This window comes from Cyrtonyx montezumae, unplaced genomic scaffold (genome assembly GCF_038088225.1).
Source record: "Cyrtonyx montezumae isolate F1298 unplaced genomic scaffold, pur_monq_1.0 scaffold_23, whole genome shotgun sequence".
NCBI lineage: Eukaryota > Metazoa > Chordata > Aves > Galliformes > Odontophoridae > Cyrtonyx > Cyrtonyx montezumae.
The window spans coordinates 11,027,120-11,166,413 of NW_027071970.1; the positions used below are offsets into that span (position 1 = coordinate 11,027,120).

Here is a 139,294-nt window from a genome sequence, read left to right on the forward strand (position 1 = left end):
GTTCTTGGTTTTCCCTCCAGGTGACGCTCCGGTCTGAGTTGCATCCTCACTCAGCTTCCTCCAGCTTCCAGCGTGGACAGATGCCATACCTTCTGTGATTGTAATTATGCAGACGATCTCACAGCAGGGTCAGACCCCTGCCCCTGATACTCCTGGGGTTTTGGTTACCCAGGCTGAAGCTCATCCAGGACATCCGGATTAATGCCGAGGGTTTTATTTCCATTGTCACAAATCAGAAGGTTTATGTGCTGCAACGCATCAGAAATTGCCTTCAAACAACATGTTTTTGTCCCGGTGTGACTCAGCAGGAAGAATGGCTCCTGTTAATCAAACACCACTTCCCTCACAATTAGGTTTTTCTGTGGAGGTTTCTTAATTAAAAGTGATGAGCTGAACATGCTGAGGGGCTGGCGCGTCAGGAGTGGAGATCATGTTTGGAAATGAGATGTTTTTTAGGTGCTAGAAGCATCTGCCCGTTCGTGTGTCTCATGGATTGTTTTAGAGCAGGCTCCAGTCCTTCACATACCTCAGATACAGCTTCTGAGGGGTTGGGTAATTCACACTTGGAGGCTTCACTCACACACTTACACATCCCTGCATTGGGTTCCTGTGTGTATTACAGCTGGTAATAACAAAGGGGATAAGTCTGAACATGGCAGCTGGATTTGTTTGGAGATGTACATGCATAAAGGTTTTGTGGCTTAGGTGTGGTACTGAAGATACCATACTGAAGGTACAGAGCACCTTTCTTTGTTTAAGGCTCACTGTGAAACAGTGCTGTGTTAATAAATGACTTTGCATTTATTTCCAGCTTGCCTTAAGATCAGTGAATTCTTCTCGGTCAGCGTATGCGTATGTCTTCTTCTCATCCATGTTTTTTCAACACTACTGCTGCACAGCTGCACCTGGGCCGTGTCAGAAAGAAAACCAGTTGTCGCTTGCATATAAATTGATCATTAAGGTATCTTTAACGGGTCGTTACACGCAGCTTTGCAAGCAGCAAGCCATCCCGCTCTCCAAACGGAATGGTGGGGGGGTCATGTGGGCCAGCAGCTTGCTCTAAACTGAAGTGCTCCTGAGCAGTTCTGCAGAAGGGAGTGCAAATGTTTACTTGTTTAAAAGGTGTAGTCTTGAGCAGTGCGGATTCCAAAGTCTGAATCGGCCTCATCTTGGGCTGCAGGAGTGCTGTGTTTCTGTGTGTTGGGGGTTTCCTCTGTAGCCTTTGAGAACAGCCTGAGCTGGAGAGCACTGACACGCTGCTCTGCAGACAGGGCTGTGGGTGAGGGCAGCAAGGATCAGCGCCAGCAGCCTGCACTCTGCTTACAGAGCAGTCATAAAAGCAGGAGCTTGGGATGAACCGCATGAGATGAGAGAAATAACACTGCAAAATGTCTTTCTGAGTAACCTCTGCACTGATTGCTTTTTTCGTTGTTTTCTTTTTTTTTTTTTTTCCAGTCAGTTCTTCCTATATTCAGATGTGCAAACGTGCTGGAAAGGCACGTGGAGAAGTGCAACATTTTCAGAAATGCTAAAGATCACCACATAACTTTTCAGCTCCTCTGCAGAAATGGTATGTTACACGTGGAGTGGATTTCCAGAAACAGGAGCGTTTCTAACAGCAGTGCAGTGTTACATTTGGTGTAATTATTACCTGTTATTGATGGAACATCATGGCAAACACTTTCAGCCTCTTCACGACATAATTTGTATTGTATACATTGCCTTGTTAAAAAGGAGTTATACCAGCATTTCTCAGACTGACTTTCATCTAGTCACAGCAATTACGTGTACTTGTTAACTGATTTATTCCACCACTATTTATATTGCTGTAACAACTAAATATTGAAGGTTTTCTTCCTGCATTTGTTGCTGTGGATTCCTAAAAATCTCAGATGCTCGAGGAAATAACAAAGAGGATGAAGGAAGGTAGAGAGCATTAGGATTTGGTTTTCTGTTTGTGAGTGAGATCGTGCTATTCAGCTCGAGTGAGTCTCAATTATTTCCTTTGCTGAGATGTCTTGGAAGAACAGTTAATGCTAAAAAAGTTAGAACTCTGGACCAGCACTGATTTTCATTCATATATTTTATACCTAGGTGTTGTAAAAACACATAATCTGGCTTTTCAAGAGTGTGACCCATTACAGGCTGTTTTTGCAAAGCACATGTGTCCAAACATCCTTAGAGCCCACTCCAGGTAATGAATGTTCATCTGTTTTGTTCTGGGAAAGAAAAACATAATAATCCAGGGGACAATAGTGCTCCAACAGTCATTAACATAACCAAAACTTGAGTCAGGAGCGGTGAATTGCTGCCAAATCCCTTGTCCTTCACGTAACATCTTCGGGAACTTTGCTGTTGATCCCTCTGCAAGCTGAAGGAGTGCAGTGTGTAGTTTGAATTCACACCTTTGCCATTGCTAGACAGTAATTTCTCATGTAGAGTTATGTTAATGCTGAATTCATCTTTACAGGCTGCTGGCTGATATAATGGTTCACTTTCCAATGAGTCAAGAGGAAGTCACCTTATCAGTTACTCCAACCAGGGTTTGCTTCAGGAGTTACACTGAGGAAGACGCTGGTGAGGAATTGCAGAACACGAACACTGCTGAGTCGCACTGCCCTCCTTTGGCTTTAAAATACTTGAGAGAACTTGGGCTTTGGGAACGCTTTCCTGGTACGGGTGGCAGAGGAGGAAGGAGGAATTGGAGGCATTTTGCTTTTGTTGCGTGGCACGCGATGCAAAGCACTGCCTGCAGCAAATGTTCTGTGCACACTGAAACAAAACATCCTCTGAACGCGTTATCCGGTGATGGACCGCGTTGCTGCACGTTCAGGTGTCGTTCTGTGAGAGGTGACAGCTGTCCAGACTCGTTTTCACCCGCAGGCAGTGGCTCTGCCTCCCAGGAGCTGGCAGCTCTCTTACAAGTGTTTGTTTCTACCGTTCTGAACTTCACAAGAGTACATCTGAACGTGCAGTGGGTGTGTCGGGGGCTGAGAAAACTCTGGAGCAGAGAAACAGAAACGTGGGACCCATTGGTAGTGCCACTCAGCAGCTGGGCTGTGGGAGGCAGCTGGGCAGGGGTGCAGCTCTGGCCGAGCTCTGCCTGCCTGAGACTGTGATCAGACTGTGATGCATTCTGGCAATCTGATTCCCTTTTCACACGCCTGATAACTATTAACGAGCAGCTGAATGACAGTGAGCAGCACCTGATGCTGAAGAACATTTTCCATTGCCACTTACGTAATACCAGGAAAAATAGTACAATTTGGAACAAATAGCCTCACACCTCATTTGTGATCCTCTGAAGGGTGCCAGTGATTATGATCAGTCTGTTCAAGTCACACTGCTCTCGGTCTTCCCAGACGTCTTCCAGAGGCTGGCAGTAGCAGTAGTGCCTGTAGGAGGGCAGATTTACAAGGCTGACAGCAGTACTGGCCTACAGCACGTAGTGGAAGATGAAAAGCTCTGTTAAAAGCCACGTAAATCCACTGCGTGCTGTAAATAATTTCAGCATTTGTTGTTTCACTTAAATACAAAAAATAAATGTAAAAAAAGTGGACATCTACTACTGTTAGGCACAGTAAAAATTCGGTGATTATTGAGATGCTGCTGATGTAAGAAGAATCATATTGTTGAGTTTTTCACTCCAGCCTCATCCTTTCAATCAGACTTTCCCAAGACAATGGTTACCGAAATACAGCTGAATCCAGATGAATTTGACTACTTTCAAGCTGGAGTCGATTCTGAAGTGACCTTTTGCCTTAGAGAACTGAGGGTACGTTAACAATGTGTTGTTTTTTGTTATTTTGTCCTGGGTAACACAGAAGGATGATCCCGTCCTCACGTGTTCTTCCAGGCCTGCTGGCCAGCAGCACTGTCCCTTCTAAAACAACCAAACCCCATCCACCCAGTGCTGAGATAACATGAATGCTGCTGAGTGCATCACAGCCACAGCAGTTCCACCTGCACAGCTCCAGGCAGGGAAGGCAGTCACCTTTTTCCCTTTAAATTAGTCTTTGCTTTTTTTGGCAGTAAACAACAGTTGTATTCTATCATTAATCTTCCACTTTAAAATTAGTGCTTAACCACTCACCCCTTCCTTTCAGGGACTGCTGGCGTTTTCAGAAGCTACCAGTGCTCCTGTCTCCATCCATTTTGACATGCCTGGGAAGTACGTTCTGGAGCTACTGCTAGAGATTGTTGGGATGTAACCACACTGTCTGTTATTACCCGCAGGTTACTCAAGCATGTAACTGTGTCCATAAGATGTTCATGTCAGGCTAAAAGTTCTGTTTCTCATTAGTCTGCAGCACGGGGTAAAGTACTTCCTTATTGCGCACAAAGCATGTGACATAGACACCTGTACGTGGCTGTTTGTGTTTAGACCAGTTGCTTTCAGCACTGAGGATGCAGTGCTAGAAGCCAGCTTTATTTTGGCTACGCTCTCTGACATCAGAAGTGAGACAGCTTCCCCGGAGCCCGCGCGCTTCTCTCAGGTGCAGCAGAGGTAACAGTGGGCTTCAGAGGTGGGGGAGGGAGGCAGACAGGTTAGCAGGCTGAAACAGCTGTGCTTGAGGTCTTCCTGCGGAGTGATGTGCAGGGTTCATGAGCATTGTGCTTATCCTGGGCTGCAGTAGTTTGAGACCCAGAGCACGACACTGAGACCCTCTCCCCATCAGTGCGTTCGTGACACTGAAGCTTGCAGCTCTGTCTGCTGCTTGTGTGAGCATGAAGATCCTAGCGAAGGCGTGCAGAGGCACTTACTGACCCGACCTGCTCCCTCTGATTCAGCTCAAAGACACGTGTGGACAAACCTGAGAACCCCTCCATCGAGGACAGCAGTGCTGAAGCTGTTGCTTCCAAAAAGCCACGATGGAACGGCCACGCACAGAACGCAGCACGCAGAGCACCTGCAGATCCCTGCAAACAGCAGCTTCAAGGTGTCCCCACAATCCCACACGGAGATAGTGCAGGCACGGGAGGAACAGCCACAGCGGAGACAGGTGACCGAGCAGTGCTGGGAGCAGAGTCTCCTTATCACAAGGTAAGGACCCCCCAGTCATGGTTGCATTCTGTGGTAAAAGTGGCACACGTCAACGGCGCTGAGAAGCTGAGTACTGCGTAGTCCCACTCAGAAATAATTAGCCCTCCACTCTGTTTCACACACTCAGTGGCTCACTGTGATTGTTGTGTTTTCCAGTTTCATTCGTTGTTCTTTGGAGCATTTTCTGTTCAGGAGAAGGATGCCATCAGTCACTCCTTCCATAGCTTAGCGACAGCTAGTGACACAGAGGAGGATTCTGGCAAGACGCAGAGCTCACAAGTCCTCTAGTAATGAGATGAATCTAAGACTGACGGGGGCTGCCTTGGAAGTTAAGCACTTGGCACTGTTTTTAGCTTTAGAAAGAGGTTTAATCCTATGTTGAAAGTATCCTAAAGTTCTTTGGAAAGTAGAAACTAACTGTGCCAGTATCCTGACCACTGTAAAACAGAGGGTGCTCTCCTAAAGCCAGGTTAGGTCATTTCTGTATGTTCTGACGCGCTGCTTCGTGTGTTCCGCTCTGCAGCTTCACAAGAGAATGAAGCTGCTCTTGTGAAGTTATGAGCACTGGAGTTAATTAAACCACCCGAATAGCCAAGTTGTTTCCGTTGTAATACCAATGATCCTATCAGCAGTTTGTTGAATTCAGCTGAAAAGAAGTTGGCATACAAATGAGTTTAAAAGAATAAAAACGATGTGATAACTGATTTGGAAGGCTGAGGTTAAGAGCTGTGGTGTGCCAGCTGTCCCCTCACGCCTCCACCAGGCAGTGACAGTGCTGCTAACCACACCTCAGCAGCACTCACAGAACACAGCTGCCTGCTGTGCAGCAGCTCTGGTGTGCTCAGTGCAGTTTGCAGTTTCTGCAGACACCGTTGCTTAAAAGACACCTTTTAGTATAAATACTATATTTATTAAATATCTTTACAATTCATTTAAATGTATTTACAGAACTATTCCTGCATAAGTTATACCTCAGACATGAAATTCACACAATCGCCTCTTAGGTAAGCATAGATGATAGTCTCATTTAACAGCAACAACAAAAAACATCCTCATTGGATACAGACTCAGATTTGCTTCATTATTTCAGCTATCTTTGCAAGAAACTACTTCACCCAGTCTATTTCTACACAGCCTGGTTTCTCCCTGGAGAAAGGATCTGTTACTGAGAGATGGGGGCTCCCTGCCAGCACACCGCACGCTGCTGCACCCCCACCCCTCCCGTCTCCTAACCCAGTCCTCTCTGGTCCCAAATCTTTATTTCCTCCCCAGCCGTACTTCATCACAAACACAAACGTGTAGAGCCAAACCGCGTGCTGTCGGTCTCCCAAAGATAGCCGTAGAAGTAGCACGGACCCACGGACGCATCGTAGCCCTTTTTGTGCCCGTACGCAGAACCGCAGCTCCGGGCACCGCCCCTCCCTTCTCCCTCCGGACTCCGCTCCACGACAGCTCCCCACCGCCGTTCCCACCCCGCGCACCTCCGCCCGCCCCTCGCGAGCAGTGAGCGAGCTCTGGGAAGCCGTCGTTTACAGTCACTCCGGGGGTACGGGCCCCGTCGTTTCCTCGTCCAAAAACGTGTTGTGCGCAGACAGCTTAAGTTCATAGGAAGAAATCAGGTTTGATATGTTCAGAGTGCATATCTTCAAAGAATAAGAACAAAATGAAAACAAGCGCGTGATAAAAATATCGATTCTTTATAATACAGTATTGCTTTATAAACAGATGGAAAAGCTATCAGCTTTACTGGTCTTTGGTGTGTCCAGTGAGGGATAAACTCGTGAACTGTAAATCAAAATCCAATTTTGTTCTTCATTTAAAAACAAAAACCAGGATGAGATATGAGGCAAATGGCTTTAAGGAGACGGCTCAGCTCCGACACGCACACGAGGCAGGGGCACACAGCAGCGGGCAGCGCACGGCTGGAGCTCGGGGGAGGATCCCTGCGCCAGCAGAGGCGGAGCTCAGCAGCGCAGCACCACGCGGACAGGAGCCGTGCCTCGCCCCTCTGAGCCACACGCGTTTCACGATTTATAGCTCTAAGAAGTGGAGGGGGAAAAGAAAAGGAAATGAAGGCTGGAAATGAGCGCAGTGAGAGCGAGGAGGCAGAGTGCAAACAGTGCGGGACTACGAGGGCAGCGCTGTAAGGTCAGCTCGAGGGAAAGGCATTGATCAAATCAGCTCTAATGGAGAAACACGACAGTCAATACTGAAGAAGAAAACGTGAAGATACCCAAATTTGAGAGGGAAACGCCCCTCCCAAACAGGGAAACGAAGCCCTATACTGCAGCATGAATACATTCCTTCTAATGAGACAGCCAGAGTACAGCTTGTTCAATTCTGAGAAACAAAGACTGAATTTGTGCAAAGTTATCCGCCGCTCACTGCTCCACGCACGGCAAGCTAATTAACTTCTCTTCATTAACATAATCCTCCCCCACACCCTCACCAAAATAAGATTTTGGTCAAGTCAGGGTAGTTAAGGCATTTTGACAAGTAATTACAAGGTGATTTAAAAGAGATACGTAACATTACGCCAATTGAGGAGTAGCAGATAAATTACTGAAGAGCTTCCAAATTAATCACTTATTATAAATGAAATGCCTGTTACAAGCACGGTGCATTGAAATAGAGTAAAATGACATGTACATGGTACATGTTAAATGATCTTAAATAAAAGCTCGACATAGTTACGCAAATATACAGTACAAGTCCACAAAAATTCTTTAAACAAGTTGAGGTAACCTCCAACTTAAACGGTTGCAATGCAGTAAGCCAGGTGGTAAAGATCTCCTCCTGAGGGCAGGTGAGACTGCTTCCTGACCGAGCTTAGCTGCACTCACCTAGACATCCACATTACCCGACTTCTTATATATAAAAACATGGCTTTAATTTATTTCTACATACTCTTCTACCAGCAAAAAAGTTAATGAAAAAGTGACCAAAAATATATATATCTTTACAGCTATCAGCTATTTGTATGAACCTCAAAATAGAAAGGAAAGCTGGCTGGAACGGGGGCACGGCTGCGAGCTGCTGTGATTCAAAAGGAAATGCACTATTGCGAAGTGGCTGTTAGATAACTGTAAACATCATCAGGGTTCGTTCCCAACACCCTCAACTTTAGTTACTGAAATGTTACGTTCCACCGATCCTTCCGTGATGGTTTCTGTACTCAGTGCTGCTGCCACAGCGTGAGCAGAGAGGTGCGTGCGTGGGAGCCAGGAGAGACGGGGACTGCCCGGGCTTCATCAGCACAGCACGTGCTGTCCTACACAAGGGAGAATGGCAATATCGATACAGATCACGTGGCCAACAGATGGATGTGCCAAAACCAAGATGGAGCTGAGGCGGATCTGTGTGCGCAGCCCGTGCCGGGCCAGGGCTCACAGCGCTCTCAGCTTCGGCCATCTCCGCTTTTTCAGAGCGAGTTCAAAGTTTGTGTTTAAAAAAAAGATAGCTATCCACAGCCAGAACATCCAGATACCAGCCCCAGTGCGGACGAATGATCTGCAGAACTTGTTAAGATCACAGTTAAGCACCTGAAATCACAAAACACATTTGCATCCATACAACGTGACCTAAAGCATGTTTCTGAATTTTGTACTAGAAAAGGCTCCTAAGGCTGACACCGTGGATGGCAAGAGCACAACGTCTACAGCAGTTACAGACCTCCTGGAAACCGGAGCTTAGAAACACGAAACCTCAGCTATCACTGCAACGAGACTATGCTTATGGAACTGTGTTCTGTAACATACCCCTTAACGAACAGTGAATGTTTCTAGCAGATAGAATAATATGCCCTCTCGCAGAGGTTTTAGCTATTGAATCTAGTCTGAAGGATGATAAACCAACTCTACTCATCTGAAAGTCACATCTCAAATGTATTAACGACGTGGGATCGATCCTCCCCCTTGCATGGACGACTGCTAAGCTCTGAAAGACATGCTTCAAGCCTTGAGCTGCTCCTTCACTTCTTGCTGGCAGACAGAGACCAGTGCGCTACGAGAGTGGTTCTTAACAAGGACTTGAGCTGTGTCTCAGACAGGCAACGAGCTCGCAAACTGGCTGCTGAGATCAGCTGCAGAGGGAGAAAGCCATCCTGCCAGCAGGAACCGTACGTGTGAAGCCGGGAGCTCGGGGACGATGGAGACGTCAGCAGCGGGCACTGCGGGCACGTCAGTCTGTGTACTCAGCTACGATAGAAAGAAGGACGGTGATGTCGTCTGGTTTTCCCCCTGTAATATAAGAAGAAAAGCACTGTGTCAAACCGCACCGGGTCATCTTATGACCTGTGGTGCTCCCCCACAGAAAGCACTGTGAAAAGGTCAAAAAAGCTCTCTCCTTTTAAGCAACAGATGCTGCTAAAACCTACTGACATTGTGAGTGACTCAGAAGGCTTCAGCAACACACCGCAGTCAGGAACAGCTCAGAGGGCACTGTCACACGGGAGGCCTCAGGAGATGAGCAGTTTCATGACTATCTGCCTTCAGGAACAGCATTTATGGTGCTGCAGGAAACCCTGCCCTCTTGATACAGGGATAATGAGGAGATCTCTAATTACAAAAAGTTAATTGTTTGGCAGGACTCTGAGCTCTGCCAGGCGTTAGCACAGGAAGCAGAACCAGAGATCAGGGCTGGGATGTCAAAGGTACAAAGGTCAGAAAGAAATCCAAGCAGTTGGCAGAATCCTGACATATCGAGAACAGAAGGCCTTATAAAAGAAAATCAAAACCCACAACTAAACAACAAAAATCCACAGCCATACACAAACCCCAGGAACGGGTCAGGCACAGCTCTCTGGGGAGCCTGGAGCACTTGTGCCACACTGGATTCTTGTGGCAGGAGCACACAAAGAAAAGAAAAAGGAAAAAGCAGTGCATGGAGTGCTCTGCGCTCCAACTGCTCCCCCCAGGAGGCTGATCAGCTGGGGCCTGGGATGACCTGCATCAGGAACTGGGGTCCCTGCCAAGCAGACAAGCTAGATGGGTGCTCTGCTGCCAAGCACATTTCTTAATGCTCTCTTTGCCTATTGGATTTTCGAGCACAACTTTTGCTGAACATCTCTGAAAGATAGCAAGAGTGGGAGGAGGAGAAGAAAATCTTACCTCTCACGTTCAAGCCATTGTCACATGCAAACTGTGCAAAGGGTGACATGTAAGTGGGATCATACGCCAGCTCGTGAGCTTGCTCAGCAATGCTTCTTGCAGTCTGCTGTATGCTCTCATAGTTGGAGTTCTAAATGGATGAGGAAAAAGTATTCTTGTAAGGGAGTCCATCGCTATTTGTTTGGCTGATGCTGGTCAGCTTTCCAGCTCCCTGACTGCAGGGCATTCCCCACACATCAGGACACTAGTTAGCACCTTCTGTCCCAAGCCTAGCCACACCTTAGGATTTACAAGGTGGAGTTAGAACCTTTACGATTGCAGTGCAGACTGGCAGCAATAAGACTTCTTGTTTTGGATGATTTGTAGAGCATGCAATCACAGGTCTCACGTCAGGGAACAGATCTGATGGCTGATGCTAACAGTTTGCTCTGAAACCCTCACAAAAAAGACTCAGCTGAAGTAATTACATTTTACACCTTGAATGGAAAGCCTTAACTCGGACTCTCTTGCCCAAACCGACAAAAACACATCTGGGGGAAAAGGGGCACTATTCAGATGAGAAAAGTTTCAATAAGAGTGAAATTTCTCTGGGTAATGGGATGTTGTCTTTTCTCCACTATCTCTGTTGCTTTCCTTCAATGCTTTTTTTACTCTGGACAACACGACATGACAGCCAACTCCATTATTGGAAACTGTTTTTAAATGTCACTGCAGAAAGCCTGCCCTGCAGTCCGGGGACTCAGCAGGCTTTTTCACTATGAACTTTTGGATGAACTTCCTCCCTCGGGGGAACTTCGGTGCGGTTCCCAACTACACCAATAGATGGAGCTCAACTTATTTTTTTTCCAGAGAAGTCAGTCTCCTGCACCCACCTCTGCTGTCCTCTCCTGTGGATGTACCACAGACAGAAGCATGCTGCAGCATAAGCAACAGCCACGCAGGTGAGCAGCTGCCATGCCAGCACCTTCCAATCTACGGCAGCACGCTGACACCTCCAGCACGGTTGTTACCTTTGCTAACCAGGTCAAAGCCCCTCTGACAGCTCGTGCTGCAGCGTGATCCCACGTTCCTGTTCACAGCACAGCTGCACACTGCTGTGATCACAGCACCAACAAGAGAGGGAATGGCAGCGGGACTGCAGAGGGGAAGCACTGAAGTCACCTCGGTGCAGACAGAGGCCTCCGACCTTTTGTCTGCAAGGACCCATTCTGTCTGGCACCACCTCTCAATTATATACCTGCAGGATAAGAGCAGGCATGATATTTTTCAAACCACACTGTAATTCTACACGTTCACCTCCTTTGCATCTCACAGCATCAAAATACTGCCCTCAGGGACGTTATACATCTTGATACCTCTTAAGTATACTTTCCTTTCTGTAAATAGCCTTAAGCTAAATGCTCTCACGCAAACTGAAATAGTTTAATGTGTGTTTGCTATTTAAAAGGAGTATTTGTGGTCACTAACCTGGGAACCTTGCTGAGAGGTGTTGGCTTTTTTTTTTAGATCAGATTCCCCCCCCCCACAGACACACAGCCCACACTCCACAATCCAGACTGTTTTACAACAACTCTCCTACAAGCCTTCAGAAAACAACACATTATTCTCAAATACTGAGCTCCCCTCGCCCCAAATAACCCCTAAGAGAAAGCTGCAGTTGTACATGATGCCCATGGAAATACAAACACAAAGGCAATCTGGTTAGCTCAGAGCAGAGCCTGCTCCTGAACATGCAGCTCTCCCCGGTGCCCCCACTGTCCCCTCACTAACACCCATCACCAACGCACTGCTGGCTGCTGCTCAGACATCTGTGCCAAGGCTGCAGCTTTGAGATTCAGCCTGGCTGAGAGACAGCACTTCAGGGCCAATGTCCCTGCTCCAGCACAGCATTAACTGGCAAATCTAAACGACTGCACTTTGTTGGGGGGTCTTTTATGTATAATACAAAAGCCAGTGCCATTTCTGTTACATCTGTGACCTTACCTTCAGCTTTTTTAACTCCTGCAGAATCATGTAGTCAGGCATGTTGTCAAACAATCCGTCTGTTGCAGTCAAAATAATGTCTCCAAGTTGGACATCAAAAGAAGTACTATCAGCAGCATCAGGGCTGTGAAAATGACACATGTCAAAGAAATGGACTCCAGCTTTCATGAAGGCACCAAGCAATGTCAAACTAGCACACTGACAGCTTTTGTAATTCACCACTGTTACGTGTTTTGCTGGAAATAAAAGAAATAATCACTAACTGGAGCTTCTGCACTGGGAAAGCTTGTCAAGAAAGCTGTAACAAAAGAGCTGTGATTGCAAACAGGTGATGTCCCAGCTATTACACAAAGGATTTGCATTTACAACTCCCAGATGAACAATTCTGCAAACTAATCTGCTTCACAAGTGTATCTCCGTGGAAACCATTAAGCAGAATGGCAGTTCAGGGCTTCCTCCTCACCCATCTTCAATATGCAACAGAGCTGCACTTGAAAAGACAGTTCATGATGGGAATGGCCAAAACACTTCAGCATTCCAAATCATTTTCTATGGCAGAATAGGAATCGGAAGCACGTCTGGAAATCACTACCAGGAGACCGCAGCTGGTTGGTCTGCTTGCATCTGATAACATCAAGCAGCAGCAAGAGCAGAGCATACCTATTCTGGCCATGAATGCTGCTGTGGGATCTGTTCCTCAGATGCAGCGTAACAACCAAATCTTCATTTTTCAAGATTCTTCTCAGCTCCTTAGGAGAGCTGCATGGGCTGTGCATGGGCCGCCTTCCTCAAGCAGTGTGCACCTTCAGAAGGTGGAGTTGGACTGCCTGCCTATCCCCACACGTAGGCCAAATTTGAGTGGAAAAAGCACTGAGACAGCAAGCATGAGTGCTAATTAATGTCAAGAACAGTGCAGAACTAGCCAGAAAGCTGTAATCATGATTCAGAAGCCAAGTGTGGGAGCTCATTTATCTTGCACTTTCCTTACTGCGTGATGACTCAGGTTGCTTTGCTTCCCTATGACTTCCACTGGACGTCATGAACTCCCCTTATGCTATTTTTGGGGGTCTTTTTATAGAAGACACAGAATTTCAGGAAAAAGATTTTAATAGTTCTGGAATTTCAAACAATCGTTTGATTTTAGTCTAATAAAAAGGCTGGACTATTTAAGGGCTCTAATTTCAGAGCTCTACACTAGCTTCCTCCTTATGAAGCAATAAAACCATGTGCAAGAATGAAACTATTGTGGCATCAAAAGCCACAATCCTTATGGCATCAGACTTGAGATTTAAAGCTTTGGATCCAACTCTGAGGCACCTACTGCACTGTATTTACTGTGGTCCCTCTCTGAAGATGCCTTTGTCATCTTTCTGCAGTTAGAAGAGAGCTATCAGTTTAATGACCACGTAACAATCGATTTGACAGCTGTATTTTAGAATATATATTCGACAGGTTGTTGTTTCTCCCCTCGAGTTTTAGTTTACTGGTGAGACTTCACACAGCCACAAGATTTATCAGCCTGACATTCTCAGGGGAAGACACAGGTCTGCCTTTGAAACGACTCATTCCTGTGAACAGATTGTCCTCTCTTCACACTCCCCTTTCCCAGCTTGGTGTTCCGCCAAACGGAGTTTTGCTCGTTTTGGTCAAATACAATATGCTGCTGGAAACACGAGTTACAGTCACATGTCCCTCTGCTCTGTTCTTCAAGTACTGCTAACTCACTGCCAGAATATCTAAAGTAGCATACTCCAAAGCAGTCTCAGGGGAGCACAGACAGGGGCTGGGAACCAACACTGCTGGTAAGACGAGCCACGCTGCAGCACAGCCACCAGCTGCAGCCTTCATTACAGCACCTCTATCAAGCAGTGCATTTCCACAGATCAGAACACATCACAGACACTAAAACACGCGACACTGAATGAACAATCATGAACCCAACCACTTCTGACTGAGCAACAGCTTACCAAACGTACGAAGCACACAGTGAGAAGTGTTTACAGCACCTTAAGGACGTGGAGGCAGGTATAACCTGCACGTTTAAGCACTACCCAGCAGCACTGAGGCAGCACAGCTGTAACCTTCTGGGAGCTGATCACTACACAGGTCGGAAATGTAAGGCCCCTTCCCATCTTACCTGTCACTTAAGACAACTCCTTCTGCTTCAGGTGGAGCTATTGATAGTTGGAACGGAGTGTTGAAGTAATGCTGCTGCTCATCAGATCGATGTACTACTTCTCCTCCTCTGACTACCAAAAATCCAGAATCTCCCAAGTTGGCTGTATGTAAACGATGACTTGTTCTGTCCAAAACTACTATGCAAGCTGTACTGCTCCCTGAAAGCAAGCAGAAACAGCAACAAGCTCACCTTACAGAATGTAGAACCTTACAGAATTCCTTCATTGCCTTTAGTCATTGTCCAGATGCTCAAGCATTTATCAAAGCTTACATATCAGGGTAAATGGGAGCACTCATTAAAGCTGACACACATTAAATTAGGCAAAAAGCTGCAGATCTCTGCAGCAGAGGCTTCCAAGCACATCTATGTGCAGGACAGACCACAGGTGAGCTGTGTATGATGGTATGGCCTGCACAGGAGGCCAGCTGGCCCGAGGCATCACGTGCTCCACATGTCCCACTTCCAGGGGCTTCATTTGTTCTCTATTGAACATACAGGACCTTCTGCACTCTTAGTGAAGGGAGAGTCAGAGCAGTATCTTTGGAAAGATTCATGTTTTATATACAACAGCATCCAGCACTATGCTGCAATACAGGAATGGCTTTGAAGTAAATGCCACAGTTTCCTCCCAATTCAGTTCCATTTAAAAAGAATTTGCTAGATTCAATTCTAATGAACTGAGTATCAAGAGTTAAAGCACAGCTGGAAGGAAATTCATGCCTAATGAAAATTCCCCAATGAAGTCTTCTCCCTCCACCTGATTTAAATGAATTCTAAATGCCCACTGCTGTGGCAGCTCCCACTCTGTTTTGGGTACAGGCAGAAGCACTAGGATTGTTTCAAGTTTTAACTGTACGAGCACAGCGTAACTAGGAGGTCACTGTGGAACAAGGATCTTGTGATTCAGCATATGCCACTTTTCAGGATCCCAAAGGTCAAGCCAAGCAGGGCTGCCTCTGTCTACAAAGGAATTGTGAGAGCTTTCACCAGCAGCCCACTTCACGGATCACTCACAGCTACATCTGCCCTGCACTAATAAGCACTATTATACATGCAAAATCCCAATGTAATTAACAACTATTGCTATTTTGGTGACACTTAAAGTCATTTCTGAGGTTTGAATCTGTTCTTCAGGCACATAATGCAAGAACATCTGTGCTAAGCTCAGCAGGCAAGCTAAATATAGCTTACACAGCACTCTTCCGGCATAGAAGTGTAAGGTCAGGTGAGAAGCATGCATATCACACAGGGTAATGCTTTCTTGGTGCCTAAGAGGTCACACACCCTTCAGAAACACCTTCTGTTTTCAAGGTCGTCAGTAGAGGTCAAATTTTGCCTCTGTATATATGCACCACTCCCAAAGCAGCTAGGTGCACTGCCTAAATTCAAGTTTGACACGGAATATGCTAAGTATGTGTTTGCATTCAAAACCATTTCTAATGATTCCTTTCCAAAGAACTGTAAAATCTACAGGCTATCAGTGGCTGTGTGATATGAGCCACCCTAATCAGCCTGTTAGGTTTAAAGTTCATTGGACATAAAAGGAACAGGAACAGCAAGTCAAGGAGCAAGCAGATGCATCCAAGTATGATCAAAAAGTCTCTACTTGCACAGCTTCAGCAAACAGCCACTAACTATCAACAGAGAACTATTTAAGCAGAGCACGTGCATGCCACAGCATATTCTACTGCAAAACTCATCCTTCAAGCTCTCTGCAAGCACTGGTGAAGAGCTGCCCTTCACACACAAGGGCTGCTTACCATCAATATTTACTTATTCTTCATGTCTATATATTTAGATACATATATTTGTATGTACTTAAGTAGAAGTGTAAATAAAATAGGACACATCCAATTCGTGTTTTTGCCTCTTACCGAGCAAAGGTACTTTGTTCTGCAGCAGCTCACAATAACCTGCAGTGAGAATCCCAACAGGATTGCTTGGTACAAACCGTCCTTCTTTGACTAAACGTTCACACGTTCGCATTAGAGTCCCTGAGAACTGAGAAGGGTCGACCCCATAGTCCCTCCAGCCACCGACACCATCTGCTACTCCTAGGAGAAACAGCAAACAAAACAAGAGTTACACCAGAGCAGCGTTACCCAAAATGCTTTTAAAGTTCAGGAACTCCAGAAAACACAGCACAGCAATTTTTGTTGAAACGAGTCTTCAGATTTAAAGAAGTGTTCAGAAGAGAAAGAAGGCCACGGAAAAAACAGAACCAACCCCCAGACCATCAGGCAAAGCCCACGTGAAGCTGGGACCTGGGGCTGCAAGGACACTCTGCTGCTTACTTCAGCCAAGGGAGGGAATGGAAATGACCATGGTCCAGCTGATTTTCGCTGTTACTCGACAACAGCTTAGCAATGAGAAAATGGGATGAATTCTGTCAAGGCTTTAGAAGATTTGAGCAACTCCAGGCAAGGGTTGAAGATGCTTTATGTCAAAGTGGGGCAGTCAGAGAGATGAACAGTTGAATCAGTCGCTAAGCTCATGTTCACAACAATGTGATGCTACTGTCAGCAGAAACAAGAGCAAGAAAAATGCTTCTGCCGTCTCATACGCAGAAGAACATCAGTTCTGGCATCTCCTAGATGAATACTGCAGAAGATGAAACTCCTGAGCTGCATTAGGAGCAATGCAGTAGATATGTCAGAGAAGATCCCCAGCATTTCATCCCACAACCAGGTCCACATCCATGCCTTTCCATTCCAACAGCAGCAGCGCTCCGTTTCAACTTTCAGAGCTCTGACTGTACCAAGGAAGGGAGTTCCCAGAAAGAAAGCCACTGGCAGCAGAGGGATGAAAATGTGACTGAGATGGCAAAACCAAGTTTGCTCATCTACGAATGCCCTTCACATCGGTCACCATCTGAAACTGAGACCCTGGCACGAACTATAATCTGACAGAAGCTTACATCCAGATTCTGAACAGCCCATCAACATTCATCAGATTTCTCCCAAAAATAGTGCACAACCTTTCAGACACCTGCTTTGTGCACTTGCTTTCTTAGAAGAACGCTGCAGGAAGGCAGATCCCTGCCTTCCCCTTCAGAGCAGGCTCTGGCACAGAGCTCACACAGCAGCAGCCCTGGCATTCCCCACCACACCTTTCCTCCTCTCTTTGGGAGAAAACTAATCCTCCCCTTGCAGGTCCCTGAGCTTCAGGGTAACACTGGGTTAAACCCTCGCTTTCTGCTGCCACCCAAACCAGGCTAGAGTAAGAGAGCAGCGAGAAAAGGGGTTCTGCTCTGACCTGGAACTTGAAATAGAAGCTGAGCAGCAGTTTGGATGATAATGCTTTGCATTAAGCTACCAAACAAACAGCTTTTTTTCCCTTTAGGATGAGCACAGTCCAGCCATAATTCTGCCAGCTGATCATAGCAGGCATTGCTTCAGTGAAAAGGTTAACACAACGAAGGGGGCAATGTTTGACAAACACTGTCCAGACCCTGCTCTTGGTTCCTAGGGCTGTTACAAAACATGCTTGTGAGAAGTTATGGAGTTCCCCTGAACGTGTGGTAAACTATTTTTGCATGAGCCTTCTTTGGAAACATCTCAACAGAAACATTGCAGCATTAGTATACAGTGCAAGAAAGCAAGCCACACAGAGAGCACCCAATCAGGTAAATCACCAAAACCAATTCTGAAGTAAAAATAAGAGCATGCCACCTGATTATCCTTTGCTCACTTCTTACTCCAGGCAGGACACGTGAATCCACAACCTTGGCAGAACACCTTCCTGCTCTGCTTTGTCTTCCTGCCTGCTCTCTGTAAGCTATCAACAGCCACAAGGACTCTCCCAGTATCTCCCAAGCCCACATAAGGTGCCCTGACCTGCAGGAGGACCCACACACAGCCAGGCATTCCTTCTCCACCTCTGGCACAGGAGCAGACTGCAGCAGCACGCTGACAAGCAGGCCCAGCACTATGCTGTGACCCCCAGCACCTCGGCAGGCTCAGCAGCTCACTGCCACGCGCACAACACTGCTGTCATCTCCCTCGCCCAGCACAGACAATGTGGGGTTTCTGCAAAGTTGGGTTTTTTTTTTCCTCCTCTAAACAGCGTTTCTAAAAGAAGACAGGCCAGTCCATTTAATTTAAGCTAGGTGACCTTGCTGGCTCCCAAGGCATGCTGCCCGAGCAGCCAAACGCTTCCTCCTGCTCAGGCACAGAGCCAGCAGGCCCCGCTGCCATGAGATCAGTGCAGCACACAGGCAGAGTGCATCGAGGAGCCCGACACCACGCAGCTCCTATCCACCTGCCTTGCTTTTGCCTTATACTAGTGGAATTCTAGTTCTTGCTGTCCTGCTTCCTATGTGGTTTTGAAATAAAACCCAGCACCTTCACATTCTCAATATAAACCCAGCAGTGTAATAGGAAAGGAGTATATTATTTCTTTAAAATAAATTCCCACTGAAAAAGATATAAAAGAGAACAAAGGTTAAGAAAACTTTGCAATACCAACACACGGCAAGCATGGAGCAGGAGTATGTGGGATGGGCTCCAGAAGCAGTAACAACCAAAATCCTGCCTCACAGAAACGGCCCAACTTCAGCATCACTGCTGAAATCTCAGGCTGCCAAGGAACAGCTCTACCTTGCATTCACTATCACATATTCATTTATAGAAGCTTTGAGTTCATGTAAGCTACTGAGTAAATCAAAATGCTTTCTACACAGTTATTCCCTCGGATATTCCTCGGATAGCTTTACCAAAGGAGAATCTAGCTGGCAAACTAATCCACCCACCATCAGAATCCAGAACCATCACCCCGTCCCAAACATTGGTGGACACTTCTGAAATGCTCTCTCAGCTCAGAAGGAGGCACAAGGCAAACACAGGCGTGCCCACTGCATGCAGACACTATGATCTTCCTAACATGTTCCACTCACTCATCAAAATGAATTTTAACATTCTGGAGTACATCACCCAAATTAGCCACGATTCACCAATAAAAGAACATCCAGAGGATATATTTATGGGACTGGACTTACTCCGCATCTGACACAGAAGACAGACTGAAATGGCAACAAAGCACGGCCTGCTGTGCTACATGAGTGTGAAATACAGCACCTAATATTCATCACCACGTCAGAACTGAGATAAGCAGATAAGATTTCTAGTTTTATCAGTGATAAGGTGAATCTCACAGTCAGGAAGGCTCTCAAACCCAGCACCAACTCCTCCAGCAGTGTGACTGGCAGCAGACAGGGGACGGGGATGCGACAGCCAAGGGGCACCCACTCCCCAACACCCCCCCCTTCAGGCTGCCCTTGGAGCACACAGTGAACTACGTCCTGCTCTCATACACATCCCTGGAGGCAGATGGGGCTCCACTGGTAGCTAGCTACAAAAGGAAAGGCTACTTACTCACACTGTGCATTTTAAATGTCATGCCCACCCTCAGCTTGCATTAACTTCCAAGGTACTGGGAGAATAAATGGCTCAATGTCAAGGAGGAACAAAAAGCAAGAGGCAAAGAACAGGCTGATGGAGAAACAGGGAACTGAAAGTGTTGAATTGTGCACCTACTTCCAAGAAAAAGAAGCAGTTCTTTATATTATATTCCCCCCTGCCACAATACATCACTGTTTGTGAAACAAGTTTTCACCTGGTATCTCTCCCACCCAACTGCTCAGTGGATTTTGAGAGCTGTAAGAGGACAACCCCACTTCCTGGAACATAGCTATGGTTAGTGCCTCACCTAGCACACTGAGTGCTTGTTTCCTTCTGTGCCTCCTGACAGAACCTCCTCTTACTCTGTACAGTTTTCTTCCAGAAGAATCACCAGATTTTAGCTTCATCCTCAGACAGAAAGCCACTACATTTCAAAGAGATTACATCCAGTGCTACTTAACAGCTCTGCTGACATTTGGATTAGCTGTACAGACAAGTATGTCAGTGAATGTGAGCAGAGATGTTTCTCTATCACCTGTAGTTCCTCTACAAATGAAAATATTTGCTCCCACGTTAAAACAACAACAGCAAAAACCTCCTTTGGACGATTACAGTCCGTGACATGTTTCAAATAACTGATTATTTCTCCCAGAATGTCTGGATTCCCCCAAGAGAGGGGGCAAAACTGGGCTAAGCAGACCACTCACCTCCCCTAGCACTGCTGAGTTCTAGCAGCCATCTCTTTAGTAGGTATGATAGCAAATAAACTACTTAACATAGTCTTACATGACCTTCAGGCATCTGAGTAAGAATTCCTTCTCTGTAGCTGCCAGAACAACTCTGGCATTTCATCTACAAACCCTTCCATGTTTTGCAGTTCACTTTTCTTGATGACAGTGAACCTAACAATGTTCTGAGGGCCTCACCACTCCCTGGGGAGTTACATACCTCCTGTGTGGGCTGATGGCAAACTCAATTCTCACACACAGTGCCATTCCTCTCCCTTCAGTTCAAAAAAAATAAATTACCAAGATCTGCAGCAGATAGAACAGCTGCCAAACTTTAACTTTGCAGTGGACAAACAGTGCCCTGCTGCCAACCAGTTGTTTCCTACCACTGCTGGGGGACAGAAATAGTTTGGAAGACTAGTCAGGTCACACTGGCTACACCCAAACTTCTAGCCAGCAGCCAGCCTAGAAGTGATGCTGTCACGGGACGCACGCTGGTTGCTGCAATGTTTCAATCATGAGTCACACAACAGTTTGGAAAATCCATTAAAAAACTGCAAAGAGAGCGGGAGCTTGATAAGGAAAGAAGGAGCAAGAAAAGATCCAAACAACAGAGAAAGAGCTCACCAGCTCAAAACATCTCAGCATCTACAGGCTAGGGAAGCTCCTTTGTTTTGTTAAGGAAGTGACATGCATTTTTAATTTCATTATTAAGGTTTGTGTTTTTGTTTTTGCCCTATACTAACTAGAAAGAAGCGAAGGTGTTAGCTTCTGAAGTTTTGTTTTTCAGAAGTTACAGAGGAATGGCTGAAGACGTGAACATACACGTCTACCCAGTCAAGAAGACACTCTCCAACATTTCTCATTTCTCATCACCTCATTCTGTAATTTTCTGAGGAGGTGGACAACAGTGACACTAACAGCAAACACACAGAAAGGTGCAGGCAGCAGCAGAAAGCATACACAGGCCTGAGACATGAAGCTCCAGAAATTAATGTTAGTGGTAAAGTTATTTCCTTTTCTTACTGTGATCCCAAAGGACACATTCCAGATTTGAGCTTCTTGTTCCTCCTTGTGCTCATCATGGGAAGAAAACATGCAAAATTAAGAAGTACATACCTACCAGAAGTCAAGCTAAGAGCTAAAGATCCAAAGATTCAACCCCACCAAGCCTCCAATAACTGAGGGAGGGTTGGAAATAACTGTGCACCTCCACAAACGTTTCACTTTCACAGTGAAAGGCTGAAGGACAGCTAATGGACACACCGTTAACCTTTAGACTACATGGCCTCCAGAAAACAAAAGAAGCACTTGGCATTGTTGTATCTGCTGTAAACACGCTGCCTCATTAGCCCTGGCCAACTTTTGTTTGGCATAAGAAAACGAAACCCCAAGCACTCATGCCAAGCAGCTGGGAGTAGCTCCTTCACTGCAACACCACGCCCCATCCATCCCACACAGGCATGCTTTCCATACAGCGATTCTGGTAAAGACTGGCAAAGAGCTTTACACTGCTATCTGCTATAGCTTTGTCACTGATGACAACTAGGGCAGGCCCCCTTGAAACTCACTGTTCTCTGGAAGTATTCTTCTTGCATACAGCACTCACTTTCACTGAAACCACTTGAGCCTCTTCATTAAACTAATACTGAAAAATGAAGCTTTTAAACCAACAGATCAGCCCAGGCAGATTTCTGAGGTGCAAAGTTAGGTAGGTATTAAGTTAATACAAAATTTATGAGGCTCATTAAAAAGAAAAAGAAAGATGAGGAACCTCAGATTTGTAATGAGAGCAAGAGGAATCGAGGGCAGGAAAACGCTGGCGCTGAAACTCCTTTTGCAGCAGCGTTGAAGAGCTGGTGAGAAAGGGAGAGCAAAGAGATGATCTTAACAGCAGAAACAAGAAGAAAACTTCTGCATCCTGGAGCGTAAGAACTGCTACTGAGGAAAAAACATTGAGATAGACTGCATCAGAAGCTATCCTGAGTGTTAATGTTTGCAGAATGTACAGTTGTTCTGCTTTACTAGTACATAAAAATATTAAAAAGAGCAATAAAGAATGTGAAAATAGTTTTACAAGGGAAAAAAACCAAACAAACAGCTCTCACATTTGAAGTCTCTTCTTCATGTTACTTCAGACATCCTTGTCTGAAGCTCTTTGCTGTTTGAGCCTTAAGTGGAGTTGTAACTGCTTGTAACCAAGTTGACATGAAAATTAATGCAAAGACAAACTTAGAAATGCAATTCTCTGTTGATTCCAGCTGGAAGGCAAGACAAGCTGGAAATCCACAAACGGTAATGCCCAAATATGGCCAAAAAGCCCTAAACACCATCAGATGGGTCTAAATCCACACCACGTAAAGAGTCCACTCTTCATAAAGTGTATTCTGCATTTCTCTTAAGGGCAAATACAGATTACTTATTTATCAGTGCTGGCCTACTAAGAACCTGAAGGCAGCCAGCCCCGGTCACATGTTGAAGCGTGGATGTCCAACAGCTGATCTTCATGGAAAAAGTTTCCTTGGAACAGGCACAGGAGAAAAGAGAGAAAAGATGCAGAACGTCTAAACACACAGCCAGGTTTTTCAGATCTCCCTGAAAGCTGTAGCATCACCGTTACAGCACGGGCTGCCTTTTAGGATAACCAGCAATACTGTTGCCTAGCACCCTGTTACAGCTCCCTGAGAACAACGTTTCAGCTGTATTAACCAGCAAGCACTGAACTGAGGCACTGCCACACCATGAGACACTACAGCAAGTTCTCAACATCTTTAAAATGATAAGTAGAAAAACAAAAAGCTTTTTATTTTAATGCTAAAGCGGGGCAGATTTACTTCCATTGCAGCAAATAACTTTTACAGAGTGTCAGCCAAATTCAACCTTGACTACACAGGAGAAAGGTCAAGCACTGTCCAAAGCAACACTTCTCACAAACCCAAGATCCCACTGACTATCCACACTCTCCCATTACTTTTAAAATCTGAGCTGGGAAGATCCATTGTGCAGACGAGTGCAAACCAGAGCAGGCAATCAGGACACGGCACCCGCTGAAACTGAAGTTTGACATTTGAAACCAGCCTCAATGTCACTCTGCCTTTCACTTGACAAGGACAAAGTATGCAGTAAAATAAGGAAGTGTCCAATTCAATGATCTTTTACAAGGAAACCTCTCGGAGCCACCAGGTGCTCCTCTAGGTCTACAAGGCACAAAGAGAGGGAAACACTCAGGAAGGTGTTTCCTTGCTCCCAGAGCCACCGGGCCTTACAGGTACCTCCATGTGGAGCGCAGGGCCTAGCTGCTGCCCTCAGCACCGGCTCACCCAGCAGCTCGAGAGGTGGCAGCCCCGCTGCTTGCTTCTGTAGAGGCAAAGAGCCGGGGGCGCTGGAGGGGGGGGTGTTCACCAGCTCGACCGACCTCTGTCCCTTTGTCACCGAGGTCACCCCCGCAGCCGTCACTTACCGAGCACATCTGCCGTGCGGTGCCGGGCCACAAAGCAGGCGTCATCCCCGTAGCACATGCCTTTCTTGAGGATCCCCTTGCGGAAATCTTTGCCGAAGCCGCAGCTGGCCGTCACCAAGCTGTAGTCACGGCTGTCCGTCTGCGAGAGGCCGCCCAGCACTGCCCGGGCCACCAGCCTGCCATAGGACAGCACCGAGAACATGGCGTGGGGCGCCCAGCAGCCGAAGGCCAGGAACGCGGGGAGCCAGCGGCGCAGCCGCCTCCTGCAGCGAGCCAGCCTTCCTGCTGCCCGCCGGCCGGCCCGCCTCGGCACCTCCGGGCCTCTCCACCGCACAGCCGCAGCCCCTCGGCGCCTCACGACCTCCGGGCCTCAGCTCCCCGAGCACCGCAGCGGCCCCGCTGCCCGCCCCTCCTCCCCCCCCGCCCACCTCGCCCCTCAGGGCCGGCTCCCGCCCTCACACCCCGAGCGCCGGCTCCTCGCGGCCGGGACTACCGCCCTCCACCGCCACCCCCGCGCAGGGGGGAGGGAGGTAGGCGGGGGGGGGGGGGGGGAGCTCCGCCTACTCCCGGAGCCTCCCCGCGGAGGCCGTTCGGGCTCTCTCCGTAGAGCTGAGGAGGGCCCCGGTCAGAGCCGCCGCTCCTCGCCGCGCCGCCCCCGCTCCCCGCCGGCCGCAGCCGCCATCTTCCCCCCGCGCGCGCAGAGCCGAGGGCCCGGCGTCAGCAGCCAGCGAGCGGTGAGAGGAGGTCAGCCCCGCCCCGGGGCAACGCGCGTGCGCGGTGGGCGGACCGACGCCTCCCATTGGCCGCCCGCCGCTCCTCATTTGCATGCTACGGGACAATAACAGCGCGTCGCTCCCGGCGTGCCCCGCGGCGCTGGGGCGGCCCGGGCTCCGCTGTGGTCCGGGGCGGTCCCTGCGCTGCGGTGGTCGCGGCCCCGCGGTGTGCAGGCGGCCCCGGCCCCTCGCCGCCTCCTTGCCCTATACCTGTCGTTATTCCGATTATTTCAACACCGGGGCTGCGCCTAACCCAGCTATTTGCCCTCCACGCCCAAATCGGGCCGCGTGTCTGGCGTGCTCGGAATAATTCCGAGGGACTCGGTGGCCATTTGCGCTTTTCTGGTGATTAAGGACGGTTATGTGAGTCACGCGGCACTAAAAATGATCTTTAAAGGACAACTCCTCATGTTTCCCTGGCAGCGTGCGGTTATGCGTAACGTGAACTCGCTGCAGCGTCTGATGGTTGTGATTTCTGGGAAAATAGGTGAAAGTGGAGAGGATTCGGCCGTTATAAAGGGGAAACGTGCCAAAGCGCTGAAGATAAGGTTACAGAGTGCCGAGATAAGGCTGCAGAGCACAATCACCGCGGAACCGCCGCTGAATGTTATCCCCAAAGGCCTGATCCTTCCCTCCTGCCAGCCCTGGGCGTGCAGGAGGGTTTGGTGCTGCGGGAGCTCCTGGCAGGCAGCTCTGGACCTGCACAAACCCGCTGCGTTAACGAGGCCGCCGCACCGAGTGCCCAGAGAGAAGTAAACGGCAAAACAAAAGGCAGGCACGAAGCACAGGGAGGTGTGAAAGCTGAACCCCGAGCTGCTGAAAGGAAAAGCCGTGCGGTGTGCAGCACGGACCCAGCCCGCCCGGAGCACTGCTGAAGCACTGTCATTAACGGCATTAAGGCACAGCGAGCACTTGGGCAGCTGCGCACCTCCACGGAGGCAGCATTCCTCCCCTTCGAAGCGCTAAAGGTTGAAGCGGTGTGTGAAATGGTATCCAGGCTTCATTAAAAATAATCTGCCCGTTTGTAATTCAGAATGAGGGGGAAAGAAAGCACAGGGACCACAGAGAACAACCTAAGCCCAGTCTTGCTGAATTAGGAAACCACTGCACAGCCCACGTTGCTGCCTCACCTCCTCTTTAATCTAGAGCAGGAAAGGGAAGCACTTATTTTCAGTTTCCCCAACAGTCATTCTTTCCCTTACACTCATTCTTTCTTCCTCTTGTCCAGGTTCCTTCTAGACTAAGTCCAAGCCAGCCTAATTCCTTCTTTAAAGCACCAGATTTCAGTCCTGCCTGAAGTGCTTGGGTGCCCTGGGACAGCTCTCACCAGCACAAGCTGTTCTGTCCCACACTGGGTGCTTCACCATCTATAATCCCCCACCTCACTTCCAATTGAGCACGAGTTCTCCGTGCCCCATCACAATGCATTTCCTAAAGCAGGATGGGACACGCTCTGTAGTGCTTTATCAATCAGCCATGCCTCGCAGACTGAGAAACTCAGCACGAGGGCAAGGCTGTCAAATACAGTCAGCAGAGCATGACTGTGTGTTTCAGTGAGGGCATGCTGTGAGCAGTTCATAAGCCCTCCATCCCTGGTCATCCACCCAGGCTGGCCCAGACAGCCAAGAAAGACATCATTTATGTAATAATAACTAACCTTTGCTGAACTCTTTCACTCCAGCATGATGACAGCTCCCCCAGATGAAAGACTGCTATTGGTTTTCATTCAGAAGATCACTCGGGGAGAAAAAAGTAACACCAAACCCCAATTTCAAATGAAATACGAGAGGATTGGTTTTTCCCACTCTTTGCTATCAGCAGTGATAGATCTCCATACGTACCCTGCTGACCAATATCCTGCCAAGTGCTATTTGTTTCAAATTCTCAAATGCACAAATTTGGCACAATAACTGGAGCAAAGGGCATTCCCCTGGTTACAGCAGCTGGGTGGAATCTTCCCACCTCAGAGTCCAAGATCCACTTACATCAGTTCATTTAAGCTGCAAAACAAAATGAACTCTTCCTGCTCGGCTTGCTCAGGCAGACTAATGAGTGCGATGGGGAGCACAAAGCAGAAACACTGTACAATGTAATCGACTGTTGAAGGTGCAAGCAGTTTTTCAGCTTGTATTAAGACTGATTCACTTGTAGCTGACGTCAGTATCCCCTCCCTACTATCTTCGCCTTGGGATTGGAGCATGATAAATATTACCTGTAATGCCATCTGCTGTACAGAGGCAGCACAGGGCTCCGAGGCTTCTCACGATTTATTTAAGAGTTAATGTTGTGCTGGAGCAGAATGCAGTTGACTTCAGGCTTACGTGACTTTGTTTCGACTTTAATTAAAAATGCCTGTCCACTTGTATTTTCAAAGTCATCTGTCACCGAGCAAAAACCATGTTTGCCTTGCAAAGAAGTCAGGACAGCACAGTTAATATCAAACAGGAAACTGCTGTGAAAATGACAATGTTACCCCATGTGTCCACATGGAAGATGCAGGGTCAGAAGATCACTCTCAGGGTGAGCAGCTAGGACCTCTGAAACACTAGCTCTCTGTGATTCCCTGGGAGAGTGATTTTATGCATCAATTTCTCCACTGGTTCTTTTAAAACTTCACCCAAGTTATCCAGCTTCTCTGTAAAACACAGACTACTGCAGATTAATGGCAACTCTTACTTTTGTCAGTGTTTTGAATGGATCCAACTGAAAATATCTGTTTAGAATGTGCCTATTTAAGTGTGCACATACTTAAACTAAGGCACACACGAAATGTTTCCTCGTAGGATTTTCTTCTGACTTTGACTTTAAAGTGCCAAGAATGATACCACTTCCTATAGGAGCTCTTTCACAATAGTAGATCTGATGAGTACTTTTTATTACTAAAAAATCCTAACACCAAAACCTGTCCAAGTCTGTTACAGGCTTTGTGTATGGCATGCTCAGAGAGCAGCCCAGGCTCAGCCAACAAACAGCTTGAGCACCTCATCCATCAACATTTATGAACATCACGATTATCAAGCTAATCCTTCAACATCTCCCCCCAAAAAATTGAACTGTTTAATCAAAAGGATGTGTGTCCATAAGCAGAATTTCTGTCATTTCCCCACTGAAGAGAAACATACTGACTCTGCCTATTTATTCATGTAGATCTGAAAAATTTTAACTAAATTCAGGACAGGTATTGAATGCTACATGACTTGAAAAACTCTAATGTCTTTTGTTCTGAGAACAGCAATAATGCTGTACATGTAGTAGTAATTAAAGTACTGAAAACAATTGTAGAAGGAAAGGGCTATGGTGAAAGTCAGCTATATCACTGAAAATGAATTGCACTGAATTAGTAGAATATGTTTGAATGGGAGAAACTGAAATGTAGGTAATGCCTTTTTGCTTTGTTTTAGCACTTCATAACAGACATCTGCATTAAATCTGTTTGTATTTGTAATCAGTCACTTGATGGGACTTAATCCTGCAAAGTTTGGCTTGCAAATGCCATACTCTAATGATGAAACACATCAAAATCTTGTTGCTTAAAGTAAAATAGTAATAGGGTAAATCCCTTACCATGTTTTTTAATAGAGAGCAATCTATTGCATTTTAAACTGCTTGAATTTTCATTTCATAGGAATTCCCACATGGGTATCATAGTGCCCTTTTAAATTAATAATTAATTCATGTTGATGGATAAATTAAAATCTCTCTGATGGAGGACATGCATTATTCATTAATTTCCTGATCTCGCCCTACACACTGTGGGGTGTCTTAACACAATAATGATTTTTTTTTTTGTGCTGGTAGGATTTTCCTGACCATCTCTCTTACACTTGGCTTTTCCCTTCACTTTTTCTACATCAGAGATTTTGTTTTTCCTGGTTTCTTTCTGCAAGGACTTTAACTCAACTGCATTCTGTTTGCGTATGTATTTCTGTAAGGGCTTCATGATTTTACTGAGCTACAACTTCCCAGAGTTAAAAGACTAGTGCTGAATTCCTTAAGCATTAATAAAATGGAAAGTAAAGGGATGCAACACCTATGTTCATCCTATATCCCATTCCTTTACAGCCAGTTCTAGGGATGGGGTTATGTAAGCTGTTTATCTGACTAAAGTCCTGTGTTATTTCTGAGGAAAAACACCACAAGAAAAATAAATTACTCTGTACATTCCTATTGAACAGCTTCCCAACTCTGTTCCATTTCAGTGGTAGATGCAGTAAGAAATAATACCTCTTTACTCATCCAGCTCCTTCCCACATGCATTCAGGGTCCAACCTGTGCTTGGGATGAGCCCAGAGATTTTGGCAAGGATTGCATTTCATCTAAGACTCCATGCCACTGTGTTCAATCAGCTTCACAAAATTATTCTGTATGCAAAAGTAATTAAATTGTATTTTCCAACAGTTCTCTTTACCCATTTTAAATCCACGAGTGTATACAAGTGGGGGTGATTCATTATCAACTATCTCATCTGATGATAACGTTGAACAAGTGATGATAAATAAATCACCAATTTCCCTTTAAGATGATGAACTAAATTCCAAGTTTCAAAATTTGGGAGGCTTAAAGGTAGGAGAAACATCTTTACACTTGTTAGCTGACCACGTGTGGGAGCAGATTGCTCAAGGAGTTTCAAGGGGTCGTAACCCCTAAGTCAGACTCACCCAAAAAGATGCCTGATCCTTAACAGCTGGCAGTGAAGGTGAGAGGAGGAGAGAGCACCCATGTCGTCAGACTCCTCCTTCCTGCAGGCAGGACAAGCACCATGAGTTAAGTTTCAAAACCTGTATTACTTTCCCTCAAGCAAGAGGATGTGGAAACTTCATTCAACTGTGAGGAAGGAAAAAAGCTTCACCTGTCTTTCAGCAGGCAGGAAAGCAAGCCTCCTTTCCTGAGGGGCAACCTCACGCCACCTAAAGCTACAGTTCTTTTAACTCCACGGGCTGCAAACAGACCCCGAGCTGAACTCCTCACACCGTACCACCTGCCGAGGCAGGGCCTGAATCAAGGCCGCAGTGTTCAGAGCAGCACACCCAAACCGTCCTGCACCCCGCTACGAGGCTGCCAGTCCAACTGAGAAACCGGGCTGGAAGCACAGCCCAGAGGTAAACGATCCTGAGGGAACCCTCAGGGGCTTCGGGACTCAGCTCATGGCACCTTAAGGACGGTCACGGCCGCCCACGCTCCCGCCGCCCTCAGGCCGTCCCGCCACGCAGAGCGCCGCTTCCCATGATGCGCAGAGGCCGCCGGGGGGCGCTGTTTCCCTGCTCCCTAGCAACCGCGCCGTTGCTAAGGGAGGCCTGTGCGGTTGCTAGGGGCGGCCTAGCAGCGGCCGTTATGGCGGCGGCGCTGAGGTTTGGACTCCTTCTTTTCTTGTCGCCGCTCCGTGCAGCCGAGCCCAGCTCCGAGCTGCCATCCAGCCCCGAGGCGCCATCGAAGACCCGTGCTACCGCCAGGGAGCGGGCTCGCAGCGGGCCGGCTCCGCTCACGGACGGTGGGTGCTGGGTGGGGTGGGGGGGCGCCGCCCAGCCCGGGGGGTGGGGGAGGGTCTCCGCTCGCTGCTGGGCCCTTGGTCCTCCTCCGTCTAGGATGAGACTGCGAGGCATCTGCGCTGCTTCTTTCTCCTGATGTTTATTGTCACGGCACAACAGTTTGCCCCCAAACTTCAAATCCAGTCCCGATTCTGTGGATAGACAGTGCTGTGATGACAAATGCTTGTCATTGTGCTGCCAGAAAGTGTTTCTCGCTGTCTAATAACTGGCAGGTAGACTTTTATTTAATTTTGATTACTCAGTGCAGTTGTCACCAGCTCAGTTTCCCTCAGTAATCTGCCAAATTAAACATGTTGTCCCAGTCCGTGCCTCCTTAGGGAAAAGAGCCCTAAATCCTCCATCTCTGAGATAGAAACACAATCTCATCATCTGTTTTTCAACTGCTCTTGTTGACAAAGTGAGCTAAAAGTTCCAGCAAAACTCAGCTGACAGAACAGTCACACCTCAGAGATTCTGGGAATGGTGTGGATATGTTCAGATGGTCAGAGAGCACCCAGGAGGCCCTGGAGAAACAGGAAATAGTCAAATAAATGAAGGATAGCTTTGAAAGCAAGCAGTCTTTTAAAGTCCTCTCTGCAGAGTCTGTGCTGTTCTCAAGTTTGGATTTATTATGGAATAGCGACAACAGCTCAGGAAAATATCTGTTCCTTGAAGGTGTAAACTGGAAAACCTAAGAGTGTTTTAATAAGCTGCCAGATTTATTTTATATAGACCATTTACAGTATTGCTGGAATTTGTGTTCTGTGTTATCACAATATTTCTATCTAAAGACACAGAGAAAAAACCTTAAATGAGGTCAACTCTGGTTATGTTGGTGCATCAGGGAAATGTATTTCTGCATCCTGGGATGTTCTCAATGCTTGTAAATCACTGCTCTTACCAAAATGTTGAGGGTTTTTTTTTTCTTCCAAATATATGAAAGGAACAGATAAACACAATTTCACTACCACATAACAAACAGATAAAGTATCACTGCCTTGTTTGTATCTTTTTCCTTATGCAGGACCCAGTTTCACACCTTAATTCCTTCAAAATTCCTATCAACTCCAGTTATTTGTTCCAATTTCATAGGGAAAAGAAGTATCAGATTCTTTTATGCTCTTAGTTTTTTTTTATTTGCTCCTAACAGATTTACTAACTGGCAGAAAAGAGCTTTTAAAAATGACCTGGAGAAAAGCAAACAAACAAAAAAAAACCCACAAAAAAATTGCATGAATTTGGATACAGACTTTTGACCATTGTCAAAAATAAAGAGAGGTGAAAATTGGAAGTGTTAGAGAACATGCTGTGGTGTGTAAAGTTCCAGTCCTAATTCTAATTTAAATCTTTTCTCCAGTTGCCGAGCTGTGTGTCTGTGATCTGCTGGTGGCACAGTGTGATGTAAATTGCTGTTGTGACCCCGACTGCAGTGCAGCAGATTTCAGTCTCTTTACTACATGTTCAGTTCCTATTGTCACGTAAGTGAATAAACAGCTCTCTAAAATACAAAATCCAGTTTTATTTGCTGCATGTACTTGTATGAGCTCTGTATTCTCCTCTTACAAACTCCTAAGCACTCTCTCCCCCTTCCATCCTAACCCCTGCCTGCCCTTTCACCAACCCCTACAGCACTAGGCCTGTAAACTTTTGGCTCCCGTTGAGGCAGAAGAGCAAATTGGCCTCCCTGCCCACTTTCTCATTCCCTCTTTTCTCAATTCATGCTTCTTGCTTTTTTTTTTTTCTCCTGTTGTACTGTCCTACTGTGCATGGGTGCTTAACTGATGAAGCCATGTGTTGGGGGAAGAAGAATGTATCCTCAGACTGTCATCGATATAATGCAGTGTTCGGAATTTAAGAAAGCTGATGCCATGTGACCATCTGGCCACCTCCATAATCCAGCAGCAGCTTCTCGGTAACCTCTAATTGAGGTTTACAGTATCAGCTAGAAACATGATCAATTCAGGGTTTAATGAACTAGTGTGTGTTGCTCTGATCCTAGTTTTACAAGTCAGTGCTCCCAGCCTGCTGCCTCGCTGCCAAGCTGTCACTTTACTAACAGCACAATGTAGCATTATATGCATAAAGTAACACTGATAGTTATTTCCTTGCTATTCAGAGTTTATCTGAAAACTCCTTTACCCAATTCTATCCTCTCAAAGAGGAGTTATGAAAGCTCACTTTCTTATCTTAATGTAAAATCTCATGGTGACTTCTCAGAACTAGAAGTACAGCACTTCAGCCCACCTTTGGCATAAATTATGCCAATCTGAACGCTGAGGTTTATTCTTGGTGCTTTGAAATTCGAATTAGCAGTCACCCCAGACTGCCATTTCTTATTGTTCTTGCACATAATGACTACTGCTACCCATTTATAGATATTCAGATATGTCAGAAAGGTCTAATCAACGCCTTCCTGAATGACAGTTAAATTGTCTCAGGTGACTGTTCTGTCTTTGTCAGCTAGAAATGCATAAAATGAAGTTGTAGTTGTCCCCAACAATTCTTTTCTATAAAATGTTCATTTTGCATGAAATCTCCAATGACTGCAGGTATTGTGGATCTCATTATTTGCATCTGGATTCATATACATTTGTGTAATTGTGGTAATGGTTGAACTGGTTTTGGCTGGTCACAGATGAGAGGTTATATATGGCATCTGAAACACTGTGGAAGAAGGGTGTTTGATACAGGGTGTGATCCTACTAGCCAGAGCTTCACCTCAAGGTTTAAGTGAACTCTGTGCTTAAAAGGTCATTTCTAAAAGCTGTTTCACTTTCTCAGTACCTGCCATTAACTGCTTTAACTTTGCCTAATTACCCATTTGCTGCCTCAGTACACAAAGAGAACTTCAAAATACCATCAGTACTAAGTTCTAGGGGACCACTGATTTTGTTTTATTATTTGCAGGGGTGACAGCCATCTTTGTAGCCAGAAAGCTGCTATATATTCACTTGATACTGATGCAAATCCACCAGAAAGAGTGTTTAAATTAGTTGACCATGTAAATCCCAGTGTTTTCTGCATTCATGCGACAAACTGTGAGTAGTGTTACTGCCAATATTAAGCAGTAGACATCTGTTTTTACAAGCTCTCTAGGTACAAAAATAGACTAAAATTAGCAGTAACTAAACCTGCCAGAAAATGGATTATTCTGTGTGCTCATGGTCCTTACGTTGTAATACTTTTATTTGTGAAACTATCTCATTGTCCAAGTCTTAGTTTTCTCTCTTCAAAGTATGTTCCTGGCTCTAACCAGGCTTAATTAATAGTTTCATCTAATTTTTCTTTCTGTTGGCAAACCAAAGGTTGAAAAGCAACATTTTCCTTTAAAAATATATATGTTTTTTTAATCCTAAAAGTCATCTCATTCTTGGAAATGTTTTGGCAGATGAACAAGCACTCTCCTTTAGTTCCCCTGAAATACCTACTGCTGAAAATTTTGATCGACTGCTTAAAAAGTTTGGAAGTGCTACTTTCAGTGCTGAGCCTGACAGCTGGAGTATGAACTCAGATGTGCCAGATCCTTCTGATGCAAATGAAACGTATAGATATGAGGTACATCACAGTATGGTTCAATTAGTATTAAATTGCTTCATAAAAGAGCATTGTGGGCGTTGTTTGCATTGGTGGTACTGTGAAAGCAAAACTTTATTTTCATCTTTAAACACAGCAATGTGAAAAGGAGTGTGTAGTGTTGTATTAGCTTTCTTCAAAAGGGAACTAGATTTTTAAGATCTGAGAAGAATAACTAGCAGTTCTGAACCAAGAAAGCTGTTAGTGGTGGCTTAAGAACTGAAAACCAAAGTGGTATGTGGTGTTGACGGACGTAATGGAAAAAGGAACTTCTGTTACATAGATTTACTGTTCATGCAAATGCACTTCAACTTTCCACGAACTCAAACACACCTGTATATTTGAATATGTCATTTTGTTTGGCAGTATGGTGTTCCCATACAGACGGTGGATGCATTCCTCAGACTGCCCAGTCCTGTTGTCTCCTCTTGGTGCTCTGATGCAAACCCTGCAGGTTGGAAAATGCATTTGAATTCCAGTTTATTTGCAGTAGAATATTCTGTTCTCACTTGAGTTTAATCAGTCAGTAAGCCATCACACACAGTAATGTAAATTCATGTAAAGATTTGTGAACAAATGTTTTTTCTGATATCCTCTGAGTCTACAGAGGCTTTTTTAGACATAGATTGGAAGCTGTATTGCAGCTAGGTGAGACATTCAGCATTAGATGTGCAGATCTTTTGTTGGTATCTCTTTTTAACGTGTTCTTTATCAGACAGTAAAAGATCATTGATTTAATAATTGATTTAATTGATATAGTAAAATAGTACAAGGGTGACACCATGAGGGCAGGAGGTGTTGCATAAAGCATGACCTAGCTGGCAACCTCTTTAAGACATCTCTTTAACAGAATGAGGTTTCTTTCACAGTTTGAATGCAACTGGAGTCATACTTGCAGACTTGAAAATCTGTAAAGGAGAACAACAACAAAAAAAGAAGGTTGCTTTTTCTGAGACCTGTTGTTATTGTTAAATATGTTCTTCTTTAGTTTTTTATTTGTGTTTTTCATAATTACTCTTTGATTTCATTCGGTGATAGTCTGTGACTCTTTCCCAGGGTTCTTAGTACACCAGGCTACAAAATGCATTCGGTCAATCAGTGTGGAAAACTGTGGCAACATTCAAGCTGTCAGTATGCTTTTTTATATCAACTCCAGCATTTTAGCAGTAAGTATGATCTGGAAGCATACAGCTGGCTGTCCATATTACATATCGTTTTGCATTTCCAGAATTATGTAACTTCTATTTCCGACAGGATAGGATGTTTCCTCTTGATATTTAAACCATGGGTTATGAAAAATCCAGCAGACTTTCATTTTAGAAATGTTTTTACTTCAAGCTGAAGTAACAGAAGTGTTTAATCTGCTTAGCCAGCAGAGGTTACAGTCTAGAAGACAGAAGCTTGTGTCACTGAGCTAACAGTGCAGTGGCAGCAGTTTTACACAGTTGTGCATGTAAATCTTGGTACTTAAAGAATCTTAAAGGTCGAATCCTCTTCAATTGTTAATAATGGTGTTAATATAGAGTTACTGTACACATGTGTTAGGCCTTCATTATACTCCTCAAGGAATGTGACCTTTTACTTCTCTGAGAGCAAACTTGTTTATACCCAGACTACTACCAAATCCAGTCTGTGGCTGTTTTTCAAAGCTAAGGTTATGTTTTCATGCTTTTTCAAACAGGAGGTTCATGTTTATACAGATTTCCCCTATGTAAATGTTGAGGAATACTCGAGAAGGCCAAGTGGGCAATAAAGCTGGTCTGTAGGCAGCTCCCCTCCTGAAGATGGTTCATGAAGACAGAAAAATTATTTTGTTTTGGTGATGGTCAGAGGGCAAAGCAGGGAACCCTTTCCGTGCCAGCAGGTGGAGCTGCTGGCAAAAAGAAATGTCAAGATCATGAGCCCAGAGAGGCTGGGAGCCTTCGGTGAGAGGACTCACACAACTGCTCCTTTGCTCACATTCACTGTGAGGCTGGGCAACTTGAGAGACACAGAGTCTTCAGTAATCGTTGCACTTAATCCTTGCACTCTACCCTGGCTTGTCCTGCAGACCCAAGAGGCATTTGCAATGTTGGGAACCCTCTATTCTGATGCTGATAACATTATCATGCTTCATGCTGTGGCTAGGGCATGTTGCATAGCTGCCAAAGCAAAGCACTTCTGCCTGCCTTGTGTGGCAGTGCAGGGCAGTGATGAGGCTGGAGCTGCTTTCTGCCAGTGACCTACAGGAACACAATCCCTGGTTTCAGTTGCAGATAATAGAATTTTGGGAGCTGTGATCTTTACCTTCAGCAGAAACAGCATGCTTTCCTGAAAGGAAAAGTCTAGTCTTTGCAAGACCTGGTATTCACACCACTGATTGTGATGGCAGATCTTGTATCTCAGAACACTGATATCAGCATGTGACAGTGCGTGACAGATTTTGTCTGCATCACCTTCAAGTCTCCAGCTCATAGCAGTGTGTTCTCTGCCATAACGTTAGATGAGCTGACTGCCTCAGTGTGCTGTCAGAATTCTGCAGAACTTGCTTTGTCAGTGGCCAATTTTTGGTCTCTTCCCAAAGATGTAAATCTAAAGGACTGTTGGGAAGTCAGGAAAGCAAAATCTTTAATGAGATGGTGTTCTGTGTGAGTATTTTGCAGCCCTGACTGTTGAACTGGGTCAGACATTTCTAGTTTCCTGTGAAAATTAGGTGGAAATTTTCCAACAGGGTAACTGTGTGTAACCATGCACTTGTAATGACTAAAGAGGGCTACTTAACTTCTCATTTATCTGTTTAGAGACCGTGAAATTTTGGACTCACTCTCATGAGGATGGGATGGGACAAGAGAAGCTCTTCTTTGGGTACAAACAGCCTTGTAGGCTTCCTGAGTTAAGAGTCTGAATAGTTACAGATGTTTTTGCACAGATTTGTAATAGGGAGAATGTCCTCTTAACACTCTGAGTAGGACCAAGAAAATGATACACAGCAATAGTAATGCCAGACTGAGATGCCTTTCTCCTTTCTGATGCAAGTGAACTTTTTCAGTACTAGCTCTGAGTTGCATGTATTGTCAGAGGGAAATACTAAATTTGTCCAGTATTTACTGAATGCTTTGCATGTTTGTTAGGAGTGCAGTCAGAACAGCCTGGTGTTAAACTGCTGGTAGTCACTAGGAAACTTTCCAGTTGCTGCCAGGGGAAGAGGAGCATTGAACTGTAAGATTTTGCATACTAGCCACAAATAGCAGTTATTTTCACACCACCTAGATACAGCAGTGTGTATCCAATGATGTTCACTGTTCAAAAATTACTGTAATGACAGGGAGTTAAACAGGCAAAGAAATTAAACCTTAACTGCTATACTTAACTGCTTCTTGTAATAGTTCATACCTTTGCTATTGTTTCAAATTGCTCTTTTATTCTCCTCTAGGTGCCTAAATCAACTCAGGTGGTAAGTATCTTTCTAACTTGGAACAGTGGGGGTAAACTTCTCACTCTATTATAGTCAGTGGGAGTTTTTCACTGACTTCATCAGAACAGTCTGTAAGACTTCCACCTTACTCTTTAGAGCTAAAAGTAAAGCAAAAATCCCCTGCACATGCCTTAGGACAAAAATGTTGCAGTTTTTATTCAGTGATGATGCTTAGCAACTCTGAGATAACATGCTACTGACAAGATAATTTGCTATCTGCAGACTCTTAAATCTGATGTAGTGCCCTGATATAAAACTAACTTCATATATAAAGCTAACTTTATTTGCTCTTTTTGTTGAACTTCAATATGTTTCCTCAAAGGATTATTGGCTGCTGTCCCTGTGGAATAGAACTTCTGAAGAGTCACAAATATAATGATACAGAAAAAGCCAGAAATAATGATACATAATATATGGAAGTGACATAAATTATTTTCCAGGTTAATATTACTGTCCAGTCCATAGTTGTCCAGTCTCTGAATGGAATGCAGACTTTGCTTAACAGCAGCAGTGTCCTCAGGCACCCAACGATTGTGGATGAACTATGCATAAATATAGTTCTTGGGGTAGGTATGACATTTCCTTTCCTGTCTTTTGTTTAATGCAAAATGTGTGCATATCAAATAATTTCTGGTTCACAACGTACAAAAACGTGAGAGAGCCCTTGCTGCTTCCATACTGTGACATCTCCAAAGCTACTGTCACAAGAGAAACCCTGACTTTAGGATAAAAGAGTATATTTTAAAACAAAATAATGACAGTATGCAACATAAGATGCAGTCAAGATGATTTTTTTATTATTGCTCTACATATATGACATAATAGACAATAAATGAGTTTAGAATCAACATTATCCTTGGGAGAATATGACTTAAGGCACAGTGGGAGCAGAGACAGAGGAATACACAGTGCAAACTGTATTTTTATCTGAAGTACACGAATAGTAGGATTACACCTAGAAGAAGTTAATCAAGAAGTCAGTTTTGAAGAGGCTCCAAACCTAGATGTTTCTGAATGCTGCTAATCAGTGGATTGATTTGGTAACAGTCACCTCTACACCTAAATATGCTGATGTGCTACCAGCTCCTTTGTAAATGATAGGTTTTTGTCTGTTAGATCAAACTATATCTTTTTTCTCAGTCTTAAAATTTTCTCTCCATCCTGTCAGGTCAGAAATGATGGACAGAATGGAATAAATAAGCTGTATTTTCAACACATGCTTCTTAATCTTGTGGGGAAAGCTCCTGTTTAAGTTTCTTCTATTTTCTGAGCCCATCCTTACTGCAGCTGAGGATACAATATATCTGTTCAACATAGTTGAGTGTTTCTTAAGCAAGGAAGAAGGAAAAGAATGCATAGTTTTAAATTCCTTTATTTTAGTTCCATGCTCTTATCTACTTGTTCTAATTAATCTCTAAAATGTTTCATTTTCAGGTGAGTTATCATATTACATACACAGACACAGGGGAAATAATAGAAGCAGCTGCTTCTTTTGTCTTGGGAGCAGTTAACAAAGAAGCACTTTCAATACAACAGAGCTTTGAAATCAGCTTTACTCAGGTAACTGCTAGAGATGTTATGGATGACTTGTTGAAAGACATTTAATTACAAAACTTATTAAACTTGAATCAGAACAATTGTTAGCAGCAGGGTAAAATGTAACTTGTCCTGGCAGATGAGGCAGCATTTCAGAACTGGGCATTAAGGGCCACCAAAGTCTGTTTTTGATGTTTAGAAGACTCATCGTGTTGCTCTGTACAAGCATATCCAGCAAAAGCAAAGCCTGTCCCAATGTCAGAGAACTGCTGTAACTTATAGAGAAGCTTTACTACTGTTCAAGGCAGTCAATAACCAGAAGAAGACTGAAACGTTTCAGCATTTTCCAAATATTTCAGTACAAGATAAGAAGTAATACCATAAATTTGTGTTGCAGGTAAATACAAATCCAGTTCCTTTCAGTGGTAATCCTGGTTATGTTGTTGGACTGGCTGTAAGAGCAGGCTTCAAGCCACAAGGATATCCTTTCCCCATTGCACTTCTGCTTTCAACACTTGTTCTGGACCAACATCACAGAGACTTTCTAGCATGGACACCCTATACATTTTATCTGTCCTTTACTGAAAATAAACATATGCTTTTTGGCTGTGTTCTAGAAGTGACCATGTCTCAGTCCTCACTGCAGTCTCCTGGAACTGTTCAGTGAGGTAGATTCAAATCATGGTTTAAGAGGAGTCTTGAGTGACTACAGCACTTTTAGATGAATCTTAAGGATCTGGCTACAGATTCTTTCTTCATAATCCTCAAGTGTTGAATTTCCCTTTAACTGTGTGTTACATCAGGCATCATTCAGAATACCAACAAATATGGTCAGCTCACTATTCTGCAAAGTACAGCCAACCAGGATTGTCTCACAGCACAGGAAAGAAGGACCCCAGTGTTGTTTGGTTACAACATGATATCAGGCTGTAAGTTACGGTAAGAGGATTTTAGTTTTTTAATTCAGTGCTTTTAGCCCCATGACAGCCCTTTCCATTAGGATCTGTTCACATCCTGGGACACTGATACTGCTCTAAGAGTATTGGGAATAGAGTATTTAATTATAAGAAATATCATTTAATTAACAGTGGTCTTACTCTTAGAAAGATTGTGCAATTAGCAAATTTAGCCAGAAGGCTTGAATGGTGCACGACAACAAAGAGAAATTACTTCTGTGCCAAACCAATGGATTTTGCTTTAACTCTTTTTTTTTTCCCCTCTTCTTCTCTTTTCTCCCCCTCCTCCTTTGAAGAATTACAGCAGCTATGAATTGCCAGCCCTTGGCTCAGGTCCTTCTAGATTTATTGATGGGACAAAGCTTTCCTGAGTACGTGGCCTCATTTGGAAATTCTCAAGCCCAAGATGTGCTTGACTGGGTGCCAGTAACTCACCTTCACACCTCAGAACAGGTGAAGATTCACTCTCGCCCCACTATTGCTCTTTCTATCCCCTGTTCTGGGATCTGAACCAGTTCTCAGCTTGGGTTTCTCAGATCTACAGGAAAACATTGTGGAAAAAAATAGGAGAATTCTCCTGGAACATTCAGAAACAAGGAATATTTCCCTCTTGCTGTAAAGAGAGCATTTGAGCCACTCTGAGTGGGCTGAATGACAGCACCTCCTCAATTAAAGCTTCTATAGAGGCTTTTTTTGCATCTTTGCAGCCAAATGGTGAATGATTTCTATTCATGGACACGTGACAGTTAAAGAAATAATCTAGAAATATTTTAAGTTGTACACTTTGAAATTCTGCCCTGGCAGAGTTAAGGTTTTTCTACTATCCCAACAGCATTACTAAAACATCATCACTACTAGGAAAGCCTTCTTGCTGAAAATAGCCAGCTCAGCACTGTCATTAAGAGCCAAAGTCCTGTGCTGCTCAGGCAGAACAGCCCTGCCTGAAGTGCACTTATGAGGTCAGTTTGTCACCTATGGAGAAGCAAACACCCCCGAAGTAAGGCTGAGCTGCTCTGCTAACCACCTGGAGTGAGCTTTGTGGGGGCATTCTGCCCACCTAATGAGATGAAGAAGTAATGTGGTTACTCCTGTACAAGTCAGACAATAAGAGGATTTCTAACACTTTTCAGAGCTCCTGCCAGATACCAGTAGCACTCGAAATAGAATTGAAGTGGACTAAATATGGATCCCTAGTCAATCCACAAGCCAGAATAGTAAATGTTACAGCAACAACCACTACTACTACATTGAAGCAGGTATGTAATCAAATTACAGGATTTCAGATAAAAAGAATGGCTTGCTTTGCTTAGGTGTCAGCTGTACAACAGTGACCTGGTTAATCTCTTTAGATAAAGATAATGCTTTATATTAGAATGTATTGTACCCAACAGTTTCTGTTCCAACTCAGACATGACTGTGGGCTGCTTGCCAAAGCATACTTCAGAAAAATTGATCTATCACCCGTGAAAAGAAGCATGGAAGTGTACATGGAAAAATCTCACTGCAAATAACAGCAAAAATCCAAATCCAGTTTAAACAAAGCAGTCATACAAGGAGAAGAGTAAGGCTAATACCTGCTCGTGTTTTCATTGCAGCTTCCTTTGGGAAGAGAAAGGACTATTCCTGTAACAACTTCTGTTGTTTTCACTGATGTTTCTTCACGTGCAGAACCAGGCTATAGAGCTTGGCCCACCATTAATGCCAAGTTACCCCATGACTTTTTCTTCCCATTTGTCTAAGGTAAGTGCCCAAGAGAGAAAAAAAAAGGATTAAAAGTTGCATTTTTGCTTTTTCTGTTTTCAGTCCATTTCCTAAAGAAGCAAGGTTTATCCAGGCACTGTGTTGGCCCATCAGTTTCTTCCAAACTGTAGGCATGATGAGTTGAAAATTGTCCAATAGAAAAAAGGTGAGCCCTCATGAGGGTTCTCAAAAGCTTTAAGGCAGCAAAAAAAAAATAATAAAGAGGTATGAGTGGTGAGTTGCTAATTGCACTTCTGCTGGGAGGAAAAATGCTGCAGCATGAAGCTGTTGGTGCTGTGAGCTGGTTGCTCAGCATGCATCCAGCCAGCAGCTGGGCACTCTGAGCTAGTCCCAGACCCATAGTCAAGGGCTCACAGCAAGCAGGCAGAAAGGGAAGGAGCACAGGAAAGGGAAGGAAACTAGGCTTCATTATTCTGTGAACAGCAGAGCTAATTGTTAATTAAAGTAATCATGTGGCATTAGATAAGGCCTCAGCTCTATTTCCATAGATGAATGAGCTACATATTTCTAGCTATTTTCCCCAAACCACTAATTAATTACATTTCTTTCAAAAATGTGACCAGTGAAGTGATGCTTTCAGAAGAGCTCAGCGACCCTTGCAGCTGGCTGCAGCTGGAATCCATTGGAGATGCCTGCTGCAGCCAACACCTTCTGAAATTCCCATTCCTCAAACCTCACTATAAAATACCCCAGGAACCTGCTAGTGCCTGAAGAAGTTCACACTGTGTTCAAACACCAGCCCAGTCCTTCAGAATATGCTCCTAATGGTTTTGGTGTTTTGTTTTTTTCCTGGAGTCTGACTGCTCCCAGCAGTCCACTCACCTAGATCTCATCTTACTTATTCTAATTCTTCTAATGCGTTGATTTATGAGCTGTGAAAGCAGATGACTTTGTAGCCCAGCAGGCTGCAAATGAACACTGAAATGAAAGAAGAGATGAGAGAATACGGTATCAGAATTCAGATCTGCAGTTGGGAACTGAGCATTGTTTGACAGAAGGTGGCATATGTTTGCCTCTATTTTGGTGCTCATTTCATCATCAACTAAAGAAGTTAGATGCTGGTGTTATTGGAAGTGAATATTATATAATAAAGTGGCATAAGCAGCAACAGAAAAGGAATCAACCACCAATGTGAAAAGAACAGTTGGCAAAGAGGAGATGCAGGAGTGATGAATGGACAGCTGTGAGAGAAGAAGGGACCTCTCAGGCCTGGATTCTTATCTCTGCAACTGCAAGTTTCTGCGAGATGTTGCAAACAAAAAACCTTATCACAGAAAAACATCACTCCTCGAAATGAGCAGTACTTCCTGCATGTGCAGCTTATAAAGGTGTGCCATTAAATTATTTTGGAGTTTTGTCTGTACAGCTGTACAAGGGTCTCATGCAGTCACTGTTTACAGAGAGAACACGTGTTTAATTTTCCAGTAAATCTTTTTGCAATCCCAAGATCCAATCCAATAGAAAACATCTACAGACAACACTATACCAGAGAAAGCAGGCAGAGAGGAAAACCTTCTGGGTCAGTGTGGTACATCTCAATGCTGCACTTGCTACAGCAGACTTCACCTTGGAAAACCGCCTCCTACGTGTGCTCGCTGATGAGCCCGTGCTGTTTTAACATCCTGGTAAGCCTCTCAATTTCTTGCTCCTGTTGGGGACAAAAATCATCACGTTCACACAGCTCTGACCTTAGAAGTAACTTCCTAGATTCCTGCAGATCTTCCCATTACTGAAACGTGGCTCACTGCAGGGAAACAGGACAACCTGGCTAACTTAAGTAGGACAGAGGTGGTTGTCATTCCTTTGAAACGAACAGCTCAGGGAAGCACAGGCATGGCTGTGGTTCCTCACAGACACAACCTCACAACTTGCTGATGAGGAAACCAAGCTGGCAGCAACAAGCTTGCAAAAGAATCCCAGGGCAGCTCGTCCTTGGGAGCAGCTGGTAGGTGCGGCATGTTTAATTGAGGAGTGTTTTCTTACCTTCTCCACGCAGCTGTGTTGAAGTTGTTCAACCTTGGTTACGAGTTTCAGGTTCACCTGCTTCAGCTTGGACACTTGTTGCTCAGAGCGGGTCTTCACCGATAGAATTATTCCTGTGGAACAGTTCACAGTGGGTTCACCTTACAGTGTAAAGCAGCCACTAGCAGGAGCTGAGCAGTACACAGGGAGTTAACCTTGTTCTCTCAAGCTCTGGTTCTGTCATCTTAAAACCACCTTTCCCAAGTGCTTTTCTTAATGAGGAGGTTTTTAGATGGGCCACCCCAGGGATTCAGATACCGATGCTCTGCTGGCGAGAGGCAGTCTGGCCTCAGAGCTGAATTAATCATTCAAACTGTCATTCAAGTCCTGGATTTGGATTCAGTCCATCAGCAGAGCCCGGGAGGGCACGTAGCCATGCCTTGCACAGTGAGGGGCTGCACAGGACCTGCTGGAGCAGCAGCACACAGCTCAGCCCCGGGCACCCACACGCCTTTGGCTTCACCTTGTGCAACCCAGCAGTAATAGCACACAGTTTCCCCTTAGAGCAGAGGTGTCACTTCTCTACCAAATTATTTTTAGGCTATTACACGTGAACTCAACCCTCACAGTGAAGACAGTTTCTCCCCACCCTTTTCTCAGGGAAAGAAAAAAAACAAAACAACAAACAAACCCAAAAACCTGCTTGGTAAGAGCATCAAGGACAGCACATTCTCCCTGCCTGACAGAACACCACGCAGTAACTCAGGCCCTGGTGCATGCCTGTGTTTGCAGTGCTACGAGCAGCAGGCCTGCTGTTCTGGGGCTCACTTCCCTGAGAACAAAAGAGCAATGCTGCTTCTTTGCACTGCCAACATCAAGCAGCTCCCAGCTGCTGTAACCCGGCCTGTGGCACCCAGCAGGGGCTGAAGGCACCAAACCATGCCTGTGCACTGCAGCACCCAAAGCTCAGGGTGGTTTGGTAGTGAGTTCAGCAGCAGGCAGTGGGCACAGCGAGCTGCCCTGCCATGGGAACAGAAATGCATGGGGTGGGCTTCCTTGCAAATGCAGTGCTGTTCTTCCACTGTGAAATGGTGGATTAAGAGACACCAAGCTCCCGTGGATTGTACCTCTGCACACCAGCCTGATTTCTGTCCAGCTTTCACTTCCCAAGAGCCCCAAGCCACCTTCATCCCCCCCCAGCCTCCAGGGACACCGTCCCCATCAGAGCAGCAGCAGTGGGGCCACTTACGGACACTGCTGTGACTCGTGGGACTTGCACCAAGCACTGTGCACTCTCCAGGAGTGCATTTGTAGGCACAGGTGTGGGTCTGCATTTGGGCTGTGGCTTCACGCAGGAGTTGGGGATAAGCTCGTCGTCAGTGTATTTAAGAACCACAGGATGATTTTCCTTTGAAGGTAGAAGTGGTTCCAGCTACAGCAAATTCAGGAACGCCCCAATTCCCAGCTGCTCAGCACAGCTCCAGCAGCGAGGTCTCATTTGGGAACATCTTGTATTCCTCTTTTTACAGCGAATCCCAGCAAGAAAAAACCCAGCAGAGGACCCTGCAGCACCGGGGGAGGGGGTGACAGAGCCATCAAACCCACGCTGGTGCCCTTCACCTTGCTCCCTGCTGAAGCACTGCCAAGAGGATCCTCTTGCAAACAACACTGTGTGTCACATCCCTTCAGGAGGGAGCATCACAAGAACAGCACGAGATGGGAAAGAACGTGCAAGGTAACTCAGAGGAGGGCAGCAGACCCGGCCCGCGCCACGCACCGTTGATGATCCTGGCCACACGCCACAGCCGCAGCAGGATCAGCAGCCCCACAGCCTCAAACTCGTGCTCCCGAAAGAGGAGGACCAGGTCGAGAATGAAGGACACCACGACCACGACGCTGTCCAGCACTTCGAACTTGTGGTGGAAGAACTCCCGGCCGTAAACGAAGATTTTAAAGCCCACCTCAACCAGGAAGATGGTGAGAATGGAAAGGGAGAGGTAGTGGAAAACCTGCGAGAAGAGAGCGTAGATTTAGGGCTACGAATCCCTTCTGTCTGAGTGCGTGGGGCAGGCTGGGAGCCTCTGCCACTGGAGGGCACCTCTGGTAGAGCTCTGCAGGAGACCTTAGGTGAGCCAGAGCAGAAGGGTGGAGAGCACGATGCAGCTCTGCTGAGCCCGAGGAAACAGAACTGCTGCACAGACCGTGGCCTGGTCAGCTTTCTGGCAGGCTCTGTAGCACCAGAGAGAGGGAAACAGCAGTTCCACTTAAACCTATCTTCTGTTTTACCTTTGGGGCTATGTGATATTTGTCCGGATGGATGATCTTTAAGTCCATCAGCAGCTCCCCAAGGACCAGCAAGGCATCCACGACGACCAAGACCACAACGACGACCTGTTCGAGAAGAACTCAGGTGAACCTCTCCCAGTGCTGCAAACGGGCACGAGCCCATAGGACACCGCACAGCTCCCACCCTGCACCCGATCCCACATCATTTCTGGTCCCACAGCTGCCTGCAGGCTGAGCTTTGCCCTCGTTTCCCTGTTGCCTGTGCCTCACCTGAAACCTGCGCGAACTGAAGAGCTTCTTCAGCACATCCTGGAAGGTGACACGGCCCCGGGAGGGTTCCGGTTTGATCTCCGAGTCCTTCTCCTCATTGTCCTCCTCCTCTTCCTCCCATTTCTGATAATCATTGCTCCACTGTACGGGGTCGTCCCCCACCACCGTGAAGTGTTTCAGGTACCGGGACATGGCTCACATCCCCTGCCTGCGAGAGCAGAGCGGAGCGTCACCTCCCCGGGGATGTGAAATCTCCCGTTTCACCACCGTGAGCGTGACAAGAGCGTGATGCTTCGTTCTGAGAACAAAGCCCGCGGACGGGAAATTACTACACGGTGCTGCCTCCTGCTTTGCATCACCGCCCACGGCGCAGCGTGAGCCCCCACCACCCTCCCAGGGCTCCGAGAGCTGCTGAGCGGCGATGCTCACCCCAAACAGCCGCGACTTTCCCTTCCTCCACATCACCCCCAGCTCCAACCCAACCCCGGGGATGCGGCCTGACATCGAATGGTGCTGCGGGAGGGGCTCTGTCTGCTCCCGCGTCCCCCTTTGGCGGCCCTCCCTTCCTCTTCTGGGCAACTTAATGAAACTGTCCAGCCCACGGACCCCACTGAAATCATCTCCCGACGCCGGTGGATAACTGCATCCCCCTCCCCACTGCCCCTGCAGCCCCGGTACCGTGCCGGTCCCTCCCGCAGCCGCGGAGCTCCCGGCCTGGCCCCGCCCCACCGAGCCCCCCCGGCCCGGAGCCCCCGCTCTCTCCGTGCTGACGTTTTCCGTTTTCGCAGCATTTCTTTTTTCCCAGTTTGGCCCCGATGGACGTCCGTCGGCGGAAGCTGCGGGACGGATGGTGACTTCGTGTTTGTTTTCCTACGCTTTTCGTATAATCATCTGCGCGCTCACTTTGCGAGAAAGCGACGCGTGGATGGGCACGGGAGGGCGGCCCGAGTGCTGAGATCACAGCTCAGCTGCCGAGGAGCGCAGATCAGTCCCACGAAGCAGAGATCGGGATCAGAAGGATTACAATGGTGTAAACTCTGAGAAACGAGGCCACGCTTAACCCACCTCCGTCGTTAGGGGCTCTGCTTCCTTCGGTAGCGCTCCGTCTTTCACACGCGGGTACTTTGGGAAGTGCTCTGAGCAACCGCAGCTGCAAAAGGATCAGGGAGGAGCCCCCAGACCCCTCCACCCCAAAGCACCTACCTGCAGAGCTCAGCGGGGCACTGAGGAGCACGGGCGTGACCCCACAGCACGGCCGGGAGGAGGAGCTTTAACCGGGGCGTTTCCAGCTCATTTGGTCTCAGCTGACCCCCGAAACACCAACGCAGTGAGCAGATGGAAGCAGCGCTTCCTCGTGGGGGCCCTACGGACCCAAACCCGTCCTCACTGAGCAGCGCGGGATTTCAGGAGAAAACAGCCGTGCCGCCCGAGAGCTGAGTCAGCCACGGGGTGGGGACTGCAGGTTAAGCTCTGGGGGTCCGAGGAGCGCCCTGCAGACGGCCACGGCCCGGGGACGGGGCTGTGCGTGGCCCTGCGCGCTGCGGGCAGTGCGGCCGCGCGGCTCCGGGGGTCCGTTCCTGCCCGAGCCCCGCCCGGCCCGGCCCGCTCCGCGGGGCCCGGTGCTGCGGCACACGGAAGCTCTCCTGCAGATGCGCTTCTCGTTCGGCGATTAATACTGCTCAGTCCGGATCCAAAGGACACCGCGCACCGGGGCAGCTCCTGCACTGCACGCAGTGAACGCTTCGCTCTGCGCGGGGCTGACAAACCCCGAAGCACAGCAGGGCCGCGTGTGCTCCTCCAGCCCAGCAGCCAAGCAGAAAGCAGAGCCCGGAATAGGCACACGTGGCACCAAAACCACAGCTGAGGGCAGAGCAGAGGAGAAACGTGTGACACACAGCACCAGTGAGCAACGGAGGGGTGAGTGCCTTGGGAGAGCTGGGTCTGTACGTTCTCTATTCACACCACCTGCAACAACGCGCACCGCTGTTCTACACGGGGTAGAACGACAGTGATCAAGAAAACCAGAGATGTGATTTAAAAGGTGAGGTTGTGAGGAGGGCCCCTGCCAGGCAACCCAACACCTGAACCACAGAGGGATCATCTGATCCCTTCGCCTCAGAGAGCACTTCCCAACAAACCACCCCAGCCTCCTCCTGCCCCACTCCCGGCAGAGCAGCGCTGGGGCAGGGAGGGCTGGGGCTGCACAGCAGCTGTGTGCTGCGTGGCAAACTGCTCCAGCTGGCACACGCAGCCAGCGGCGGTGTTACAGCAGTAAGGCACTGCTCACACAAATCCAAACCAGGAGCACGTGGGTTTCCAGAAGGGTTTATTTATCGAAGCCACGTCCTCTGACAGCAGCAGCGGATGTGCTGTGATAAACTGACACGAGAAGATTTAACAATCGCTTCATTTAATAAGTGATTTTCACTACATGGTACTGTACACTGTCATCTGTTCAAAAAAAGTCTCAGTTTTTAAAAAACAGGATGCTGTGAGATGTCCGCAGATCCGCGGTGGGGCCGCGCTGCCTCCGGGTGGTGCTGCAGAGCTCCCGGGCACACAGCAAACACAGCCCAGGAGCAGAACCGCCCCCTGACGCTGAGCTCCCCACCCCCACCGCCGCAGGGCAGCGCCGGGAGCGCCGCGGCTCAGCGCACTGCTCCGGGAGGAGACGGCACGGCGCTCCTACTCCGCCCCAGCTCAGCTCCTCCTCCCCTGGGAAGGGGCAGAGGGAAAGCCCTGCCGCACCTACAGCTCCCTCTGCAAACTTTGGCTTTAGGAAAGACACGAACACTTAAAACAATGGCTTCGGTTGTCACCAGGAAGGTGCGGAGGGATGTGTGCAGCCATCACATACACATCATACCAGTGATGCTGGGGAGGCTGAAGGTTATTTCTAATGCTGACAGCGATAAAACCCATGTGTACAGGACCAGACGTAAAAAGAAAAGCAATCCCTTTAAAACAAATCTTAACGTAAAAAAAGTTCACAGTGGTTTGTATAAACAGCATGTCATCTCCACCAGTAACAGACTCCTACTCTCACAGCACACGAGTGCCCTCTTCAGACCCTAAGCAGGGAACACTACTCAGACGGGGTGAGGAAGGCGGAGTGCACGGCCCTAACACCAAGAAAGGAAAGCTTAAAACTCTTTTCCTAGAAGGGAGAGAAGTCCTTCATTTGCTGTTACAACCAGCAAATGCCACTCATCAAATCAAAGGGGAACCACAAACACGTTCTATTTTGAGCAAGCTGAACGGTACACGATACAGTTTAAAAATGAAGGTTACATATTATCATACAAGTCCCCACACAGCAGTGCCACGTGGACTATTTCTTCGCTTGCTTTGTGATCATACTCCTGGGAGGTGTTACGGGTCTGCTGGCATTGGGCTTCTTCTTCTCTGCAGGTTTCAAAATCTGAAAAAGACAGCTCAGTCATTGAGCAGGAACGTGAGCTGCCTCACAGCCCAGTGACCCTCAGCTAGAGGAGGTGTTACACAGCACCACACAGCTCAGGACCCCCTGAGATGAATGGGTTTTCTGCTCTGAGCTCTGGTGGGGCTTAGAGCAGCTGACCACAGAGCCCACACCAATGGAAGCAGGACAGCAGACAGCTCTGCTCCAGTGATGTAGACCCAGGGTCAAACAGCTCCTCAGCTCACACCAGTAAGGGCTTATCACGTCTGTAAAGCCACAAGGGTGAGCAGCTCTGCCCACATCTGGTATCTGTGAGGTCTATTTGGAGCAGTCGAAATGGAAAAGGGGAAATTGAAAGCGTGATTGCAGTAAGCAGGAGGTAAAGCTTTCAGATACGATACCTGGAAAGAGCACATTAAGGTTTCATCCACGCTCATCATGGCGCCTGCATTATCAAATTCTCCACAGTAATTTGGGGCAGAGAAGAGAGTTACCAGCTGTCTTTTAGCAAAAAACTCATATCCATCTTCAACAACCTTCAGAGAGAACAGCAGAAATTACACAGGGCAGTTTCTCCCAGACAAAGTACAGTGCAGCTTAAACAGAGTCAGCAGCTTGAAGAGCACAGAATTAAAATACCTGATGAGCCCTACATATGAGATCCAAATCGTGTTTATGGAGAAACTTAGCGACCACTTCAGCACCAAAAGTGAAGGACACTCCTCTGTCATTTTCACCCCATCCCAAGACGTCTTTGTCAGGGTCAGACCACAGGAGATCACAAAGAAGGCCTTGGTCGGGTACGTCGGTGGGGCGCATGATCCGTCTTATCTGCTCCATTGACTGCAGGTCCGGGGACAAACCTGCGTGGAGTTCAGACACACATCACATCTACTCCAACCCCATGCTGCAGAACTGAGGAATCAGCTCAGGATGAAAAAAGCTCACACAAACCGATCCACCATCAGCACCCCGTGGGGTCCAAAGGCAATGCTAACTGACACTTCAATCCAGCATTTACTTTAAAGCTTCGATAACAGGAGATGCTTTGAGATACACTGGAGCGAGATAAGCAAAGCCGCCACCAAGTTTAAGGATCACAACAATTGCACTTCAACAAGTGGCAAGTGTCTGTTATTAGGAGGCACGAACACTAAAATCACAAGGCTTATTTGAAAGATCAGCCCCAATGACATGGAACAGTTTCGGATCTTGTACCACTTTTGCTGACACTCCTCTTGAGCAACGTTACTACGTGCGGATGACCGCATACACCCTGCAGCCCATCGAGGTAATAAATGAGTATCACAGCACCACGGGGCCAATCTGTGAATGAAGCACTAAAGCACTGCTGTCAGAGTGCTTAACCAACTTCAGTCATGCAGGTCAAAAAAACTTCATTTTTTATTTAATCTCCTTTATTCAAAAGGAGACAGCACCACAGAAGCCCCCGACTACAGACCAAGAAGGCAGACCCTGGTGCCTGAGTCACAGCACTACCACTAACCAAGCTCCCAGCAGTTTCAAAGCCTCAATTATGAGGACACAAAAAAATAACCAAAATGCTCTCCAGCACCAGAGGAGCATACAAGATGAATATGAAACTGCAGTATTTATACCAAGGTATTGCATTTAAAACAATATCAGCTAAAGAACTTACCTCCATGGCAGCAGAATATCTTCTCATCTACAATTGCTGCAATTGGTAAACAGTTAAAACAGTCTGTGAAGGTTTTCCACAGCTTAATATTGTATCTTCTCTTACCTAGAGAGATTTGGAGAAGAAAACAACAGTCAATACACTTTTCTACCACTACAAATAGCCTAATATGCCTGCCTCTAACTAAGACCTGCAAAAACAGTCAGCAATAAAGCCTATACAAAATGATTTACCCTCTCTGGCACCCACAGACAAACTGCTAAGAAACCTGCAAGGTCTGTTCCTGCACGGCAGAGATGCAGCTCTGAAATGGCTCTGAGGGCTGCAGGCATCCATTCAAGAGAGCTGGTGCCTGCAGCCTCAACTTCGCTTTGGAAAAATATCCCTTGGAGAAATGGATTCATTAAAAAAAAGAAAATGCCATTTGCTGTTTTCATCAGGGACACACAGCATTTTCTCAGAAGCAGTTTTCCCTTCAATTTTTACTAGTACTTCAGCACAAAGTCCCTCTGGGCAAAGAAATAGGACTGAAAAAAAATGAAGCTGCTGCTGTTTGACTTTCCAAGCAACCCTCCCAACAGATACAAGCCCTGAACGTATCTGCACCACGTGACTGAACCTGTGATTAATCTCTGAGGAGTCAACTCAGATACTGCACAACTGCTTCCGTGTTGAAAAAGGAGAACAAGACACAGAGAGAACATCTTGTACACTACAGGCTAAGTACGTCCCCACCAGAAGTTGTGAGAACACTTCTGTACCCAACCACGTTAACAGCTCCATCTCCTCTACAGTGGATTAGGTCACATCCTTTTGAAGCATAGGAACATACGCATCTGCTGAGCTACAGGACTCAGCAGGAACCAGACTGCAGGCACTGCAACGTCACAACGACACACAGCAGCCCGTTACCCACTGACAGCACGAGCACACATCATAAGGTAGATAACTGAAACTGTAAAGCAAAGTAGAATTCCCTCACTGCTGACCAGACAACCTTAGGAACTTTACTAATACATGCCAGTGGGAACAGTTATTTAAATGGCCAACAAATAAAATAACCTCTTAGCTTGTACCATGAGGACCAGATGATGGTACGAATGCAAAGACATTTCCTTTGCTAATACAGGCCATGGGGCCACCTGAAGTGTGCAGAGCTAGCTGCGAGTTTGGAAAGCAATTTAATACTGGAGGTCTAGAAGACAGCAAGCACCCCCTACCCTGCTTTCCCAAGCCAAAGATCCTCACATCTGTCCACGTTACTTACATTCATCATAAAATCCATAGATTCTGTTAATGCTGGCACATTCGTGGTTCCCTCTGAGGAGGAAAAAATTCTCTGGATATTTAATTTTGTAGGCCAGTAGAAGACAAATGGTTTCTAAAGACTGCTTTCCTCTGTCGACGTAGTCACCAAGGAACAGGTAGTTGCTTTCTGGTGGAAAGCCTCCGTACTCAAAGAGCCGAAGCAAGTCATAGTATTGCCCATGGATGTCACCTGTCAAAAGCAGTCAGAAATGGCACACAAATGACTTTGTGATGTGTTTCCTTCTTTTTCTAGAGAAGCTGCACGTAGATGGAGCATCAAGGACACAAACAACCTGCAGATAGCTACTGCCTGCAGCATTCCTGAAAGATTACAGTCTGCCTTACTGCTATCATGCTCAGAACGTTGACACCTACGTAACACAGACTTTCATTAGGACTTAAGTACGTGTCTACTTAAAAATATTCACACACTCATAAAACAAATCCAAGATTCCAAGAAATCAACTGTGCACATCCAAAGATCTAGCACCCAGTTACATCCCTTACTTGACAACTGGCTGCAAGATTAGGAACCTTTACTTCATTCCTGATACAGCCACTCCTCAGTAGAGACACTGATGGAAAAACTGCTCAGGGAATTCCCTTTCCTCTCCACCACGTCTGGTATTTTCCTGCAACCCCCAGTCATTCAAGTTCTAGCAATGAAATCGGACCGGAACAAACCAGTGTTTCTGCCTTTGGTTTAAATCATGGTTTTGTTTCTGGCAAGCAGAACAATAAATCGTGTCCTTAAGACTACCACACATTATAAATATTGAACAAGCTGCTTCAGAAGTAAATCCGCAGTGCTGGAGGAGGATAAAATACTGCTTCCTGGAAGCTCTACCAACGTGCATTTATCGAGGACTTTATTTTGACATTCTTCATCCTTTTGGCAAAATTAGATGTGTGCATGTGTAAAAATATATATATATATACAGCAACATCACCATGTGTAAATATGGTGAAACCAGGCCAGAAATTAGTCAATACAGAAAATTAAGCTTCCAGAAAGATTTTAAATGTTAAATCATGGTGGTAGCTGCTATTCAAAGCTGAACCAACTACTGTGTCTCCTTTTTTCTCCTTGTCCAGTGATGACTGTACTGAGCATTAACTGGCAGAAAAATTCCTTTCCCAGGAGACCTGATCAAACTGGATCAAGTTTCTGGTTTGGGATTCTTTTTTGTCCCTTGTACAATTCCCATTTACCTCCTTCCTCCACTCAAAGCATTCAGAACAGACTTAATTTCCCTTTTGCTACAATCATTCATCAGTTTCATAAGTGAAAGCAGCATCTGGCATTCATCCTCTGCTTAAAAGAGGATATCCATCGAAACGCTCCCCACTCCCAACCACGCATCCAATCACAGCACTTACCACAGATCTTCAGGGGAGCTTCAAGTTCTAGCAGAATAGGCTGACTGAGAAAGATTTCTCTGGATTTCAAGCACAGTCCTCTGATTTCATTCTCCTGAAGCTGGACATTTTTACCAGGTTTTGACCCTCTCACTGTTGGAAGGAATCAGAAATCGGTTACCCAAGTCAACAGCATTCCCAGTATTATTTTAGGAGTCTGCCCAGGTGCCACTAACACTGAATGAGAATGCAACAATTGTTCTTCCACAAATAAATACTTCAATAATCCTGATGCTTAGCTGCTAAACTCAGCTGTTTGCTCTCTCATTCAAACTATTCTGGACTCCAAATAAATTTAAAGTAAGCCAGTATAAATGCATATGGGAATGTCAGGCATAGGAAGATGCTTGTCACCACCACCACCAGAGGGTAAGCTAACCAGTGACAGATCAAAGCAGTCAGGCCACTGATAAAGCTGAAAAGTAAACAGCTTGAGCCCCAGAATTCATAAAACAAACAAACAAACCCATTCCCTTAGGTGAAGAAAGTATCCAAACCACACAAGGTTTACAAAACGTAGTTTTGTTCTACTCCTAAGTCAGGTTTCAGTTACAATTAACACGAATGTAGCCTACTATCTGCAGCTCATCCTCTGAAAATGCCTCCACAAAACAAGACTTGCCAAAACATGATGACCTGGTACATCCTTAATGACCATTTTACAATCTAAATGGAACAGTCAGGTGAATAACTGTGCTCCTAAAAGCAGCCATAAAGTTACAGACCATACTGCAGATGTAACTAGTAGTACTAAACAGTCATCAATACTTGAGACAATATTTTACTTTTTTTACTACTCTTATTTCACTCCAGACACTTCAGTCCCTCAGGAGCACCAGAGCCACAGGAACAGCTGAATGCATTAAACATCTGACAACTGGAAGTAGAGGTGGGAACCCTCCAAACACAATTTCTACTCCATATGGATCAGGACTGTGAATACATTTATTTTAGAAGGTTCCCGTAAATCCCATCCTCGGGCTTTCCCACCTCTTTGTTGTGCCAAGGTAGAGGAGGAGGGATATGAGAAAAAGAGTGGAGCTAAAGCAAGGGCCTAGGATCAGAATAAGTTCTTAAACACATTCTACAACAAAGCTGAGAGGAAACTATCAGCATCATCACTGCTTTGAAGGGGCTCTCCTATGGAGAGAGAATGAGTGCCTCAAAACCACAAAGGATTTAATCAAGAGGGGAAGGGCTCCTGTGCTTCAGAAAAGGAGGTTCCAGTTCTTTGGCCATTTAAGCTAAGCTGTTTCATTATTCACTTGGAGCCCAGACAAACTTCCCTGTACTAAAGCAAGCACTGCATCTTTCTGTGTTTTCTCCATTATCTCTGCTTACCCGTCCCTTTGAAAGTGGAAGACAACCTGGTACGAGATTCATCTTCCAGCTGAGACTGTTTTTTGTAGTCCTTCACTCTTTCCACCTCCTCCGCTGTATCACCTCACACTATCTGGTTCCCTTTATCACCCGTCAATGCTCAGACACAGAACAAGGACACCAGCTTGGCCTGAAAAAGTTCTTGCAGCTACCAGAAGAGTGTTCCCTCTATTTATCCAATCTGCCCTCAGTCACAGTCATCATTTTCTGCTGCCCAGAAATACAAAGGAAACGTCTATTCCAATTCTCTTGGCATACCTGATGATATGGATATGGAGTACGTGGATGACGTTGTTACTGTCACTGCAGACCTTGCAGTTTATGAAACCAAGGACAGAGAATTCCAGAAAGGAGAACCTTAGGGGGAAGGGGGTGGAATGCTTGAGGAAGAACAAGAACTGTTCTCCAGAGGGATTACAATCTCTTATTAGTGCTTAACTTTTCAACTCCTGTGCAAGTTTCTGGCCGAGAGCAGAAGATCAGTTAGCAATGCCTTTTCTAGAACAATAAAACAGATTGTGTTACAGCCACTCATAAAATCAACTGCCACTGGACACTTGGTGTCACCACCGAAACAGTTCTATCCTGCACACCAACTCCTGTCAGAGACCCTCGTCATGCTGACGCTGTCTGCACTACAGAATCCCTGCCAACACCATAAAACACTCCACCTTACCTCACAGAAGGTGTAACACGCAGTGACAGCAACATTAAGTTAAGTGCAGGTCAAAAGTCACTGCTTTAATAACACTCTTTCAAGCACCACACGCTCGTTTCCCTCTGCCGACGTATCAGCGCTCACCGCTGCCGTTTCTCACACGGTGACACTGAATCACCACTGAACTTCAAGTGCTCCATTAAAGCATCAGAAGTAATGAAGCATACAAATGAAAGTTAAATCTTTGTCACGGCAGTTCATCACACATGAGGCTTTCCATCCGTGCAGTCCGTTTTTCATCCACAAAGTACTTCTAAAGCTCCCGAGCACTGAACAAGTTACTGAAAATGCCAACTATCCAGAAGCAACAGAGAGCAGAAATGTACAGGAAAAAAAGTGATTGCTGGATACACTGTAAATGCGAATTCCCCCACTCTTGTATAGCACAATTCGTATTTGTTTTTAGAGATGACATACATGCAGGCAAAAATTCAACTTTCCATGGTTTGCTCTTGCTAAAAATATAAACCTATAAAATCAAAACCTGTATCTCACACACAGAAATTAAAAAGTATTAAAAAAAGCACACAAAGTAAGCAACACACTGAGTCACTACAGCTCATGAATAAAGCATATATATGCATTCATTTTTGCTGAAGATTAACTGGAAACCTGAAAATGGACTGTTTCAGATTCAGGTTTCCAAGGTTTCTGGTGTATTTCCATTGGAGCAGAGTAATCTCCAGGCAGTCTGAGCAATCTGGATGTAGGAAACTTCGGTGTGATAAGGAGATGCATTGTTGCAGTTGACACAAACTCACTAGCATAGATGTCAAAAGGACAGAAGAAACCCAGGAAGGTTTGATTCAGTTCTGAATCACGCTGCCTGCCAAGGACAGCTCCTTCACCCAACAGAGAACCAGCACAGGAGAAATGAGCACCTTCAATCCCTTCTGACACTGACCTATATACCAAAAAGTTGTACAAAATATTTTTGGCTTCACAACAATTGATGATGCACATTGGTTTGAGAAATCTATAGTTTTAGTGTAAGGATTCCCTCAACCACAACAGAAGAGCTGGCAAAAAAATGCAGGGCTGGCACTCTGAATTCTGAAAAGCCTTCTCTGACTGCATCTTAGATGACTTAGCCCCAGTAAGAAGGGCAAAAATAAAACCCTATGAAAAATGTGCTATTCAAAGTTTCTCTTCTCTGACTTGGACCAAAACCAGGCAGCTTGTAGAGATCAGACAGCACAGAACTAATTGGCAGCTTGGCCAAAGTCAAAAGAGCAGCTGACAGTACTGTACTCACACATTTGTTCTTCCAATGCATAAAAAATAACCTCCCTGAAATGAGTCTGGAACCAACAGCGAAACAAGCTAAAGATTAATCTGCTGGAAGAAAAAGCCAAGCCATTTCAAATAATATTTTATTTATACTTTGTCTCAACACACTGCTGCACCATTTCCAGCCAGAAATATATTCCTTTTCTCCTTTAGGCAGAGACATTCTTGCTCTTAAAATTCATTTAGAGAGTTTGAATTTCAATGACCAGCCCAGGCAGCCTTCTACTGAGCAAAATCATCTCCAGCATATGAGTGCACGGAGTTCTGGAAAAACAAGTTCTCCCTTAGCTGAAAAAAAAACCTACAGAAAAGATCACTCCCTGAGACCCGGATGCTCTCTTCCAAGTCACAGCGACTGAGCTAGGAAATACTCCAGCTTCTACAGCTACGTACTGCAAAGCCCATCTGGGAAACTTTTCAAAGAGAGCAATAAATCTGTTGTCCAAACAAAAGTTTAAGCCCTATAAAGTACTGACATTCTAGAGCTTTTCACTTCCCAAATACATTAAGTAGACACCTAGCTATAGCTCTGCAGCAGCGATGCCTACGTGCTCTTATCCCTTCAGTGCTCTCTATTCTAGAGTTTATTTCTGAGGGTTACACAGGCTCCTCACAGCTTGCTCAAAATCCCATCCCAACTACCAATGTTAATATTGTACTTTCCAGGAGGAGGAGGAAAGAAGCTGGAAAGTGACAACAGATCACAGAACCCAAATCCAGAATGAGGACACGAGCGCAGCACGGCAGCTGCCCAGCACAGGGGGAAAGGAAGGATGGGAAAAGCACAACAGAGAACAGCTCTGGCACTTGGGTGCAAACAGCCAGCACAAGCATAGCTGCAGCTGCCAGGACCTGACATCCAGGACAACTTTTAGACACATTTGAAGGACAGATGGGTCAGGAACTGCTGGATCTAGAGTGCACAGCAATGAGAGTGCAGTGTATGTGACGTTCCATTGCCAGCATTTTCCAATGGTAAATACTGTGCCATACAGTTCTGCAAGGAAGGAAATGCTACTACAAAAATGTATTACCCATTAATAGAAAAGGGAGGGATACTTCAGAAAGGATATCGGAAGATATCCTTTCTGAAGTATAGAGGATAACAGATTTCAGTGTTTAGATCCATGAACAGATCCACGCATTTCTCTTTTCTTCAGTAATACTTAACCAGAAGCCATCAATGCTGGAATCGAGTTCTCATATAGGAAATGTTTTAAAGAAAATAGTCTATCAGCAGCTCGGTTCATTTTTAGCTTACTAAACAAGACTTCCAGTTTTGCCATATTTTACATTAAGATGCTTGAAATCTTAAAGACATTTCCAAAAATACCACAGGTTGTTTTTATCTTGTTTTTGGCAGTTCCCAATGACAGCTTCACGTTTTGCTTCGCACCGCAGACACAAAGGGAATAAATAACTTGGAGGTGGTTGACTTTAAAAGGTTTTAGCTTACTTCAGGCAGTATCAACTTTGATCAGATCATTGCAAAGCTGAAACTGAAAAGCAACTCCACAGCGCCCGAGCCCTTAAGGAAAAGCTCTAGACTACTGTTCTTACAGGACAACAGGTCATGGTAATGTTATCAAACACGAGACCCTGCATGCCTGCAGCCGTCCCGTTCTGTTCCATACTGCCACACTAGAGAGCCACGCAGCAACAGGTGCTCACTGATCACAAGTGCTCCGATGACAAATCCCCCTTCAGTGACTCGGTGATAAAAAGCAGCACGTAACTGATTATCTGAACTCGTGGCAGTGATAGGAACCCAGCCCTTGTCTTCCAGACGCACAGCTCCTATCTCTGTGATCAAAAATTGCTGCAACACAGCACAAAGCAATTAACATTTAGTTACATGAGCTACTGAAAAGCACAGTTTGAGGTCAATGAGTGCTGCTTGCTTATTAGAAACTACCACGGCATCCCAACCTGCCAAGCAAAATCTGTCCGAATTTCAGATTAACATCTCTGAGAATCAGACAGACCTATCTCAGTGTAAGAAGCTAAACAGAAAGCAATCCTTCAGAGCCAATCGGTGCTGAAAGCAGAAAGGCACTAAATCAGAGAACTGCACTGAGAGGAAACAGTTTTTCTATTGTCAAAAGAAGTTTATCCATACTCATGGGCTTATCCATTTCTGATAATGGAAAGATCCTCTTCTACCATTTAAAGCAAATTAAAGAGAGCACCTCCTCAGCAGCTATACATCAGGCTTCACTGGGAATAGCAATCTGTGGGTGCATAAACAGGGAAGTTTGAGATTTACAATATTTTTGCTGATTTTAGTTCACTAACCAGGATTTCAGCTATCAGAGAGGCTACTGCCATCCTGGCCTTGCATGACTTCATCATTCTTTACCATTCACCCCTTGCTTTCCCCTAATAGTGACTGCAGAGGCTAGAGCACAAAACAAGTTTTCAGCAGCTTCTTTCAGCTCAGGTTCCTCATGCACTGGAACTCTGTTCTTTTGCCCTGTTATTTATTATTACCACACTAAGACGAGGACATTTCAATCTCCTTTACTGGATATGCTGCCATGAGCTCCATTTTCAACACAGACCCTACAGACGCTACAAATGAGAAGCTGCCACACGCTGGGTGAAGGGTGAGGACAGGGGATCTTTATCAGAACAGCACCCTGTGCGGCACAGAAAGGAAGCCATGCTCACTCAAGATCTCAGGACTTCTTTTCACTCATCCTTTGCCTGGAGCTGAGCAGAAACTCCACCACTTCCTGGGAGCCTTTCCATTACCAATGCAGTTGATGCTGAATTTTCATATCACCTGCAGCCTTGGTTCAGCAGACACAGAAAGCTGCAAGCTCAGAGCCATGAAGTCACTGCCCAAAATATCCCTGGAAGGAGATTAATTTGCTCTTAAGTTTGCCCCTCATTATTCCTCAGTCATAGAAATATGAGCCTTTATCTGCTATCAAGCACACTTACGAAACATTTCGATACTCACTGCAGGATACTGCCATTTAGTATCCTTTAAAAGCCTTATTCTTGAGAAAACTGATGTTAGAGAAGTTACTAAAAGCACCAAAATTAAGACAACCTGTTCTCAGGAAAACAATCCTAGCAGAACACAACCCTCATCAGCATGCTCAGTGCTTTTTCATGGACCTGCTCACTGAGGCTGAGCACAGTGTTACTGAAAAATAGTTCTCGATGTTTCAATGCCAAATCCCTGTGTACTATAAACATTTGGAGCAAGAAAGTCACCAAATATTTACTTCAGAATAAGAAGCTAAATACATAATACATAAACATATCCAGATTATTTAAAGACTAATAACTTCAGCCATCAGCCTATGGTAGGTGAGATGGCATCAATTACACGGAGTAAAAAGAATAACGTCATTTGATCCGCACAATTACCTCAATTTTAATAAAATAAGTCACTATAGAAAGCAAATAAAAACCCAGTCACAAATAAATTACCGATACCCTGCATGAAGAACAAAAGCAAGAGTAATTAGTATTCACCACTTAACCCCTTTGCTTTACCTAGGCCATCAGACTACACCCAGCGCAGCGCTGAGGGGCCTCACAGGACACCTCCAGGTACAACTGTCTGCTCACACTGACTCCAATATTTCTTCAGCTATCTCCAGAATACAATCTTTTTTCCTGGCCTTTAAAAAGGGAGAAGGGACAGTGATATATTTAGCTGCTCATATCCCCCACGTTTTACTAGCACGGTTACTAAAATTTATATAAATATAATTTGAACAACAGCTACACTGAAACACTTGGCCATGTAACAACCTGAGTGCAGCCTGCTGTGAAAGGCCACCAGCAGAAACAATTCTGACACAGATTCATCAGACCTCATGTGACTTACACCATCCAGTTGCCTGCCTGCACTGCACAGGTAAAGCAGAAACACCTCTTATTCCAAATCTACATAAGAGGAGGAACCCTGCAGGTACTCCAGACCTTTTTCCCTCCTCGTGTAACAACATGCAGATCTGCCCTGCAGTTCAGCCCCATCACCAACCTAACTGCACCCCAACCTAACTGCACCTCGGTAATTCCAGGGAAAGGATGAGTCAAATTTTAAACGACCAAAGAGAAACAGTAATGCACACAATTTATCCCTCTATCCACAACGCAGCACCCGCTAAAATGCAGTACCACTTTGCCCTTTCTAGAAGTATATGAAAAAAAAGACTGCCACAAAGGTCAACCAACACCCAGCTGGAGAAAAACGTCTACAACAGACATTTAACAAGATAAAAATGCACACCAGCACGGATAACTCCGCTAATCATTTTAAGCCCTGAAAAACCATTACGGCTTCAGGAACCTGAAACCCCAGCAAAGCCCAAACACTTCATTTCAGCCTGGCAGCTGATGCAACCTCCAGTACCTCCAGGTACACATCCACCTCCTGAAGACCGCGTGAAGCCTTCTGAAGCCCAACGTGCCAGCTCTCATCACCTCCAAACGTGTAGCACAGGTTTGAGCTGGGTCAGAACCTATCAGCACAGCACACCGCACTACTTTGTAAAGTTTAAACAAAAAGAATGGTTCAAAATGAACGGGACTTCGTTCTAGGCTGTCCACTTGCCTGTTTTTAGCAACCCACACCGGGAAAATCGCGTTAGAGCAGATGGGGTAAGAATGGTGACTATTACCTGCAGTAAAACGGAGCGCATATTAACGTCAGCAGATGTAAGATATCCAGGAGCTGACACGACAAACTGAGCTACTAGAGTTTCAGGAAAATCCTGGTCTAAATTTATGAAGGGAAGCCTTTAAATAATTTAAGCCGGCGTAGTTTAAATTGGTAACAGGCACAGCCCGCGACGGATCAGGGGAAAAAGCCCTATTTACTTTTACTTATTCCAGCTCAGTAATCCCATAACGCACCCACGGGATTGCCAGCTCCCCGCGGTCCCTACAGCACCACGGCCGAAGGGCGTTTATTTCCTCCCCGTTCGTTTCACCAACACCCGAGCCGAGTCCGTGCCGGATGGAAACGCCTTCAACCCCATGAAACCCTTTAAACGCGGAGCGCCTGCCCCGACACGCACGAAACGAGGCCGGATTAGGGCGGCTCGCCCCCAGAATTAGCATCCTTCGCCTTGAAGCCCTCAGAGCGCCCAGTGCCCCGGCCCAGCAGCCCGCGCTGCCCCCGCGCCCGCTCCGACCCGCAGCCCCACGCGTAGGGCGGGAGGACAAAGCACCGCACCCCCCCCAACGTCGGCCCACGCCACCCCGTCCCGGCCGCCCCTCCCCCCGCGGCCCCTCACCCTCCAGCAGCCGTTGGATGATGCTGTCGATGTTCAGCTTGTCTATATCTGCCATCGCCTCTCAGCGGAGCCCTCCCCGCCGCTCCCCTCCCTCCGCTGGCTCCTCTCGTCTCGTCGGCCCGCCGCGCTCTCCCCGTGCCCGCTCTCCTCCCCGCTCCCTTTCTTCCCTTCTCGCTCTTCCCCCCGCCCCCCCCTCCTCCGCTGCCGCTCTCAGCGCAGCCCCAGCGCGGAACAAAATGGCCGCCGTCCCCTCAGCGAGCCGGGCCGGCGGATGGATACCACGAGCGCGAGGCGGAGCGCCCTTTTATAGGCGGGCGGGAAGAGCGCGGAGAGGCGGATTTCTACCGCTTCTCAGAATCCTTCCGCCGACGAGCGGAGAAATAGTGCCCGCGTGGGGAGCGCGGTCAGCCCGCACTTCGCCCCCTCTCCCTAATTCTGAAGCATACAGACTTTATCTCCCCACCCTCTGTGTGTTTGTCTGCAGTTTGTGTTCCAGGTTGCTAAATACGTGAGGATGTATGATTTATCTTGCTCGCAGCTCTTTGTGTCCTTTCCTCCCTCCCCCCCCCAAAAAAGCCACAAATAAGTCACAGCTTGGGTAGCACTCCCTGGGAACCTCAGTGTAAAATATTTTTCCCTTCTGATTTGTCCTCACTATCTCTTGCACATGCCACTTGTACAGTTGCTCGTAATCTGGCCATGAATAAAAATATAGGTATTATATGTGTAACGCCCACCTACACTCAATAGCAAAATAGGGACCATTTCATTAATCTGTACATATATATACATAATACCAAAGAACACACATACACAACATGTAAAACGTATGTACGTACCCTGTACATACACACACACACACACACGTATATCTGCAGCTAATGGGGAAAAGCTCTCTATTTTATTCCTGTATGTGGGTGGACCCTAAGAAATGCGAGTTGCCCACGTTTCCTCTTGCCTCAGATTACATATTTCCCAGGTCCGTGCAACTCACAAACTCTGTTTGTGTGCAATTCAAAGACCTCCACAGGCTGTTCAGCACTGGGAAACAGAGATGGAGTGATGTGAGGGGCAAACGCTGTTTTTCCTAACCCGATGCTCAGTGTTTTCCTAACCCCTGCTGTGTGCACTCAGATGTCAGCCTGCTACAGCGGAGCTCAACTTTTGACGCGTGCTTTTTGCCTCTGGTGGCTTAAACTCATTGGCTGACCCCCACATTTCAGACATCGTGGAGTTTGTGGGCTGCAGCAGGCATCTGTCAGATGGAAGAGCACGTGGACAAAGGCACAAGGCCGATCCGGAGATGCGGGGGTAGACATCCTGTTTGTTGAGAGGTGATGATGCAGAGTCAGGTGTTTTCTCAGTATCATGTTTTATTTTCAAAACATGCAGTGCGAGGATCACCCTTGGGCAGCAAAGCATGCACACTGCAGGTAGGCAGCTCTCTGGAGCTCGGGGCTTTTTGCACAGCCTGAGCTTTGCTCAGTGGGGACTCAGCCACATGCAGAAGCCCAGGGATGAGGCATCACAAGAGGAGCCAGATGCCTTCAGAGGGCTCTCTGCACTCTTTGTCACCATTGCACCCTGTGCATGGGAGCCTTGGTCCTCACAGAGCTGAGCAATTCCATCTCAGCAGCTGCCTTCTGAAACCTCCCTCCATAGGAAACTGCCAGCAATGATGACAAGTCCATTGCACGTTCGTTAAAATCCCCTTTTTTTGATAAAAAACTTTAAAGGACTCTGCTTTGAGACAGGCTGTTTTGACACGTGATTTGCCATTCCTCCCCTCCTACATCTTTTTTTTTTTGGGGGGGGGGGGTCAAGGTTGACATGCTTCATGGGTTTGTGCTGAAAGCTATTGTTGCATGGAAAAATCTGTACTCGGTATACTTTGGAAGGTTCTCACTGGCAAAAATAGTGCCAGTAAAAACGTCCTAAGCCACTTGATGCTGATGAATCCTGATGTAGCAGTGACCACAGGAAGGCTTTCCCTGCTATAGCTGTTTGGATTAAAGAAACACAGCAGCTTCCACCGTGTCAATGAATTTCATAAATGGATCTGACTTTTAAGGCCAGCCAGGCACCAGAGCCATTTGGAGACACTGCAGGTTGGTGTATCCCTCCCCAGTGGAGCATCAGCGTGGTGGAGATCCGCTTCTTGACTTAGAAAAAGGGAAGAAATGGGGCTAATAGTGACTTTGTCCTACTTTTAGAGGAGAGCAGGCGCAGCAGATCAGTTGACTCTGCTTTGGCAGGAAGCAGCCACTGTCTCCCCTCTTCGGTCAGGAATCTCCATGCTCCGCCAAAGCATGAGTTTCGTAACCAGCTCAAAAGCTTTCTGCAAGGCTCACATGAGCCATTCTTGGAGGGGAAAGGGAAAAATGTATGCAGCACTCAGCAGTGGGTTTTGCAGCCCTTCTTCAGATGTCTCATGGTGGGGTGAATATCATGTGCAAGGGTGGTGGACCTGTGCACAGCTCTCCTGGTGCAGAGCAGACCTTGCAGAGTGGGGGCAGACAGCTGCATCTCAGAGGGGCTCAGAGGGACAGCCTGCGTAGCTTCAGCTGCATGGGGCTTAAAGAAAGTGCTGCAAGAAGCCAGGCTGGGATCTGGCTGCTTCCTTCACTTCCTCTGGTTTTGCCCCGCAGAACAGTGCTTCATGGATGAGCTGCTTCTCTAATTAAAACTGTTGAGAAAGGAGGGCCAGGAGTGCTGGCAGGGGAGCAGGAAAGTGAAAATGAGATGAAATCTGCTGATCTGCTCTTGGTCAGATGGTAACTGCATCTCTGCAGACCCTGGTGGGAGACACATCACCGAGCACAGGATGCAGGAGCAAGGGAGAGAGATGTCTTGTGCCCCATGAGCACCCCAGATCCCATGGGGATTTTGAAATGTGGGTGCAATATGTGGGCTATCTGAGGTGCAGGTGCTTGCAGGTGGATGCACCAAAGCCTCCTCATGCTTGAGACAAGTGACAAGCATTCACAAAACAAGGACTTTTCTGTTCCACTTCTTGTTCCCCTTGTTCTGAAAATCCTGAGCCTTTCTACTGCCTGCTGTCTGGCACCTGGATATTCTGCTTACATGCAGCATCTGAAAAGTGGTCTGCTGTGGAGGTAGCTGCCACATGTGCTTATTTATTTGTTTCTGTTCTCACCTCCTCTTTCCTGCTCACTGTGTGCGAGGCTGGCAGATTTCCAGGAGCTGGGCTGCTGTTACATAAAGTTGCACTAAAATCTGCTCAAAAGGATTTTGAAGAAAGTGTGTCTGGAGCCATCTTTCATCCCTGGATGCCCTTCGGGTCTGTCCACATGGCTTGAACTTCACAGGTCTTCCTCTGCTGCCAGCATCCCCTGGGAGCAGGCGGGAGGAGGACGAGTTCTCGGCTGTGACATTCAATGGAACAACTGCTGGGGTCCCTGCACAGCATATTCAAGGTCCGCGAGAGCATGGCTGGAGTTCAAGCCTGGATAATTAACAGTGATTATCCAGCTGAGAGAGTAGGCATGTGACTGTTTTCATTCATTTGAAATCCTCAGCTTGAGCTGTGCTAAACCACAGTCTCATTGCACCCTTGTATCAGGTGGCCCTGGATGACACGAGGGAGACCTCCACGGCGTGGGCACTCTGAGCTGGGCAGAGCCCCAGCACACTTTGGAGAGGGGCTATGGGCTCAGCACGGTGGGAAGGAGAAGACCTTGCAGCTCTCAGGACAGCAGGATGGCAAATGCTTCCATACAGACTGGGGCAGCAAGTGAGACCCAATTCAGAAAAATGAATCTGCAGAGAAAGAGGAGCGTTGGAAATCTGCCACTGTTGTTCCAGTCTCTGCTCTCCAGGAGCTCAATTTTCCCCTTCTTTCCCTTTTTGTTTAATACTCTGTGTGGTTTTTCCTTTTAAAAGCAGATGCCTTGCTTGCACTGAAAGCACACTGCATGTTTGCACAGTGGGGAAAGCTCAGCTCTGTGCCTATGAGCACTGTGGGGCTGAAGTGGGGTGAGGCTGAAGGGCTGACATTCAGCTCCAGCCCCACAAGGCAGTCTGTTTCTTCCACTGGAAAACAAGAAAAAATAACACAGGAAAGTGGTCACCCTGCAGCCAGGACAACTGGATGTGTTTAGGGTTCAAACAGATCAATGCATCTTGTTGTCACATTCACGTTCTTCCAGGAGATGATCTCCAGGGCTTTGGGTTTATTGTGAATGGGGTCTATAGAATTCAGAGTGCTTTATGGTATGTTCCTGATCTGCTTTTCCTATGAACATCTCCATGGGACCCTCCCCAAGTGCATCTTCCCAGCCTGAACCACGAGCATGTGGAGAAGAAGGTGCAGAACTTCCAGAGGTGGGGAAAACATAACAGGTCAGCCAAGCCCTGTGCACCCAATCCCTGCACTGTCCCTCTCCCAACATAACATGGGTGCATGGTGATGTGTTGATGGTGAGACTTGATGATCTTAAAGGTCTTTTTCAACCTTAATGGTTCTGTGATTCTACGAGCCTGGCTGTTTTGCTCCTGGTAGCATGTAGGTCACCAGAGAGCTTTAGCAACCTGGCAGCTGACGTTCATCTTTGGGTTGGAACCTGTGCATCAGGCTTTCTGGAGGCAATAGAAATGCTGGTGAGACTGACCACCTTTTGTGCAGCTTCAATTGAACATCTTTCTCAGCATGGGATAGATACCACAGCTTTTTCTTTTCTTTTCTTTTCTTTTCTTTTCTCTTTTCTTTTCCTTTCTTTTCCTTTCTTTTCTTTTCTTTTCTTTTCTTTTCTTTTCTTTTCTTTTCTTTTCTTTTCTTTTCTTTTCTTTTCTTTTCTTTTCTTTTCTTTTCTTTTCTTTTCTTTTCTTTTCTTTTCTTTTCTTTTCTTTTCTTTTCTTTTCTTTTCTTTTCTTTTCTTTTCTTTTCTTTTCTTTTCTTTCCCAGAAAGAAACAGTACAGTATTATTTATATATATATATAGAAAAAGCCCCACCTGGCTCTTTGGAAGGGCTTCAGCTGGAACATAGCAGCTCCCTATTCTTCTGTTAAAAGGAAGCTGTGTTTTTCAGTGGAACTTTTCTCCTTTTACAACTGTGTTTTGGCACATGGATAACACTCTCAGCAGCAAGGTCAGCCCTGATCTGTGGCTGAGGACCCAGCACAGTCCCTGTGGGGCTTTGTACATCAAGGCAAGAGGGCAATATCTCTTCTGCTGTCTTTCTTCCCATGACCATTTACATCCTGTAAATGTGAGATGCTCTGATGACTCTAGTGCCACGCAGGGATCTCATCTGGAAGATCTTCACTCCTGATCCCGCCCCCCTGCCTGCAGCTTTCACCCCATTCAATGGAACTGAGCTAAGCACATGGCAAAAGGACACCTTTGAACCCACAACCCTGTTCTCACGCTCTCCTGTGTGGTTTTGCCCACTCACATTGATCCACGGGGGAATAGACACTCCTGTAGCTCTCCTCCCCTGGTTAGTTTCTTCTCATTAACGTGGCTTTTGTTGTATGTGGCCCATCTCACACGTGTTCTCTGCTTTTAATGGAAGAGCCATTCAGGCTGTGGGGTGTCCCCTGGGTGCAGCAGGAACACGAGTCTGCAGCCGCTCCTTTCAAGCACAGGCTTTAAATGCTGTGCCATTAAGCATGTGATTAATGAATGCTCTTCTGTTTCACTTGTTTGATGATATTCTGCAATGTGACTGAAATGTACCTTCCCAGGCTGGAGGTACTCATGCACTCAAATGGGCTGGAGGTAAACATCATCCTCAGCTCCAGATCTGGAGTTTTTGGGCTTTTCCTCTTCCCTCTCTGGCACTGCAGATTATAGAAAGTCTTTGGAAAGCTCCAATTTATCTGAGATATGAAATAATACATTGGAAAAGGCGCATGGCTGGGTGTCAGATGCTGGAATTTCCATCCAGCAGGTTTGTGCTTAACTGACCATCAGCCAGAGAAAGGGGATGTGTGCAGGGATGAGTGTGAGTGACAGTGGGGGACATTCCCAAAGCACAGGGCTGCAGTGCAAGATCCAGAGGGGACCAGACAGGCTGTCAGCAGCACTGAGTGCCACGTGCTGTGCAGCCCTAGGGTTGGATATCTCCTCCCTGAAGCTCAAAGCCTCAGTTCTGACGCAGAAACCTGTGCCATGCTCTGTCTTTCCCTGGTGCCACATCCCTTCTGCACTTGCCCATGTGAATCCACCAGGATGCAGAGCACTGGACTGATACTTGCAGGGAGATGCTGTTCTGTCCAGAAGGGCACATGCACAGATTTGGAGGCACCGCTTTTTCCATAGGGGTAGGCAGGATGCTTGGCAGAGGGAGAGATACTCTCAACCTTCCCCTGGGGATTTCAGAGCCCGTTGGGCCATTTTGCAACATAAAGAGGGATTTCCATCAGCAAGGATGCATTTAGCTGCTTCTTTCCTTTCCCATTTAGGTGCAAAAATTTGGCAATGGGAGATGGAGACTTGCTAATTGCTGGAGAGATGGCAGGCTGTGTGGTTTCACCACTGCCAATGAGTGCTGGGTGAAATATTTCTCCAGCACAGAGAGAGGAGGGAGAGGGCTCTGTGAAGAGTCATGGAGCACGGGTGGGTTTCTAGAAGCAGCACAAGTGGAGCTGGTAAATTATAAAATGCCACACTTGAGAGCTGTTATATAATGTCCCTTTACAGATCCCAGCAGCTAAATATAAAACTGAGTTACATTTTGGGCTGGTACGAAATGATGCTACCGAACGTGTTGTGTGGGAAGGACTGCTCAGCAGCATGGTGAGAAAGGGAGAAGAATTTCAGGGTCTGGGGCTCACTCTCAGCCTCTGTCGCCTGTTTTCTCTTGTTCTGTGTTTATGTCCCATGACTCAGTGTCCCTCTCTTTAAACCAGGCAAAATAAAAACCCCATTTCCTTGCAGCTGCGTTGTCAAGATTAATTCATGTTCACAAAGTGACCTAAGAAACTATAGAAACCTGCACAGCCTATCATTATCCTGATCTAAACTTGGCATATAAGATCAGCAGGCTGGATTCCCTCCCAAGCTAAAGGAGAACGGTTTGTGTCAGTGTCACCAAGAGGAAAATTCCAGCCCCTGTTCCTAACAGAAAAATCCCAGAGAGCAAAGTTTTGTCAAGCTGAGCTGTTTAATTTTCCTTGAGGAATGTCACTCCCTCGTTAGCTCTGAGCAGAGCGATGGGCTCCCACACAGTCAGCTCAGTGCTGGAGTGCGGGCGGTTGAATGGTTCCTCCTGCCCCACTGGTGATGGTGACACTGAGCTGTGTCTCTCCAAGCTCCCACTGTGCTGGGAAGATGCTCCCTCCTGTGTCTGGTACCCATGGAACACCAGGAACCATGCTGACTTATCTTCCTCCATCTTTCTCTCTGCACACGGGCAGGCTGAGCAGAGCAGAAATAAATCCTGGTGCCTCTTGGTTCTACACCAGGGCTGGTACAACACCCCAAGCACGGGGGAGGGCAGCTCCAGACCCAGCACCAAGAGAAGAGCACCCCCTGGGGTCCAGAGCGTGGCAGTGAAATGCTGACACGGGCTGCACGGCGGCTTTTTGGGAAGTGGATGTCCAGAGGTGAAGCAGCAGGTTGGATATTAGGAAAAAGTTCTTCTCCTAAGGGATGTTCATACACTTGCACAGCTGCCCAGGGAGGTGATGAGATCACCAACCTTGGAGGTGTTCAAAAACTGTGGAGATGTGGCACAGAAGGAGATGGTGGGCATGGTGGGGTTGAGTTGGGTGCGGACTTGGTGATCTTAATGGTCTTTTCCAGCCTTTATCATTCTATGATTCAATCATTCTACAGATGACAGATTGGGGTTCTTATGTTTGATGGGAGATGGAGTTGGACTAGATTTGCCACGAAGCAGTGGCATGGCAAACACGCTGTCTCCCAGCTGAGCTCTGAGCAGTGCAGCTTGCACTGAACTCGTCCCACCGATGTGTGCTAACTCAGAACACAACACCCTGCAGGAATCGTTATAACTCTACTTTGATAAGTGTCACCTCCACATTTCCTTGGGAGTCACTCCAGATTTGAACTGTGAAAAGAAATAGACAGCCTGAACCCTTGAGATGTTCTTTTTAAAGCTCTCATTTAATTAAACTCTTGAGTAACAACTGTCTGTTACTGAAATAATGTCCCCCGTAATGCCTTGGATGTGTGGCATGGAGCATGGAGCACTGGAGAGGAGTCAGCCGATGGCTTCAAGCTTGTAAAAGATCATTGCTGAGTGAGTGGCAATAAACAGCAAACCCAGCCAGCTTGTACAAATGGCAAAGGGACCAGCGTGTTCAGAACAATCTGTTCCTGCTTCAGGGAAGGGCTGAGGAGCCGGCGGCAGGCTGGGAAAGTGGCTATTCTCAGCATGCATCGCTCTGAGTCTGCTCAGAAAAATGGAAGGGCCAGGAGTGAGTAATTACTGGGAGACATGTCCTAAATCTGTGCTGTGCACTTACTGCCTTGTCCCCACTTAAATGAGATTTCATATCACCAAGGAAGAAGAGTCAGTGCACATACACAGCTCCCTTCCTAATGCTGATGTTGCCATTGGGATTGCCCAGGGTGCTCACACTTCCGCCGTGAAACCACGATCTGGGACACAGAAAGAGCTCCCAAAGGTTTGGCTCTGTCCATAAAAGCACTGTGTGAGGCAGGAGCAGATCCTCCAGGCAGGATCCCTCTGGCTGTCCTGCACTCCCTGCTGCCCCTATGACCATTTCCTCACATATCCACGCCATGCTCAGTGATCAAGTGGCCTTGAATTTGGGGGAAAAAAAAAAGAAATAAGATATACTGCATGCAGATGGTGCAGAACAATCATACAGCAGTTTAATTAATTGCCTTTAAATGTTATTTCAAACTAGTTTCCCTGGGTGATGTTACGTAGACAAATTCTCAGTTGCCCTGAGCCACTTTCTGAGCACGCTCAACTAATGAGGTGTTCTTAGTCCTTATTGCAAACACTGCATGGGACAGCAATCAGCAGTGATTAATTGGAAATAGCTCTTCTAAAGCAGAGTTTCAGAGCTATCACACTGGGCATCCCACGCCCGAGTAAGGCTGCCTCCCGCTATGGTTTTGGGCTATAAAATGGCTGTGCACCTCTGAAACCGTTCAGTGTGATGCAGGTTTGACCTAAGCCAGTGAAATCTGCAGAGACATTTCATTGCTTTGAGGCAGAGCAGAGGCAGCACTTCTGAGGCTATTTCAATTCTGTGTTTCCCCCTTGCAGACTTGGAGCAGTAATTCAGGGCATTGAATCTGCTGCAAGAAGCAATGTCAGTAAGCCAGAAGAGACGAGGGAGCAAATCCCTGCTATTAGGCTCTGCTGAGGGCCTGAACCTGCAGTAGAGTTTTGCTTTCCCAAAGTCTAGTCTCAGGGAACCCAACCCCATAACAACCCTTAAAAAAACCCACTAAGTAGTGCCACAAAGGAGCCAATTCACTGCTGGAAGCCACATTTCACTCGATGTCAGCAATTCAGAAGAAACCCATCTGCAGGAAATGATGATGACTGTTTCCTTGGAGTGATGAGGAACTCCAGCTGTGCAGCCAGCAGCCTGCTCTCCCCTCGCTTAATAGCAATTACCCTTCAAATCATGTGCCTGTGCAGAAACATCTCCATCCCATCCTGCTGCCATCGCAGCCAGGAAAAACCTTCCGAGAAGTGAAAGCTGCTGCACTGTTTTGTCATCTTTGATGATGGAGATGGGCTCGTTATTTTTACACTGTAAACTATCAGTGTGAAAAGTGCACTTTTAGAGTGCCTGGCATATTTGGCTCTTGGTTTTTTTTTTCTTTTTCTATTTCCTGAGATTTCTGTTTTGAGTGTTAAGTAGGGAAAATAATATCAGATGTTTGCACTGTTGTTTCAGATGCTGAGCCTGGGAGTCTTCTATGTTGGGCGTTGGATAGGAGTAGGCTGAGATTAGAGTGAGGACTGGGATAAGGGTTGCGGTTAGAGTAGGGGTTAGGCTTTGGGTTAGGGTTAAGGTTAGAGTTTGGGTTTGGGGTTAGGGAATGCCTGCAGAGAACTGCTTGTCATTTCAGGGTTGGGCAATGGGGTTTGGAAGAAATCTTTATGGAAGGAACACAAGGAGTAAAACTCGGGCTGATTGCAAAAAGTTGCAGGTCTACAGCTCACCAAGCTTTTGTGTGCTTTTAGGACTGAAGCTGGTCTTGACCATTGGGAACCAACATGGTTCAAGCCGATATGGAGATTGAGGCTCATCAGAAGAAAGAAATAAAAACCCAGAGAGAAAAGTGTTCCTGGGAGACCCTTCACAAGGAAAGTCTTGGAAAGAACAGACACTCTGGTGACAGTGTGAGGCCAAATTATTGCTCCAAATCCATAAGATGACATTTTCATGCACAGAATCATTAAATTTGGAGAAGACCTCTAAGATCATCCTGTCCAATCCCAGCCCAACCCTACCATGCCAACTAACCCTGCTCCTCAGTGCCACATTTTCACAGTTCTTGAGGATGGGGACTCCTCCACTTCCCTGGGCAGCTGTGCCAGTGCCTGTTTGGCAATGATGGTCCATGTGTGACTGAATTCAGAGCCTGTTCTGTCTGGTTTTGTCCTCAGATCTTGGGCTGAGCTGACAGTTCCCCATCACTGTCTCTCACCAGCATCTTACCAGTCCTCCCAGTAGTGCTGTTGGAGCTGATGGGGGTTTGGTTATGATTTAATCCAGGCTTTTAGAGGGGGGAAAAGAGAGTTTTGACAGTTCCATATATAGCCCTCTGACTCACCGACTTCATGTGTCAAACACTGAAGACGGGTTAAGTAGAATTAAGTTCTGGATTTGTTATAAATAGGGATTAAGTAACATGAATATATTACATTTGCATGAAAATGTGGGCCTGATTCTCCTCCTTACCCAAGAGATTTTCATTGACATTTGGGGGACGCCTGTAGGTGGATCAGGTCAGATGAGAACCAGCCCAGTCTGGCTGCCCCTTGCAGCCATGCTTTAACTGGCTCAGGTGATATGAAGAAATCGGTGTAAATATTGCTGAACTCAGGGAGGATTTACACTGGTTGCACAGCTCAGAATATGGCCCTCAGAACAGTTCAAGCAGTTTTAATTAGACCCCAAATCTTCAGCTGAAGAAATAATTTCTCCATGTCAGTCAGTGTTAAATGTGTCTATTGAGTCAGGGAAGGTGGGTTAAAGTGAAAATTGCACCAAAACTTAGTTTTTCTAATTCTTCTAGAAGATTAATGGATTCAGGTGTTACGGATGACCCCATCCCGCTCTCATTGCCATTCTGCTCAGCCCCAGCCAGAGGTCCATCAGACAGTGAAGCCACACTCAAAGCAGTGTGACTGCAGAGCATTGTTTAGGTGAGAACAGTTCCCTTTACTAAAATAAATGCTTCTACAATGAGCGTGACAGACACGGACTCTACCAAATCATACTCCTCCTCAGTAGTTTAATTTACTCACTTGTTCACAGCTGAACAATTGGTCCATGGAGAAGGAACACAAAGATGAATGATACGGGTGTGTTTTGAGGCTGTCCAAGCCAAGGGAAACCAGACACAGTCTGCTCTCCTCCCTGAAAGCCATTTCCAGTTAAATGCATCCACAGATCCTATCTGGAAGTAGCCTAGAACTCAGTGGCTGGCTTGTTAGCTCATCAAATTCTCCAGGATGACAGGGAGGCACAGTCTCAAGAGCCATGAGCTGTCTGGGGATTTTTCTCGTTGCCTTAAACTAACCCCATGGATGCAGTTGTGCGAAGTGTGGTGCAGACACCCTTTGCTCATCCCTGAGCTGAGTGAACAACGCCAGGGCTGCAGGACCCAGCACTGTGCTGCAACCTCCAATCTTATCTTGTGCTTCTGCCCCTGGAGATCTCAGGAGAGAATCAAAGTCTGCAGGCAGAAATAGGAATGGGTACCATGAGGGTTTATATCTGTTGTGCACACACCACCAGGAGGACGTCATAGCACAGGCTTGGGGGATGTTTTCAGGGGTAGTTTCCTGCTGTAGTTCCCATATGGTCCCCAGCTGTGTTGTGATGCAGAGATGCTGCCATGGCAACCAGCCATGGCACCAGTTTTGTGATGCCCAGGGCCAGGTTCCAGGAGGCCCAGGACCAACTGTTGGCCCTTCCTGCTCCTTCTTGGGTCTCATCCTTTCTACACTTCTCACTGGAAATGGGATTTTTCTTGGGATAGCAGCAGCCCCATCGCCTTGTCAGAGTGGAACGGCAGTGCCCTGCAGCAGGGTAAGCAGTGACCACAGCATCAGGGGGACAGGGAGGCACCCCTGAGGGCTTCGGGATCAGCCCTCGTGCCCTCCCCAGCCGCAGCCCCGTGAGGTTAAACACTCCCTACAGAAATGATGCCTGCATATGATTGTTCCAGTGCGCTCCCCTGGGGCTCTGCCTGCTGGCATGAGGGGGCTTGGCCTTGCTGGGATTTCTATGGAAACCCAGGTACCAAGCAGGATAGAAGAGCTGGAACCATCTGTTCTCCCCCTGCTTACAAACTTGGTGAGAGGAGAGCGTTTGGTGATGACATCACAACAAATGCTCTCCTTTTATTCATCATGCAGCCATCTGTGTTGGACACCACATGTGCCAAGCAGGCAGGCTTGGGCCCGGGCAGGATGGTGCAGCTTTGATCTTTGTGCCAGCTCCACCCTGACCCTCTCAACAGATTTCATTTCTCCCCTTTAACACAGGTAGTCCCTGGGAAAGCTTCCTTCTTTCATCCTGAGGTCCCTGCAGAGTGAACAAGGACAGGAAAAATGAAGGGCTCAAAGGTAAAAACAGAAGCAGTACATCAGCTGTTGGCACTGGCTGGGGCCAAGACCTTGCCCTGTGATGTGGCACAGGGAGAACTCGTGGCTTGTTTGCCTGGCCCAGTGTTTGGACTGCTGATGGGTATCTTAGGTGGCAGTGAAGAGTTGGAGACTGTGATGAGTAGCTAAAAAATGGAAGGTGGTGATGGCTTTAACCCTGAGTCCAAAAGAACTGTTGCTTGTGTTCTCTGAAGTGACCAAATTCTCTTTCTGTAACAGCTGAGTGGGTCCAGTTTGCTGCACATGTCCTCAGACTTCCCTGTGACAGAAAGGCAGGCTCAGGTGGAGTTCTGCAGGCTGCAGAAACAGCTCCAGATAGCCGTGGAGAAGAGAAAAACCTCTGGTGAAAGCATGAGGCAGCAAATACAAACACGGGAGTGAGTGCAGCTTCACCAGGCTCCATGGGCTTGGAAAGACCATGCCAAAAAATCCTGGGGATCTCAGCAGTGGGGAGGGACAAGGACGTACCCCAGCACTGCAGGAGGGGTGTGTTTCACGTCATCTGTCATTCTACTTCTGCAGAAAAGAAATCCAGTCACTGAATCGAGAACACAAAGAAATGTCATTAATGCTGAGCAAGATGAGGTCTCTGAGAAATACGATTTGTGATGACAGAAACTGCATGGAGCTGAAATGCCTTCTGCAGACCAAGGATCAGTATGATTGCCTGATTAGAGACAGAAAAGCCCTGGTAGCTAAGCTGGACAATGAGGTGAGAGCATCTGAACCACTCCCTGGCTCAGTGTGCTGCAGCAGAGCAGAGCAATAAGTAACTGGCAGCTGCTAGAGGTGCTGCAGAGCTTTCCATAATGGCCCCAGAATGGGAGCCACATAGCAGGGTAAGCTTCCAGTTGGGACCTCAGGTTTCTCCTGGCTGTCACAGCACTTCCACCGGCTTCAATGTCCTCTAACTACTTCATGCTTCTTGTGGATTTCTTTCCACTGTCAGCTCACATGTTCTGCCAAACATCATCTTCCACTCATTTGAGTACCACTGTGAGGACCACTACCCAAACCCATCCTCGTTGCCTTTTCCACCTACACAGAGTGCTGCTGAGTTCAACACCTACTGAATTTCCCCAGAGGCAGCTGCTTTTCCTTGGTGACATGAAAATTAAGCCATTTCTCATTATGGTTTATATTCTGAATATGCAGAATGGGATCCTTTGGGATCAAAGCTGCTTCTGTAACTGTGAGCTCATTAAGGACCTGGATGCTGTAGTACAGATCAACAGAGAGTATTTTCCTTGGCTGATTGTTCTTACAAAAATCCAGAATGCAAGGGTGGAAATTATACTTTCTTCTCTTTTTTATTTTAATTCTCTCTGTGCAGATCCTAGAGCTGCAAAAAAAGCTTGAGAGGCAAAACATGATAACAAAGAAGGTGAACCAAGCATACAGCAGCAAATGGCTGCAAAACCAGACTCAGACACTGGAGTTGCATCTGAACTATGTAAGTAAACATTTTGCAGAGTTTTGGGGCCAAGCTGTAGCCTGTACAAGATGCTTTTTGATCTGTACTAAGGGCAACAGTGCAGGTGCATTTAATTCTTACAAGCTGCACAAATGACTCAGCTTGTCCCCTGGCCTCACTGCTCCCAGAATATCTCAAAAGCTCCTTCAAGCTTGGTGACCCAAATGCAGCACTTGTCCCATGCCGAGAAGCCTGAAGGTGTGCACCTGTTTAGTGATAAAACTGAGCTGCCCACAGCCACTTCACCTTGGACAATGCCAGTATTGTGTCTCTGTTATGTTCAGCCTGGCTCACTGGTGCCACACACGATTTGCAAGAAGGACAGGGCATCCCATCTCTCTCTCTATGTTGATCCGGTCAGTGTCTTTCAGCAGACATTCTGCATCAGCCAGAGCCTTTTTGCTTCCCTCTCCCCAGGTCACTGTGCATTTTGGTACCATCCTGACCACCAATAAGACGCTTCAAGAAGAGATCAAAAACCTTCGAATCCAGAAAGCCACTTTGGACAACTTCTACTCTAAGCTCCATAAGCACTTGGCCCAGCAGAAAAGAAGGATGAACAGTGCCATAGAGCAGGCCACACAGTCACACGAGCAGCAGTATGTGGTCCCCTGAGTCCTCTGCAGTTCATCACTGAGGGCAATTTCAGTGATTGCTCTCCATTTAAAGAGAAACCAATTATAACTCCTGAGAGAGGATTCACTGCTCCTGCCTAGGGCTGAGTGCTCTCTAAGGGCTGGATGTTTGGTCCTTGAAGAGATTGGTACTTTCAGGGTGTCACTTATTCCACCTATCCCAGATATTGCCTGGGATGGGGTGAATTGCCCCATGGAGCTGTCTCTGCTCCAAGTCCCACCTGACCTTACACAAGAATGTGGAGCAGAGGCCAGCTCTGATCCTATATAGCCTGGTGACAAGAATACAAACCCTTCAACCTGTGCTTCTTTCGACCTATGCATGATGCTACTCTCTGTGTGCAGGGTGGAGTATCTGGCAAGGATTTCAGCCATGAATGAAAGGCACAGCCAAAACACTCTCCAGTACAACACTGAGCTGCAGAAGTGGGAACGGATCCGTGATGAAGAGAACAAGCTGAAAACCTTTGTGCTTGCCAAATTTATGGATCGTTCTGAATTGGAGGAAAAGGCCAAAAAGAAGAAAGGTATCACATGAGAGAGATCTCCTGCAGCTGAGGCTGCAAACCAGGAGTCTGCAGGGTCAGCAAGGAGGCTGCTTGCAGCAGTTTGGAGCAGTGCAGCCCAAAGGCACAGTTTGGGGATAGGAACACTGTGTGTATTGGAGTGACCTTGGTGCAGAAGGAGGGAAGTGGAAGCAGGGAAGTGGTTCCTATATGCACCTCTATTTCCTTTCCCTGAGCTTTAGGTCTTTTTTAGGTCCTGCTGTGTTTGCTCATTCCCATGCAGACTGTGAGCTCCTTGCCTAATCTCTAGGCAGCACTGTATTCCATCTGGTCCAGGCTGCCTATCTCCCCATCCATGGTCAGAGGCTCTGCCAGCAGAGACACATGGCTCACCCTCTCTGTCTTCCCCTCCAGCCTTGAAGGCAGCACAGCAGATGAAGCGGAGACAAAGGGAGAGCTTTGAGAGCCATGAGGTGGCCTACAGGCAACTGCTGGAGCTGGCGGAGGGTGGGGACATCAGTCAGCTTGTGGATGGCTTCATCGAAAAGGAGGGGAAGAACTTTGCCTACTTCAATTACACCATGGAGCTGAACGACGAGATGGAGAAGCTGCAGCAAAAGATCAAGAACCTCCAGGTCTGTTGTAGTCCTGCTCCCAGGCTCTCCATGCCTACTGCAGAAAACACATCAGGTTGGGGTTGTTTTTTCCTCCTCCAAGTGTCCAGTATTGCTGCCTACACCAGGGTCTGGCTTACAGCCCATCTTAGAGGGAAGCAAAGGGCAGCCAAAGATACAGCTCCCAGATGCTTGCTCGGAGCTATTAGTGTCCCAATGCTGCCACCGTGTTTCCACCCAGAGTATTGCAAAAGCAGGAGCTCCAGGAGACCGAGAGCCGTCTCGGCTCTGTGTGGAGCTGGCTGGAACAAGAAGTGCTGCCTGATGTGGAGTGGTCCCCAGGGGGTCAGTTGGGGGGTCCTATTTCCAGGGCCCAGAGATGGTCCCCGGGCTCTGCTGTGCACATCTGTCGGACATGCAGCCACTGCCCCTTCCATGTGCTTGTGTTTGCACAGAATGAAATCACGCTCCTCAAGACTGCCCAGGAGAATGCAGAGAGCAGCAGCCTTCATGTCCTGAAGGAGTTAGAGGTAGGATGGCTGGGGTTTCCCCCCGCAGAGATAGTGGGTGCCTATCTGTCACAGGCATAACATGGAATGGTTTGTTTGGAAGGGATCTCAACTCCCCCAGCCTCACACGGGCCATGGGCTGGCTGCTCCCCACCAGCTCAGGCTGCCCCCCACTATCCAAGGCTTTGTCCACCTCCAGGGATGGGGCACCCACAGCTCTCTGAGCAGCAGTGCCATGGCCTCACTCAGCAGTGAAAATCTGATCCTGTCAATGCTGCTCTGGCAAATGTCTGGTAAAACAAGGGCAGAAAAGGGCACTGTTTCAGATTTTGATGGCAACAGAGCCACTGCCAGCTCTGGTTTTCCAAAGCCTGGGGTCTTCTCTGTAGCACGGAGAATGTGAGATCTCCTTTGTAGATTATTTCCCCCACAGGTATGGGGGCATCCCACAGCCCCTCCTGGGATGTTTCCAGTTTCCAAACTGGATATGGCCTGCAGTGGGTTGGGCAGAAAGAGCAGAGAGCAGTTGTGACACCTCTCAGAATCTTTGCTGATAGGAAAAGCTCAGGCAAAACACTGATAAAGCCAATGACTATGAAGACAGATGCAAAGAAAGCAGCAAAGCCCTTGGCCAGCTCAAATCTGCCATTGAGGTCCTGTTCAAAGAGAACTGTGATGCTGTGAAGATCAGGGAGCAGCCTGGAGACAGGGGACAGGTCAAGGACCAGAATGTGATGCAGTATTTAGGTGGGTTGTGGTTGTCCTACGTGATCCGTGCCTCTCTGTCTCACTTCCCCACGCTCTTCTTAATTCTCATCCATTTTTTATCTCCCCAACCTATCGCCCTCAGGTCTGGTGGAGAAGAAAACCAATGAGCTGCTGCTGATGGAGTCGATCCTGCTCTACATGGAGGCTGATGGCTCACTGACAGCTCAGTCCTTTGACAGCCCTCTGTTGGGTGGCACCAAGCTCCTGCGTGGCATAGAGCGGGCCCACCTCTGCCCACCACCCCCAGCCCTGCTGGACTCCATCAGCACCACCAATGCCTGTGAGTGTGTGAGGGGGGGGGAAGAAGGGACCACCCCATTGCCATCAGCCAGTCTGCAACGTTCTCCTGGTGGCACAGCATCATTGCTTGCACCAATCCTGCTCTGCCCTGACGGTCCTGGCAGCCACGTGGTGAGGTGAGTAAGGGGGTGGCCATTTCGTTGTGCAGTTGAAGCACCGCTGGACTACAAAGAGCTTCACGAGCTGCTTCTTCAGAAAAGTGAGAAGGAGCAAGGCAGTGCTGCCAGCAAGGACAGGAACGAGTGGAGTGACACCGAGATGTGATGGCTTGGTGGTAAATAAACAGACCTGCTCACAAAACTCTGTGCCCCTGCGGTGCCCAACACGACACAGCCATTGTTCCATCTCCTGGAAGGAGCACAGTGCTTTGGGAGCTCTGTGGGTGATATGTCAGCACTGTTTTGCACAGCAGCTGCTGCCCTGGGATGGCACAGCATCCTTCCAGCTGCTCACCATGCTACACTGCACTGCACCAATGCATCCAGGCAACCCCGAGCACTGCTCACACACTGGCAGTTGGGTTTCCTCTCACCAAAATGCACTTTATTGTGTGTGGCTGCTGCTCTGGGTTGTTATCCCCATGAAGAACAGCTCTGCAACTACACAGAGAGGGACAAAGGGACCCGTGGTGTGACCCATGCAGAAGTGATCGCTCAGTGCCATCCCCAGCACTGAGTGCATGGGTTAGTCCTTCTCCTCTCCGTGCGTGATGACGTGGACGAGGTTTTTGTAGTCCAGGTTGCCAGAGACATCCGGAGGGAAGGCAGCAAACATCTGATCAATCTGCAAGAAAGAGCCGTGGTGAAAAGGTGGGACAGAGGGGGTTTGGTGTTAAGCCAGGAGCTGGGGCTCAGGGCTCAGCCCTGTGATGGTTTGCACAGGCTTCAGTGTGCCTGTTCCCATCCTGTAGCCATGCTGACCCAAAGGAACAAAGAGGGGCAAAGAATCAGAATATCCTGAGTTGGAAGGGACCCACAACATTCGCTGAGTCCAGCTCCTGTCCCCAGCTCTCTTGCACCCTGCTCAGCAAAACTGCTGTGAGGTGAGAGGCAGCCAGTGGGGCTCTGGTAGGATGCCATTGCTTTGTTGAATGGGATTTCTTGGAAATGTGACTTTGCCTGCTCTGCCATTCCCTGTTACATGGGAAACTGAGACCCCAAGCTGAGCACTGGGGGAGGTAAGAGGACCCAGATCCAAAGCAGCAGGTTCAAACCTTGGGCATGGGCAGGGATGGAGGGTGGGGGGCAGGAACACGTACCTCTTCCTGGGAAAACCTCTCACCCTGTGTCATCAGCATTTCTTTGATGCTGCAAACAAAAGAGTATGGTGGGTAATGGGGAGGCCTCGATGCAAACCCTACCTCCCCTCAAGCTCCCCTGAACTCACTAGGCAGATTTCAGCCCTTTGCCCTCCGGATCAAACACCTTGAATGCATTCAGGATTGTCTCCTCTGGGTCAGCACCTGTGGGCAGCACATCCATCACCATTGGAAACAGTGGAAGAAGCAGCCAGGAGGAGCCTCCCTCTTCCCACAGCCCCCTTAGGAAATACAGTGGGATTTAGAAGGTTTGGGGTTCTGCCTGAATGCTGACCCCCCTTATCCCTCCTGTTTTGGTCTCTATGTGTGGTGACATGGAGAGGAGCGGACATAGAGTTGTGGTGTTCCCACAGAGCAGGCTGTGTCACCTCCTCCCTGGCATCCAGTGCATATCTAATCTTTTGTGTGTATTTATAGAGCTCCAGGCGGAGGCCCCTGGGGCTGTGAGGCCTCCAGGAGAACAGCAGGGAGGCTGCATGCCTCAGCTTGAGTGAGTGATAGGGGATGCAGCTGAGACACAGCCACACAGGGCACTGCGGGATCTCCTGTCCCCTCTTTCTGTGAGAACAGCAGCATCATGGCCGGATGATTGTCTTGAATGGCTGGGGAAATCGAGGCACAGAGACCTGCTCCTACCCAGCTTTGCTTAGACCCCCTCTATCCCATTCCTGGGCTCTGCACACCGTGATCAGCGCTATCTGCATTTCCTCTGCCTGCTCCCACCTGATTTCTGCGGACCACTGGGGTCTCAACCTCAGGGAATGGAGACCCCAGGAGCTGAGTGACCACCCCACATGGGTCAGAACACAGTGATGGTGTGAGGTGAGAACCTGCCAAGCCCACTCCTGCTCCCCAGGTTCCCTCTTACCCTTGAGTTTCTCCCCAAACATGGTGAGAAACACAGTGAAATTGATAGGGCCAGGTGCCTCCTTGATCATCTCTTCGATCTCCTCATTTTTCACATTCAGGCGCCCTAAGAAAGAGCAGTGTTGAATGGATATCACAACCAGCTGCAAACATGAGAAGCTGAGCTGCACTGTTTCATTCCCCTGCCCCACTGTCCTGTGGGTTAGCCTGTTGTAGTCCTTTCTAGAAGACATTCTTGGGCAAAAATGCCATTACTATGGGCTCTCCTGGACCTGGTGATCTTGTCACTACTGAAATAATGAGGACAGTGGGAACTGTACCCAAACCTGGCTATATATGGGTCCAATGAACAGATCTGAAAGCCTTCATCCTTTTACCTGAGTTTGGATGACCCTTGGGACAGGCCCACTGCCAGATTGTGCTGGCCTCAGTGATGAGAGAGCCCAGGTTACGGATTCACAGCTTCCTCTGAGCCCCATAAATCTTCCTAAATCCCTAAGCTCAGAGATGCTGCAGGATGGGAACATCCAGATGTTTATTCAAGAGAGAACAATGGGAGCACTTGGTTCTGGACAATCCAGGTACAAGTTCTCTACCTACAGGGTCAAACACCAACTGCTCTGTGAGTTGCTCTGATTCACCATCCTAACAAAAATGGTTTGGGGTCGAATTTTCAGCAAAACACACATGAAATGCAGTTAACCACTGGAGCTTGGCTAAATGAGGACTCACAGCTGGTTTCACACTTAGTTGGTCTAATGTGGTCGGAGCTGCTGGGGAGGAGAGGCTCCTAAAAGGGGGCTCACCGAGTGCAGCAAATGTATCTCTCAGGTCTGCCTTGTCAATGAAGCCATCTCGGTTCTGATCCATGATGGTGAATGCCTGGAAGCGGAGGAGGAGGGCAGGGAGCACATGGAGAGCCATCAGCTTTAGCAAAAGCTTCAGTACCCCGCACCCTTGGGTGCTGTGGGGTGATGGCTTCCTATGGCAGCCCAACCCCAAAGCTGTGTGCCTTGCCCAAAGCCCCCTCACACCAAGATGAGAACAACTGGGAGGAGATCTCAAGCCACTGACCAAAGACACACTGAGGCGGCTCCATACTTAACAATGTCACTGAGTTGTTATTCTCACTTTTAAAATAAAACAACTCAAAAAATGGGCACTCTGCCTCTTATTGCAAGCCAGCTGTCATCGTTCTCAAAGGAAAGAGCTGAAGAGCTGAAGGTCACATTGCATCAAGGGCCCCCGGTTGTTTCTATGCAATCCACCTACCTCTTTGAATTCCTGGATCTGGGCCTGCTCGAACATGGAGAAGACATTGGAATTCGCACCTTCAATCCTCTTCTTGGCTTTCTTGGGTGCCTGCGGGGTTCAAGTATGTAGCACTCACTTACTGTCTTTTTATGGCATGGAATAAAAGCACTGAATCAGCCTGTACTTAGTCATAAGTCCTTCACGCAGTGCTTAGTTAGAGGTCCTTCACGGCAGCGTGGGGCCCTGCTCAGTCCCTGGGTGCTTGGTGACTCCCCACGTGCTGCTCAGGAGCTGTGGACACGTGCAGCACTCTGAGCTGCTGGGGAGCATGAAGATTTCTGCTCAAAGTACAGCTCTGTCTTTGCTTTCCTGACTAATTTCACCGAGTGGGTTGGAGAAGAAAGGAACTGGATTTCCAATTTCTGCTTTCTATGCTGTGGTGGATAAAGCAGTCGAGCCCAGGCTAAGATCTGCCCGGGCTCAGGGTCAGGAGCACGCTGCTGGGATTACATGTAGGTCATTGGATTTCTCCTTATTGCTCTGAGCCTCTCACTGAGAACAAAGTGCTAATTTATGCATTTGCATATTTAAAAATGTACCATCTCCTTGCGCTGAGGTTTGAAACACTCAGAAATGCCCTCACAATTGTTCATACACATCCCCACAGCTTTTCCCCATCCATAGATTAGAGTTCTAGCAAGAGGAAACAGAGCAGGAGGGCTTCAGGAGCCAGAAGTGCCCTTCCCCTAGCTTTATGGTGGAAGGGAAAAGAAAAAGACAGCATTTGCCCCCAAACGACCTCTCCCTGTTAAAAAGATCTGCTGAGTGCCCTCACCTATCCCCACACGTCCCTTCAGGATGCTCCACTCCTGCTTACCCCAGTGTGAGGCTTACCCTTGGCCATCAGACCCCGATCTTCCCTCACTCTCTGCCCACTTCCACCATCCCAATGAGAACACAGAGCCACGGACTCTGCCCGTTCCCATTGTGGCTCCCAGCACTCACCATAGCTTCACACAGGGGCTGGAGGTGCTGCAGGAGGAATCTCAGAGGCAGTCCCTCTGCTCCCCTGAGCTGAAACAATAAATACGCCCCATTCCAGGCTAAAAATAGCCCCATGCCCACTTTTGGCTGTAATAGGTAAACCAGCCACCCCCCGACCCTCTTGTCTCTGACTTTCTCCTCCTCTAATCTGGTAAGCTTGCTGTTGTCACTGGTCGATGTGACATGTGAGACATGGAAGCTTTCAAGGTTAGCAGCGCACCAGGAAGCCCTGCAGCTCCCACGCAGGAGATGCTGCCCAGACAGCCCCGGGCCAATTCCACCTGCGCTTGTCACTCGAGTGGGCAGGGGCTGTGCTCTTCCCCTCTGCTGGGCTGAGCTGGGGGGATCTGACCCAGCACTGTGCCCCTACACCACGGTGCTGTGCCTCCCCTTTCCTTCAGGGTGGAAGTGCCCCCTTGTCCTTCACATTGAAGGAGCTGCCTACATTCTCCCACACCGAAGGGAGAGGGATGTTTTGCCAAGCATCTCTGGGAACCTTCATGCCCCACTGCAGCATCTGCATGGGAAAACCCATCCAAAAGGGGCTGGATGAGGCTGGGGGTGGGTGCTGATCTCCCACAGCACAGGGATCCTCTGGGTCACCCCCTGCTGGGGCAGCTGTCACCCACTTAAGCCAAGTGTTTGCTCAGCCCTGGCTCTGCCATTAACTCTCCCTACCCCAGCTGTAGGTGGGTTGGGTCTGCGGGTGTTTTGCCTTTGGTATTTTTAGGCATGCTGAGGTTGATAGGAGAGCAGGGAGGGCTGGAACATGGCTGGGAACAAAAGGAGACTTGAAAGTAGATCCTAGAGCTGAGGGCTCTGACCGGACACTGCCCTTGTTTCCCCAGAGGACACGAATGCCACAGCTGATCCCTGGCACTCACACCTCCACCCCTCTCCAGCAGTCATAGTCTCGCCTGGCTGAAGCTTAGGCTAAGGCTGAGATGGATTCTGGATGTTTTCTGGGGTCTATCTGAGTCAAAAGACAGAGAAAAGAGGAGAGAGGAACAGAGCAGGGCGAGGAACAGCCCAGGGCATGCAGGCACGGCTGGGATCAATCACTGCACGGGCCCTCCCCTGCCAAATCCAGCTGAATCCATCGGCCAGCCAAGCCCAATTACCTTAATTTGTGGCATTAAGGAAAAATCCATAAGCATCAGGGAAGTGATGTGCAGTGGTTTAACGGGACTGGTCGCCCATGGAGCCGCTGGCGCTGCTTGGATGCTGCTGCCCATTGCTGGCTGCTCATCCAAGCTGGGGCGGTATGGGAGGCAGCCCTGGGCCGGGGGGAGGCCCCAAACTGTATTGTTTTGGGGAGCCTGGAAGAGGTTAGGCTGTGGCCCGTCCCCACTGAGTGCTCATCTCCTAGTGGGGGCTCCAAAAGGATTTGTACATGCAAAAAAGGCTGAGCACAGCCCCAGAACTCCGGCTGGGGATGAGGTGCAGATGGCTGCGCGTGTTCTGCTGTCGTTTGTAAGACGGTGCATCTGCTCTGCTGCGCAATTCTCGCTGGCAGACATCCTGTGTGCATCATGGGCCAGATCCTGCCCCGCGGTGAGGAGCAGGGTCTGACCTGGGGATGGAGCTGCATGCTGGTCCCTTCCCTGCTGTGGGTGCTGGGGACTTGGTGACCCCCAGGACAACATATCTGTGTGGATATGTAGGGATATATGTACCCGTACAGAGCTCTGTCGTGAACAAAAGAGCCACTGGGAAGTGGCTGCAGCCTGGGAATGAATGGATGTCAGGCAATAATGCACCTATCTGTGCAACAGCAACATCAAGCACCGTCCCTGCTTATCTGCCCAAGAGCCTATGTTTGACATGAAAAAGCCTTTCTAATTAATAGGACAGCCCTCCTCGAGCTCAATAAAAAATGGAGTCAAAAGGATTTGATTAACCCCAGCTCTCTGCAAGGTGCCTGAGCCCGACGTGTGCCTGCAGCTAAAAATGGGGACCCCCAGCACCAGAACGGTGATGGAGGGGACCTCAGAGCCAGCCCGTGCCCTGCCTGCTCTCCTGCTGCGTACCTTTCCTCCAACCAGCATTTTGTCTCTGCCATCACATCCATTTGACTAACCTAATACATATGTATACGCACTGGTGCGTTCCCATTCAAACCAATGTAAATTACCTTTGACCGATACGTTTTCCCAGGAAATCAATGCATTTTAACACTGGATAATATTTATGAAATTGAATTTTTTATTGAAGCTAATGCAATTCGCTTCTATATTATGCATTTTTATTAAACTAATGCATTTTAAATTAAACTGTTGTATATTAACTACAATGGCTGTTGGTACTTACAGTAAAATAATATATGTTTGCTGAAATCAATACATATTCCAAACGCAGGGTTTTGCAGTTAACAAGGCTGTATCAAATATAACAAATGCTTGTAGCTGCTTAATGTGATGCTTATATTCGCTGGCTGCTGTATTTGTTTATTGCTAATGATTACTTTTCAAGGGAGAGAGCTTATTAAAGGTAGAAAGACAGATTCCCATGCAGCTGCTGGTGGCCAGCCCTTGTCCAGCGTGAGCCACCAAAGGGAACAGTGAGGATGGCAAGAGTGGATGCCACCTCCCTGTGCTTCCCATGACACAGGGAGGTGACAGGGACAAGGGTGACGCCGTTGTCCCCACGGTGGGGGTGCGCCCACGCCGCTCACAGGGGACGGCAACAGGAGTTGCATTGATGAGGGAAAGCCATGAGCAGCAGAGTGTCCCGTGCCCCCCCACGTGTCCCCCCCTGTCCCCCTCCGTGTCACCTCGCGCCCCCCGCAGTGTCACCCGGCGGGACGCGCTGCAGATCCCGGCATGGCCGCCAGGTGGCGCCGTTGTAGCGGGCGCGGGGCGGGCACTGCCGGAGGGGATCCGGGAGAGGGAGAGGGGGGAGAGGGTAGAGAAAAAAGGGGAGATGGAGAAGACGTGGAAAGGAGAAGGGAGAGACGAGAGAGAAAGAGGGAAAGAGAGAAGACAGTGAGACACTCGCACGGCTGCACAGCCTGCTGTGGGGTTGGTTTCTGCTTTCCCAGACCAGGGGAGGCCAGGACACTGCAGAAGGGCATGGGGCAGATGGTGGGACCCCTTCCAGGATTTCCCAGAGCCCAGGACCCAGTTCTTGTTGTGCTGCCTTCCTTGTGCATGGGAGGGGGACTCGGCAGCTGTGTGGGTGACCCCAAAGGCCACTGGCTGAGTGACAGAGCCCTGAGCTCAGGGCTGCCTCAGCCTCATGGCCTGCCGTGTCCCCACTCATCACAATGGCACTGGCTTGGCTCAATGTGGGTCCCCGTGTCCCCCTGCCCACGCCTGGGACAAAGCATCCACTGTCGGGAGGAGGCTGGCACGTGGCACTCACTGCCCACGCTGCCTAATGGGGCCAGATCACCGCACAAAGGACTCATCCCCGGATCACCAACGACAGGAAGAATAAGTTAACGCCTGAAAAAGGAGTGTGCTGAAACCCAGCAACTTTTTTTTTTTTTCTTCCCCTCAAGTATGCAGAAAATCCCCCTCCATATTTTAATTAAAAGCCTTTCAGAAGAGGAGGAGAGGGGCTGCCATTTACAGCGGGCTATTGTCAGGCGCACAAAGCGAAGCCCTTCTGGAGACAAGCTGATTTATTAACCTGCATCCAAGGTGCTGCCAGGGCTGGGGGGACCCGCTGACCCCACTGCCCTCGAGGTGCCCCAGGTGACCAGGGACGTGGCTCAGGACACAGCATGGCACAATGTCTTCTTCCTCCAGGCTCCCATCGAGTTAGGAAATGATTTGGCCAAAGTGAGGCATTCCTCCCAAGCCCACAATTTGATTTGCTCACCGAGGACACCACGTTAGATTTTACTTCTGATTTATGAGCTGGCTCTTCTGTAACTGATGGTCATGAGATCAGCTGTGAGCAGCCTGAGACATCCCAGGCTACCAGCAAAGTGACACGGAGAGGACACCAGCAGGTGTTGGCACTGGAGAGCAGAAACTCAACCAGAGTTTCTCTCCAGAGAAGCAAATCTGGATGCTCAACCTGGTCTCATAGAATCAGTGAGGTTGGAAAAGACCTCAGAGATCACCAAGTCCAACCCCTCCATGCCCACGGCCCACGTCCCTCAGATCACATGTGTGTGAGAGGCACAGGGTGGGCGCAGGGCTGGGGGTGCTCCCAAACACGAAGTACTGAGAGTCCTTCTGCAGAACTTTGATGTCCTGTTTGCTCGTTCTTCTGCCCAAGGCGTTTTGTGATGTCGGGACTGCAGGCTGCTCTGTGCACCTCTGAGTCGGGGAGACGAGAAGGGTGAGGGGGGCTGTAAGGAAGAAAGAAGAAAACCCTTCAGCAGGGTCTGTGTTGATAGGACAAGGGGGAATGGTTTCAAACTAAAAGAGGGGAGATTTAGACTGGATATACAAGGAAGAAGTTTTTACACTAAGGTTGCCCAGAGAGATGCTGGTGTCCCATCCCTGGGGACGCAGAAGGCAGAGGATGGGGCTCTGAGCACTGACAGAGCTGTGGGTGTCCCTATGCACTACAGGGAGACCAGACGGCGTTTGGGACTGTCCCCATGTCTTGATGGGGGCTGAGCTCCCACCAGTGCTCGAGGTGTGTCACCTACCCCAGGCTGCTCCGAGCTGCCCGCTGCCCACCCTGAGCCGCATAGCATTTCTTTTTTATTTTGTTCCCCCCCCCCTCCAGAAAAAAAATCCCACAAATAACCGGGAAACTTCCCCCCCCCCACCCCGGGAAGGGCCGCCCGGGGCTGCGCTAACAAAAGATCGGAGCGCGGTGGGGCGGCGGCAGCAGCTGTGCCCGCGGCTCCGGGCCGCCCTCTGCCCGCCCCGTCGGGACCGGCGCCGCGCGGGGCGGGTCCGGGCGGTCGGTGGGGCCGGGCGCTGGGGTACCCCCCCATATCCCCCCCATCCTCCCCCCCGCCCCCCCCCCCCCCAAAGATGGCGGCGGACGTGGGATCGATGCTCCGGTATCGGACGCGGTTTGATGTCCGCCGGCTCCAGGTTGGTGGCGCGGCGGTCCCCCAGAGCCCCAACCCCGACGGGGGTTCGGTGGAGGGGTGGGGGGGGCCCTCCTCCAACCCTCCCCCCCCCCCCCCCTCTGCACGCCGTCCCCTCCCTCCTCCCGCCCTTCGCCATCGATAGGTATCAGAAATTGATCCCCGGTCCTCCGCCGTTCCGTTCCTCCGCCGCTCTTTGTTCGCACGGAGCAGCGCATGGAGCCGCCCGAGGTGACAGCCCCGGGCGCGGGCGGGGGGGGGGGGTGGGGGAGACGGGGGGACGGGGGGGCTGAAGTTGCGGGGAGCGGCGGGGTTCGCTTCCCGCCCCGCCGTTAAGTTTGGGGGATCCCCTCCCCAACCCCCGCGCAGTGCTGGTTCAGCCGGTAATTGCCGTGGCCAGTTGTCGGGGAGCGATGCGGCGGTGGTAGCGGGGATGGAGAGAGGGAACGGCGCGGGAGGAGGATGTGCCGTGTTCGGGGTTGGCTGGAGCCCTCCTGCGCTCCCATTGTTATTGGGGTCGGGAGGATCGGAGCGCGCACGTTTGCAGCCCCGCATGTCACTGAACCCAAGTGGCGGTGGGAGGTTGAGTCGGTCCTGAGAGCTCTCCCGGAGCTCCGCTCGTCACCTTGTGATGGATACGGCGCCAACAGAGAGATCCTTTGTGGTCCTGCTCGGGTCACGCGTACCGTCCCCGTTGGGCTGTGAAATTAACGGTGAGTCCTTTGTTAACATTGATGACCCGGGAACGAACCGGCGGTGCTGACAATGTGCGACTTCCACGGGCACGCAGCTAGAGGAGAGCCGGGCACCGACACAATGGCTCTGCAAACACCGCGTAATGGGATGAAACCCAACCTGGAGCCGCCACAAAAACCCGAAATGCTCATTTACATGGACATTCAGAGGGTTTATCCCTCCTGGAGATCACGGAGTTGAAAACGCGGCGTGCTTCGTGGGGGAGTCAACAAATTTAAATGCGAGGCTGTAAGGCTTCGGTGCCGGATCAACAATTCCGGCGTTTAATACGTTTTGGCTTTTGAACAGATTATGCACTACAGCCTCGATCGTCGGCCCCAAAAGTGCTGCAGGTAGCACGGCCACCTCTGCTTATTTATGGCATTGTGGTCGGGAGGGGATTAGGGGGGATGAGCGCCCGGGGTACAAAAGCATTCCTGGGTGCATCACGCTGCTGATGACTTTTCCTGGGTGCGTGCAGGACCTTGATGTCGTGGCAAATATTGGCAGTGACTTTTCTGCGGGGTGGAGGGTGGGTGGCCAGGACCCCCAGGAGCAGCAGCCGTGGGGACGAGTGGACATGGGGGGAGCGGTGGCGGCACGGACTCGTGGGCAGGCAGCAGTGCTGCGGGATCACAGTGGGAAAGGTGACCTTGTGCCAGCTTGGCCTGGTGCCCTCTATTAAAAAAAGCAAAAAAAAAAAAAAAAAAAAAAAAGAAGGGAAACAATCCATTTATTCTTGTTCCCAGAGCTTTTGTTGTTTTTTTTTTTTTTTTTGTTGTTGTTTTGGTTTGGTTTTTTTCTTTCTTTTTTTTTTTTTTTTTTTCTCGTCTTTATTTCTTTTGCTTTAATGCGCGGGGCTGAGCTGGCCTAAGGCTTGCTGGGAACGGCGGAGTTTGAGCAGCCCTGATGAATGGTGTGCATATGTAAAGCGCGCAGATAATGTGCTGAGCGGCGGCACTTTGATCGAAGCGGCATCGAGCCCTTTCACAGCAAATAGGCTCGGAAATGAGAAGAGATAAAATTCTATCAAAGATAATACCTGGCATATTTCACCGGGTTATGAGATTGTTTTATTGTGTACATTACTAATGCAGTATTTTTTTACAGCTTTCTTGTGTGTAATAGTCAGAACGGGATTCATACCTTTATTTTGTTCTGGGCTTTAATTTGCTCCTGCTCCACGACGTTGGGTTTGGAGCGGTGTGGATCACACGTGCTGTCTTTCTGCCCTCACTCATTCCGTGCTAAACCAGCAAAAGCAAACAAACAAACAAACAAACAAACAAAAAACAATGGGAAGAGTGGCGAGCTGCTGATTTGGGCTAAAAAATGCACGAGTGAGGGGAGAGAGACCGATCAGAGACATCTTACATCAACATCTCCACGTCGTGTTATGCAGATCAGCCCTGGGGCCGTGTTCCCCAGCACTGGGATGCCACGAGGAGCTGACCCCATGCAGACTTAGGCAGAAAGTTGGGCACCCAGCATCGCGTTTGCTGAGCTTAGGGAGGGGGGAGAAGAATGTGGATGTGATTAAAATATTATAACCTTACGATATTCTGAAGTGCATAAATTTTACATATCAGCTACAGAGGGAGTTTAGACATCCATTAAATGATATGACAGCTTGACTTATCTAAATGTGCTATCATTTAACAATGTGTCAAAATTCTTCTTTATATAGATGACAGCAGTAAATAAGCTATCAGTCCTCTTGGTTGAAGCTTAATTCCTGCAGCCTGGACGAGGAAACTCGCAGTGCTGTTACAGAACAGCCCTGGGCATGGTCGCCCTGGTGGAGTCTGGGAGGCTTCTGGGGGCTTCCCCTCCTCACCCTATGTAATTTGGGGCTCTGAAGGTGGGCTGGAGAGTCGTAGAACCATAGGACATCCTGAGTTGGGAGGGACCTGCTAGGATAGTCCAGGAGCCCCACTCTTCCCTACCACCCTATGGGTCAGCTGCATTGAATGGGTTGTGGAGTTCCGTGGTGGTAACAGACGATGCTCTCCATCCCCTGTAAGTGTTGGTATTTCTCCTGGGCAGTCCGGGAGCCCTCAGGGCCTCCCATTGTTGGGTTGTGCATGTGTTTTGGGTTTTTCAGTGGCTCCAGCTTCTACCCAAGGGTCCAGGTGGGACACGGGCGGCTGAGGAAAGGAATGCAGATTTGGAGCTGTAGAAGTGGCAGAGGTTCTCTGCAGATGTCTGTCTTGTGGCTGGGTTATGTGCTGTCTGATAGGTGTGTATTCCTCTGGACATGTTTCCAGTGAGCAGGGGATTTGTAATGGTTCTCTTTCATGTGGTTTCTCTGCTGTCTAATATTGCAGCTGGGAATCATAGCCACATATCTGTCAGGATGGCAGTGGTGTTTCTTTCCCTGTTTTCTTATTGATCAAGGTCGGTGTACAGTAACCAGCAGTTCTGTCTCTCCCATTGCCACAGAGCCTCGACTGAATCATCGAATCCCATAAGTTTGGAAAAGACCTCTAAGACCACCAAGTCCAACCCCAACCCATCACCCCATGCCCACTAACTACGTCCCTCAGTGCCACATCCTCATGTTTCCTGAACACCTCCAGGGGCAGTCACTCCACCAGCTCCCTGGGCAGCCTGTGCCAGTGCACTGGAATGCCCACCCCCCCAGACCAGTGAGCAGCTGGAGCTCAGTGCAGCCCATGGAAACCTTGGTTGCTGAAGGCCCTGCGCTCTGGATGCCACCCTAATTCCACTCTGCAATACCTGCTGCTGGGTTTTATGATGGGCTGAAAGTCAGACCCTGAAGTTCCCGAAGTGTAATGTGGGTTTTTTCCTGTGGCTGAATAATTGAGATGCTGCCAGACAAGAAGAGAGCTGCAGAAAATGAGAGTTTATCTTTAGCTCTGCAGCTCTCACTTTAGAAACTGGTGACCCCAATTCCAGCTCGAAGAGTGACTTCTTCCCTAATTAATAAATCCATTAATTAATTGTGTGCGTGCTGCAGCCCATTAGAGATATATGCACTGGCCTCCTGATCCAGTTTAGTGGATTGTCTCTGTGGCCTCGAAGGGGGGAATAAAAAAGAGAGATTGTGACCAAGAGGCAAACAGGGACGGGGATGAAAATATAATTTGATCCCATGGGGTGGGAGCAAAGGATTGCAGCCCTGCGACCTCCTGGCTGCTTATGGAGGCTGTGGCGATGGCCAGGAGAGCTTTGAGGTTTGCCATGCCCCCAATATGTGGGGCTGCTGGGTGGGTGTTGCAGCTCTGAGCCCTCGTGCAGGTGGAGCTGAATGTTAAAGCGCTCAGCGATCCGAATTATTATTTATGACCAGATTAAGCAAACAGCACGCTCCCAGCCTGCAAGTCCTTTAGGAGGTGCTTGCTTAACTAGATAACCTCAGCGGAGCATGGAGAACCAGCTATTCATCTCCCTCCATATGTTGGCACAGGAGCTGCTCCCTTCAGTTAATTTTTCTTGCTGTCTGCAGAGACTTCAAATAAAAATGCAGGCATAATTGTTGTGTGCTTCAGTCCCACTGCTCCTGTTTTCTCTGCTGAACATAAACTTAGCAGTTGGCAAGAGAAACAACTGTGCTGAATGCAGAAACCGTGGCTTGGCTGGGAAGGAGCCTGTGGCTTTGGGGTTGATGCATTCTATGCTTTTCCCATTTTCTGCCAGCAAGAGGAAAGCAGCATTCCTGGGATCACGGTGCTGCCCCATGTCCCAGTCCCATTGCTTTTGAATTTTAGGGCATCAGCGCTGGCCAGCCTGACCAATGGAAGCATCCTGCTCCTCGCTCTGAATGAAACTCATTTTGTTGAACACAACAACCTTGCTTTCCTCGAGATGGAGAGCGATGGGCAGAGCTGCCCCTACCTGAAAGAGTTGCACTGAGCTCATCCATCCCCCCAGAAGGCTTCAGGAAGGTGGTTGGAACATTTTGTACCATCCTGCTCCTATTATAGAAAGATGTAATTCCCCAACTTGGGAGATAATAAGCAGGTATTGACTTCTGCTGGGGTCATTATCAAGATTTATTCAGTCAATATGGCTTCTCAGGTCAATAAATCTTGAGGTTGATAAAGGAGGAATATATACTTGCAGACTTTATTAAAAAGTTTTCCCCTTCTGTAACACTTCCTCGTGCTCATGGCGTTAGCACCCACCACTGAGAGCTCTTTAATCACCTGTTTTATTTTTTCTTGCAGTCCCCAGTGCATTTTGCAACAGCAGCAAAACCCAGGTGGGAGGAACCAAACCCTGTTGGCATCAGCGTGCCACGCTCCTTTGCCACCTTTGTGCCTCAGTTTCTGTGCTCGTGGGCACAGAGGGCTGCTGCAACCTGAGGTGTTGGGGTCACACCATGGGGATGCATGGACTTGGAGTTTCCCAGTGCCGTGCACACACCGAGGACTCCTTCCAGAGCTTTTTAATATGGCCTCGCTGTGTAATTACGATGATGATTTTATTTTTTACTAGTTATGTGCAACATTTAACCATTTCCCCAAAGCTCCAACAGGACCCCAGAGTATTGATGGCTTCAGTGACTTGCTGCTAACGCGTGGCTGTTTCCATATTAATTGGTTGGTGTGCTCATGCTAGCAACTCCTTCTGCAACACGGGTTGCTAAAAAAGTAAATAACCCATTGGAACCCCATGTAAATATGACTCCAGTGGGAGCAGTCCGTGCGTCAGCCGCTCCGAGCGTGCTGCGGTTGCCTTGGGTAACGCTCGTGCAGTTGTGTGCTGAAGTCAGGACCTCAGGCTTCCTTTGTTTTCCTCCGTCAGGAGAACATGGTGAAGCATTACCTGGTGCTGGCGGTGTGCAGTGTAAGCAGGGCTGCTCGGCTCAGCGGGGTCTGGGCAGTGCTGTGGCTCTGCGTTAGTGCTGCAGGGAGCGTTTCTTCGTTGTTAATCATGGAGAGGTTTGCAAACATTGCTTCATCCCTGGGAGCCTGGTAATCATTATCCCGTTCGTCCCCCGGCTTCTTGGCGGCGGGATGGATGGAGGCGGGTGGGGGCAAGCTGGGCACTTTCTGGACATGGAGGCCAAAAAATGGGAACTTTCTGCCCGTGGGCCAAGCAGGGTTGGAAGAAAAAACATCGCCAAAATGCAACGTGAAGCATGTTGGCCAGGTAGGCCAGCATTGCTCAAATGTACAGGCGCTGGTGGTGCAGAGATGCAGGTGCCCTATGGAGGGATGCTCCTGGGGACCCCCTGCCCGCAGCCCCTGTGGCTCTCCCATCTCCTCAGGGGCCTCAAGCTCACCAAAACACTGCTTTTTGATCCCAGAAGTGCTGTGGCTGTCCGGGGTCCACATGCCGTTCCATACCGCGTGAGCACGGTGCAGAGGCAGCGGAGCTGGGGCCGCTGTGTCTCCCGCTACCGCAGCACTCCTTCAAATAGAAGCAGCTAATTAACATTATTCTTTAATTATTGCCTTTATCAACAAGGGGTCTGGTTTATACCAGCAGGATAGTCGCTTTCCCTTCCACTACCCAAGTGAATGCTTCAGTTCCTGTTGCTTTTGAAATGAATTTGATGTCATCTGCCCATTGTCACTTAATGGGGACACTTGGGTAATGATTGCACGCTCCAGCCCTGTTAGCAGCACTGCGAGCGTGTAATTTAGCCCCTTAGGCAACGGTACTTTTGAAATCTCTGGATAGTTTTGAACTCTCTGTTCTTAATTAAATATGCAATTTTTCACGGTAACCAGGTTAATTCTTTTGTGTTGTGTTGTAATACTGTTAGGAATTTTCATAGTTCTTATTAAACATTATTCAGGCATTGTGAATTCCATAATTAAAAAAAATGAAAAGAACAAAGCTTGATTCACTTCTTTCTTTTCCCTGGTTAATTTATCAAATGAATTTTGCAAATTTTTCTTTTTGTCCCCAGACAGTGTGCCAAGTGTTTTAAAGGGGAAGGATTTAATTGCTCTGTAGGGATTGGTTGGTTATGAAGGATTTGGCTGTTTGATTAGTAAACCCTACTGGGAATGGTTTAATGCTCCATGATCTTAAAAATTGTCTGATTGTTGGGCTCTCCAAGGATGCTTTCTCTTTTCGTTATGTACGGCAGCAGCTTCGTACAAGTGTGATTATGGGGTGGTGAGGAGGGAGTGGATCCGCCTGCCCTGGTGTCGGGAAATGGAATTGGAAATGTCGGGATGGCAGTGGAGGTCCCCGTAGCTGGGGGCTGCAGAGCTGCAAATTCAGCTTTCCAATCCCATTGAGATGGGATGGGAACACCCGCATCCAGTCTGGTCTGGAGGTGCTCAAGAACCACATAGCACAACCATAGTGGCACTTGGGGACATGGTGGGGTTGGGCTGTGGTTGGGCTTGGTGGTTTTAGTGCTCTTTTCCAACGTTAACGATTCTGTGATTCTGCAGGCACTATTGGAGCTCGAATTATGTAAGCACGAGATCTGGGGGGTTCTTGTGGGATTTGGGATTTCCTATGGGGCAGGATGGGTTCTGTGTCCTGCCTGAGGCACAGGGCAGCCCTGGGTGATGCTGGCCGTGAGATGGCTGCCAGACAGAATCAATAGCAGCAGCTCTGAGGGGGCTCCCCAGGGTTATTCGGGCTTTAAGGAGAGGTCAAAGAACCATTGAACTTATAAATATGTTAGTATTTAAAGGAAGAATTGCTGTTTTCCAGCTTGGTTTACGCAGCCATGACTTCTTCCTGTTCTGGTTAAAGCTGAGGGTCGGGGCCTTGGTGAGCTGCTGCAGGAGTCTTTGCTCCAGAAAGCATCACAGGAGGTGTGCAGGCAGCCAAGAGGCACTGCCAGCCTGAAAAGCAGAGCAGGGATGCAAACTGTCTTCGTGATTTCTAGAAATTTTGCCTAAATGCAAAGAGTTGTGCCACTGTGTTTGCACCTCAGCAATGTTTGGGCTCGCAGCCCCACGTAGTGCTGCTGCAAGACCCTTCCAGCACCTCCAGTTCCATGCAGATCCCCAAAGTCATTTTATACAAAAAAAGAAAAGAAAAGAAAGAAAGCACAGAAGCAGACATTTGAAAGGTGAAGCCAAGCAGACACCAGTAATGTATTCACAGGCATGACACAGAATGGCAGCGTGTCGTGAACTGCGTCCCCGGAGACCCATGGGGTGGGATATTGGCTTTAACCCACAAAGGCTCCAGTCGGGGCGTAAATTCATCAGGCTTACGGGATTGCTCTTGGACTACTGAATAATTTACGGTTCCAGAGCCCAGCCAGGTTCAGGTCATTGGGGTTCATGGGTTAATAACAGGTTTGGTTTTTGTTGTCAGCAGCTGCCTTGATAACATATGAAAGAATCCTATTCTGTTGATTAGATTTTGAAATGGATCAATTTTTAATCAGCAGAACATCTGACTCACTCAATAAGAGTAGCATTGTGGAGACAGAGTGGAGGTGCTCTTTATTTACAGGATTGTTTGTTTTTACCCATACGCAAATCCTTGCCCCCCTGGCCCCATTTCCCCCTGAAGAAATTGCTCGTGGTTCCACATCATCGCGATGGGTGCGGGATCCAGCTCCACACCTCTGTAAATCTGGAGGTGCTTATGTGTTGCCTTGATTTAGTGACCTGTTGTTACTGATGGAAGAACACTTCCTTACCAACGGGTTTCCTGTGGGCTGGTGGTTGCCCACCCCAAGCCCTAACCCAAAAAAGGAAGGTCTTCAGCCAAAATCCTGCACATGAGCAAAGCTTCAGTGAGAGTGACTTGGCCAATTTCACCATTATCCTTAATTCTGAAAGAGCTGAATTCCCACTCTGGGTTAATTTCTGAGTGGGGATGATGTTTTTGTCATTTTTTCTTAGTGCTCAAGGCATTCCAAACCCAATGTGCTGCATCACATCCTAATACCCACACACATTTCTTCTCTTAAAAGCATGCGTAAAATAAATTTTCCCATAAGTAGGAGCTGGCGTGTCAGAATTTCGGCCTGAAGCAATCGCTAACAACCAGCATAGTGGGACTCCCTGAAAGCCCAACTCCTTCCTTCCCTCGCTCTTTTCTAATAACAGAAAGGGTAAAAGTCTCATAAATAGAACTTAGCAAATGGTGTCACTGGATTAAAGATTGCTTTGCGGTTGTTGGGCGGGCGCTGATGGATCGCTCGTGGAGCCCTGTTGCTGGCAGGTATTGATGCAGATAAGTTGGCTGTAGTGGTAATTTGCATGGTTTGCCCTGGGTGCTCTGCGATTTTACTTTTAAAACGCACGCCTTCTGGCAGTCTCCTTCACCTAAATAAATATTTTCCCTCTTGCCAAGGATCAATTAAGATCACAGTTCCACGGGGGCTTTCTGCAGCACTTCTTTTGCCTTCTATTATTATTTTTTTTCTTCTTTTTTTTGCCTCTTGGGCTGTGGGGCCTCGAGTCCCATCCTGGTGCCAATGAGACGGGTGATGGATGGGCATCTGCTAAAAACATGAGCAACGTCAGGAGGTTAAATATGCATTTTGCATCATCCCTGGCGGTTTTATTTTCAGGAGAGCAATGGGTGTCACGAGGTCATGACTTTCAAATTAAGTTTATTTTAGTGATGGAGAATGTGCTCAATTGTTGAGCATCCATTGGTTATTTTCTGTAGAGGGTTTAAAGGAAAGTTATAGAGTTATGAAACCGTATGAGTCAGAAGGGACCCCCAAAAAACATGTGATCCCATTGCATCAGTGCACAGGAACACCCACAGCTCCATCAGTGATCAGAGCCTCATCCCCTGAGCTTGGATGTACCAAGGATGGGGCACCACCACCTCTCTGGGCAGTGCCTCACTGTCCTTAATGTAAAAAACTTACATCCAGTATAAATCTCCTCCCTTTTAGTTTGAAACCAGTGCTTTCACAAGGAGTATGAGGTTGGCTGAGCTGGGTTCTGTTTCTGAGGGTTGGTGCTCGAGGGCACAGAGGTGATCTCATGTGTCAGATAATGGGGATGGCCTTGGGTTGATCCCAAGGGAGCCATCGGCTCCTCTGGTAACTCATTAACTCTCCAAATTCCCGTTGTGTTTAACGACAGAGGAAGTGAACAAACAGTGGATCAGAGCCTGGCTTTGGGCACTGCTCAGCCAGGGATCACTCCACCAATGCAGTGCTGGAGTCTTCCTGGGAAGGGATTGATGAGATCAGAAATGTTGCCTTTCCCCTTCGTTTGGGATTTAAGGGAATAACAGGTGAATTCGGGTCTGTGAACCCGTGCCCAGGACAGCCCCAGGCTGGCAGGCAGCAGGTGGAGGCCGCACTAATTTGGGATGCAGTCCCTGGGAGCAGCGCGTCATCTTGACTCCTTCTCCTGGGATTTTCAAGGCATTCTTCCAGGTATGAGGGCTCCTACAGTTTGAGGTATTTGAGTGTGATAGGATGACACGGGTTACATTTGGGCAGGAGTAATTTTTCCTTCTCTATCCCCTCCCCCCAGCGTATATAACCTCAATCTGGAGGGGTTGCTGTATTTTTCCTTCCCTTTCAGCTGATAATGAAACAATAACAGTGCCCAGCATCCCTCCAGTACGGAGCAGATGGGGTGGCCTGAGTCCTAGCACTCTCCTGGCTCCAACAGTGCTGAGTCCCAGGGATGGTATGGGGCACGTGTGGCACAGCCGCATCCCTCTGTGGGATATGGGACGGGATGCAGGGGCAGGATGCGAGATGCTGTGCTGCTGCCTCCTGCTTTGAACTGCTTTGCTGTTACAACTGCCGTGGAGGGTTTTTTGGTAACAAATACTTCTATAGCAGATAATCCCAGCCCGCTACTCGAAGAAGCCATTAAGGAACACAGTGTGAGCTGGCTGCTGCGTGCACCCGCAGCGTGCTGAGTGCCTCCTGCTGCACGGCTGTGGCACGTAGCATTGAAAAGTTTGGGTCTGCAGATTCCTCTGCAGAGGGACGAGAGCAATTTGCACCAAAATCACCACCTTTCCCCATCTTGTCTCCGAGCGGCCGCGCTGTCTGGAAACGGCGTTGTTTGCTCCCCATGGTCTGTGCTGGTTTCTCATTGCAGTGCCCTATTTTGTTTTATTTTTAAGCAGTTACAATTGATAATTTAGCTTCGGATAAAGCAACCTTAGAGCTTTTATTTCGCAGAGGCCAAACATTGATGTTGTGTGAAATGGGAGCTTTGCGAAGCCTTTGTATGGAACTTAGCTTCCTGAAAAATTTATTTACTGCGACTGTGATCCGCAGGAGCGAATTGATGTTTATCTACAGCAGTTCTTGCCAGAAAAAAAAAAAAAAAAAATGCATAACTGCACTTTCTTCAGAAGCCTTGAAAGGCCTTTTAAATAAGTGTCTAATAGCAGGCTCTCAATAGCAAACAGCAAGCTTGACAGGCAGTGTACAGTATATTATTAACTATAAGCAGGCTTAATTTTTTTCTCATGTTTTAGACAATACTTTCTAACCCCATGGCCAAAGGGTTCGTGATCACCGTGTGGGTGAAGCTGAGCAGCATGATGGTATCGTGGGGAGATCGATGCTCCGGGCTGCTCCCTGCTCCCTCCTTGCCTAAGTTCTGCGTGGTTAAGCCTGAGGAATACGTGTTGCTGGTCCTGGGTGTGAGCCAAAGAGTTGGAGAAAATCAGCAATGAGCGTGCTGGAAGGCGATGTGCAATTAGCCAATTAAACAGGCGGCGTTTGCTCGGCGCGTAGCTCACAGCCAGCTGGGGACCGGTGGCCCTGATGGCATAGTGGTGGCAGCACTGACGTGGGGATGTGGTCCCACAAAGTTCCTCCTGCACAGTTGGGGCCAGGCAGGCTTCTCCTCATCCCTTCCATGTGTGATATCTGCATCCAGCTCTGGTTCCGCATGGATGAAAACATCAATCGAGAAGATTCCATGTCCTGGATGCATCGAGCTCATCTTTGGTGTAGCTCAGTGGGACAGCAGTGGGTGGGGACAGTGGCACTGCCTCCTGGCATCTCTGGTCCCGTGTCCCTGTTCCTGGTTCCACATCACCTTCCATGATCCCGTGTCTCTGTCTCCTCTAGGACCACCAAAGCCCTTACGTGGTCTCGTCTGTGGGAGGTGGAGCTGATGGCACTTGAGATCTTCTTTTCTAATCCAATTTTGCAAATAATTTGTGTCCATTCCAAGTGCAAAAACACTCTACGTGTGTGCTGAGCCTCTCAGGACATGAGGCAGATTGCTGCAGGCTCCTTTGCTACTTCCCAGGACCCCCCTGGGGCTTTGCCAACCTTTTTCTGGCTCCACGAGCGGCTTGTCATCCTCCTGGCTATCCCTGAGCCTTCCAAATTCAGTTTTCCTGGCTTTTACCTTTGTGCCATCCCTCATTACTAATCTGCTTCATTTCACATCCGCACCTACAACGCTCTGCTGCCCTGCTGGAAGCTCCATCTGAAACCAGCGTATTATTTAATGTTTTTAATCATAAGGGGAGGCTGTTTCTGGATGCTGACTGATCCAAGCATCTCCTGTCATCCAAGCATCTCTGGCTGAGGCTGTAATTAAATAGTTTGATGCTTTAACACAAGTGTCAAACACTTCCCCGACAGCATGAGCAACACAGGCTTTGGTTGAGGTGTCACACCAGTTCCATTTCCAGTCATTCCTTTGATCCAGAAAAGGAGATAAGGAGTTTCAACTCAGGCTAGGTAGCAGCTGCTCTTGAAGATTTTAAAAATAAGAAAATAGGCAATAATAGAAGAGTTAAGCTTTCGTGTCATGTTATGAAGCAGTCCTAGTGCTGTGGAGAGAAATAATGTAGGTGTTGTACCAATGGTACAAATGATGAACACGAGTTCATCCTAAACTAGAAAAGAAATAGAATTATTTTCTTTTGGGAGATGCTCAGAACTGGTTTTCCTGATATTTCAGGTGAGAACATCTTCAGGAAATCCTTTTCTAAATAAAGCAAGTGCTGGTTTTCCTGGCTTTGGCACTCTCAGCACACAGTTTTGGGTATTGGCGCGTCCAGTTCCTCCCTAGCATGGTATGGTGGCACTGGGCTGTCATCAAGGTGTGGGAGTTCGGGCTGAGGACGAGCAATTGTAATGTTGAAGCACTTTTTGAAACACTGGGTTCGTAAGCAAACACTGCATAAGCAGCTGAATTTCTATGACATGCTGAAATGAGCAGATTTGCAGCAAATAATTGGGTACCTGCGCTGCTTTCCCCTCACTCTCCTCCATATGGACACTATTTGTGTTGGTCTTCTCACTTCAGAAGTTTTGCTTTTAGCAGTTTATTTTGAAAATATTTCCCTTACAGTCATCCGCCCTCTCCCAGTGTTGGTGCAGTCAACCCCAGGGCAAGGAATGTGCCCGGGAAGTGGTGACACCATGGTGTCCTGCTCCCATCCCTCAGTCCTGCGCAGAATGCTGCGGATGGAGTGGACACAGAGCCCCATCCTTCCATCCATCCATTCTCTCTCCGTCCATCCATGCATCCATCCATCCATTCCAATGCTGGAAGTACTGCACTGGGAAAGAACAAAGGACAGGGCTTTGCCCAGTGCACATGGCTCACTTTGTAGCTGTTTATCAAGGCAAACTGTGGCAACTTTTTCAGCCAAGGAAAGCAAAACCCAAAAAGCTGGGAAGGCAGCACATGCGAGATGCTATCTCTGGGCAGAGCGAGTTACAACATCTAGTACAAGGAAGCTTTGAGGGCTGCATGGTCTGCATCAGGGCACAGCGTTCCTGCGCAGGAGATTAAACCTCACATTTCATTTTTATACACTGTGCTTAATCCAATAATGATTCCATGTTACAAACGGCAATAATATCTTTCAGCATAGTTAATCAGAATAGACTTAATGCTGTCACTATTTATTAACCTTTGTTGAAAAGCAAGAAGTTTTCTCCCTCATCTGTGATTGTTGCTCTTGTCAGCCTCTATCAAGTGCAAACCAGCTTTGGCATTCATTAAGGCAGGAGGATGCTGCCCTGCCAGCTGGGATGCCTGGATGGGAACGCCGGGTGGGGAGAGCCAGAAGTCCTCCCCATGTCCCCCTGTGTCCCATTGCTGGGTGGGGATTGCAAGGCAGGAATTTTGCCCTTCGATATTCTCACGTTGGTCTCCAGTCGCAGAGCAGCCTGTGCTGGAATTGGCTTGTAGGAGCACCTGGAATTAATGAGCCAGCTTGGTGCTGGGCAGAAATCGATGCTTCCTGCATTAATTGCTCCGTGTTCCAGCTTTGTCTTTTTATTCTGAGTTATGTAGTTGCAGGCAGAGATATCTCTCTTTGGCAGTAACCCAAGGGTCCTGCTCTCATGCCTGTCCTGACACAGTGTTGGTGACACAGTGCAGGAGAGCTCTTTTTATCCTTGTTTTTGCACAGTTGGCCATTGGTTTTTGCTGCTTTTGTGGCAAGCAGGGTGTCATCTCTGGGGGGGAGCAGTGGCCTTATGGTGAGTGCTTGGGGACCCAGCGCAGCCACCTTAGGACAGTGCCCTCTCATCCCTTCACCCTCATAAAACAAAAAGCCCCAAAACTCAATGCAAGTAACCCCCAAACCCTCCTATTTCTGCCTGTTTCCATCACTCCAGGATATTCCTTGCACCCATGGGACGCAGTTGGGTGGCACACGTTCTGGCAGCACTGAGTTCTGTCTTCTGAATTGGGATGGGTTCACTCAGGTGGGTTTTGGTGCCAACAACTAGAATTTGGAACACTTTTAGACCTCCTGTGCGGGAGGTTGGCATCTCATGTTGGATTTTAAAGCAGTTCCTTCTCCCAAAGAGCAGGCAGGCATCAGCACAGGCTGTGCAGGGAGGCAGTGGGGTCATTGTCCCTGCAAGTGCTCAGGAAATGTGGAGAAGTGGCACTGAGGGACATGGTCAGTGGGCATGGAGGCACAAGAATCCTACTTTGCTAACATCATTAAGTCCTAAGCGTGGTATTTATATTTTTAGCAAATTGTTCTTTATGGTATCGATTTACGTGTAATGCAGTCCTTGCGTGAATAACCACCATAGATCTGGGAATATTTATCATCCAAAGTAGCTGTGAACTCAGTCAAATTCTTTATTTTTCAGACATGATTATGGAGCTTGAACCTCAAGGTAGAGAATAAAATGTAAGCCAGATTTTCTGCTCAGAGTTTCTCCCAGTGAGATGTTTGACCCTTGAGAAGAGGGAAAGGTTAGGATGATTTGCCAAAATGAATAGGTATGGAGTAAATCACAATGAATGGAGACTTTGATCTGGGCTGTCAATGTTAGTGATGGCTCTTCCTGGCTGGAGAAATGAACTTTGGAAAGTAGTGGCCACAACCTTATTCTCCTGACTTAAGCCCCATCCCTGGAGGTACTCAGGGCAGCTTGGAAGGGGCCCTGGTCTCCCTGATCTGGTGCTTGATTTAGTGGATGGCAACCGTGTCCACGGCATGAGGGAACCTGATGATCTTTGAGGTCCCTTCCAACCCAAGCCATTTTATGCTTCTCTTTTGTGACTTTTCTCCTCCGTGCATCGTGTTGATGGCAATTTGCAGGGCTGTGGGCTGTGTGTGCTCAAGGCACTCTGCTTCCAGGCCTGTTCAGGTCTGGTGGAGCAGTGAAGAAAAAAAGCCAAGAAAAGGAAAAATCTCAACCCCGCGTCCCCGCCGTGCATCGAGGTCTGGAGTGCTCTGCTGCTAAATTTAGCCATTTAAAAGAAGATTATGGCCTATCCACTTGGGACTTTTAAAAAGGCTTTCACAATAACTCTTGAGAGCCTGATGCCTCTAATCCTTAACTTTAATTTAAAATAAAGAAATCTTTTCAACTTGCCCCGCTCCCCTCCCCCTGCCCCATTATTCAGGCTGAGGTTCTTTGCTGCTTGCTTATGGAGCAGAGATGTGCTAAGCTGGTTTAATTTCTTAGGAAGACATTTTATTTCTTTTTAACAGAAGGAAAATGAAGCCAACGCTCGAGAGCGTACACAGCAGTTTACCGCCATAGGAGGAATTAATCAGTCTATAAAGTTCAAAATGTACAAAGAGGGGGAAAAAAAAACCCACCCCGAGTGATCAAACACGAAGCTCTCCTCTGCGATGCGAAGATAAAAGCCTCTTCCTCCGCACGCTTCCCTGCTATTGGCAGCTAGTGGGGTCAAGATATTTTTTTTTTTGTTATGGAAAGCCAGAGATAATTAATGTTGTTGAAAGAGGGCTCTGGGCTCGGCGTCTGGCAGGCGAGCCCCCAAGTCTGGGCTGCGGCGAGGCAGTGGCGAGCGGGGAAAGTTCCCTGCAGAGGAGCTGCCAGCAGAGTGAAGCCACAAATAATAGCAGGAGATAAAAGGAGGCTTGGAAGCGACACGGTGCTGCTGCTCCTCGGGGTGGGTGTATGGGCAGCGTGGGGTTGGGGTCCCGTCCCTCCCTTGGGTCCCACATCACCATGTCCCTTTGCATTCTTAGAGTGCCCCAAGGATGCTCGGTGCCCCGATGGCTGTGTGCTCGATGTAGCTCGTTTGGATGAGTCCTGTTACGGGGTCTGTGCTCAGCCTGCCTGTGCTAGTGATCAATAGATGTATGGTCACCCAAGCTGGCTGTGCAGCTCCTCTATCAAAGTGGTGACAACGAAAGATCAAGATGTGAGCAGGCAGACTCATGCATCGAACGCTATTTAAGAAGCAGGATGAATTAATTACCACCATTAATGACCAGGGAGGCAAATGGGAACCCTGAATGTGGAGAAAACCACATTGATGGCATGCCAGTGCCATGCCCCAAGATGGGACCAGTCCCTGAGCATCCCAGTGCCATGCCCCAAGATGGCTCTGGTCCCTGAGCATTTCAAGCTGTCCTCACTGCACAGTGCTGGGTTTGCCCATCCAGCTGCATGCTCGGCTCCTGTTAATTAGGATTATTTTTTAATTGCTTGGAGGCATCGCTGTCCTTTCTCAGCCCTGTTGGAGGAGCAGTGCAGAGGACCAGTAGCCCCGTTTCTGTGGTTGTAATGCAGCAGCACCAGAGCTGCAACCAGACAGGACTCATCAGCTGTAAAAGACACTGGCAGATTTTATTAGTTGACAGAAGGGGTATTTTTTTTTTTCCTCGTGAAAATATTAAAAAGTCATTTTAGTTTAGAAACCTAATTTTAATTTGGTTAGGTTTTAATTTAATTTAGGTTTTAAATTCATTTTCCGTCAGAACTCAATTTTTCAAGTGTAATTTGATGCCATCAGTGGCTGTAATGTTTAATGTCCTGCCTATAAATTGCGGGGATGGCTCGGAGATGAGTTACAGGATCTGGGCCGTGCCTGGCCCCACACATCACCCAGCATGGGAGGAGGTTGGCATGGGAAAATGACCCAAGGGGCTGTGTTATCAGAAAGCCCTGCTCATTGTCACCTGCATCCACTGCAGCCAGGGAGAATTTGTGTTTTTTCCCATTTTTCAAAGCAGGCCCCTGCAAAACACAGCAGAGTTGCTTAAAATACCATTCCGATTTAATCCATCCATCTGAGTGTTCCATCTAATTACGGTATTAGAGAAGTCTTCAGAGCATGTATTGAGCATTATAAATGGGGATAAGATGATTCTGGTAATGGCTTAATGATACAGGTGAGACAGTTGGTGTCTGCTCGCATCCCTGGGCTGTGGCCAGACTGATTTGGCAGAGAACAACCCCAGGGTGCTTGTGTCCATTAGCAGGTTTTGATTTTCCTCTTGCTTTTGGCTTCTGAGTAGCATTTCATTACCTGCAGGGCACGCTGCACCCATGGGAATTCTTACACAGTGACATTTGTTTGCCCTTTTTTCTTGGCCGATGTGTACATTTACAGGTGTTGCATGAATCCCACAGTTGCCCAAAGGCTGCCCGGTGCATCTCCCTGGGATTTGCTTCCTGTGATGCTTGGCCATGGGTCAGTCTCATCCCGTGTCTCATCCCTTTCCTATCTCACCCTGTATCTCATCTATTACCAAACCCTGGTGTAGTTGTGGTTGTGTGCTAGTGGGACCTGGGACACGTGGCAGCATCCAAGCACAGTGTGGCAAAGTGCTGAGACCTCAGAATTCCAGACTGGTTGAGATAGTAAGAAACCTCTGGATTCATTTGGTCCAACACCCAGAGAGACACAACCCATCAGGGACATTCAGAACAGGGTGCCCAGCACCTTGTCCAGGTGACTTTTGAAGATTTCATGGAGGAGAGGTCACAGCCTCCCTGGACAACCTGTTCTCATCCATCCATTTCCACCTCTGTCCTTCAGAGCTCACTGTCATCCCAAGTGGCCTGGTCCAGCTTGGTGTCTTGGCTTGGTCACTTCTGAGCTGCGTTTTTACTTAAATCTCTGTAAATCCATGAGCTCAATGACATTCATTCCCACCAGCCCCACCGCTTCCCACCTGGTTCCTGCAGAGCTGAGGCTCCCAGCTTGTGCTATCTCCCCCCCAAAAACATTTGGTGCCTCCGGTCAATTTTAACCCGATTACTGCAGATGTGCACGTTTCAGAGAGATTAACTTCTGAAAACTCCCCTGAAGATTGGCTGTCAGGCTGCCAGGGAAAAAAACTCCAACATTATCGCCCTTGGTGGAGAGCGACGCACGCAAGGGTTGTGAGCACAGCCGTGCTATGAGACACAGGAGAATCTGCAGCTGCTGCAGAGCTGGGGTTCCCACAGGCTGTGGGTGCTGTGAACTCCCTGCTTGGGTGCAGAGTGCCCATCCCTGCCGGCGCGAGCGTCCCCCACGTTGTCATGGCTACTGATGCATGGGACCCCAGGGACTGGGCTGGGAATTAATGGCAGCCCTGGATAAAGGATTCCTGTCTCGGCCGAGTTGATGGATTACATTGATGTGCCATTTGTCATACTGTAATTGTTCTGGCAAATGTAATACCCACTAGTATAAACATTGTGCTGCTTTGCTAATAAAACTGAAAATAGGAAGAGAAAGGATGATGCAGTGTTATGTGCGCTTAAAGAGACGCGGCCTCGCCGCGCTCTTCCTCCCACTCTGCCTCCTCCTCACTGCCAGTGGAGCAGTGCCTGGCAGCATGCTCATGGCTGATGGGGACAGATTGGGTCCCTCCATGACCTGGGGTGCTGGCACCCATGGTTGTGCATAGGATGGGGTTGATGGAGCAGAGCCCCAGAGCATTGATCCATTTAGGTCTTCTCCAGTTTTGCCGGGCCACAAGAAAACATGAAAGCAAGGGAGGATGAGGATGATGAGGATGAGAATGGTGAGGGCAAGGAGGAGGATGGTGAGGGTGAGGATGGGAATGAGGACAAAAGTTAGGATGGTGAGGATAAGGAGAAGTAGGAACCCGCCAACACCTCTGCAAGCCCCCACAAAGTCTGACCACTTTCAGAGGCATCCTACTTTGTATGTTTGTATCTCCAAATGTTTTTAAAGTTTATGGTTGACCTGATTCATAGAAAAGAAAGATAAACACCCTTTCTGTGTTTGCAGTCATATGTAATTTTTATCTCTTGACCTTTAAACGTAAGCAGCAGTAAAATGAAGAACTATGGCAGTCATTTAACACCCTGCCTGTACTAACTGGTTTCTGCCTGTGAGCCGTGGTTTTAAATTGGCTAATGCAGAATACTTGCAGAGCTAATAATAATTCAGATTACTCCTGTCAGCTATTCCGGTTTCATGGGTAATTTAGTAGTTGAATAAATTTTTAAAAAAATTCATTCGTTCCCATGCACTGTTATGAATCAGTAGATGGTTTACCATTGGCAGCAGTAACTGTAAGAAGATTTAAATTGCTACTGAAAAGGATTTGAGTGAAGGTAATGTTTTATAATGTTCTAAGCCATATGCACTACTTTCAGGCCTCATCAGTTTTACATTGATTCCTAGTGAAGTGTTTAATTGCATCATGAATGCAATATAATTCAGTTCTTTTTGCTAATATGGTATATATCTCAAAGTGATATACAGCACTGACAGTGAGGGCTCGGGATTCGCGTCGGGTTTCCGAGTGCATGGGGGCACGTTTCAGCATCTCTGTGTGAGCCAGGAGCTCTTCGTTCTGGGAAACTTCCTGGGTTCAGGATGGTGTGAGGGGCTCTGTGGGATTTCATGGGGGAGGATGACATGTACATCATGCGTGTAGCATGCCTGATGTGCAACACAGCTACTGACCAAGGCATGAGAACTCACGTGATGCCACAATGAGTTTTCGGTGCGTGGTTTTCTTATAGGATTTCATTTCTTATGCTCGTTGCAACTTGGAATCATAGAATCATTGAGGTTGGAAAAGACCTCTAAGATCACCAGCTCCAGCCCCAACCCATACCCACCATGCCCACTAACCATGTCCCTTGGTGCCACATCTCTGAGGCTCTTGGACACCTCCAGGGACAATGACTATCACCACCCTGGTGAAGCCTGTGACAAACTTCATTGTCTAGTTCCTAATTCCTGGGGGGGTCAGGGATTTCTTCATGTAGAATATTCAAGTGTGGGTGTTTAAAGTCAATAGGTGCACATGTTTGTGGCAGGCGAGCTTGTACGTGCTTGGGATGCTTCTCTTTGGATGCATCTGCAACTCCTTTGGATCCAAATGTGAGACACTGTCTCATAGGGAACTTAGTGCCTGCTCTGAGCTGAGCCACCTCCTCAATATTCCAGACCTGTTTGGTTTCTGAAGCCCAAGCCAAGGTGGAATCTCCTCCTGCTCCCCTGCTCAAGCTGCTGGGGCACGGCTGTGCACCCATTGCAGATCCCAGTGTGGTATCAGAGCTACTAATGCGATTACACCTATACATCATATTAGGGTAAATGAATACTAATTCAATACAAACTACTAATTCAGTAGAACAGAAAATTGCTGAGAGAATAGAAAATTGCTGAGTGTGCCGAAGCTTGGCACTGCTGGAAGGAAACGCTTTGGATGCTCTTCTCCATGGCCAAGGAGGTGAAGGTGCTGAGAGAACCATGTCCGCCCCTTCTTACCCTTGGGAAAATCCCTCTGCCGTCTGCTTTCCAACCCAGGGTAGTAGGGTTGGAGACTGGAGGTGGGACTGGTAGCAAAATGAAACAGAAAAGCAGGAAAAATGGTTCAGGTGTGGAAAATACAGCTCACATGGTTGTCTGAGCCTCCTTCCATTGTTGGCTGCGTGGCAGGGCATGGATTTTGAGATGCATTTGGCATCGTTCCTCTTTCCTCCATTACCCTTGGATACAGAGCACTTGCTGTTTTTAGGAATAGCAGGTATGTGCCTTGTTCAGGGTGAGCTGGAACTGGGGCTCATGTGGTTTCTGCACTGGTATGGTAGGGGAGTCTTATTGTATTAGCAATTTCCCATCAGATCATGTCATATTAGTATTGTATTGTATTAGTATTTGTTTTCACTAATGTGATGTGAAAGTTGCTAATATGATAAGACTCCTGCATTGTATTAGTGAAAACAAATATTAATATGATAGGATGGAAAATAGCTAATAAGAAAGTAAGTTGCTAATCTGACATGATGGATCTCCTGCAGGAATTGGCTGCTGTTCTCCTGTACTTTTCCAGGAGCACCTTCAGCCTGGCTCGGAGTGAGCAGGGAAGGGGGTGCTGTTGTTGGGGACAAAGGGATGCACTTTTAAGGGACGAGGGGATACTCTTGTTGGGGATGAAGATTCTCTTGTAGGGATTGAGGGGATGCTCTTGTTGGGGTCAAAGGGATACTCTTGTTGGGGATGAGGGGGTGCTTACAGGGGACAAGGAGATGCTCCCGCAGGGGGTGATGGGATTATGCTCTTGCAGGGGACAAGGTTGTGTTTGCAACCACCCCTGGAGCAGATCTGAATTTATGGAGCACAGAGGCCGTGGTGTACACAAATCTCCTCCAGCATGTTCAACTATGACAATATATAAACCATTTCCTAATTATTATTTTTTTTAGCCACCTGAACAAAATATCAATTGATGACATCGGGAAGACAGCGTAGGTGAGCCAGAGCTAAACACAAATAAACATTAAACAATTATTGGAATTTAGGTTTATTTAAAAAAATCAGCGGGGTTGAGGGAATGAGCCACCTATTAGCTGGGAAAAGCTATTGGGCTTCTTAACAACATGCTGTTTCTTGGCGGAGGCTGGGATTTGGGCTGTGCAAGTGGTGGCAGCCCTGGATGCTATTGATTAAAGATGATGGAGCAACAGCACAATTAGATCACAGTTTGTGCTCGCTGTGGTGCTACCGCCGGCCTCTCGTCTGTCTGCATGGAGGCCAGGATGTTTGCTTTGCTGCCCTTGGTTTTGCTCATGCTTCCACTGCATCTTGTCCTGGGCAGGATGCTTGGGGGAATGGGAACTTGGCTTGGTTCTGGCACCAGCCCTGGGATGCTGGTGGCGATGACAATGTTTTTATTTGCTTTTTTTGGTATGTAATAGTAATTCCAGGAGTGACAACACTGTGAAATGGTAACCATAGAATCACAGAATGGTTTGAGGTGGAGGGAACCCCCGAAGGTCATCTGGTCCCACTGCCCATGGTGCACAAAGGCACCCACAGCTCCATTGGTGCTCGCAGCCCCGTCCCCTGGCAGTGGGTGTCTGCAGGAATGGGGGAGCACAGCCTCTCTGGGCACCCTGTGCCAGTGCACCGCCCTCGGTGTAAAAACTTCTTCATCAGACCCTCTTAAACAGAAACATGCCATGTCCTGGTGCTGAGGTGCAGCACTTCCCTGGGCTAGGTGCCCTGCACCACCATAGACAAAACCATGGGGACTGGTGTTTTTATGGCACTTCCAGAAAATTCTGTACTGTTGCTTGAGGGACACGTGGAGGAGCAGGGCCGAGCCTCGCTGTGCTCAGAAGCAAGCAGGTGGCTTGCGAGAGTGTGCATCCTCGAATCAGTCTATAATGCAATCAATTCTGTATATCCCTAGTGAAACAGCAACATTTATTTAACGTCTTTTATAGAGCAGCTGAGTTTTATCACAAATCACATTCCATTTCTATTCATCAGGGACCCCTTGAAGGCTAAAATGCACTTACTTTCCTCCGAGGAAGTTTACCAATTCTTCAATAAAGACCCATTTGCCTCCGTATGTAAAATTGACACATTTATTGAATATTAAACATTTGTTGGGTTCTTGCATGCTCCTTTCGACTTTATCTGCTGCTCTTAAAAGTCGTTAGGGGAAGGATCCGCCGAAGTTGCAGCGAAGGCTCATTTATGGACAGGAAGGGGAGATGGTGGGGCTGCTTTTTCCCATTGGATGGAAATCACCGGGGTTTTGGTGGTGGGAGTGGGGGTGATAACGCACAGAGCAGCCTGTTGTCCTCAGCAAACATTTCTCTCCCATTATTACAAAGGACGTTTTGTGTATGAGAGTTGCTTCAGGCTGCGTGAAGGTCGGGGCTGTGCCGTGGGTGCAGCGTTCCCTACCAGAGTCAGTGCAGCTAATTAGCAGACGGGCCAATAAAACAAGTTTTTCTTTTATCACTGTTACTAAGTGCTGTTGTAAATCAATTAAAATGTATTCTAGTAATTCTGTTTTTCCTTGGCTACCCAGGGCTGTTGTTTGAAGAAGCCTTGAGCACACGTTGGATGCAGCCATCCTCTGACCTGTTGCGTTGCAGGGGCTTGGGGAACGACGTGTGGTTTTGGAAGGCTTTTCCTGGAAAGATGGAGCTTTCTATGATTCTATGATTCTACAAATGAGACTCCTGATGGCCAGGATTGTTGTTGCTGGGGTGGGAGCTGTGTCCTTGAAGCACGTTCCTGAAGGTGTTTTTGGGTAGAGGATGGATGGCCTTTTTGTTGGTTTGCCTTTTTTTTATTTTTATTTTGCTAATACAGGAAATTACTAACAGGAATAAGTGCTAAATTTGAGATTTGGGGTTGTTTGCTCGATTTTAAGGATTTAATGTTGTCTCTTGGATGCTGTCCTGCAGGATGGGGTCAGCCCCACTGGGCCATAATTGCAACTCGGTCTCTAGGGACTGGGTTATGATGCCGGGTTGGAAAATCAGGCTGAAGGAAGGCCCCCAGATTGCCCCCAGAGGGGTGTGCAGGAGAACCAGGCACCCCCAACCTTCCCCCCAGACCCTTTTTGCAGCAGAGAGCCAGATGATGCCGGCTAATTTTAGGGTCCCTTGTCCATGTTAATTTATAAAACAAGCTAGCATAATAAATGTCACCTAAATAGAGCTGCAGGAACCGTAGCTCATCTCGAGTGCACAATAAACGTAATATACGGCTGCCTCTCGGAGCAGGCACCCGGCCGGTGCGGGCTGCCTCGCGTGGTGCTCGGCTCTGCACTGCTCTTCCATTCTCCTGTATTTTTCCTTCCCTGCCTTTGCAGGAAAGGCTTGGGAAATGGCTTTCCTTCTCTTTCCACGGGGAAGGCACTCAGGATGCCCTGCAGCTGACTTGGGCTTTACAAAACAAAGGCACTGATGACTCAGGGGGTGTGGGGAGGGGATGTTTTTGCCCCAGGAGGGTGAACTTTGGTCACTGAGCGCGTTCTGGAGCATCACACGGGTGCTGTGCCCCCAAAAGTGGGTGTCACCTTGTGGCAATGCTCAGGATGCCCTCAGCACTGGCAGTAACCCAAGGAGGAGATGCCAGAAAATGGCATTTTGTAAAAAAAAAAAAGAAAGAAAAGAAACAAACAAACAAACAAAAAAAAAAGAAAGAAAGAAAAAAGAAACCCTTCCTGGTGCATTGGGAGGCTCTGCTTTATGGGTGAGGGAAAGTGCTTAAAATGCTTAGAGGGAATAAACAGCTTTTAATGAAGTTACATTGCCACATAATGGGTATCATAAAATTGCCTTCATAGTACAGGGTCCCAGGATGGCTTTTATTATTGACTGAGCTGGAATCCTGTCTGTAAAGCTCCAGCAGCTGCGGAGAGGCGAATGCAAAGTCTTCTTAAATTACCTGATTGAAATAACTGGCAAATATTCTGCTTTGCTGCTTTGTGGAAGGCAAAGCTGCCTTTGGGGTGGTCTGTCAGACCTGGTTTGCAGATCCCGAAGAACACAGGAGTTTCATTGCAGCAAAACAGATGTTCATCTTGTTTCTCTATCGGCTGTTTGATGAGAAATTTATTGCTCTTCTGCTGGGCTGGAGCTCCTCTGCTGCGGAGTCTATTAGGCAGCCTGGGAGCTGGCGGGGAGCCAGGCAGGCAGTGTTTTGATGAAAGCCATGAAAGCCCTGGTTCGAAGGCGCCAGTAATAATGCATCGGCTAGACTCTTCTGATTGGGCAATTGATTGCTCTGATTTGATTTATTGATCAATACCCTCAAATTTGGCGTCTGAGAAGCTGAACTAATCTTTAACTGCTGCGAACATCTCTGCCTGGTGGAGAATTAGAGCTGATAAGGAATGTATGAAAGGAATCTGAGCTTATCTTAATCACACAGTGCCCCGGCGCTGCCTGCGCTGAGAGGGAGTAGATGTGTGCAGAACACAATCACCAGGCAGAACAGAGCAGATCTATAAATTGATGGAATTCAAAGCCTCCAGCATCGATTACCATTATAACAAACAGTGGCACGCTGAATGTCTGATTATTTTTAGACAAAGATTCTGTGCTCTCAGCAGCAATTTTGCTGATGCTGTCACTGTGTCAGATGTCTGTTGTTGATTGCAATTAGATGCAATACAAAAAAAAAATTAAAACTATCTCTGCCTATAGTTTTATTTCCACTTATTAAATCTCCTCCTTTGTTTGCCTCCTCCTAATGTCTGCAGCTGGATGAAATATTGCATTACCAGAAGAGATCTCTTATATTCAGTTGGGTATAATCACTTTACAGATCATTGGATTATATCTGATATGGTTCAGATAATCCTGGGGAAATGTGGGACATTGACTCTGCCTTGTTTAAATGCGCCCTGCTTTAGGCTTTGGACTACAAATCTGCACGATTTTGGGGTTCTGGAAATGGCTCTACAAACCCCCAGATGATCTCGTTCTGTTAAAACACTGGTCAGCTCCCCATGATGTCATTCCTCCTCCCTGCTGGTGCTGGATTCCCAGCATTATGCCACTCGTTGGGGGCCTTTCTTTGTGGCGTGGCAGCCGTGCTGCCCGTGGGGCATCGCACTGATGATCCACGGTGAAATTTTGGGACCATGCAGTGCTGCTGCAATGGTTCCACTGAGCAGATACAGCTTGCGAGGGACAGGTCCCAAAATGTCTTTCCTCCCTCCTGGGCTCTGTGCCTATCCCCCTGGATAGTCTGTACCCTGGCTCTCCCCTGTAGGGCACAGGTCTGTCCCCTGGCTCTGCTCTGTAGGACACAGGTCTTTCCCCTGGCCTTTCCCTACAGGGAGGCTGTGCAGGAGATCTGTGGGGTTCCTGGCTTTATCTCAGCCCACCAGGGCTCAGGGGACCCCACCGCAGAGCTCAGCCATGGCCCCGGCCTGACCCCAAGTGCACCAGGGCTCCTCTTGAACGTGACCCCGACCTACGTGGCCCTGGACTTGATGGAGAACCGCGGCGCGGCCGAGGAGCCGTGCGCTGCCGGCAGCTGGTGTTTTCTTTCTTTGGGAAATCTAATATATTGATTAGCTTTCTTCAGAACAGCATCAATAAAGAGTATAATGGCCTGGCTGGTGCCTGCAGCGTCTCCTCCCCTGCTCTGAGCCCCCACGGAGCCAAGAGGCCTCCGCCGGCGGGACTGGACCACTGCCCATGGCCCCTTCCCTTCCTGGCAGCCGTGCTCTGCCCCCAGAACACGTTGTGTTGGGCACCCTGCTCTCTTGGAGCCTTCCTTCTCTTCCTCCTCCTCTCCCCTGGTCACAGCCTGTCCCATGGCCTGGAAATCACTGCTCTGAAGCAATAGAAGGATAGAAGAAGATCCATTTTCCATTAAAGCATCTAAGAGTGTTTAGAGGGTTTTTTATCATCGTTTTTTGCTGCTTTTTTTTTTTTTTTTTTAAAGCTGATTGATTGCTGTAATGAATGGATCCCAGAAATAGGCTGGAGTGGCGGCATGGGGCCGGTGGCTGGATTTAAAGTCTCGTTGGCTTTGAACCCTCTTAACTATTTCTGTCAGGCTGGAACAGCTTTCATCTGTAAAATATGCAGGAGGAAAGCAGGATCTTATTTAGCACCCTCCTAAGCACCGCGCTGACCTCGGATGCCAGTGTCTTTAGGAACGGATGTCTTGCACTTGTCAGGAGCCACATTATATACTGCTGGTTTATTTATTTCTCCGTGGTTCACTGGACAGCGAATCCTTCCCAGGAAAACTGCCCCAGCCACCACGCCGTGCTTGTCAAGACGGATCATGCTTTAAGACAGCATGGTCCCAGCCTGATCAATCTCACGGCTGCTTTCAGTTTGCCCTCCACCTCCCTTAGTTTGCTTTTCTAGGCCCTTTTCCAGGCCGTGGGGAGTTTGGGGAGGTTTTGGGGTTGTGTGAGCAGGGGCGGTGGGGATAAGGTGGTTGGAGCTTCTGTTTCTGTGCTTCCCTCCCTATTAACTTCCTTCAGCGAGAGAGATTTGGGGAGAAATTGACAGCTGATGACTATGGGAAGATGTTTTCCAAAGGAGAAACAATTTGCAATAATTAGAAATTTATAAAATGTCTTTAAACATGGTGGTAATAGGGATAAGAAAACACTTGCTGCAGTGTAATCAGTTATTAGCAGCTGATCATTTATCTCGATGGATAGTTGCTGCTGGTACACGAGACACGTAATAAAAGGACTCTTGATTAACTAATTTGAATATCTTTTGAGAGTAAATTCTGAGTTCTCTTTTTTCTCCATTGTAACAGATCCGTACATCTGCGAGATAAACACTGAATGAATATGGTAATGAATGAATGTTCTGCTGGAAATGGGGCCCTCCAGTGCTGCCAGCAGGGCTGCCCCTGGCTGGGGATGGGGTTGTGAGGTGGGGATCACACCAGGCTCCCTGCAGCCCCACTGCCATGCATCAGCATCACTGTGGAGAGCGGGCAGCGGAATATCCTCCAGCAGCCCCCAATATACCCCGTGAGATAGCAGCCCTTGATATATGTACTTATTTATTTATTTTCTTAACGCAGCTTTTTCGTATCTCCCTGGGAATTGAAATCTACCACGTGTCTCCAATCTGTGCCCTTTCCGAGATCCCATTACAGCGCTTTGATAAAGTGCTGTAGAGCCCGATTCCGTTTCAGATGGCTGGAGCCGGCAGCGCGGCCGTTCTCTTTGTGCCTGGGGTGCAGAGTTCAGGATGTGGCTGCACGCCTGCACACTGCATGGCACCGTTCCTGGCCATATGGAAAAGCCTGTTGCCATCCCTATCGATGTGTATTTCCCATTTTTGGGTGCTTGAGTGGGGTCTGTTTGAACCCGGCCGACGCTTTCCCTTTGCTCCAATCGTGCATGAACTCAGCTCCTGCCCCCGGTCCTGACTCATCATCCCGGGCACTAATGGACTCCATTCAAATCCTCCCTATGCAGGCATTGTGATTCACATAGCATCTGACAGCAGGTACCTTTTGGCAGCCAGAGCCCCAGATATTTTCTATTTGTGAACAGATTTCTGCCCAGGATCCTGATTTTCCCCTTCTTTTCTCTGTCCTGCATGCCCTCCTCATTTCTCCTTTGGGCTCCATCCCTGCCTTTGCCCATGTCATGGGGACGTGGCTCTGTGTCCCCTCCCTGTGTGGCTGTAGGTGGCAGCGGGGGACCAGGATGGGGACAATGGGGGCTGCAGGCACCGCTCCTCCTTGGGTCAAACCCTGCAGCAAGGCAGTGTGGCTGGGGATGCAGTTTACAGGTGATTAAACTCAGCTCAGCGTGGATTTAACCATTAATATTGATGGGAAAGTTTTTAATAAAATATAGGTAGATGGAGAAAGAGGGATCGATTCCTATAGGCTTTTTAATTTTTTTCTTTTCTTTTCTCCCACTGGGCGGTCGCAGGGATGGGTCCACTTACCAGATCCTGGGGAAGGAGGATGTGGGCATGGAGCTGTGTTGGCTGGTGGCAAAGTCCCCACCGCCAGTGCTGCAATCGAGCCCCAGTGGCCCCATTGTGATGCTCTCACTGCTGATAATTGCACTGTGACCAGCAGCCAATTGCCCCCCTCCGCTGCAGGGATGCTCTGGGGGGGATTTTCTGCTCACTCTGCTCCCCCTACCCCCAACCTGCTCATAAAACCCCCTGTTCCCGTACCGCACTGCGAGGCCGTTAGAAAGATGCTGACGGCCGTTTTTCACTCCCTGCTTCTCTGTATACACACAGGACCTGGTTTTATCTGCTTTCTCTCCGATATTTTTTTATATAACAGTGAAATATTTATATTGTCCAATAAAAGGCAGTAAGCTTGCAATCTCTCACAAATTCATTTGAGACCGAGAGCTTCATTGTATGAATTTTACACCCAGCAGTGACCCCTGATAATTGACTCCATACATCTTTAGCATCGCAGATTTACATAATACGTAGGGGATGATGGATGGCTTGGGTACCCGTGCCTGCCAGCACGGCCCCATGTCCTCCATGCTGGATGGGCACGTGGGAGCTATGGGATTTGAAGAATAGCAAGAGGGATGCTCTGGCCCTATGGAGAAGGGCTGAGACGGAGAGATTCTCCAGCAGCATCCCTCCTCTCCCTATAACTCCTTATCCAGAGGGTCCCAAGCGTTGCTCCCTGTACCCAGCAGTGACAGCTGTTAGGTCAGCCAAAACCAGCATCCTCATTCTCCCACCCAAGCATCCCTGCCTGCTGCTTCCCGCCTTAGCCCTGCTACAAACCCACTTTGCCCCAAGTGCTCCCTTTATGCTTACCCAGCATCCAGGCAGGGATGCTTGGGGCTTGCCCACACCAGCACCTCCTGACCCCCTGCCACCCAATTCATCAGAAAGCAATTAGTATTGTCCCCCTCTTTGCATTTTATGGTTTCCGTCTCTTCCCGCAGACTGCAGGGCAGTAATTAGAGTCTGGCTAATGAGCTTCTCGTGGCGGGGCTGCGAGCTCCCGATGGATCTTCCCGTCAGACAAAGGCCCCTCTGCTTCACCATGGCTCACGGCCTTAATGCTCTGTGAGCCAGGGGATGGTGGGGACAAGAGGGGAATTCTGGTGGCCTGGTGGTGGCCGTTCCATGTCACCCTTGATGGTGGCCATCCCATGTCACCCTCAGTGGTGGCACTTCTGAATGCCAGAGCCAGGGCCGTGATCTATGGCGTCACCGAGGGTCAGTTCACTTCCTATCAGCCCCACCGTTTTGTTTCAAGTTCTGCCGAAATTAAAAAGCCATACATACCCTGAAATTCTTATTTATGAACACTTAAGTGTAAGTAAGTCACAGTTGGACTGCTTCCCTCCCCGCTGATGTATGTAAGCTGGCAGCAGAGTGGACTCCGAATCAAATCTGGCAGTACAATATGCTGTACTCGACTATTTTGACACTCGGAGTGCGATGTTTTTTTTACAGTTACTGATGAGCTTATGTCACTGCTCCTTTTGGAAAAGAGAGGAGGAGGGTGGGCTGGGGAGCAGAGCATATTGATCAGCTCCTGATTATCACAGCCACCCGCTTGCCTCTGCTTTGCTGTTGTGTTACGTACCTGTTTTCTTCAATTATTCATACAACCCCCCCCCCATCAATATTGCCAATGCGTGTTGGAATCATTCCAGGGGAATTACAGTCATAGAAAAAAGTGCTCCTAAAACACTTTCTTTTTCCCCCCCACTCTTTCTCTTTTTTTTTTTCACCCCCCCCTCTATTGTTTTTGTTTTGTTCCAGAAGGAGCTGAGTTCTGCTGCTCCTGAGCTGGCAGCGTGGCGGGGGGAACGTGAACAGCCTCATAAACATTTAATTGAACTCAGCTGGGAATTTAAGAAAAATGTACCTGAAGTACAGTATATTTGCTGTCATAGAATTAACTCGGCAGGACGGCGCGTTTCCCTCTGTTGCAACCAGAGTTTGAGAACTGGAGACGTAAGTGACTAACAAGGAAGGGAGCTGATCAGCCATGGGGATGGATGGCGGCCCCCAGACCGTGGCTGTGTCCCCTGTGGGTGCTAGGGTGCTGGGGTTTGTGCTGTGGGTCTCGTGGTGCTCCCAATAAGCAAGCAGTGGGTGTTTGGTGCCAAGATCACAGCCCAGATGGGGGAGATACAGTTTTGTTTTGTTTTTTCCTAAAAAATGTTAAAAAAAATAGAAGAGATGAGAGGAGAGGAAAAAAAAAGAGCAACTCCAAAATAGATGTCAGCGGAGGCTGTTTGCTGGACTGGAGGCGGATGGGATGAAAAAATGGAAAACCAAGAGCATCACAGGAGGTGCTCGGTGAGAATGCATCATCCCAACCACAGTTCCTCCAGCCAATGCAATCTCTATGCTGGGATGCTCTGTGATTGATCTAGCAGTTGGCAACCAACCTGCCCATGGCAAGGGGTTGGGACTGGGTGGTCTTTGAGGTCCCCTCCAACCCAAGCCATTCTGTGATTCTATGGTTCTATGATCCCTGCAGTCCTCGGGGACTCCAGTGGCATTCAGGGCTTGTGTGCATGGGCTCTGGTCTGGTGCTGAATGGGCCAAGGTGATGCATCCCCGTGGGATCTGTTGCTATCTCCCTGGGTCTGTGATGCTCCTCACCCGGGGCTGCTCACTGTGCTCCTCTGATGTGCTCAGTTGGAAACCCCCTGGGGAGATGTCGGCATGCCGCGCTTGCTGGCAGCGACACATTAGGATCTGTCATCTGCTGAGCATTACCTTATTTTAAATCTGTCTCTTTGGAGCTACGTAACTGCATAAGAAAATATTAAAGTAAACAATAACTGGATTTACACAAATGCGGCTGATTTCCATATTTTTCATCACTTCATTTTATTACTCAGTTTACTGATATGCTCATTTATTTATAGGGCAATCCAGTATTGATTCATTCCAATGCACTATGCATAAACACATAAAAGAGAGTGATAACAATAGGAATACATTTCCAGTCTTTTAAATACTGCATTTTTTCCAATAGCCTTCATTATATCCGCGGCGCACGGATGAGCTCTGTCCTGTGGGGCCCAGCCTGTCCCTCCACCAAGTGCCCTTGGATTTATGATGGCAGAGGTGACACTGGGATGCAACCCCTGGCTTGGTGGCAGCTTCTTTACCAATGTGGCTGCCCTTCTTCCCTCCAGGTGTGCTTCAGAGCAGATTTTAGGGGAATTAATCCCAAAAGGTGGGCTGGGATGAACTCAACTCCCTTGAGGTCATGTTTCTTTTCCATGTAGGACAGGGAGGACACAGAAGTGCTGAGGTAGATGTGGCACTGAGCCGCATGGTTAGTGGTGATGGGTTGATGGCTGGACTTGATGATCTTAGTGGTCTTTTCCAGCTGGAATGACTCTATGATTCTATGCAGCACTGTTCCATCTCCCCACCCATCGCCTGAGTCTCACCTGCACGTGCTGGAAGTGGTAGGGGCTATTTCATCTCTTACCCATGGGGTGGATGTTGCCTTTCTATCACCTGCTGGATCAGTGCTGATAACTAAGGGTAGGGCCAAAGGGTGATGCTCACTCACTGCACATGGTCTTCACGTTGGCATCTCCATGACTGCACATGGAGGCATCCCACCTGGGGGACTTTTCTTCCCCCCTTTTTTCTCTAGGGGAGCGTTTTTTTTCCTCTTTTTTTTTCTCTCTTAAATTTTTGGGTTTTCTTTTTCTTTTTCTTTTTCTTTTTTTTTTTTTCCAAACTGCACTTCTCATTGCGCTCCCCATGAATATTTACAGGGAGAGCAGGAGGCTACATCATCTGCATCATGGGAAGGAGCCCATAAAAATGCAGTGATGAATGGCACGAGTTCCTTCTCTAGTCCTTCTTGTAAATGGGCATAAAAAAATAATTCTAAAATATTAACCTGTGCTGCTGTGGATGGGCTTCTTTGCTGCTTCTCTGCCATTTCAGAATGCAGCTCATATACATTTAGGCTCCTGCACCCTTCCTATGTAATTTCTTTCTCGAGGAAGGAGAAACGGGGACCAGGAAGGAGATTGAAGGAAGGAATAAATCGCCCCCGCTGAGAGAAAACCCGACTTTTGGTTTTCGTCCTGATTAGATAAAGGCCAGTTTATTTCTCTGTCGGAGAATCACAAAAAGCTGCCCGTGATGGCAGCTTAATGGCAACAGCTTGAAACGGACCACGTTTGAATATCCTTGCAACGGAGAAAAGAGCAAAGCGAAAGCCCTGCTAATTACAAAAGTTGCTTTATGAAAGATAATTCAAAGCAATAATTTAGCAAACATAATCAAGTAGCGCAGATGGGGATTTTGATGAATAGTTTGCAACATGCAATTAGCAGCTCTTGCAGTTACATATCATTAACCCTCAGAGCACAAAAATTATTTTCTCATTATTAGATGAAAAGGTAAAATTAAGCTGACTAGACAGTAAAGGAACAAACTACAATTAATTACCTTCATTTATTACAGTCATTATTTTAAACTTACTTTTTTTTATTATTATTCTGATAGATGGATGAAAACATCTAAATTAAAAGTTTTGTTCTGCTAAATTGAAGGTGAAACTTTGTGCACCCGTGCTGCTGTCCCACGGGATGGATGCTGCATCCTCGCTGCCAAAATCCACCCAGCTGTGAGCAGGGACCTCGTGTCACTGCATTTCTGTCTCCACCGTGCTGCATTAAACCTGACAACACATAATGGTGTGATCCTAAGTCCCTCAGTCCACCTCTTGCGTTGATATGGACCTTGATGGTTCTTAGTTTTGGCAGAGGCATCTTCTTACCCCAAACTTGTGAGTTTTGCATATTTTTACAAGAAAATATTTCTTGTAAATGTGGGAATAAACCCACCCGGTGGGGTGTTTCTGGTCCCCACTGCCTGGCATCCTTCGGTTCGCGCTGCAGCCTCGCGCTCCAGCGTGCGTACGGGTAACAGATGGTTGATGGTTGCCAACTGTCAGCAAACGCACTGAAAAAATCAATTTGGGGAAAAAATCTAAACTTGGTAGTGAAAAAAAAAAAAGGATATGTAAAGGGAATTGTGTTGGTGAAAATGCAGAGCGTTCTTGAGGTGGTGCTGCCACGTTGGGAATCGAGGTTGGGCCTCAACTGGGGATGGCTTTGGGTGCTCCATGTGGCAAATTCGGAGCCATGGAGGTGGTGATGGAAATGCAGGAAATGAAGGCCAAGGGAAACTTCTCCCAGTGGTGCCAACTGATGCCTCCAAACAGCACCAATGGGTGACGCCACCGCTGCCGGTGCAGGAAAAGAGGCAAAACCAATCCCATTGGGACTGCTGTCCTCTGCCTCCGCTCTCAGGAACTTTACCAAAGTGTCATTGAACTTGTCCGGAGATATTACAACAAAATTAAGAACCAGCAGCAATTTTCTTTCATTTCATAGCCTACGCATTATAAAGTAAATTATTAATGCATTTTTTTTTCTCAGTTAAGCAGTTATTTGCAGCAGTGTCGGTATATTTCTCATTAGAAATAACATCATCTGAAGAACTTATATTGATTCTCTCTTTTTTTTTTTAATCTGCGAATCATGAACGTGAACAACATATTTATATGACATTCCCTTTAACTAGAATTCTCAGGCTTTATTTTTATATTATTGATCTTTTTGATGCGAATTGCTTTTTGGCCTTGTGAAAGCGATGTAAGCTTTCTTGCTCTGGAGGAATGAGTTGGAGCGGAACGAAGGGTTGGGTGTGCATGCAGTGGGACTGTTCTCATCCCTCCCACTTTTCTCCCTGACTTCTTTATCCATCAGCAAAAAAAAAAAAAAAAAGGAGGAAAATAGCTTGAATGTATTTTTTCATCAGTTTTCTTCAACGTTTGGGGTCTCTACTGTTGCTTTCTCCCCCAGCAGCTGTTCCTCCTTGCGTAGAAAGAGCTCATTTGTGTTTCACTGCCACAAGTATTTAGATGGAAATAACTGATACTTATCCCACACTTGATCCGAGGATGCGGGGAGGAGCGTGTGCTGCATCCCACGCGGTATGGATGTGGGCACGCGGCCGGGCTGGGGAGTTTCAACGCTTTGTCAGTCAATTATAATAATATTTCTGCTTCCAAATGTTTAAAAAGTTGGCTTCGTAAGGTATAATCATGGCACAGAGGCCAGCCTGACAATAGTAATTAATTAGGCTATTACGCATTCTACAGTGATAATTGCTTTGCTGGAAAGTCACCAGCCATGAAAAAGAGCCGGCGCGGGAATGTCATCCATCACACGCCCCACTCCCGCACCGTGCTCACCTTGAGCCCACGCCGCAGGGGAAATGGGGGGGGAAGGAGAGAAATTAATGAGAATTTGGCTTTTCTGCCAAACCTGCTCTCTAGAAGCTTGATTTGGGGCTGATGCTCTCCGGGCTGCTTTTGAGGGGATTTATTCAGCTTGGAGGGTTTCAGTCATGCTGCTAAAGACCCCACCTACTTCCTATTTTGGGATTTGTCCCAATTTATCCCAAAGGCCATGGGAAGTTTTACTGATCGTTGCCACTGACATTTCCTGAAGTTTAGTGGGACTCTGTAAGAGCAGAGCCGACTCAAATTCCATCTTCTACCAGTGGATGGTTCACTGTTAACACATAACCCTGAGACTGAGAGGTGCCATTGGCATCTCAAAGCTATGGGGTGGACACTGGGAGCCACCACGCCCGAGGGATGGGTTGGGTTTTGAGGCAAGAAGTGTAATTTTGAGGCTGATGAACTGGAATCCTCAGTGTCTGCTGTGGTTAAAGAGAGGCTGCAGCCCAAGTAGAAGGTTTCCCTGGAAGATGTTCAAATGTTTCATTTTGATGAAAGCATTTTCAAACAGTTTGGGCAGCTCTGGGGTCCCAAAATGATGTTTTGCTTGGCCATTTGCCTCCGCGCAGTAGCTTTCAGGAGAAAACCAAACCTGAAGTGAAACAAACGCTGTGACTTGAGATGAGCAAAACCCTTGAGAGCTGTTCCAACCTCCTCATTCCCACAGCTCCCCCTGAGGTGCTTGGACCTCTGCAGGGATGCCAGGGCAAGGTCTTGTATCTTCCCCTTCACCAGTGCTGAGCTGAGGGACATGGTTAGTAGGCACAGTGGTGATGGGTTGATGATTGGACTGGGTGATCTTAATGGTCTTTTCCAGCCTTAATGATTCTATGATTCTATGAAAGCTGCGTGTCTTTAAGGTGACTTGGGGAATAAAACCCATGGGAACAACCTGATTTAAGGCCCTGGCCCATCTCAATGGGCCCATCTCAATTCTGGCTCGATGGGACGCAGTGTGCTTGACACGATGTTCTCCCATCGCCTTCCACTCAATGCCTCCCACTCTAAACTTTATTATTAGAATTTCAGTGTGCCCCAAAGCCAGTGGTGAGGCTGCAAACAGGAAATTCCTCTTCAGCTACAAACAGGAAAGTCTGTTTGTATATTAGATGCTAAAAAAAGCCCAACTTATACAATTTTAACAACAGAAAAATGATCTTTGTGCTCCAGTGCCCATGAGCTGTCAAGGAGAAGGCAGCTTTGCTCAGGTGGTTGCCGAATTACAAATGAGCAGTTTGCTTTTGTTTTGAATGACAAGCAATTTGCATCCAGGCTGGTGCTTGCAGCGTGCTGCAAGCTCTGTGAGCAAGGGGAAGGGTGGAAAAAGGGAGGTGTTTTGCCTTGGTTGCGTTGGGGAAGAGTTTGGGGCTTGGGGTCTTTTTGAGATGGGAGTATCCCTACTAGTGTCACCCTAAGACCTGGCTCTTGGGCATAGTAGGACATTCGTGGAGGTCTCTTTGTCCCATTGGAGCCCTGTCCTGGACATGCATGGAGTAGGGTTGGAGGAGCTCATCCAATGGGCGGTGGTGCGTGGTGAAAGTGAACAGGAGTGAATGGTTCCCACCTATGAATGTTGGATGGGGCAGATGAAGGCACCGTTGGTCTGGCAGCATGGTGGTGTGCCTCCACCCCACCAGCAGCAGACAGAGTGGCCCAATTGGCAGAGGGGACAAGGGGAAATGAGCAGGGGGCTGTCTGAGTACTGGTCCTGTTGTAGAGGACCCCACGAGCATCCTCCCTTAGGGTGAGCATCGTCACAGCAGCACAATACCAGGCAGAAATCTTATTTCTTATTTAAGCACCGGCATTAAATTATAATTTTCATTTACTCAGAGTGCATCAATGATTCAGAGTGGCGTGACATTACAGCAGCGCAAAGAGTTCTGCCCAAGGCAGTGCACAGGATGCAAGCGGGGACACCATCCCGTGCCCCCATCCTTCCCCATGAGCCCTTCCCTCCTCCAGCCCCGTCCCTCACTGCCCTTTTCCCATCTCCCCGCAGGTGATTGCACTTAGTAAGAGGAGCAAGGAGGCTGAGACGGCTTTCCTGAGTGTTTGCAAGCAATTAATCGAGGCTCCAGGTAAGGACTGCGGCAGCGACCTGGCTGCATAGCGAGGAAGCAGCACCGAGCAGCAGGGGCACGGCGCCCGGCCCCAGCCCCACAGACGTCCGCTCTTTGCATGTTGCTTTGGAAATCCCAGCCGAAGAGACAAGTGGAAACAGCTTTTGCCATCGCTGTGTTTCAGCCCCTGAGCCAAATGCATCTTGACATTAGAAAAGGAATACATTTGCTCAGTCCTTGTAATAACACTGCGGCTATCCCCAGTTGTCTTTTTGACGGTAAGTTGGGTGAAACGACACAGCCCCGGCTCCTGACAAAGGACTGTGGGGGGCTGGGACCCCCCCAGGGGCTCCTCACACAGCTCTGGGGGGAAACTGAGGCACAGCGCTGTGCAGTGGCCCTGGGACTGCACCCATCCCCGAGGACAGATTGCTCCAAAGGGCTGAGGATGCACGGAAGGGCTCCTGCAGGGCCACTAATTCATTTTCCAGACATTTAGGAATAACAAAATGTTTTAATGATTTCTTAGGGGAATTAGGGAGACATATTTTTGTTCTCATTAAATTTTATCCTGTGCTACAAGAACCAAATGTCAGCTCGCTTTGCAGAATCCAGTTCTCTCCCTGCCCTTCCCACCTCCTCGGCACCTTCCCTGCGCATGCTGTCGCCTGCACATGCTTGAACACACATGCAATCACACGCACACCCATGCAAACACATCCACACATGTGCATATCCCAACTCTTCTCCCTGTGCTCGTGCAATCACGTGCACACCCGTGTGCACTCTGTCCCTGTCCATCCCCGTCCGCGTGCTTCTGCAGCCGAACACTTCCCAAGCACACCATAAGTCCTGATTCGACACTTTTTGCTCTGAATGGCTGCTGTCAACACAAATCTCTGGCAGCGACTGTAACGGAGCCTGATTGCTCAGCAAGAATTGTGATAAGTGAGCTGCTGTGTGTCTGTAATTACGGGAGAAAACCGTAAATCTTTGGGATATTGTTCACACAGATGTGGCGTGAAGGGAAGGGGGAGAAGCAGTAAAATGTGTTAAAAGCATAATTAATGTCATTGTTGTTGGGGATGATTTGATTTAAGCCCGGCTTTGATGCGTGGAGGGTTTCGACGGGCTCTGGTGGATGGGGTGGAGCAGGTTGGGATGAGGTGGCATGAGGGGTGCCAGCATGGTGCAAGGGCTGCTGGTGCTGGGGGCACACGTGGGTACACTGTGGATGCGTGATGGATTCGTGAGGTTGCACCGTGAACTACTGTGGATGCACTGTGGATTCAGGTGGATTCACTGTGGATGGATTTGTGCAGGAGCACCATGGGTGCACATGGACGACTCGTGAGATGCACTGCAGATGCACAGTAGATTAATGTAGATTCACTGTGGATGCACCATGGTTGCATTGTGCTTTGGTGTGCATACACCACAGATGCACTCTGGATGCCCTCTGCCTTTCTTTGTCCACCAGCACAGAGGACACAGGGATGGGCTGCAGCTCCCTGGGACGCTCGGTGCTGCTGGTGGCTGCGGGAGTGTGAGAAAGGCCCCTGCAGTGCCAGGGCTGGGGACACAGCGGGGATTGGAGTCCCTGCTGCAGCACTGTTGCTACTAAATGACATCCAATAACGCCAGCTAGTGGCAGGACTTCTTATATAGACAGAAATACTAAAATATATAGGGAGCCTATAGGACAATGGCTCCGGGGTGAATTCTCATTACGGGGATGAGCAAAGCTGCTGGTGTACATCACATCGGGCACTGCCCCAGCGTTTATCGGTGGTGCCCTGGCTCCAGGAGAGCACAGGGGGGGTCCCCAGCCCCTCTGCCATGGGTGTAATTACCCGCATCGTTAGCTTGCCTGCTTACAGGCGTTATTAATGGCCAGGAGAGCATCCAGCCCTCTTTGGGACTGTGCTGCACATCTTCACTCTCCGTCCCCTGTGGCTTGGGATGGTGGAGGGGCCAGTTCCCAAAATTTTTGCGTGGATTTCCCCAGTGTGCTCGCAGCTGGATGAGCTGTGACGCCAGCTCCCACAAAGCATAGCAGGAGGGGTGGAACCAATGGTGTTTGTGGGGTCCAGTGGGATCCTGGGGGACCCCAGACCCATTTTGCTGCTCACATCCATGCTGGGTGCTAGAAGGGAGGACCACAGGCCAAACCCAATGCATCTGGGACAGATACCCCAAAGACATCAACAGTCCCCACACAGGCAGGCGCACACTGGGGTTTTTCCATCCCCATTATGCTGCTTTCCCCTTGGATGCCTGCCACTGCGCAGCTCCGTCCCACTTCCCTGTTTATCTAACTTTTTGACCCTGGAGAATTCCAGTCTATTTCCTCTCTTTTCCACGAAGAAAAAGAAAATATTATATAAAGCACCCCGAACCTATATTAACCTGGCTCAATAGGAGGCATTTTCTTGAACTTATTAAAAAATCCAGACTTGTAAATTAATTTGTTCATGTTGTACAATGGCAGTGCAGATGGACTCATTAGCATGCACACAACAAATAATTATAGATGAATTTTTAGCTGGCCTGCTTAATGGGCTTGCTGGGTTAATTATGTCAATGTATAATTACATCAGCCCTGGGAGACATAATGGCACACCCTGCTGAGCAGACACTAGCTAATGATGGTGTAATGCTGACAGAGGGAAGACATACGGCTCTGAAAGCACCTGCTTACCTCGGCACAAACTGCCATTGTCTGCACCCAGACTGGGGACACCAGGGCCGGTGGTGCCACCACGCTTGGGGACAAGATCCTGCATGTGACCCCAGCGGTGCACGGATCCTGGGGGCTTTGGGAGGGAGATGGTGGCACACGGTGGTAGCACATGGGATAACACCAAGTGTTCTGTTCCATTCATTGGGATGGCAGTGGTGGCACACGGTGGCGATGCAGAGAATGGCATCAGGGTTCCACCCGTTGGGATGGTGACGGTGGCATGTGGTGCTGGAACATGGGGCGGCACTGAGGGGTCCATCCCTGATTTTAAGCAGGTTGCAGTTGGCTGCCGCCTTTGGAGCGGAGGGTGTGGGAGTGAGGATGGTGGCACCCATGGTTGGGAGGGTCCCCTGCCCCTGACCGCCAAAGTGCTGTTTCCCACAGAGCCTGCTCCGGTGCTGCTCCAGCGCCTTGAGCCTGAAAATCCACCCCTGAAGGATCTCAGCTGCCCCTGGAAGAAGTACCCGGAGCTCCTCGGCACCAAAGGTACCCAAAGTGCTGACGGTGCATGGATGGGATCAATGCTTCCCATGCACGTCCTCGTGTCGTGTGACACACGTCCCTCCCGCAGAGCAGAGAGAGGGAACGCTGCCAGCAGCTGAGCTCACGGCGGCCGAGACCACGCTCCCCAACATCGACAGCAAAGCGCTTTTGGCCGAAACCTTGCTGCAGAGAAATGAGGCAGAGAAGCAAAAGTACGTGAATATGGGAGAGGACCCCCACGGTACCTCCGTCGGTCTGTCCCTCTCCCAGCAGTTTGTGGGTGTGCCACGTGGTGCTCCTTGAGCGAATGGCTTCAATCGAGGCCGGTGGACGAAGCTCATTAAGCGGCCTTTTAATTGTGAGGTTCCCAGCTTTCCCAGTGGCGCCCTCAGTTGTGCTTCATTGCTATTCCTTAACGCACCGCACCCATAACAAACGAGGAATCTTTAAACCCTAAATTGCAGAGCTCTCCGAGTAAGTTCCTGGCAAGTACGGGCTATAAATAATGCAGTATAACTTTTCCCTGATTGCTTCCCCCCTCTAATTAATGACAGGAGGGGTTGCATTTTGGTGCAGAAGCATTTCTACTTTCCTGCCTTGGCTCCTCATCTGGGGACACCGAACAGAGATGGAGCTAGGACAACCCCCTTGGTTACCGTGGGGCCAGCAGGGTTTGGGGGACACTACACTTAGGGACAGAGAATTGTCAGAGATCTGGAGAGTGTGGGGCTGCCCTGGGTGTACTAGTGATGTGCATTGCCATTTCCTCTTCCATTTCCGTAGTGATGTGCGTTGCCGTTCCCTCTTCCATACAATCACAGAATAATTAAGGTTGGGAAAGACCACTAAGTTCATCAAGTCCAACAACCAACCCATCACTGCCATGCCCACTCACAGAATCACAGAATCATTACTGCTGGGAAAGACCTCTAGGATCACCAAGTCCAATCCCAACCCATCTCCCCATGCACACTAACCACATCCTTCAGCACCCGGACCATAAACTGCATAAATCCAACCCTCATGGCTGACATCCCTCTCTCCACAGGGGGCTGCAGGAAGCCCAGCTCACCCTGGCCGCGCGGCTGGGAGAAGCCGAGGAGAAAATCAAAGTGCTCCATTCAGGTAGAGAGGATGTACTGTGGGGGCCACAGAGTGCTGAAGCCCCCGGCCTGCTTCTCACTCCCATCTTCTCTCTTCTTCTCCATTGCCAGCGCTGAAGGCAACGCAGACAGAGTTGCTGGAGCTACGGTGTAAATACGATGAGGAGGCTGCCTCCAAGTGAGTCCCAGAGCACATGAAGAGACCCCAAGTTGTGGTCACTCCCTAAATCTAAGATGCACTCCTGTCCTACGAGAACTTTTGCCAACCACTGAGTTTGTGTCCCTCGCCTCTGGGCTGGCATCTGTGTGCCATCTCATGCCTCTTGCTTCTTCTTTCAGGGCAGACGAAGTGGCCATGATCATGACCAACCTTGAAAAAGCCAACCAGGTAAGCTGAGAATTTCCCAAATTTCCAATAGGGGTTTGAGCAGGATACTCAGGAGGGGCAGGCATAGTGTTGGTATTTGGTTCTGCACCAGGTGCCCATTCTGACACACTTTCTGGTCTCTTGCAGCGTGCCGAGGCTGCACAGAGAGAGGTGGAGAGTTTGAGGGAGCAGCTGGCAGCCGTCAACAGCTCCCTGCGCCTGGCCTGCTGCTCCCCTCAGGGTGCTGCTGGGGTGAGCAGCTCCTGTTGCATTCAGGAACATCCATCCCATAGTGGTTGGGAACATCCCGTAGTGGCTGGAAGCAGTCATTGCAGCTGTGAGCATTCAGAGTGCTTGGGAGCATCCCATCACAACCAGCAGTATCCCATCATGGTTGGTAGTTGGTAGCATCCCACCATGGTTGGGAGCATCCCATAGTGATTTGGAGCACCCATAGCAGCTGGGAACATCCCATTGCATCCCAGAGCACACCATGGAGGTTAGAAGCATCCCATCATGGACAGCAGGGTCCCATGCAGCCAGGAGCACACTGTTTCACCTGGGAGCACTATTTTGCATCCAGCAGTACCCACTATGGGAGCAGCCCAGAAGTGAAGCAGGAAGGATCCAGGCATTTTTCAACCGATCTCAGGTCATAATGTTGCCCACACATTTTGGGGACCAGCCTCCTGTAGGCTCCCTATAGCTGAATATGGAAGCTCTCTGAGGACAGGGGAAGAGTCCATCCCAGCCCATGCCAATGGCAGTCCCCATGTCCCTGCATCAGGTGGCCAGGAGCTAATTCTGTCCCCTCTCCCAGCAGGACAAAGTGAACTATTCCATATGCTCAGGGTCAAGGCTGGAGGCTGCTCTGGCCGCCAAGGACCGGGAGATCCTACGCCTCCTGAAGGACATCCAGCACCTCCAGAGCTCACTGCAGGAGCTGGAGGAATCCTCTGCCAACCAGATCGCTGAGCTGGAGGGACAGCTGGCCGCCAAGAACGAAGCCATTGAGGTGTGGGGGCTTGGGTGGGCACAGGGTGGGCACTGATCTGACTCTGTTGGCTTCACACCATGAGTGTGTCCTCCACAGAAGCTGGAGGAGAAGCTGCAGGCACAAGCAGACTACGAGGAGATCAAGACAGAGCTGAGGTAGGCCTGCTCCCGTGGTTGGGTTCTGCGAGGCCGCATCTCCCGCCTCACTGCCCCTTGTTTCTCCCCCAGCATCCTGAAGGCCATGAAGGTGGCATCCGCCAGCTGCAGCCTGCCCCAGGCAAGTGCCGTGGCGCGGGCCCGGCGTCCTGGTGGGATGTGGGAGGCCCACTGACCCCCCCCAGAGCCCCGGTGCCCCAGCCCACCGCTGCTTTGCCCCTTGCAGGGCATGTCGAAGCCGGAGGAGGCCCTGCTGCTGGGGAAGGAGGCATTCTACCCACCACAGAAGTACCTCCTGGAGAAGCCCAGCCTGATGGCCAGCGCTGGTAGGGTAACGGCAGCCACACATTGCTTCGTGTGCTGTAGATTGTAGATGCGTTGATTGGAGGAGACCTGTAAGGTCATCAGATCCAACCATCAACCTAGTGCTACCAAGACCTTGGCTGAGCCATGTCTCTAAGAGCCATATCCACACATACACTGTAGGATGATGGAATGGTCGGGTTGGAAGGGACATTACAGCCCCCCAGCCTCACCCCTGCTGTGGGCTGGCTGCTCCCACCTTAGGCTGCCCAGGGTTAATCCGTGGCCTTGGGCACCTGCAGGGATGGGGCACCCACAGCTCTGGGTAGCAGTGCCAAGGCCTCACCACCCTCCGAGTGAAGAAATGCCTCCTAACATCAGGTCTGAATCTCCCCCTTTAAAACCATTCCCCCTTGTCCTATTGCTGTCAGACTGCATATATATAATTTTTAACATTGATGTCCATTGTAAATCAGTGCCCAACCACTTAGTTGGTTCTCCACATGAACTCTGCCGTGGGCAAAGGTCCAAGCCTGGAGTTTGGCCACCATGGTCAGAGTTATGATGTCCAACATAGCTTGCAGGCAGTGGGATTGGGTCCTGCCCTGGTGCTCAGAAAGAGCCTGGAGATGGGATGGGAGATTCCCTTCTAGGGAAACTGAGGCAGGAGTGTCTTGCTGGCAGGACTATAGTGCGTGTCTGTCTCTCTCATTCATCTCTAGAGGAGGATCCCTCTGAAGACGAGTCGGGGAAGGACCCACTGGGCATGGAGCAGGCATTCCCATCCCCCCAGCAGCTCCCACACCCCCCAGCTGATGAGCCAGCCTCTCCCACTCCTCTCCCAGCTGCACCTGGCCCTGGCCTGACTCCTGAAGGCCCCCGGACATTCCCGCTGTCCCCTTTCCCAGGGGGAGAGCGGCTCCCAGGGGATGCACTGCTCCCTAAGGGCCCTCAACTGCATGGGACTCCCTACAAGAGTGAAAGTGCTGGAGGGGGACTGCCCTTCCCCACTACTTTTTTCGGAGCCAAAAGCAGCTCCGTGCCCCCCAGCACTGCTCCACCCACCACCAGCCCACCTGATGAGCCTGCTGAGGGCAGCGGGGGCAGCTCAGCTGATGAGGAGCAGCTGGATACGGCCGACATCGCCTTCCAGGTGAAGGAGCAGCTGCTGAAGCACAACATTGGCCAGAGGGTCTTTGGGCACTACGTGCTGGGGCTGTCACAGGGCTCTGTCAGTGAGATCCTGGCTCGGCCCAAGCCCTGGCGCAAGTTGACAGTGAAGGGCAAGGAACCATTCATCAAGATGAAGCAGTTTCTCTCCGATGAACAGAACGTATTGGCCCTGAGGACTATCCAGGTGCGCCAGAGAGGTGAGTGGTGGGGTGTCCCCAGCACCGGGTCCTGCCCTGAACTGCCCCTCTGCCACCACTGCACACACACCGGGAGCACCTGAGCTCCATGGTGACAGATAGGGACACCGCATCAAGTCACCCGTGGTGTTCAAGAGTTGTCCCAACTGGCCCCAGGCACTGCTCACTGTGGGGAGGGGATGCTAAAACCCATAATGGAAAGTGCACTCCTGGATGAGTTTCACTCACTTAGTCTTCCACTGGGATGTTTCGTGCTATACAAATCAACCTGTTGGGGTGTATTGTTAAAATAATCAAGTTTTAGTGCTGCGGGACCATGTCACCGTCATGAAATGATTCCTGGCTCTGGAAACAGTGGCTCCTTGGCAATGCTCTGATTTGCCGTAGTGGCATCTGATCTCATGTGTCCTGAGCCAGACAATGCCATCTTGGGGACAAGAGCTGTCGGCAGGGGCTGGCAGCTAATGGAGAGTGGTGTTTTTTCTTAAATCCAGCATCCCTAAAAATAACTAAACATGAGCAGCAGTAAATACTTCCTGATGTACAAGTGGAGCTTGTAGAACCAGCGCTGGTGACAAATCTGTTGTCATGCTTCTTTGATCAGGTAGCATCACGCCGCGGATCAGAACGCCAGAAACCGGCTCCGACGACGCCATCAAAAACATCTTGGAGCAGGCAAAGAAGGAGATCGAGTCACAGAAGGGAGGTGAGTTCTGTCTGGAGGTGTTTGGAGACTGCAGAGCACATAACCTTGGGCCATCCCGTCCAGAAGCAATGCTGAGACCTCAGGGTGGTTGCAAGGGCTTGGCAATGCTTCCTAACTTCTCCCAACAGTCCCAACTTCTTGGCAGTGGCCAAAATGAGTCTTTTCTGGTCATTTATCCCAGTGCCATCCATAGAGATCTGGGAGGTGGTAAAAAGAACTACTGGTAGATATTTCTGGAAACAAAACACTCAGGCACAAGTGCACATTGCCTTGTACCTGAGCTTTCAGAAACTTTGGACCTAATTTTTCCATCCTGCCTTTCCCAGAACATAATTAAATGAGAGCGCATGATCCACGTGGTGTGAGGAATCATTAAAGCAGTTCTGCTCAGAGTCTGACAAGAAATGAAATACATTAAAACAAGTAGTCTGCTGAGAAGGCAAAATCCTGGAGAATTACATTAGACAGGAAAGGTGGATAAACAGGCAGGGAAAATAAACATGTTTGTTGTCATCGTTGGTAAGGAGATTTATTTTGCAGTTGTCAAAATGAAATCACATGTAGGAGCAGGAATGTCATGGCTGCTTTCCAGCCTCTCTGGCCAGCTTTCCCCCGTTTTGTTGTTCTGCTTGGTGCCAGTATGTTACGGGACATCCCTTTGGCCAGTTTGGGTTAGCTGTGCTGGCTCTATCTCCTCCCACTTCCTTGTGCTTCCCCAGTTCCTTGTTGCAGGATAGCATGAGAAGCTGAAAAGTCCTTGACTAAGTGTAAGCTCTAAACAGCTACAGCCAAAACATAGGTGTGTTATCAGCGTTATTCTCACCCTAAACCCAAAATACAACACCATGCCATCCACTAGGAAGAAAATGAACTCCATCCCAGCCAAAAACAGTGCAGAAACAGAACTCAAAATGTCAGAGCCTTCTCTTCCTCCTAGCCACCACCTGAAAGTCCTGCACCCAGAGGTTCCCCTCATTCCTCCTCTTTGCAGGTGAGCCCAAAAACCAGTCAGCATCTCAAGCGGTGACCAATGGGGCAGGTGGCAGCAGCTCAGAGGACGCCATCAAGAGCATCCTGGAGCAGGCACGGCGGGAGATGCAGGCACAGCAGCAGGCGCTGCTGGAGATGGAGGCAGGGGGCAGCGGGCGGCCTGGGGGCACGCCGCCCTCTGAGCGTTCCACCTTGGCCACCGTCAGCCAGAACATCGCCCCAGCCTACGTCAAGCAGGAGGAGGGCAGCGGGGCCAGCCCTGGCCCACCACAGACGCCACTTGCCGTCCTTTCACCTGCTGCCTTCGTGCAGAGCATCATCCGCAAGGTGAAGTCGGAGATCGGTGATGCGGGCTCTTATTTCGACCAGCATTGGGCGTCGGAGCGCAGCCTGCTCAGCCGACCCTACACCTCTGTCTCGCCTTCACTCTCCTCCTCTTCCTCGAGCTACTCTGGCATGGCCAACGGACGAGGCTGGCCAAGGAGTGAGCCTGCTGAGAGCGGAGCCAATGAGGATGAGCTGCCGGCGGCTGAGGATGAGCCGCAGCGATTGGCAGAGATGAAGGTGGAGGGTGCTGGCGTGGAGCCATCGGCCGGTGGCCGGCTGTCCTACTACCCTGCCTATGTACCACGCACCCTGAAGCCCACCGTGCCTCCACTGACACCAGAGCAGTATGAGATGTACATGTACAGGGAGGTGGACACACTGGAGCTGACCCGACAGGTCAAGGAGAAGTTGGCCAAGAATGGCATCTGCCAGAGGATCTTCGGAGAGAAGGTACCGGCCTGGGGAGCAGGGTCTGGTGTCCACTCTGTGGGGTGGGAACTGTTCACATCAGCACCCAGGGCTGGTTGATGCCTTCTAGCCCCTCCTGCCAGGGTCCCAGCTGTGCTCCAGGGGTCCCCTCAGTGTCCAACCCAACCCCAAACAATCTCCTGATGGCCACCACCAGTTGGTTCGTGGCACTGCCCGCAGGGAACGTGCTGTCCCTATGATCCATACCCAGTGGGTAGCCCTGCGGATGATCCCAGCACCTGCACCAAGTGCTGGGACCAAGGGATTTGGGCGCACCATGGGGTGCGAGTGCATGCCCTGTCCCCTCCACCCATCGTGCTCCTTGCCCCAGCGCGGCCGGGCTCGCGTCCTGTTCAGCAGGGACGATGGCCAGGCAGCAGCCCAGCACGTAATGCCTGCACCGTACCCAGGTACTGGGCCTGTCCCAGGGCAGTGTGAGCGACATGCTGTCGCGGCCCAAGCCGTGGAGTAAGCTGACGCAGAAGGGCCGGGAGCCCTTCATCCGCATGCAGCTCTGGCTGACGGACCAGCTGGGGCAAGGCATCAGCCAGCAGCCAACCCCTGCCCAGGGTAAGTGCCGCCGCCGCCGTGTCCCTTGCTCCGTAAACACCTTGATGCCATTCCCATCCATCTCCCACATCCTAATGCAGGCGGATTTGGTCATGTCCCATCCCACACAGGCTACCTGACATCAACTATTCTTCCTTCAGTCCAAAGCCACCCTTCTGACACATCCAGCTCATTTCAACCCCCCCTTCATTAGTATGTTAGACGAGATAGGGCTGTTGCACAGCTCCTTCAAATGTTATTTTGTCAGAAATGGGTTTTGAAAGTCAACTAGTTTAAAGAAAGAAGAGGGAAAACGCAACAAAAATCCGTGGCTTTGTGCCTGGAATGAAGAAGTAGTTGGATTTTTATGTTAATATTGTATTTTCTCTCTTTAATTATTCCACTGTCACCTCCTGCTCAGCCTTAGATGCCGGAGAGGCTCTGCTAGCTTTCCTCCTTTCAGGAATAACAAATAATAATAAATAACAGATGAATAATAAAAGTAACTGTCACATTCCTGCTGCCATCCCCTCCCTCGACCCGATTTATCCTTGCCACTCTTTATTGGGTTTGGGCAGCATCCTCCCACCAGTTCCACTGACCCATCCTCTCCCTGATGCCACGCAGCCAGCCCTGCCGACCCACAGCCGTCCCCCTCACCGCCCCCCAGCCCCACCGAGCATGAGAAGGGTTCACAGGAGCCCCTCACCCTCGCCCTGGAGAGCAGCAAGGAAAACCAGCAGCCTGAGGGCAGAGTGTTGGCGGGCAAGGCCAACTCCAACAGCCAAGGCCCTGTGGGCATCCAGGAGATCGTTGCCATGTCTCCTGAACTGGACACCTACTCCATCACCAAGAAGGTCAAGGAGGTGTTGACGGACAACAATTTAGGTGCGAGCGCCATTTTGGGAGATGCTGGTGAGGCCAGTGGGTTCCAGGTTGACTGGCTCTGTTGATAGGGTGTTGGGTGATGGTGTGATGGGCTGGTGGGGTGATGGGTTGACATGGTGATGAGGTGGCAGGGAGGTGGTGTGATAGGGTGATGGGGAGGTGGGTTGACGTGGAGATGGGGTAACAGGGTGATGAAGTGACAGGGTGATTGGGATGTGGCTGGCTGGGCAGTGGTGGGACCTATCCTGCTCTAACCACCTCTGCTTCTCCTCTGCCAGGCCAGCGGCTATTTGGGGAGAGCATCCTGGGCCTGACGCAGGGCTCGGTGTCCGATCTCCTCTCCAGGCCCAAGCCATGGCACAAGCTGAGCCTGAAGGGGAGGGAGCCCTTTGTCCGCATGCAACTCTGGCTCAACGACCCACACAACGTCGAAAAACTGCGTGACATGAAGAAGCTGGAAAAGAAAGGTGAGCATGGGGGCTGGGTGGCAGCGGATGAGTGGGGCGGAGGGGGCTGAGCGGCGCGCAGCTCTGTCTCCTCTCCTGCAGCCTACCTGAAGCGCCGCTATGGGCTGATGAGTGCTGGCTCAGACAGCGAGTCCCCTGGCGCCCGCTCCGAGTGTGCCAGCCCTGGCCTGCAGCCCCAGGACCTCAGCCTCCTGCAGATCAAGAAGCCACGGGTGGTGCTGGCTCCTGAGGAGAAAGAAGCCTTGAAGAAAGCATACCAGCTAGAACCCTACCCTTCCCAGCAGACCATCGAGCTGCTCTCCTTCCAGCTCAACCTCAAGACCAACACCGTCATCAACTGGTTCCACAACTACAGGTATGGGTGGCTGCTTTTAAAAAAAAAAGCAATCCGGAAATATGTCTTCAAATAGTGATATCTAAAAAAAAAAAAAAAAGTGATAGGGGAAAATACGTGCAAAAATGGGTCAGTTTGAAAGGCTGCAAGCTGGAAAGAGCCCAAAGGATGAGAGGTAATGGTCTTAAGTTGCACCAGGAGAGGTTTGGGTTGGATAGTTGGGAAGATTTCTTCTACAAAAGAGTGGTCAGGTGCTGGAATCTTCTGCCCAGAAAGGTGGTTGAGTCACCATCCCTAGAGGTGTTCAAGTAACATTCGGATGTTTTACTAATGGATATGATTTAATGGGGAAATATTGGTGGTAAGTGGACAGTTGGACTAGATCTTGGATGACTTCTCCAGCCTTGGTGATTCTGTGATTCATGGTGGGGGTGGGTTGGGCTTGGACATGATGATCTTAGAGATCTTTACCAACCTTCATGATTCAATGATATGATCACTGTATAAATGACAAATCGAGGTTTTTACGTTAGAAGCATTCAACACGAAGTATTCCTG

At 48.4% G+C, this 139,294-nt stretch overlaps 8 protein-coding genes and 1 long non-coding RNA gene across 9 annotated transcripts in view; 5 read left to right on the plus strand and 4 right to left on the minus strand.

Annotated features, from left to right (window-relative positions):
• The first annotated feature begins 811 nt into the window (after positions 1-811).
• Positions 812-5,332, plus strand: RAD9B (RAD9 checkpoint clamp component B). Its single transcript, XM_065739232.1, has 9 exons — positions 812-961; positions 1,456-1,570; positions 2,095-2,194; positions 2,471-2,577; positions 3,669-3,775; positions 4,107-4,171; positions 4,385-4,507; positions 4,792-5,044; positions 5,201-5,332. Exons 1-9 carry the CDS (start codon positions 872-874, stop codon positions 5,330-5,332), a joined length of 1,092 nt encoding a protein of 363 aa, XP_065595304.1. The 5' UTR covers positions 812-871.
• A 3,114-nt stretch (positions 5,333-8,446) lies between these two features.
• On the minus strand, positions 8,447-24,443 carry PPTC7 (protein phosphatase targeting COQ7). The gene is made up of 6 exons (XM_065739234.1): positions 23,902-24,443; positions 16,189-16,368; positions 14,273-14,471; positions 12,136-12,259; positions 10,153-10,282; positions 8,447-9,282 (listed from the first exon to the last, which is right to left on the minus strand). Exons 1-6 carry the CDS (start codon positions 24,101-24,103, stop codon positions 9,224-9,226), a joined length of 894 nt encoding a protein of 297 aa, XP_065595306.1. The 5' UTR covers positions 24,104-24,443; the 3' UTR covers positions 8,447-9,223.
• Positions 24,444-29,988: 5,545 nt separating this feature from the next.
• TCTN1 (tectonic family member 1) lies at positions 29,989-41,746 on the plus strand. The gene is made up of 14 exons (XM_065739237.1): positions 29,989-30,162; positions 31,557-31,677; positions 33,107-33,237; positions 33,588-33,754; positions 34,139-34,226; positions 34,829-34,938; positions 37,185-37,205; positions 37,667-37,792; positions 38,661-38,786; positions 39,160-39,242; positions 39,561-39,701; positions 40,015-40,171; positions 40,849-40,974; positions 41,314-41,746. Exons 1-14 carry the CDS (start codon positions 30,006-30,008, stop codon positions 41,455-41,457), a joined length of 1,698 nt encoding a protein of 565 aa, XP_065595309.1. The 5' UTR covers positions 29,989-30,005; the 3' UTR covers positions 41,458-41,746.
• A 1,287-nt stretch (positions 41,747-43,033) lies between these two features.
• HVCN1 (hydrogen voltage gated channel 1) lies at positions 43,034-46,356 on the minus strand. Its single transcript, XM_065739236.1, has 5 exons — positions 45,998-46,356; positions 45,728-45,832; positions 45,219-45,450; positions 43,463-43,575; positions 43,034-43,127 (listed from the first exon to the last, which is right to left on the minus strand). Exons 1-5 carry the CDS (start codon positions 46,187-46,189, stop codon positions 43,062-43,064), a joined length of 708 nt encoding a protein of 235 aa, XP_065595308.1. The 5' UTR covers positions 46,190-46,356; the 3' UTR covers positions 43,034-43,061.
• A 2,796-nt stretch (positions 46,357-49,152) lies between these two features.
• On the minus strand, positions 49,153-62,625 carry PPP1CC (protein phosphatase 1 catalytic subunit gamma). Its single transcript, XM_065739235.1, has 7 exons — positions 62,455-62,625; positions 53,767-53,898; positions 52,346-52,576; positions 51,079-51,183; positions 50,058-50,281; positions 49,820-49,954; positions 49,153-49,418 (listed from the first exon to the last, which is right to left on the minus strand). The coding sequence occupies exons 1-7, from the start codon at positions 62,507-62,509 to the stop codon at positions 49,329-49,331; spliced, it is 972 nt and encodes a 323-aa protein (XP_065595307.1). The 5' UTR covers positions 62,510-62,625; the 3' UTR covers positions 49,153-49,328.
• Positions 62,626-75,838: 13,213 nt separating this feature from the next.
• CCDC63 (coiled-coil domain containing 63) lies at positions 75,839-80,343 on the plus strand. The gene is made up of 9 exons (XM_065738728.1): positions 75,839-75,985; positions 76,607-76,726; positions 77,165-77,346; positions 77,728-77,909; positions 78,303-78,523; positions 78,958-79,032; positions 79,569-79,758; positions 79,862-80,059; positions 80,228-80,343. Exons 1-9 carry the CDS (start codon positions 75,842-75,844, stop codon positions 80,341-80,343), a joined length of 1,428 nt encoding a protein of 475 aa, XP_065594800.1. The 5' UTR covers positions 75,839-75,841.
• A 252-nt stretch (positions 80,344-80,595) lies between these two features.
• On the minus strand, positions 80,596-84,637 carry MYL2 (myosin light chain 2). The gene is made up of 7 exons (XM_065739238.1): positions 84,524-84,637; positions 83,537-83,626; positions 83,071-83,146; positions 82,266-82,370; positions 81,466-81,541; positions 81,338-81,386; positions 80,596-80,862 (listed from the first exon to the last, which is right to left on the minus strand). Exons 1-7 carry the CDS (start codon positions 84,635-84,637, stop codon positions 80,764-80,766), a joined length of 609 nt encoding a protein of 202 aa, XP_065595310.1. The 3' UTR covers positions 80,596-80,763.
• A 4,901-nt stretch (positions 84,638-89,538) lies between these two features.
• On the plus strand, positions 89,539-92,502 carry LOC136050371 (uncharacterized). The gene is made up of 3 exons (XR_010622384.1): positions 89,539-89,568; positions 89,710-89,795; positions 92,404-92,502. It is a non-coding gene; the product is annotated as an uncharacterized LOC136050371 (long non-coding RNA).
• Positions 92,503-129,678: 37,176 nt separating this feature from the next.
• Positions 129,679-139,294, plus strand: part of CUX2 (cut like homeobox 2) — a 12,245-nt gene continuing 2,629 nt past the window's right edge. Inside the window, exons 1-17 of the mRNA XM_065739239.1 lie at positions 129,679-129,715; positions 129,801-129,924; positions 130,761-130,837; positions 130,927-130,993; positions 131,155-131,203; positions 131,330-131,434; positions 132,006-132,197; positions 132,276-132,334; positions 132,407-132,455; positions 132,561-132,660; positions 133,360-134,007; positions 134,612-134,713; positions 135,705-136,480; positions 136,909-137,068; positions 137,675-137,935; positions 138,214-138,402; positions 138,484-138,757. Of these exons, the coding sequence (XP_065595311.1) occupies positions 131,171-131,203; positions 131,330-131,434; positions 132,006-132,197; positions 132,276-132,334; positions 132,407-132,455; positions 132,561-132,660; positions 133,360-134,007; positions 134,612-134,713; positions 135,705-136,480; positions 136,909-137,068; positions 137,675-137,935; positions 138,214-138,402; positions 138,484-138,757 (2,948 nt within the window). The 5' untranslated portion in view covers positions 129,679-129,715; positions 129,801-129,924; positions 130,761-130,837; positions 130,927-130,993; positions 131,155-131,170. The remainder of the gene's footprint in view (positions 129,716-129,800; positions 129,925-130,760; positions 130,838-130,926; positions 130,994-131,154; positions 131,204-131,329; positions 131,435-132,005; positions 132,198-132,275; positions 132,335-132,406; positions 132,456-132,560; positions 132,661-133,359; positions 134,008-134,611; positions 134,714-135,704; positions 136,481-136,908; positions 137,069-137,674; positions 137,936-138,213; positions 138,403-138,483; positions 138,758-139,294) is intronic.

Excerpts from the sequence above, each read along its gene's own strand:
- HVCN1 (XM_065739236.1), bottom strand. The coding sequence starts at position 46,189 with ATGTCCCGGTACCTGAAACACTTCACGGTGGTGGGGGACGACCCCGTA. Across the intron at positions 45,833-45,997 it reads TCAGTTCGCGCAGGTTTCAG|GTCGTCGTTGTGGTCTTGGT; the intron begins GTGAGGCACAGG and ends CTTCTCGAACAG. Across the intron at positions 43,576-45,218 it reads TGTGGCCAGGATCATCAACG|GAATAATTCTATCGGTGAAG; the intron begins GTGCGTGGCGCG and ends ACTGTTCCACAG.
- PPTC7 (XM_065739234.1), bottom strand. The coding sequence starts at position 24,103 with ATGTTCTCGGTGCTGTCCTATGGCAGGCTGGTGGCCCGGGCAGTGCTG. Across the intron at positions 12,260-14,272 it reads GGAGTTGTCTTAAGTGACAG|CCCTGATGCTGCTGATAGTA; the intron begins GTAAGATGGGAA and ends TCATTTTCACAG. Across the intron at positions 10,283-12,135 it reads AGGAGTTAAAAAAGCTGAAG|AACTCCAACTATGAGAGCAT; the intron begins GTAAGGTCACAG and ends TCATCCATTTAG.
- CCDC63 (XM_065738728.1), top strand. The coding sequence starts at position 75,842 with ATGCTGAGCAAGATGAGGTCTCTGAGAAATACGATTTGTGATGACAGA. Across the intron at positions 77,910-78,302 it reads AAAGGCCAAAAAGAAGAAAG|CCTTGAAGGCAGCACAGCAG; the intron begins GTATCACATGAG and ends CTTCCCCTCCAG. Across the intron at positions 80,060-80,227 it reads CATCAGCACCACCAATGCCT|TTGAAGCACCGCTGGACTAC; the intron begins GTGAGTGTGTGA and ends TTCGTTGTGCAG.
- RAD9B (XM_065739232.1), top strand. The coding sequence starts at position 872 with ATGTTTTTTCAACACTACTGCTGCACAGCTGCACCTGGGCCGTGTCAG. Across the intron at positions 2,578-3,668 it reads TTACACTGAGGAAGACGCTG|ACTTTCCCAAGACAATGGTT; the intron begins GTGAGGAATTGC and ends CCTTTCAATCAG. Across the intron at positions 3,776-4,106 it reads TTTGCCTTAGAGAACTGAGG|GGACTGCTGGCGTTTTCAGA; the intron begins GTACGTTAACAA and ends CCTTCCTTTCAG.
- PPP1CC (XM_065739235.1), bottom strand. The coding sequence starts at position 62,509 with ATGGCAGATATAGACAAGCTGAACATCGACAGCATCATCCAACGGCTG. Across the intron at positions 51,184-52,345 it reads CTATGGATTTTATGATGAAT|GTAAGAGAAGATACAATATT; the intron begins GTAAGTAACGTG and ends AAATCTCTCTAG. Across the intron at positions 49,419-49,819 it reads CCTTAATGTGCTCTTTCCAG|ATTTTGAAACCTGCAGAGAA; the intron begins GTATCGTATCTG and ends TGTCTTTTTCAG.
- MYL2 (XM_065739238.1), bottom strand. The coding sequence starts at position 84,637 with ATGGGGCTATTTTTAGCCTGGAATGGGGCGTATTTATTGTTTCAGCTC. Across the intron at positions 83,147-83,536 it reads AGATCCAGGAATTCAAAGAG|GCATTCACCATCATGGATCA; the intron begins GTAGGTGGATTG and ends CTCCGCTTCCAG. Across the intron at positions 82,371-83,070 it reads AGATACATTTGCTGCACTCG|GGCGCCTGAATGTGAAAAAT; the intron begins GTGAGCCCCCTT and ends GCTCTTTCTTAG.
- TCTN1 (XM_065739237.1), top strand. The coding sequence starts at position 30,006 with ATGGCGGCGGCGCTGAGGTTTGGACTCCTTCTTTTCTTGTCGCCGCTC. Across the intron at positions 31,678-33,106 it reads TGTTCAGTTCCTATTGTCAC|GGGTGACAGCCATCTTTGTA; the intron begins GTAAGTGAATAA and ends TATTATTTGCAG. Across the intron at positions 34,227-34,828 it reads CTCTGATGCAAACCCTGCAG|GGTTCTTAGTACACCAGGCT; the intron begins GTTGGAAAATGC and ends ACTCTTTCCCAG.